This window comes from Mytilus trossulus, chromosome 4 (genome assembly GCF_036588685.1).
Source record: "Mytilus trossulus isolate FHL-02 chromosome 4, PNRI_Mtr1.1.1.hap1, whole genome shotgun sequence".
NCBI lineage: Eukaryota > Metazoa > Mollusca > Bivalvia > Mytilida > Mytilidae > Mytilus > Mytilus trossulus.
In genome coordinates this window covers 90,606,272-90,739,407 of record NC_086376.1, presented here as the reverse complement: position 1 = coordinate 90,739,407, position 133,136 = coordinate 90,606,272, and the positions used below count along the sequence as shown (strand labels likewise).

The window sequence follows — 133,136 nt, the reverse complement described above, 5'->3', positions numbered from 1 at the left end:
TGTTTTTGGTTATTATCTTGAAAATTATTATAGATAGAGATAACCTGTAAACAGCAATAATGTTCGGCAAATTAAGATTTACAAATAAGTCACATGACCGAAATGGTCAGTTAACCCCTTCAGGAGTTTTATAGTTAATTTTTAACCATTTTTCGTAAATCTTAGTAATCTTTTACAGAAATCTTCTCCTGTAAAACTACTGGGCCAAATTAATCCAAACTTGGCCACAATCATCTTTAAGGTATCTAGTTTAAAAAAAATGTGTCCGGTGACCCGGCCATCCAAACAAGATGGCCACCACGGCTAAAAAATAGAACATATGGGTAAAATGCAGTTTTTGGCTTATAACTCAAAAACCAAACCATTTAGAGCAAATCTGACACGTGGTAAATTTGTTAATCAGGTCAAGATCTATCTGCCCTGAAATTTTCAGATGAATCGGACAACCCATTTGTTGGGTTGCTGCCCCTAAATTGGTAATTTTAAGGAAATTTTACTGTTTTTGGTTATTATCTTGAATATAGTTAAAGATAAAGATAAACTGTTACCAGCAATAATGTTCAGCAAAGTAAGATTTACAAATAAGTCAACCTGAGCGAAATGGTCAATTGACCCCCTAAGGAGTTATTGCCCCTTATATTCAATTTTTAACAATTTTCATAAAATTTGTAAATTTTTACTAACATTTTCCACTGAAACTACTGGGCCAAGTTCACTATAGATAGAGATAATTGTAAGTAGCAAGAATTTTCAGTGAAGTAAGATGTACAAACACATCGCCATCACCATAACACAATTTTATCATGAATCCATCTGCTTCTTCTGTTTAATATTAACATAGACCAAGGTAAGCGACACAGGCTCTTTGGGCCTCTAGTTTTTGAAATTAGTCCAAAACCTGACATTTCTTTATACGTAATATACAAGTAGTGTAAGGGAGGTAAATCCATTGACCAGAAATACCTAGTTTTCCCCTTTTTTGCCCTTAAATCCAAAACATGTTGATGCATAACCTCCCAAAGTCAATACTAACCATCCTTTCATGGTATGGAAACTTGTGGTTTAATTTCAGAAATATTCATACACTTAAACATAAGTTGTTGTTTGAAAATTAAAAAGAAATATTATTTTGGTCTCCTTTTTGGTCCTTAATTCCTACACTATTGGGACCATAACCCCCAAAATCAATCCCAACCTTCCTTAAGTGGTATTGAACCTTCTTGTAAAAAAGTATAGAGATCCATACACTTAAAAACTAGTTATTGTCTGTAAACTAGAAAAGTGCTTTTTGTTTGCCCTTTTTTTGGTCCCTTATTCCTACATATTCGGAAAAGTTATCCTTAAACTAATTCCCAGCCTACCCTGTGTTATTTGGAAACTTGTGGTACAATGTCAGAGAGATCCATACAGTTACACACAAGTTATTGTCTGGAAACTAGAAAAGTGCTTCTTTTGGCTACTTTTTGGCCATTAATTCCTAGACTGTTTGCCCAATAACCCCGAAAATAAATCCTAACCTTCTACTTATGGTATTAAACATTGTGGTACAATATCAGAACAATTGAAATACTAGTACACAACTTTTTGTCCTGAAACTAGATAAATATAAAAAAAAAAGAAGATGTCGGGTATGATTGCCAATGAGACAACTGTCCACAAGAGACCAAATGACACAGGCATGCTGTTTTTGGCCTCTTTGGGCCCCTAATTCCTAATCATAACCATAACCCTCAAAATCAATTCCAAGCTCCCTTTTGTGGTTATAAACATTGTGTTCAATTTTTTCTTCTTTTATTCAAAAGTTATTATCCGGAAACAATCCGTCTTCGGACGCAGTTGGCGACGACGACGACGTTATACCAATAAACGACCATTTTTTTTTTAATTTTTGAGGTCGCATAAAAATAAACAACATTTACATAAAACAGATTTCAACCTTAACCCCTAAAATCAATCCCAAGATTCCTTTTGTGGTTATAAACATTGTGTTCATTTTTTAATTTTTTTTTTTACTTATTCAAAAGTTATTTTGCGATCGTATATAATAAACATTATCACTGAACTAGTATATATTTGTTAAGGGGCCAGCTGAAGGACGCTTCCGGGTGCGGGAATTTCTCGCTACATTGAAGACCTGTTGGTGACCTTCTGCTGTTATTATTGTTTTTTATATGGTCGGGTTGTTGTCTCTTTGACACATTCCCCATTTCCATTCTCAATTTTAACATTTACGTAAAACAGATTTCAACGTTAATATAACGGAATCTGTTACCAGTATGGTGATGAGGTTAAACTGCTTGAGGTAACAACAGACTTAAAACTGGATTTCAATACACAAATCTAAAAAAAAAAAAAGCTGCACGACAACTATACGTAATTTTACGTTCAAAGCAAAGCTGATATACGACGACAGACAACAACAAGGTATGGTAAGAAAACAACAAGGTATGGTAAGAAAACAACACAAGTCACGGTAAGAAAACAACAAGTCACGGTAAGAAAACAACAAGGTATGGTAAGAAAACAACAAGGTATGGTAAGAAAACAACAAGTTAAGGTAAGAAAACAACAAGGTATGGTAAGAAAACAACAAGTCACGGTAAGAAAACAACAAGGTATGGTAAGAAAACAACAAGTTACGGTAAAAAAAAAAGGTATGGTAAGAAAACAACAAGTCCCAGTAAGAAAACAACAAGGTATGGTAAGAAAACAACAAGGTATGGTAAGAAAACAACAATGTATGGTAAGAAAACAACAAGATATGGTAAGAAAACAACAAGGTATGGTAAGAAAACAACAAGTCACGGTAAGAAAACAACAAGGTCTGGTAAGAAAACAACAAGTTACGGTAAGAAAACAACAAGGTATGGTAATAAAACAACAAGGTATGGTAAGAAAACAGCAAGGTATGGTAAGAAAACAACAAGGTATGGTAAGAAAACAACAAGGTATGGTAAGAAAACAACCAGGTATGGTAAGAAAACAACAAGGTATGGTAAGAAAACAACAAGTCACGGTAAGAAAACAACAAGGTATGGTAAGAAAACAACAAGTTACGGTAAGAAAACAACAAGGTATGGTAATAAAACAACAAGGTATGGTAAGAAAACAGCAAGGTATGGTAAGAAAACAACAAGGTATGGTAAGAAAACAACAAGGTATGGTAAGAAAACAACAAGTTACGGTAAGAAAACAACAAGGTATGGTAATAAAACAACAAGGTATGGTAAGAAAACAGCAAGGTATGGTAAGAAAACAACAAGGTATGGTAAGAAAACAACAAGGTATGGTAAGAAAACAACAAGTTACGGTAAGAAAACAACAAGGTATGGTAAGAAAACAACAAGTCACGGTAAGAAAACAACAAGTCACGGTAAGAAAACAACAAGGTATGTGAAGAAAACAACAAGTTACGGTAAGAAAACAACAAGGTATGGTAAGAAAACAACAAGATATGGTAAGAAAACAACAAAGTATGGTAAGAAAACAACAAGTCACGGTAAGAAAACAACAAGGTATGGTAAGAAAACAAGAAGTTACGGTAAGAAAACAACCAGGTATGGTAAGAAAACAACAAGTCACTGTAAGAAAACAACAAGGTATGGTAAGAAAACAACAAGTTACGGTAAGAAAACAACAAGGTATGGTAAGAAAACAACTAGGTATGGTGAGAAGAGCTTTAGTTTTGAGGCAGTAGCAAGACTATGAAACCTTATAGTCTATAAACCCTTTATTTGGCAAGTCAAAATTTTATCTCTACTTTGGTTTTAAAAGAAAATGTGTAAGTGTAGCTCATGTTAATAATGCCATCTATTCCGACCCAGAACAAAACTATCAAGCCTACTTGAATTGGTCTTTATTTGTTTATCTTTTTCTAAATTCTTCATTTTAAACTTACTACATAATAGTTTGCTGTCTTTAGCTATAACCATTAAGCTGTATCGTTTTGCTCATGCTTAAACAGTGATTTAGCTGCTTACAATTATATGCATGTACCTGTACTAGTGCATGATTGTTATTGAGTGTAATCATGTGCCTGTACTAGTGCATCATTGTTATTGAGTGTTATCATGTGCCTGTTCTAGTCATTGTTGTTATTGAGTGTTATCATGTGCCTGTACTAGTGCATGATTGTTATTGAGTGTTATCATGTGCCTGTTCTAGTCATTGTTGTTATTGAGTGTTATCATGTGCCTGTACTAGTGCATGATTGTTATTGAGTGTTATCGTGTGCCTGTACTAGTGCATCATTGTTATTGAGTGTTAGCATGTGCCTGTACTAGTGCATGATTGTTATTGAGTGTTATCATGTGCCTGTTCTAGTCATTGTTGTTATTGAGTGTTATCATGTGCCTGTACTAGTGCATGATTGTTATTGAGTGTTATCATGTGCCTGTACTAGTGCATCCTTGTTATTGAGTGTTATCATGAGCCTGTACTAGTGTATCACTGTTATTGAGTGTTATCATGTGCCTGTACTAGTGCATCCTTGTTATTGAGTGTTATCATGAGCCTGTACTAGTGCATCATTGTTATTGAGTGTTATCATGTGCCTGTTCTAGTCATTGTTGTTATTGAGTGTTATCATGTGACTGTACTAGTGCATCATTGTTATTGAGTGTTATCATGTGCCTGTACTAGTGCATCCTTGTTATTGAGTGTTATCATGTGCCTGTACTAGTGCATCATTGTTATTGAGTGTTATCATGTGCCTGTACTAGTGTATCATTGTTATTGAGTGTTATCATGTACCTGTACTAGTGTATCATTGTTATTGAGTGTTATCATGTGCCTGTACTAGGGTATCATTGTTATTGAGTGTTATCATGTGCCTGTACTAGTGCATGATTGTTATTGAGTGTTATCATGTGCCTGTACTAGTGCATCATTGTTATTGAGTGTTATCATGTGCCTGTTCTAGTCATTGTTGTTATTTAGGAGATAACTGTATTGTATTTTAAGCTCCGACGGCATCAATTGGGGATTTGATGGTCGCAAATTAAGTTTACTGGCGACGCGTTAGCGGAGACAGTAAACGGGTATTTGCGACCATCAAATCCCCAATTGATGCCGTCGGAGCTTGAAATACAATATTGTTATCTCCATTCTAATGAAACTAACAGAAAACAACGTTAAAACATGTATTCAAAATCTGTTATATGCCGTCTGCGCTTGCGCATACGTCCCATAGCATCAATTGTCAATTGATGCCATGTAAGAAAGTGACGTTATCCAATCAAAATGAACGTTACAAACGTTGTTGCATTAGAGTGTTATCATGTGCCTGTACTAGTGCATCATTGTTATTGAGTGTTATCATATGCATGTACTAGTGTATCATTGTTATTGAGTGTTATCATGTGCCTATACTAGTGCATCATTGTTATTGAGTGTTATCATGTGCCTGTTCTAGTGTATCATTGTTATATAGTGTTATCATGTGCCTGTACTAGTGCATCATTGTTATTGAGTGTTATCATGTGCCTGTTCTAGTGTATCATTGTTATATAGTGTTATCATGTGCCTGTAGTAGTGCATCATTGTTATTGAGTGTTATCATGTGCCTGTTCTAGTGTATCATTGTTATATAGTGTTATCATGTGCCTGTACTAGTGCATCATTGTTATTGAGTGTTATCATGTGCCTGTTCTAGTCATTGTTGTTATTGAGTGTTATCGTGTGCCTCAGCACACAGTACTAGTGCATTGTTGCTATTGAGTGTTATCATGTGCCTGCACTAGTGCATCATTGTTATTGAGTGTTATCATGTGAGTCGTTCATTTTGTTTTCATAAATAGTATAAATGGTTTTACACTAGTAATTTTGGGGCCCTTTTCAATATAGCTTGTTGTTCGGTGTGATCCAAGGCTCCGTGTTGAAGGCCGTACATTGACCTATAATGGTTTACCTTTTTTTTAATTGTTATTTGGATGGAGAGTGGTCTCATTGTCACTCACACCACATCTTCCTATATCTATATAGTTGTAAATAAAGGGCAGTTAACTGCTTTATATGGTACTAAGTATTGGGGTTTTCTTATTGTTGAAGGTCTCACGGTGACATATCATTGCTTATATTTACGTCTTTATACTCTGGTCCATGTTTGTTTTATTGCCAAACATACTACATCTCCTTATTTTTATATTAGTTCACGATAAGCGAATACTGGTAAAGCAAATACGGTGTTGCACTTGGTTAAGTTGGAGATAACTAAACACGAATGGATAATAACTTAATTATGTACTTTGTTAATAGCTACAAAAATATAATCATTAAAAAAGCCCCTCTATTGAATTCCAAGTACCGTGCATTTTCAACTACTATTATTTCAGTTTATGTATTTTTAATTCTTCATTGCTTTTAAATAATTATTATTAAGGTGATGGTAATACTGACTTGGCTGTAAACACAAAAGTAGCTGAGCAAACAGTTCCAACTGTTTCATGTATTATTTCACAATAAACATGCAGGTAAGAAAATGTTAAATAAACATGCACGTAGGAATAACAATAAATAAAAATGCACGTAGGAATAATAATAAATAAACATGCAGGTAAGAATAATGTTAAATAAACATGCAGGTGGGAATAATAATAAATAAACATGCAGGTAGGAATAATAATAAATAAACATGCACGTAGGAATAATAATAAATAAACATGCACGTAGGAATAATAATAAATAAACATGCACGTAGGAATAATAATAAATAAACATGCAGGTAGGAATAATAATAAATAAACATGCAGGTTAGAATAATGTTAAATAAACATGCACGTAGGAATAATAATAAATAAACATGCACGTAGGAATAATAATAAATAAACATGCACGTAGGAATAATAATAAATAAACATGCAGGTAAGAATAATGTTAAATAAACATGCAGGTAAGAATAATGTTAAATAAACATGCACGTGGGAATAATAATAATAAATAAACATGCACGTAGGAATAATAATAAATAAACATGCAGGTAAGAATAATGTGAAATAAACATGCAGGTAAGAATAATGTTAAATAAACATGCAGGTTAGAATAATGTTAAATAAACATGCACGTAGGAATAATAATAAATAAACATGCAGGTAAGAATAATGTTAAATAAACATGCAGGTAAGAATAATGTTAAATAAACATGCACGTGGGAATAATAATAATAAATAAACATGCACGTAGGAATAATAATAAATAAACATGCAGGTAAGAATAATGTTAAATAAACATGCAGGTAGAAATAATGTTAAATAAACATGCACGTAGGAATAATAATAAATAAACATGCAGGTTAGAATAATGTTAAATAAACATGCACGTGGGAATAATAATAATAAATAAACATGCACGTAGGAATAATAATAAATAAACATGCAGGTAAGAATAATTTTAAATAAACATGCAGGTAGGAATAATAATAAATAAACATGCAGGTTAGAATAATGTTAAATAAACATGCACGTGGGAATAATAATAATAAATAAACATGCACGTAGGAATAATAATAAATAAACATGCAGGTAAGAATAATTTTAAATAAACATGCAGGTAGGAATAATAATAAATAAACATGCAGGTTAGAATAATGTTAAATAAACATGCACGTAGGAATAATAATAAATAAACATGCACGTAGGAATAATAATAAATAAACATGCACGTAGGAATAATAATAAATAAACATGCAGGTAAGAATAATGTTAAATAAACATGCACGTGGGAATAATGTTAAATAAACATGCAGGTAAGAATAATATTAAATAAACATGCACGTGGGAATAATAATAAATAACCATGCACGTAGGAATAATAATAAATAAACATGCACGTAGGAATAATAATAAATAAACATGCAGGTAAGAATAATGTTAAATAAACATGCAGGTAAGAATAATGTTAAATAAACATGCACGTGGGAATAATAATAAATAAATAAACATGCACGTAGGAATAATAATAAATAAACATGCACGTAGGAATAATAATAAATAAACATGCAGGTAAGAATAATAATAAATAAACATGCAGGTAAAAATAATGTCAAATAAACATGCAGGTAAGAATAATAATAAATAAACATACACGTAGGAATAATAATAAATAAACATGCACGTAGGAATAATAATAAATAAACATGCAGGTAAGAATAATGTTAAATAAACATGCAGGTAAAAATAATGTTAAATAAACATGCACGTGGGAATAATAATAAATAAATAAACATGCACGTAGGAATAATAATAAATAAACATGCACGTAGGAATAATAATAAATAAACATGCACGTAGGAATAATAATAAATAAACATGCACGTGGGAATAATAATAAATAAATAAACATGCACGTAGGAATAATGTTAAATAAACATGCACGTAGGAATAATAATAAATAAGCATGCACGTAGGAATAATAATAAATAAACATGCAGGTAAGAATAATAATAAATAAACATGCAGGTAAAAATAATGTCAAATAAACATGCACGTAGGAATAATAATAAATAAGCATGCACGTAGGAATAATAATAAATAAACATGCAGGTAAGAATAATAATAAATAAACATGCAGGTAAAAATAATGTCAAATAAACATGCAGGTAAGAATAATGTCAAATAAACATGCAGGTAAGAATAATGTTAAATAAACATGCAGGTAAGAATAATGTTAAATAAACATGCACGTACGAATAATGTTAAATAAACATGCAGGTAAGAATAATGTTAAATAAACATGCAGGTAAGAATAATGTTAAATAAACATGCAGGTAAGAATAATGTTAAATAAACATGCACGTACGAATAATGTTAAATAAACATGCAGGTAAGAATAATGTTAAATTATAAATTTACGACCAAGTTGAATGAGGGTCTCAGGAGGTTCTGATCCCGGATTCCGCTTACTGTTTGTCAGATTCCCGTATCCACTACATCACTATGTAGGTAAGCATTTCTTTTTTTTTTGTAATTTCCCGTGTCCCGCTAGACTTTATTTCCCGTTTTCATGGCGCAATAATTTGAATTTCACGTGTCACGCTTACAAAAAAAATCGGCAATCCCGCGTCACGCTTAGACCCCAATGAGACCCACTTGAATATCACCAGAGGAGGGACAGCAGCCTAGTTCTTGCTTACTCAACTGTTCGGGATATAGAATATTACATAAAGTTCAAGAATATATGTGCGTATTAAATTAGGTTTAGAACAAAATTAGCATATCAAATTATATGCATAGAGATGAATTATCGTTTATTGTTCGTATTGTTTCTAATATGTATATATAGTTGAATGAACTTGCGGTATGGGCTTTGCTCATTATTGAAGGCCGTACGGTGACCTTTAGTTGTTAATGTCTGTGTCATTTTGGTCTGTTGTGGATAGTCTCATTGGCAAGTATACCACATCTTCTTTTTTATATTGTAACACTTGGTTTTATTGTAAATTCTCATTTTGAGGAGTTGTGAGTTAATCAATGTATCCTCTTCGTTATGTACTACATATGAAATAACTCTATGTCACACAATGGACAGTTAAAAAACTATTCACCATAGATCCTAGAATGTGGAAGCATATAGTGTTTTTTTCTCTAAAAATCTCTACTCGCATTATGTTTGCTTTATTTAAAAGTCAAAGATCCAAGTTATTTAAATGGTCCAGTAAATCAAATGTTAAAAAGCTACCAAAAGAGCTATTATCTTTATCCATTTTAATGAAATTAAAGAAGAGAAAAATACAATGTAAAATAAAAAGAGATGATAACGAGATATCACTGGAATGTAAACTCCTAACATTGGACAGGACACAGTATCGATAATAAAAACGAACACAGGATAGTATGATTGCAAATAAGACAGTTGTCCACAAACGAAACAGACATAAATAACTATAAGGTACCGTAACATTTAGTGAGCTATAAAATGCCCTGGGATTACAATGTGAGAAATTTATTCAAAATATTCAAAAGATGATGGTGTAGTGCTGTTGATTGAGGTTAGTTTTTAACATCCAGTGGAAAACATTACATGCATACCAAAACGAGACATCGTTTGATTTGATATGAATACGACTAGATCGACACACTGAGTCAATTATTATATGCACTACTTCACAAGATGGCGTCTACAGTCCACATGCAGAAAGATATATGTTACCCTACCCGGACCCATATATCTGATTCCGAGCCGATCAGTCTTGGTTCTTATTCGATCATAAATGCCGCGTGGTCCGCGGAGAGGCAAACATAACTTATTTCCTAGTCTGGTTTGCATTATTCGGTGACATTCTATACTCAGAAGAATGTACATGCAAAAACGTTTAAGAATCACAAAGAGTAAGCTAACGACAAGATTTTAGCCACTATATATACACGTAAAACATTTGTGGCAGACTGCTACTTACAAAAACTACGATAACAGGATCCTGACTTTGGACAGGTCCTTCATCCTACCTTAGTAAGTGTGTCACGTACAACAGTAAAACGAACTGTACAGTGTACAAATCAAATGAAAGGGTTTGATCGGTACGTAGCACAGTCAAATACGACTTACAAAATTACATAAAACAAAAAGTACCGATCTTAGAGTACTCACAGTTACTAAAACATAATCCGAAGTCGAATTTCAACTCATCATTGAACTTAAAAGGATCTGCATTTTTTGTCATACTATAATATCTATCAGTGCACCCAAGCTTATTTAGTGTTACGACACTGTAAGAAGTCTAAAAACTTGGAGGCTTGTGCAATGCCAAAATATAAGTATCAACATGTTTGGCTAGACCACAAGTTATCAAGAATAATTATTTGATAAAATTTGTTACGAGATCTTTAATAGTAAATTGCCAAACAAATTTTGCCTCATTTCAGAAATCTGAAAAATTAGTGAAAAAACATTGTTGATTTTTCTCGTGTATCATTAAAGCTATCATCATTGTATGCTGGACAACTAATAATAAAACGTTTTTATCTTCAACCAAAATAAAAGTATCTATAAAGACTGTGATCTCTCTATTCATATGAAGTTTTGTATCTGTCTCTTTCTATTTTGAGATCTATCGTGAGATAAACAAAAATGAAAAAGTTATAGCTTGATGCTTAATAAGTATCTTATTTACTACTTTTTATATCTAGATATAGGAATATGTGGTGTGGGTGCCAATGAAAAAACTCTCCATTAACTTGAAATAACAATTTTTAAAAAGTAAACCATTACAGGTCAATGTACGGCCTTCAACACGGAGCCTTGGCTCGCACCGAACAACAAGCTATAAAGAGCCCCAAAATTACTAGTCTACTCTATATTAAAAAACGAGAAACGAGAACTGTTCTTTTGTTGTTCCAAATTTTTGTTTAAAAAAATACAAAGTATTTTGCTGGACTTAACTGACTAAGCTTGATACCAAAGTAAAGCTTTAAATACAGATTTAGATTCAATACGGTTTACTTATAGTATCCACCACATACATTCTAGTCATGATAATCACAATATGACATTTAACACACAATATGAAATTTAGGATACATTGTTTGCAGCTGAATTTCAAATACTCAGATTTTGAAGAAGAATTATGTCGGTGAACGGATGAATAAATACCAGAATTTGAAATTCTTAGTAAACATGTTTTTGTTAAACAGTGATTTCCCCCCTTTTTTGTTATTGACAATAAAACTGAAAAATATAAAATGAATCTAACAAGTTCTCTTTAATACTCTATTTTCGATTTTTTTTAATTGCACCTTAAATATACTTCATTTATACAAACTTTAGTTAATATATGACTACATGTATTATTAACTCAATTTATATTTCATGTTTTTTTTTTTTTTATTGTCTATTGCAATTGTGTGATAAAAATTAATGTACTGATTATGCCCGTAATGGGTCCACTTTTGGAAATTAAATATATCTTATCTTATCTTATCTATTTGTTATTAAAGTTGGAATAGCAACTCGGGACGAAAATTGGTTGGTACGAATCTGAGTTCGCCACAATTTGGCATACAAAGGGGAATAACCCCTACAAGGAAGAGAGACAGGAAGTAAAATGATGTCAGAAGATTGACAAAACGCATGCGTCAAAAATATAAATATGTCGACTTTCCGCTGAAGAAACTGGTCCTTGAAAAGAAAACATTTCCATGTCCACATAGAACTATGTAGCACATTCAGATGAAATCATAACACTGTATTTACATGTGTTCAATTAAGAATTTCTTGTCTTTGCATTATAGTTTCCGTAAGACGTAAACATGTCATTTTTGAACAGCTTTAAAAAGTTGTTCCGTCTTGGCGGTGAGGACGATTTAAAAAATAAGAAAAGAGAACTGTACAAAAATATAAAAAGAGAAATTGACCCGAAGATTCAATGGGAAATTTTAGCTGAAATTGGTGATGGTGCGTTTGGAAAGGTGTACAAGGTAAGAAACGGACGGTTCTGTCCAGAGAATGCTTTGACAGGTGTGACAGCCTGACAAGGTAGTAGTAGTAACAACACCCACAACAGCAAACGTGTGCATAGTAATAGTATCATTTTGTCTGAAATCAAGATCAAAATCCCATGTTCAAAACTGATGTAAAATTTACATTTCTTCGGCATAAATTATTTTAGATTGTAATTTGTGAAGTGCAATGCCAAGGGAAATAACTGTTAATACATATAAAAAGGAGATGTGGTATGATTGCAAATGAGACGAATCTCTACTACACTGCAAGAGACCAAATGACAAAAACTACAAATCACCATACAGCCTTCAACAATGAGCAAAGCCCATACCGCATTCTAAGTCAGCTACAAACCTTAAAAGGCCCGAAATGACAGATGTAAACAAATACAGTATCAAGCCTCACTATTCCCAATGAAGTCGGGAATATGTCCCACTTGAACTGACATCCTACAACAATCACTATCCAATGTGGCGTCAGATATTTTCTAATATGTCGTCAACATTTTGGGAACTTGTGTGATGTCCAGTAAAAGCTGGGAAACAGCGATAAGGTAAAGATATTTTCAATTGAGAAATCTGACAGCCTAATTTATGTACAAAAAAATGAACGAAAAACACATCAACAAACAACAACCACTGAATTACAGGCTCCTGACTTGGGACAGGCACATACATGTATACATTTTTGTACATGTACAGATTGTTGTGGGGTTAAACGTGTTAGCGGGATCCCAACCCTCCCCTATCTTGGGCCAGTGTTGTAACAGTACAATACATGTAGAAGAACCTTCATAATTTTGAAACAAGTACATTGTAGTTGAAGTACTGAAAATACAATATGGATTTTCGAATTACCACACCTCTGAAAAAGCTGCATTTTGCAACCCCCCCCTATACAATGTTTATACTGTTCTGGTTACTGATCAGATTAGATCCCATTTTCAGCTGCAATCTCAAGATCTATACATGTACATAACTTAAACATGTACCTTGAATCCTCAGTAGAGTAAGACAACCCACTTTGAGAAATTGAAGTCTCCAGGAAGACTCAAAGGCCTACTTTGATTTGTCCAACTCAGATAAGTAGAGTCTGTTGAGTTTACATGACTGGCAACCGAACACATTGATCTTTTTAACTTGAGTCAACCTGAGTTGGACAAATTGAAATAGGCCAAAGTGATAGAGGAGTAATACAGAATTTTAGTACAAGTTTAAACTCTCAGAAGTTGGGGGCATATTTATTTGGAAAATATACCGCACAGTCCTATGTTTTTTGACCTTTGAAAAAAGTAGTGCATATCATTTTTCTATTTTACATTTCTAGGATATATATACAGTAACTTTTTACGAAAAATTCATATGTAAGGTGGCACAGTTTTAGTCGTAATGGGAGTTCCTTTAAGAAATTGCATTGTCTATAAATACAGAAGTGCAAACTATAGAGAGAAATTGCTTCCTATGAAATTTATCAGCAAAATAAGTTTTACAAATAAGACAACATGACTGAAATTGTCCATTCAAGTTATGTTTTGATAATTTTCTAAGAACTAAATTAAGCAGAGAGAATCTGTTAACCAAAAGAATACTGTAAATTCAGAAATTATTGGGATACTTTTTTTAATGAATAAAATGTGACAGTATCAGCCTCTCAGGTTCAAAAGGAATAATAAGAATTTGTATTCACAATTTCAGTTGTAATTGTTTTTTTCACATAAGTTTTGTAATCACTTTTAATTATAGATTTAGCTAAGCCTTAGGTTTATACCAGTCATCACAGATTCGAAATCATAAGTCCATGCATTCATTTCTCATTTCAATTTTCTGTACTTCGACACTAACTGAGAATTTGCTTCACAAACAATAGATCCATCTGTTTTTGTCTGGATGTTAGCATGAAAAAGTTCTGGCATTATAATGCTCTCAATGCTGTTCTAATTTACACCAAGATTTTATGGCTAACTATGTAAAAGGATTAGATTTCAATGATTTCAGAGAGGGAGTATTTCAGCAATTTGATGTTATTTTATGGTAAATCCTGATAAATGCAGGTTATTTAATTACATTGAATGACATCAGTTTGACTTGTAACTCATTGAATGCTCTGTGGACACAGTTACAATGTATAACCCTCTCTTTATGGTCAGATGAATTTGGAAGTCCATTTTATTTCATTCAGTAAAAGAGGGACAAAAGATATCAGAGGGACAGTCAAACTCATAAATAGAAACTAAACTGACAACGCCATGGCTATAAATGAAAAAAACAAAAAGACAAACAATAGTACACATGACACAACATAAAAAACTAAAGAATAAACAACACGAACCCCACCAACATCTAGTGGTGATCACAGGTGCTCCGGAAGGGTAAGCAGATCCTTCTCCACATGTGGCACCCTGGCCCATTGTGTTGCTATGAATGTGATAACAAATCCAGTAAATAGTCTTATTCAGTAGGTCACATTCATGAAAGGGAACAGGATTGTAGTTACGACTTAAGGAACATATCCGATATGTGACATGGTTATTCTATAACGGTCAAACAAGTCGAGATGGCGTCCATAAAATTTACGAAGGGATGATTTCAACTTCACCATTTGGAACTCTTGCTTTAATAGCTTCCTTGTGAGCAGCAACCCTCTATCAAGAAAATCATGATAGTTGAATGCAAACATGGAAATTTGGAACAATTGGGAGATACATGTATATACCCCGTATTGAGGTGCTGCTGGAATGTTGCAACTTAGAAATGGAAAGTTCACAATTGGAAAGCTGAAAACATCTGATTTTAGTAAAGGGGGGGGGGGGTAAAAGTTTTAAATTGATATGAAGTGGAAGTGCATGATTTATATTATAAATGTGTGGCAACATCATTACACTTTGTTGGTAGATTGATGGATGGTTGTATAATGTCCAGTGGCAAATTGTTGTTAGGTTGTCTTAAGGTTGATGAGGTGTATTCTCTGTTTTCCTCTCATTTTGTCAGATAAGATTTAGATTTATACATATCCTTTGATTCTTTAAACCTTTTGTTACCTATCAAAGTAAGAAACTTTGATCTGTCTGAAGTAAATTTGATTAGATTTGGATGTTAACACCCTATACACTGTTCAATGATATTACTTCCTTTCCTTATTTCTCATTTAAACTTTTATTGCCATAAATACATTTGTATTTCTGTATGACTGATTGTTGACTTACCTGTAATTGTACCTATTGGACCATTATTCACACATTTAAATATGAGTACAGAAGGAAAAGATACATGTACAACATTTTAATTAGATATTTGAGAACATTTCTTGCTACATATATTTAATAACAATTTAGATGTACAAATGTACCATGAAGATTCTGTTTCTTCTTCTACAAAAGTAACAAGACAAACTTTGTTATAGCAAGGTCAAAATGTAGTTAAACTTAAACGATACAATTGCAATTAATTGAAAGTAATTTAGTATAATGGATGATAAAAGGTTTACACTTTCAATATAAACACAAATTATAACGTGTTATATATAGTGATACATGTAAATGTATTATGCATGGCATTAATCTTTAAAATGTTGAAAGAGATTCAGTTATTCTCTGTTGATAAAGTCAGAGTGCAAATACACATTTATTTGTTAACAAAAACTTTGATAAGATATATGAGGAAATAGGGAAATATACATTTATGTCTTATTAGTTTAAGGTGTTTTTTTGTAAATGTTCCTTATAAGTGGGTTTTAACAAAACTAATGTACATACAGAGTAGCACAGTTTAATAGAACTGGCTTTGTATATATTTACTAATTTTAAAAAAAGATAGTTTACTATTCAATTTAATACAGCAGTAAAATTTTATGTCTGTGTTCAAGATTTCTTAGTTTGTGAGATACTTGGTTCCCTCTGTATAATATATTTACAGCTTTAAAAGATTAAGGGTAATTAAGTACTTTTCTCTAGTCTGGGTGCTACAATGTAAATTTATTGCATCTCCTGATCATGATGTGTCCAAGCTTACATGTATGTTTGATTTTCTGTCTCATTTAACTTTAAATATAATGCTGCTGGGCATTAATTTATGCTGTATTTATGCAAACAACAACCATTCAATCAAATAGAATGCAGAACTCAAAGGTATTGATTTTAAATAATCATATACCAGGTTGTAGTGGGTGACTATAACATGTATAAGCAAGCTTCTGTGAACCTCCACCCCATCTCAAGTCATGAACAATGAACATAGGTAGAAGGTACCGGTCTCTGAAGTTTTCTAATACAAAACTGCACTCCTGTTAGTGTCTAACAGTTAGAATATCTTGGTAACAGAAGGATTTAATTATAATATTGTTAAGAAAATGTTATAATTTTGATATGATTTATCTCATCATAGAATATGGTTTGTTGAAGGGAAACATCTTTAGATTGAATGTTGTTAATTAAAGATGAAAGCTTTCCTATGTCCAAGTTCACCCTAAAGACATACAGCCATTAGCAATAATTAATATTTTAATCAGATATATTTCCCCTTGCACTGAGTTATTTATCATGCAATTGCATTAACGTTTTCTATAAATCAAGGTATATTCATTTATAAAAGTAATTTATTTACAAGCAAAATTCTTACCGCCTCAGAAAACATTGCCTAGGTAATAACTTTAGGAAGGTATATAATTAATGATCAGAGTGATAAATATTCTTATAAAGATTGAAATCATTGTAATTATGTTGATGGACTTTTAGACATTGTTATAAAGTCATGTACAATGTACAGTCAATGGAAACGACCTTGGCTTAACATCAGTGAAGTACAAGTAGTCAACTAAAGTACATATTCGCTGATGTTTGACAGTTGTACAATAACATATCTATAGGTTACCTGTATTCCACATATTTATCTGTGTCAGTGAAAAACACATACTTCAGAAGCACAGAATAGAACGTTCATTAGTATGATTAAGGCCAATATGACTTTAAAAATGCTTTCTGATTGATTAAATTGGTGCAAATCTATTTTAGCAAACAAAGTTATCACAGTATAATAAATATTCCTATCAATGATGTGCTTTATACCACACTTAATAGGGGTACGGTACTGTATGTGGGTTCTTCTTTGACACCAATTTTCATAGATTTTGAAGAACAAATATCAATTACTTCAATTCACAAGTACTGGTCCTGTTCTTGATGACCCTGTGAATTACATATTATTCAGTGATCATTGTATTAAATCAAGATGTTACTTCCTGAAAACAATATACTAGGTTAGAAAAATACCCATTTATATACATAGTCATGACTGTAGGTCAGAATAGGCAAAATCAATGTTCAGTCTTTCCCTTTAAATTGGTATAAAGCCAAAAGCTAAATACGGTCAATAGGTCAATTATAATTTAAACTGTATCCATGTACAAGTATGTGGTGAAATGAGGGTGGCATTACCACTGGACAGACTGAAGTCTTGTTCTTTTGCATGTAATCATCCTATATGCCCAGTGGCAGTCTGTTTCTCAGTTATCAAAACTTATGTATTCTTGGTTTTGTCAATAAGTAATAGCATGTTCTACTGAGTTGGGACAGAGGTTTTTTTTTTGCTAAAGGGGTTAATCATACTTGTAACATGAACATGTCGAAAAATAAAAAATAAGTTTACAGGCAATTTCACAAAACAACATAATTTAGATAGATGATTACATTCTACATATTAATTCTGTTATAATTGATAATTATTACTATGCAATAATGATTTGACAGCTTTATTGAGTTTGACCTGTTAAAAGGGAGGGTACAGGTAACCAGTTTAGGAAGTGTTGAATGAATTGTATCTTAGACATTATCAGTAAGAAATGTATGCTGATAGATATATATGTATAAACTACTATTTAATGAATCTATCTCTCCTGATATGGGTACTTCACATACCTATCTTTATAAACAGTTGCCATTGTCAAATCTTAGGTCAGTCAGGAGTTTATATTATGTAAAAAAGTTAAAACACAAACATACAAAACATTGGATACATTTATCCATTTATACATACATTGTACAACAAATGTATGTAGAATAAGACGTAAACTCTTCCTCATTTCAGTGGGTGGGATAATGTGATTAATATAGCTACACGATACATGTATTATGTTTTACAGGAAACAATGGGTGGGGCTTCATGTTACTCAATGTATGGACCAACATAGGTTAGGTTATAAACAATGGGTGGGGCTTCATGTTACTCAATGTATGGACCAACATAGGTTTGGTTATAAACAATGGGTGGGGCTTCATGTTACTCAATGTATGGACCAACATAGGTTTGGTTATAAACAATGGGTGGGGCTTGATGTTACTCAATGTATGGACCAACATAGGTTTGGTTATAAACAATGGGTGGGGCTTCATGTTACTCAATGTATGGACCAACATAGGTTTGGTTATAAACAATGGGTGGGGCTTCATGTTACTCAATGTATGGACCAACATAGGTTAGGTTATAAACAATGGGTGGGGCTTGATGTTACTCAATGTATGGACCAACATAGGTTAGGTTATAAACAATGGGTGGGGTTTGATGTTACTCAATGTATGGACCAACATAGGTTAGGTTATAAACAATGGGTGGGGCTTCATGTTACTCAATGTATGGACCAATATAGGTTAGGTTATAAACAATGGGTGGGGCTTCATGTTACTCAATGTATGGACCAACATAGGTTTGGTTATAAACAATGGGTGGGGCTTGATGTTACTCAATGTATGGACCAATATAGGTCAGCTTATAAACAAATGTTATCTTTAAAATATGCAAATAATGAGTGTGACATTGGTCTACATTGAAGGAAAAGAATACATGTACATGCATACAAAATGTTTAAATTTAATAGGTTTTGATATTATATATAACTGGGAGATAAATTGATAAAATTAAAGATTGTATCTAGATTTTTTGTGTCTAAACCTATTAGAAAGCACTTACTCATTTTCTTAAAGGTCAAATAGGAGGGGATTTATAAACATCTTTTGTGAAAAGGAAAATAATCATGAAATTTAAGATGTTTAAATGAATACATGTACATGTTAAAATTTGTATAATATACATTTGAATTTTACATGAAACTTCTATAAAAAGATTGAGATGTAGGTTTAGGTGATAATGATAAGTATGGGATGTAAGTCAAGATAATAACCTCTTAAAAATCTCTGAGTGGTAGCATACAATACTTGTAGTAAGTTTGAAAAAAAATGACATTTAGTGCATAATGACAAATTATCATAAAGTGTTGTTGTTTTTTTAAAAGTTAAACCCTTACATGATTTACTGTGTTGATTTTTTAGAAATGCATATTTTTTTTCAACACAAGTAACCTATAGAAGGTCATTTTGGGGTAAAAAATAGGGGAAATTCTAACTTTTTGACAATTTCTTACTGAAGTTTGTCCTCAAACTTATAGAAGCCATTTTTGAATACACATTTATATAAAATGGGCGATATCTTTTTGCGCCAAAAAGTAACTCATTTGCGACCACAACTTAATTGTGCCAATACTTTTTTTGCACCACCTAATTTTCAAAACTATAGGTATCATTTGCGCCCAATAAAATAATCATCTAAATGCACCAATTTTATTTATTTTTAGGTCAGATTAATTTTCTTGCAACTTTCACCAAGTAAAGAAAACCTTTTCTTGTAACAAGCTTCTGATTTTGATGACAACAGACAAAATACTAAGGGAATAATGTCCATTCTTAAATATCATGAATATGATCTAATGATCTAAACAAATCTTGTACAATTATTTTGAATGGATGATTAGATCCTAATCATACATTCAAAATAATTGTAGAAGATATGTGAATAACCTAGCACAACTCAGCTTAACTGTACGTCTACACCTTATTTCTCTTGTATTCTTTACAAATGCCTGACGGAATTTGTGTTCTTCAACAATGATGACCGGTTTCCTCTATCAGACTCTATTTTCTTGAATGGTATTATCAGATATCTTGACTTGGGAAAAATTATTCTATTACTATAAAAAAAAAAAATTTTGGTGAGTTTTCTTAAATTTGATGAGGGTTCAGTTAAATCTTAAGTGGAAAGGTGAATTATAGTACATGAATGATGTAGGTAAAACATATTTACAGGTAAATGTGGCGCAAATAATACCATTTTCAAAACTGCAATTGGTGCAAATTGATTCTACCCTATAAAATATTTAACCCATCAATTAATGGGACCAATATTGTACTGTTAAAGATAAATAAGATATATCATGACATCACTGCTGTCTTCAAGAAGTCTAGTAGTTTGTTTATCATAGGTCCAATATAGTAAGAACAATTGATGATCACAAATTCTTTTTTACCCTAGCTCTAAAAATAGATTAAAAATATTATTACGAAATCTTTGAAAATTACCAGACCTGTACTATTATGTAATGGAATTAAACAGGTGATAAAACATTAAAGAGTTTCAAATGAAGGTAAAAATAACATGTTTAAAATGTTTGAAGGTATGGAACAATTAATCAAAGTAGAGATTAAAAGCTCATGCAGTTATCCCTTTCACAGTCTGATGTAAAGAATAAATGCCACATAATAACTGAAGATTAGCTATAGGTAGAAAATTGAAATAGTATCGAAAGTCTGTTTGGTTTGGTTGGAGTACACAAATACTGACAATGACTGGGGATAGTCTTATAATATTTAATAAGTGAGTTCTTGGCTTCAATTATATTTAGTAAACATTGACATTTGTGTAGGTACTGTAAAGAGCTTTACAATAAGAATAAGAGAACAACAGGAGCTAGTAGGCTAAGAATCAGAATAATGTTTTTTGGTAGGGTGACATGTTTTCTAGTAACCTTACTTTGTAAGTACCTAGTCAAGGATTCTAGTAGACTTACTTTATAAAGTAGTACCTAGTCAAAGATTCTGCTTAGCGTGTCTGCCTTGTAGCAGGATTCATATTATCATAAACTCACCCCGACTATGCATTCAATGTGCCACTTGATGTTTATCACCAATCCATTACCATCATACTTTCAATGTTTCATTTCTTTTATTCATTTATTACATTCTATTTTTGATAACAATCTAAATTCTAATTTCAGGCTGAGAATAAAGAGAAGGATATATTAGCAGCTCTAAAACATGTTGAGATTAAAAGTGAAGAAGACATTGAGGACTTCTCTGTAGAAATAAACATCTTAACAGATTGTAGACATAAAAATGTTGTATCACTGTACGAGGCTTTCTACTATGATAGTAAACTATGGGTAAGTACATGTATAGTTTTAACACCTATCTATTACAACTTACAGGTAGCACTTTTTACAATCCAAGAGAATAAATCATTGGTAAAAAAGATTAAAAAAATATACAAAAAATGCAGAATACTAATACATCATGGTTAAATAGCTACTTGGTTAAGTTGTATGTCTGTTTCCAAAGAAAACTAAAAAGATGTTGTATGATTGGCAATGAGACATTACTCTACTAGAGACCAATTCAAAGTGAGGGAAAAGTTCACAATTATAGGTCACTGTACAGACTTCATCAATGCATAAAACCCTGCAAAGTCGGCTACAAAAGTTGTCGGAATGTCAACTAAAACAATTCAATGGAGAAAACTAATGCCCTGTTTTATAAACAAAATTAATAAGACGACAACCGCTGAATTACAGGCTCCTGACTTGGGACTTATTGCTTACATTAGAACCTGGCTTTAAAATCTTGTTAATATTTCGTAAATTTGAATGCATTAATTTGTATTTCAGATGTTTATTGAGTATTGTGGTGGAGGAGCGATTGATAGTATCATGGTGGAATTGGAGAAGCCATTGAATGAGAAACAGATCCGTTACGTCTGTCATGAAATGTGTGAGGGGTTAGAGTTCTTACATGACAACAAAGTTATACACAGAGATTTAAAGGCTGGTAATGTACTCCTCACACAGGAAGGAGATGTTAAACTAGGTAGGTATTCTGATTTTTGACATACATGTATGGACAGTGAAAAAAAATATCTTCAAAGACAGTGTATAATTTTAATGCTTTTTATACGCCCAGGACGGGACGTATTATGGTATACCGTTGTCCGTCCGTCCGTCGTCCACACTTCGGACAATAACTCAAAAATGCTTTCACCAATTTCCATGAAACTTAAGTGAATTGTTTATATCTATTGACGTAAGCTCCCTTTCGTTTTTTTTTAATTTCAGATTTTAAGTTTTGGATTTATGGGGCTTTATTCATAAAAAAGGGGGGATTTTCAACACTTCGGACAATAACTCAAAAAAGCTTCCATCAATGTCCATGAAACTTTGGTGAATTGTTTATATCTATTGATGTAAGCTCCCTTTCAATTTTTATAAATTTCAGATTTTAAGTTTTGGATTTATGGGGCTTTATTCATAAAAAAAAGGGGGATTTTAACACTTTGGACAATAACTCAAATAGGCTTTCACCAATGTCCATGAAACCTTAGTGAATTGTTTACATCTATTGATGTAAGCTCTCTTTTAATTTTTATAAATTTCAGATTTTAAGTTTTGGATTATGGGGCTTTAGTCATAAATAAAGGGGGATTTTTAACACTTCGGACAATAACTCAAAAAGGCTTTCACCAATGTCCATGAAACTTTGGTGAATTGTTTATATCTATTGATGTAAACTCCCTTTCAATTTTTATAAATTTCAGATTTCACATTTTCTTGTTATGAATTTTTATGCTTAAAAAAGGGGGAATTTTCCAATAAAAGACAAGTTAAAAGAGCAACGAGCGTATTATGCGCCAAAGCGCAGCCCTTTATTATAATAATATCACTAACACAGGGATTAACCCCAAAAATGATGAGACTTTGTACACACTTGTTTAGTATTTAGATTATTACATCTGTATTCTCTGTTTGACTTTGATTTTATATAAGTTAACACCAGTGGATGCTTTCTGCTTTTGAATTTATTATAGATAATTATTATATTTTTCAGCTGACTTTGGTGTGTCTGCCATGAATACTAAAACAGTTCAAAGACGGGACTCCTTTATTGGTACACCTTATTGGTAAGTCATGATGGTGACATACTTTATAATTTTAAAGGTGCTGCTGTTGTAAGATCTTAGTTATACATGTAGCTGCATTCATTACTCATGCTTGACTTTCAAAGTCAGGATAATCAAAGGTAGGATTTGTGGTTTGATGACAACTATATATCCACCTTAGATCAAAGGATGAAATAAATACAGTTCACCATGAGATCTTTTTTCTGTATAGTAAGCTATAAAAGGCCCATGGAAAACATAGGTTTAATAATTCAAAAGAGAAAGTGTACTGCCAGTTTTTCAAACAACAATAAATTGACTACGAGCTCTTGGTTTCTGACAGGCACTGAACTCGTAATGATTATGTAGGGGCAAAACAACCCCTAACATGGGATGGTGGTGTAACAGCAAAACAATAGAACAAACTATAAATATAAGTTGAAAAGGATTTGACACATCAGATTGGTACTGAGCATGAAAATATCTAATAAAATGGCAAAAAGCGTGGACTATGTACAAATTGATGACTACACATTCTTACTGAAAAATAGTTTATTTCCAAGTTAAACTAGTGAATAGACCCTGTTTTCTTAGACTTAGAAATTAGTAATGGCACAGTTGATGCACAAGATAAATCTTTTCATGGTCTTTTCCAAATACTGTAACTACAGAATCACAATTGATGTTTTAAGATCATTTTTGTCGAGCCTTCGACTTTAGTCGAAAAAGCGAGACTAAGCGATCCTACTTTCCGTCGGCGTCGTCGTCGGCGGCGTCCACAAATATTCACTCTGTGGTTAAAGTTTTTGAAATTTTAATAACTTTCTTAAACTATACTGGATTTCTACCAAACTTGGTCAGAAGCTTGTTTATGATCATAAGATAGTATCCAGAAGTAAATTTTGTAAAAATAAAATTCTATTTTTTCTGTATTTTACTTATAAATGGACTTAGTTTTTTCTGCGGGGAAACATTACATTCACTCTGAGGTTAAAGTTTTTAGAATTTTAATAACTTTCTTAAACTATCCTTGGTTTGTTCCAAACTTGGACAGAAACTTGTTTATGATCATAAGATAGTATCCAGAAGTAAATTTTGTAAACAAATAAATCCATTTTTTCTGTATTTTACTTTTAAATGGACTTAGTTTTTCTGCGGGAAACATAACATTCACTCTGTGGTAAAAGTTTTTAAAATTTTAATAACTTTCTTAAACTATCCTGGGTTTGTACTAAACTTGGACAAAAGCTTATTTATGATCATTAGATAGTATCCAGAAGTAAATTTTGTAAAAAGACAACTCCATTTTTTCTGTATTTTACTTTTAAATGGACGTAGATTTTCTTCCAGTGAACATTACATACAGTCTGCAGTTAAAGTTTTCAAAACATTTATTAGATTCATTAATTATTCTAGATTTTTACCAAACTTAGACAGAAGCTTCTTACAATCATAAGATAGTATCAAGAGGAATATTTTTATTGATTTTTTTCCTCATTTTTGTTTAGCCTGTGATTTACAGCAAAAGTAGGCGAGACACTGGGTTCCGCGGAACCCTTACAAATTTTTCATATTATAAAGTAAATTTGTGTTTTTGTTACCTGAACATTTCTGTGAGAGTTTAAGTTAAAGGAGCAATTTTAATTTGAAGACAAATTTATATGAACAAAATAACCTTTGCCTTCTGTTGCTAAAAATATTGATTTTGTATTTCTTTTATTGATAGGATGGCACCAGAGGTTATTATGTGTGAAACTTTAAAAGACAGTCCATACAATTATAAGGCTGATATTTGGTCACTTGGTAAGTATGAATGTGGTAGAGTGGATTTTCTGCCATTTACACTGGATGCATTGATTATATTATATGTACTAATTCTAAATATCTCTTGCAGATGATTTATTGAAGTAGGTGATTCGTTTGCAATCTACTTGTGATTAGGTCTTATTTTATTGGTCATTGATGGTCTTGTGATATATTATATAGAGGGAATTCAAATTAATGGCTGGTCAATTTTGGTCTTTGTTTACAAAAGTTTAAATAGTTTAATTAGTTTTTGGAGGTGGTTAATACTATTAAATAAGAAATTAATGCCAGGTTTTGAATTATCATTGTTTTTCTTCTCAGTCACATTAAGGCCCACAAAATAGAGCAAAAGCTTACAACTGACTATTTCATAATAAGATGACAATGTAACTAATTGAAATTAAGGGACTCTCTTTTGTTACTACAGCATTTACACATAACTATTTCCTTAAGGGCATACGATACAGTTTTGAACCTGTATTTACAAGATGATGAAAATTTGCATATAGGCTATTTTTTACCTAATTAAATCAAATATGTAATAAAAAATATACCTTCATGTGCTACTTTTTGAGTAAAATGAGGTCAAAATTTTGTATATTTGCTCAAAATTCAGATTTGTGTCCGTATTTTCTTTTTCGAAAGAAAGACACAACTTTTTTGTTTTAAAAGATAAACACGAATTGTTTTTTGTTAAATAATCGGTAATTTCTGTATTTTATAAGTATCATTAAAAATTATGCAATTTTTATTCCGAAATAACTCTATATTTATCAAATGTTTATGAATAGAGGAGAAAACGTCATTTTTTGCTGCATGTTTATCAAAATTAAAAAAATTGCCCTATTTACAGTTTTATAAAATTTGGGTAACATAATCTCCTTGCAAAATGAAACAAATTGCTGTTTTAAAAAATAGGGTTCCATGCACTCGTTTTCAAATTAAATCAGTTTGAATGATAAAAATCAGTCGAAAAATGCATCTTTCCCGATATGTCATAGTTTGACGTCGCGAAAATAACATTTTACGTTAGCAACGTCATTACCTCCCCTGTAACTGTATCTTATGCCCTTAAACATACATAAACACAGCATCATCTGTAATGATACCAAATTTTAAAATTATAAATGTATTTTGTAAAGATTTTCTTCATTCAGACATTATTATTCATACTGATAAATGTATTGCTTGTGTTTAATCTAGGTATCACAATGATAGAGTTTGCTCAGATAGAACCACCCAACCATGACATGCATCCTATGAGAGTTCTCATCAAGATACAGAAATCAGATCCTCCAACATTAAGTGGACCATCACGATGGTAGGTTAGGTTGTCAAGTGACGAATTATCTCCCTTTTTAACTCAATAAAACAGTTTAGATTTATACTTTCATTCTAGTGTAAAATATATTAAAATGAAAGAAGATATTGGATATACATCAATGAAACAGAAACTAATTGAGATGTTTCTGAAGATCTGTGCATCACTAGCTGATAGGGATAAACATTTGATTTGACCTTATTAACTTTCATATTTCTTGTATAAAAATACTATGAGTACATGCTAAGACACACATTAAGCAACAAAGTAAAACACTCTTTAATTTTCAAAATCCACACACATATTCCTAAAAAAGTTTGTTTCTATGTTCTTTTGGAATGCATCAATAACCAAAAAACAGAGTAAACCATAACATATTCTTTACTCTGGTGGTTCCTAATATTTTTCACTTGAAAATGGGCAAAGTTTATATGCCATTTAAATGAGAGTCAACATCTTCCTAGGTTTATAGCTTTAATAATAAGGATGACTGATACCTGAAATGAATACACAGTATATTAGTAAATGATTAGTTACCATTCAATAATAAAAATGTAATAATTATTGTTTATTTAAATTAAATGAATAATTTGTAAAAAGACATATTTATTAATTTTTTTTTAGGACCAAAAGTTTTAATGAATTTATCAAGATTTGTTTGAATAAAGACCCTGAACAAAGACCAACAGCTGGAGAATTATTACAGGTATGGCTAAAGTATAGGAACATAATTCTTTGTTAGAAGTTGAAAATAGCCTTGGTAGCATTTTTGGGGAAAGATGGCTTCAAGCCGTCTATCCCCTATGGGGTTGACCAGAGTGACATTCCCTCACATCATTCATTTTGTTTTTATAGTGTGGAAAACCCCCCAACAAATTTTACTCAGATTGAAGAGAAGGAGACCCAGAAATGAATAGTTTAACTTTAAACACTTTTTCACACATTTCCCTTCTGTTTCTCACGAAATTATCGTATCTTGAGCTCTCCTTAACACTATTTAAGTTTCTTTTCCGATCCCGAAAAATCAGTATGAAGAGATATTCTAAATATATCAAACCTACATTGTATTTTACAGTGACGTCATTCTAGGAATGCCACACTACGCAGAAGCAGGGATATCCTTGAACTTCACTGGTTATTTAAATCATTCTCAGAGATAATGTACTAATTACAAATTGGTATTTGTTAAATCTAAACATAATAATGTTTGCTGTAGATGATTCAAACATCAACATGCAATACTATAATTTGTAGGTCATCAACTTTCAAAGTAAACAAAGATTGTGGGGTTACATGAGATAGGGGAGAGAAACGATTTTATTATTTTTTTCTGTAAAAATTCTGTTTTGAGAATCTTCCTCCAATTCAGGAGCGCCCTAATTGATGAGTAATTATCCACTAAAATAAAAGTTAATGTATTTAAACACTTTAAATGTGACATTTCATTGGATTAGTAGTCTTCCATTATAACTAAATTTTTGTGTACCAACATAATCATTGTAATCGTAAAAAAAAAAATTTTTAAAAAATGTTGCATTTTGTAGTTTAAACCTATTTCAAGAAATTCACAAATATTTCAAATTTAGGATTTGGAAACAAGCTTCACACAGTTTACATCAATCATATTGTTTTTTATTAGTACCCGTTTCTCTGTGATGAGAGTTGTAACTTGGAACTTTATCAATGGAAATTTAAAACTGAATTCACACTTTCTTAAGAAAAACTTAAAAATCCAAGAGTACTGTCACAAAAAATGGAAAATGGCCCTAGCCTGCAGTTCAGTGGTACATAATCAAGATTTTAAAAAATAGTGTGGTTGTTGTGAAATGACAGAATTCAGTTGAATTTTAGATAATTAACTATCAACTTTAATCAAATGTTTAGATTTTATAGAAGATGCAGATCTCTTCCATTGGTCCAAATTGAATCCTAAACTAAGGAAATGTAATTACATAAACAACAATTAATTTCAATATTGTCAACCTTTCTTCATGTTCTATTTTTCATTCTTTATATGAAGACTATCAAAAGATACCCCCCCCCTTTCCAAAAAAAAAATTTTAAATAGAAACAAGCGCCGTCTTTCCCCTAAGAGCTATTCAGCTCTTTGATTAGATTGATAATTGTTGTTTTAAAAAAAACTTGTAGAAAATGAGCTGATTCTTAAAACAATTTACATTTTAATTTTATAATTACAAGTACATGTAGAAAATTAAATGACTACTTCAGGGTTTTAGGACACATTTTTCATAATAACTGAAAACCTGCAGGTTGCACTTCTGTAAATATAGAAAATGTAATTTCCAAAAAGAGGCTTGGTTTGTAGATCACCTGTATTTACAAAGTGCCACCTGTATTGCAAGAAATGTGGAAATGATCTTTGAGTTAGTGATAGATTCTGTTAACTGAATTATATAAGCAATCAAGCTTTCCTATTTAACCCTTTCACCGACTGCTGCCAAGACAAGCTACTCTGAGACTATGGCTTCCCTGGCTATTATTACTCAAGAGAGAGATCTTCTTAATAAATGTCAATAAAAACTTGTTTGTAGTCATTTGTGTATTTATTTCATTCACTAACACCATGTTAACAGTTTTGTTCATGTGTTCTCCAAAAAATATTCAAATTTTCGAATTTTCGGCATTATTTAGGTTAAATTCTCAAAATTTTGCTGTTTGACCCCAAATCGTAATTTTTTAACCCAAAACGGCAAAATTTTGAAATTTTTTATGAGGCTGTACTTATTCCTCACATTGAACGATGTCCATTTCAAGGTGTTTTGTACATAAAACAATGTTGAATCCTTGGCGAAAGGGTTAATGTTGTACTGTATAAAGAGGCAAAAAACACAAAATTTTGATATGAAATATTTTATTTAAGAAATTGCAACTATGAACATAATCAATAATAAACATGGATACAACAAAGAATTAACATTTCAACAATCTCACTAAAATTGATACTACAAAAATATCAAAATATTGTGTGTACTAAGGTGAGTAACTCTAGTATATAGAAATAAGTACTACATGATTTTAATGATTACAAATTTTGATATGAGATATTTTTTTCAGCACAAATTTATCAAAGATTACACGAATAAGAGCGACATATTAAACTTAGTGTTAGAATCTAAAGCTGAGGTTGTAGAAACTGTAGAAGATTTAACAGAGGAAGACGATATCAAAGAGATGAAGGTAATGATTATAAAATGATTATATGAATAAGTCCCCTACCAAAAAAGTAGTAAGGGACTTCAGGTTTACACTCCCTTGAAGTCTGTCTGTCCATCAGGCATCAGTCAGTCTGGCAAATCAATTTTCCACACTTTTTTCTTTGAGCTTGAAGATATTGATTTGATATGTGGTATAGTGTTTTATCATGACAAGTTACAGATCAAGTCCAAATTTTGTTCTGGTTTGATAATTTTGTGCAGAGTTATGGTTCTTTGACTAATTTTGTTCATGCTTGAAGATATTTTATTTGATATTTGTTATATAGCTTACACCATGACAAGTAATAGATCAAGTTAGCATTTTGTTCCAGAACAATTAATCCTAAACTGGGAGAGGACTATGTACAAAATTTATTACCATGCAATACTCTCAGAATGCTTGTTAAGGCAATAATCAAGAATATTGAAAATTCATTATATGTAGGATGCCACTTTTCATTGATTTCATGGATGAGAGGGGGTAGGAGGAGTCCTGATCCAGAAATCCCGGGCTTAAAAACACAGAATCCTGAAGTCCTGAAAGTCGAAAAAGAATTCCCGGATCCCGAAAGTGTCAATTGTCTCAGACTCGTACAAACCCATATAGAGTCATAACTCATTGTTATATTATTGTCCTCAATATACATGTAATATTTGCTACTGAACTCTAAGCAGCCAGTTACCAAATAAAATTCATTGTTTACAGAAGTCTTGTTGTTAATTGTGTACTTATATCTTCAAAAATGATAATTTTGATTTTCTTTTCATAACGTAAAGTATAGACATGTGTGCCATGTTAACAACTGTCACTTAAATGTATCTCAATTATATTCATCCAATTGTATTCATTGTGATTGTTTGTAATATTGACTTTATAATAACGCTTTATATTTCAGCGCCACATGAGTGATATGTCCAGTATTGATTTAGACGAGATATCAACTTCTGGTGGAGAAACAGACCAGGAAAAAGCTCCTACTCCAGAAAAAGAAGTTGTCAAAGTAAGTTTATAGTTTTTAGAGTTTAACTTATTGATGTGTACAAAACTCTATTATTTTATTTTTGAATAAAATATAAAAATAATGTAGCTTGCTTGAATATTATTCATTTCATTCTTTTTGTTTGAAAATTATTTAAGAAATAATACTCGTTTGCTAAAAGAATATTGTAAAAATTCTTTTATAGACTGTAAATTCAAGAATTATTGCAAGGTTTTTATTATTGCGAAAAATGTGACATAGTCATGATAGTTGTAAATGCAATTATTTAAACTCGCATTTTGAAATTTTTCATATGAATTAAACAGGATTATTCTCAAAATTGTAAAAATTAAAATCGCAATAAAGTCTTAAATGACAAAATTGCAATGAAAAATGCATGCAATAATTTCTGAATACAGTACTGTTAAATTAAAGTTCCTGTATGAGTAAGCAAAGGTAGAATTTTATACATATTTGAAGGCACTTTAAAAGCATTAGTTTTAATATTTAATCTACAGTTATATGTGATGGTAAAGTGTAGCAGGAATTGTCTCTCTTTTTATTTAACTCATCTTTTAAAGATATTTGTTTCATTATTTTACAGGAAAAGAAGAAAACATCAGTTGTTGAAGAGAAAAAAGAATCAGTTGTCGTTCAAAAGAAGGATGAACCAGCTGTTGTTGAAAAGAAGAATGAACCAGCTGTTGTTGAAAAAGAGAAAGAACCTGCTCCAGTGGAAAAAGAGAAAGAACCAGCAGTTGAAGAAAAGAAAAAAACTATTGTTGTGGAAGAGAAAAAAATTGATGAAAAAGAAGAAGAGAAGCCTGTTGAACCAGTGCCTGTGGTACAAGAACCATCAGTGTCTCCTAAACCTTCCCCCAAACAGTCCCCTGCCCCCTCTCCTCAACGGTCTCCTGTGACCACACCTCCAAAACAAGTATCTCCTCGACGATCTCCAGAAGTAAGCCCACAGAAAGTTGCCAAAGAAGACCAAGATAAATCATCTGATGAAGGTCTGGGACCAAGCAGTGATGAAAAATCTGATACTAGCCAGGTAACACTCAATCCTTGTTATTATAATTCATTGACTTTGTCTGTGTTTGTTTTATATTCACATGAATATCTCACTTATAACAAGTTTGTCCGACAGGGATCATCTGACCTTGGCCTCTTTTCGTTATGTATGGAATTTTAGTAAGGTGTACTTTCTGTTTGACAGGCTTGATCTAACTCATTTTAATGATTTATTGGTTAACATAGTTTAAGCTGTTTTCAGATACTATAAGCAATACTATATTATAGATATTTATTTGATGTATAGAATAATTGTAAAGTGCATGTCTTCAAGCAGTGTTTTTCATGTTCACAACTTAAAAGTAATTCCTGTATAAATTGAAATGTCCAAGTGTCACAGATTCCTAAACAGTGATAAGAAGATAAAAGAAGATGTGGTATGAGTGGCAATGAGATAACTCTCCATCCAAGTCACAATTTTATAAAAGATTAACCATTATAGGTCAAAGTACTGTAGCCTTGGCTCGCATCAAACCGTTAGCTATAAAGGGCCCTAAAAATTACTAGTGTAAAACTATTTAAACAAGAAAAACCAATGGTCCAATCTATGTAAAAAACTGTTTTTTAGATTAATACTTAATTTGCTTTTTACAGAATGAAAGTGTGTCTAAACCTGTAGAAGATGGAATTAAATATGATATTGATGAAATCGTAGACGATCTGATTAATGAAGTAATTAAAGCAACAGAGACAGAGCCATCCGTAGCGGCTGTTGTTTTTGATGCCATTAAAGATGTCATAACACAAGAAGATGGTGACGAGCAGAATGAAGAGTCGGTTTATGATGTCACAGACATCGAGTTTGAATTAGACGAGGTCAAAGATGAAACAGAAGAGAAACAGGACTCTGATAACAAAAGTGAAATTAGTGACGTGTCTAAACAAACTCAAGACAGTGAAAGTATAGGTAATGATATAACAAGTAATTCTAGTGTGACACGTATAGAGATTGGACAACCGGGCGACAAACCTAAAACAGAAATCATCACAAAACCTCCTCAAGAAATGGAAGTACAAGAAATTAAGGTCAAAGTTGAAAGTGATGATGAAAAATCTGAAAAGGTTGAGGAAAAAGAATCAGACACTAAAAGTAAAGGTAAAAATATATCTGTCATTACAATAAATGGACAGTCAGTTCCGCCTGCAGGAAATAGTGTACTTGTAAATGGTCATGTGACAGGTGTTAAAGACACGTCAGGAAACGAAATCATGATTAATTCCATATCAAATCAGAAAAATGATCCAAATGTTCCCCAAACTGACCTAGATTCCTGTGATGTAGAAGAAGGTCACAATGACCAGAAGTCTGACACAGAAAGTGTCAATACCGAGGATAGCATGGACATTGTGGAGCCGAGGAAACCCAGGAATAAAGCACAGGGACACTTAAGAAACAGAAGTGTAAGTATCAGATTATAGATCTTGTATGTGTGGAAACAGTAGCTTGATCTTTAACTGACTTGTTTATGGAAGCTTGATCTTTAACTGACTTGTTTATGGAAGCACTATTTCACCAAACTTTATAAATCACATGCTCTTTTCATCATGTTCATGCTTTGAATTTCAGTTTGCAATGGAACCTAACTCAAGCTTTTATTTTTGGCTGGTACTTTTCATTTTACTCATACAGAATGTCTAGCTGTATCTTTTAATAAATGCTGAACTATACTCAGCAGCACAAATAATGCACCACTTCTGCCTGTATATTGTTTTCACAGTTTATTGTTTTTGCTAAAAAGTTGCACAACTTTTGTATATTTCAAGCATAACATGGCATTTAATTCATGATTGACCGAGAATATTGACATCTTAAAGAGTCTAAAATGAAAATATATATGAAAGATATGAAAGTCAATTTCAAATTATTCATTGAAAACAACATTTTATTATGGGACTGATTCTTCTAGCAATTTTCATCGTTTCTAAGGTGAAGAGATACACATTTCAGGTACAAAAAAATGTAACAGTATTTTACCTTTTTTGGAATGGCTTTTTTTTTTAAATGTATTTAAGTTCAACATGTTCAACAATAATTTTCTTTTCAATTAAAATTTTATGTTTATAACACAAGAAACATGGCTTAAAAATTTTACTCTTTTTTAATCACTTTTAAAAAGTTGTATACAGTTAAATTAGAAACATTTGCTCCGAAAAGAAATAAATGTAGGTGGTGCATCTCTTTGGTTGTTGAGTATATTAACTGAAATGCTTGAAATATTTATTCTTTATATGTGATAATAAATGCTTGACCACCTAACAAATTTATTTTTCTAGACGAGAAAAGTGAGTATATTTGATTGAAATCTTCTTTAACAGTGTAATCTATGTAACTCTTATTTCACCACCTCTACACCATAACATATATATTTAACATGACAATCAGAACAATGATTTACACACATCCTGTAATCCATTAAAATGATTGTTGGGGATGAGAAGGTACCATTTATTTCAGACTGGGTAACTTGTTGGTTGTATGATGATGTTGACTGTGAGGTGGACTGGGGAGTGGGGACTTTTTACTGACTCCTCATACAGTTTTAAACAATTCTGTCGTATCTGTGCAACCTAGCCATGGTTTCTAACACTTAATCCCAATACACTAAAATGCATGATGATTTTTTTCTGTTATAAAGATTTATCATGATAATGAGCCATTTGTTTTTTGTTTTGTTTTTTTCTTCAAAGGAAGTGTATGTACAAATGACTGTTACATTTGTACAATTAATGTAATAATTTATTTCTATGCATGCTCATATAAGATCAGGATGATTCATTCAAGATGTTTTGGGAGGATCTTTATTTCAGGGTTTACACATTACTTGATCAACAAAGGAAATTTAAAGTTGTACCTAACACTACAGGAAGATAACTCTGTAAAGTCAGCTAAAGTTTTGATTAGGTTGTGTTGTAAAATGAATATAAAGCTTCTCAATGATCAAAATTGGTGTTTGTCAAACTGCTATATAACCAGTGTACTTTTTCTGACAAAACAGTTGGTTCAAAATTTTTGAAATTTTTATGTTTTTCTTAAGGGGTCAAAGTAAATACTTTTTATTTAATTTTATGAAAATTGATTTTAATGAAAGTGTTGGGTACTACCTTAAACAGATAATTTAATATTTAAAGCACTTTGACATAGTTCACATTGACTTGTCCATGGCAAGAAAGACAAAATATGTTTAAATTATAGTCCAATAAATATCAGTTGACCTTTTACTGGAATTATTGACGTAAAATGACTTTTTTTTATTTTTATTTGAAAAATCTTAACCATGGCCATGGAAACTAATGAATCATTAGCATGATAAGTATCAAACTTGAAATCATGTTTATTATGGGTCAGATACCTTAAAGTAGTTTGTTACTTATTGGTATATATCAGTCTATCAACCAATATTGCAGTCATGACAAGAAATTATTCATAGAAGGGAAATGAAAATTAAAGTCAAGATTTACAGCAAATCCATCAAATGTGTTAGATAATTTAATGTTTGAGGAAATATCCTATTAATGTTTGTAGTAAATCTTGATACCAATAAATAATTGATCCACAAGAAACAAAATTGATCAAAAAATAAATTCTGACATACAAATAAAATAAATAACTCCGGCTATTTTGATTTTGTATAGGATTGTCCTATAATGAAAGAATGCTTATCTCCATCCAAGATAAAGAAGGCTACCACTATCACAGTTAGACCAAATATAGCCTAGGTTATTCCAATGTTTTCCCCTATAATATAATATATAAGTTTCCCTGCTTCTTTTATTATTGATACATGTATTAAGTTATTTTCTTTTTGCTTGTGTATATTGTAAAGCTTACATACCAGATCTATAATATGCTCTGTTGCTTATTACGTGTTATATCATACATTTGTACATTATTTGATAAAAGAATCAACATACATTGGTAATTATATTTTTTTAGCAGAATTTTTAAATATGATTAAACATTTTTAAAATATATTTATATGTGTAGGGCGGCCGGGTGCCACCGTTATGTACTATTCTTATTCAGTATCCATCATCTGAGTCTCTACATATAGATTCTACCACTACATCAAGTGTGATACCATATTTATCCAATCGAGGCAGTTATATTTTCAAATTTAAAATGTGTGGCTTGCCGAGCGTTTTAAATATTTAAAATTTAACTGTTGAGAGTGGATAAATATTGTATTACATGAGATTTGGTGGTAGAATCTGTTTCTCTAATGATTTTCAAACTTATTCCTCCTTTATGACTAATCTGCTAAAAGATGTGTTCTTTCTATGTGACGTCATCAGGCATGGTTGCCTTTTTTCATGCCGTCACAATAGAAAGTTCAGAGGAAAACAAGACAGTTCCATGTCATAATCGGATTTTAACCAATGAAGAACTGAGATCAAACGAACCACACGTTGATTAAATTATGTTATACAATGGATGCAGAAAGGGGTAAATTGACGAAGAATTAGAGAAATAGGGATATTTGATGAGTGTCTGATTGTGTTAACCTTTCACATGTTGCATTAAAGAATATAAATGATAGTACTTTATTTGACAAATGTTTGAAGAGTTAACACCAGGGTTTCCCCTGGGTCGATTATTTTTTTCGCCACCCCTTTCGCCAAAACAATATATTTTTCGCCACTTTATTATTTTTTTCGCCAAGTGACACAAATATATTTTTCTTTTAAAATTTCCTTTTTTTCGAGCCCCCTATATTAGAAGTGGTTTTTTTACAACAAAACGAAGCATCTTAGCATTTGGAATTGATCCCTCGTGTAAGGTGTAGTCATTACATTGAAGAGTTACTTTCATGCCAACTTTTTGAATAGATTTCTTCATAACGACAGTTTTCTTTTCTAGACAATAGTAAAAAAGTAAAAATGTATGCTTGAAACACGTGTGTAACTGAAACGACTTATCCACTCAAATCAATGATCTATATGAAAGTTAAATGATAAAGTTTTAAATCAGAGACCTTTCTTGCTTTTGAACATTTTTTGTCATAACAACAATTTTCTTTTCTGGACTATCATTAAAAGGAGAGGAAGCGTAAAATTTTTGCTTCAAACACGTGCGTCGCAAAGTGGTTAAAAAAATCCCTTTTGTGACATGTGACAGAAGCCATATCATTTTGTCATATCATACAATCAACACCTTTATTAATTTGTCCTTTGATGTCGATAGCTATGAATGCAATCAGATGATTATTGATTTTCTGTCAAAATCTTAACAAGTTCAAGGTGAATTCCGAGTATTGTCTGATCGGTAAAGTCGGAGAAATCCGAAAAAAAGTAAATAAACAAGATGGCTGAAAATAAAACGTTATATATATATTTCTTTCGCCAAATTCTTTCGCCAATGACGAAATTTAATCGCCACAATTATTATTTTTTCGCAAATTGCGAAAATGGCGACCGCCAGAGGAAACCCTGGTTAACACCTTTAAATGCTAAGTTCAAGCTTAAAATCATAAATATTTGATATACTTTAAACCTACTTATTTTTCGCGAGCGATTTATTCAAGTGACTTTCGCGAGTAGAAAAATAACGCGAATATAAATCGTCGCGAATATGTCAATCTATGATCTTTCCTTAATAAACTTCATCAAGTAAATCAGATAATTGCGAAATTAAATAGCCGCGAAGTGGTCAAGAAAGGATTAAACGTTAAGTTTTTACAGTATGCCTTATAATAACCACTAAAACAGTATTTGCAATTGTCAAATTAACCTATGACAACTCTCCTTATATAGAACTATACACCTTAAATGTAAATGGAATCTGGAACCAGTATTGTTTTCTGAGATTAGAAAATTTGTTGTTTGATGGAGAATGCATTTTGTTAAGGACAATTTTCCAATCATCTGATGTGTGCCCCTGGAGGCCATGGGGAGGAAGTATGTTGTCACATTGTTCTGTCACAAGATAAGTGTGTTGATTGTAGTGATTGATTCATGGGGAGGAAGTATGTTGTCACATTGTTCTGTAACAAGATAAGTGTGTTGATTGCAGTGATTGATTGATCTTGTTGATGACACAAGATAAGTGTGTTGATTGTAGTGATTGATTGATCTTGTTGATGACACCATTATTGATCATAAGAACAACACAGTTATAACTTTGACCAGAAGTGGTACACAAGTCTATATTGTAGTAACATGGTGTAAATCATTGATCATAAGAACAACACAGTTATAACTTTGACCAGAAGTACAGGTACACAAGTCTATATTGTAGTAACATGGTGTAAATCATTGATCATAAGAACAACACAGTTATAACTTTGACCAGAAGTACAGGTACACAAGTCTATATTGTAGTAACATGGTGTAAATCATTGATCATAAGAACAACACAGTTATAACTTTGACCAGAAGTACAGGTACACAAGTCTATATTGTAGTAACATGGTGTAAATCATTGGTCATAAGAACAACACAGTTATAACTTTGACCAGAAGTACAGGTACACAAGTCTATATTGTAGTAACATGGTGTAAATCATTGATCATAAGAACAACACAGTTATAACTTTGACCAGAAGTACAGGTACACAAGTCTATATTGTAGTAACATGGTGTAAATCATTGATCATAAGAACAACACAGTTATAACTTTGACCAGAAGTACAGGTACACAAGTCTATATTGTAGTAACATGGTGTAAATCATTGATCATAAGAACAACACAGTTATAACTTTGACCAGAAGTACAGGTACACAAGTCTATATTGTAGTAACATGGTGTAAATCATTGATACACAACATCAAATCTTTGGTGTGAGGACAATAACCATTATAAGAGAATGTTTCAAAGTCTTTAAAACTATTTTGAAATAAGCCTAAGTCTTTCAGAAGTTGTTGAAAATTAAACCTGCAGTCTAAAAACTATTGTTACAGGTGAAAATCATAAATTAAAAAGCCATAAAAGTTCTTTTTATCAAATAAACAACACTGTCACTTTTTATTTATTTTTCAGTTTGTTAAATAAACTTTATTTTTTTTATCCCCCATTTCTACAGTTTTACTGAACAAAATGACTTCATATTAGGTCAGCAGCTTAAGAGTGATTGGTTGTATTGTGCCAGTGTTTTTTCAGACCTGTCAGATAGCTCCTTCTTGTATTGTGTGAGCTTTTTTTTCAGACCTGTTAGATAGCTCCTTCTTGTTTCACAGATTCTATGTACTTTTAAAATTTTCAATGAGTTAAATGAACCTAATATTTTAGTCACCCCTTCAGGTACTAATGAACAAATGACTTCATATCTTGTCTGCATCTTGCAATTGATGGCATGTAAGGTATAAGCCCATTTTGGATCTGTTCGACACCTCCATACTTTTAAGTTTGAATGGGGTATTCTAAGCAGATTATCAGAAAACCTTATAGGTAAAGAGCATTATGGTAGGTCTTGAGAATGTTAAAAACAAATCAAGAGAAAAAATTCTAGTGGAAGTGAAAACATTTAGAAAATTAACTAGATTTTTCGAAAGAAAAAAATGTTTCTTGATTTGGGGATGTGCGGCGTGGGGTAGCTGCCAAACAGCGTCCACTCATTATCATGAAAATGCTTTGACAAGTTCTTTTCAAATTTAGATATGTAACGTTTCCTGTTTTTATTCAATTGGAAGAATAAACAATTTTTGTAAGATGAAAGTAAACTGTGAAACCAAATGAACAATTGAAGTGCATGTTTTACATTCCACTTTCCATGTAGTAATTGAGATCTACTAGCACCTGCATTGTGTCTGTAGAACCACATGATAAGGTGGTTTTATTTACGTAAACAATGCCAACATTATTATATTAAGTAGATTGTTTGTTTTATGTAGGTTCTGGATCAATTATGCTTGTCATCATCAAGTAAATGTTTTCATATCCAATTAGTTACTGATGCAAGTGGTTATCTGTGGTCACATGCTGACACCATGTGTATTCTGTAGTATGGGAAAATATACCCTTTGTTATTGAACAAAAAAATAACCATAAATTGTTTAAGAAAAAGGGAGCACTGCCTTTAATAAATGCTCTAGATAATTGAGTTTGGTTGTATTGGATTGATGTTTATTTGTTAATTAATGCTTCAATTGGTAAGTTCCTTTTGTGTTGCACCGTTCTTATAATATGCCAATATATTGTTATGTATACGCAGGAAGATTTTTTTTAAACATGTCTTAAAAAAGTTTTCTAATTAGCAATTAGTATTTTGATAGTTATATATTAATTATTACTATATTACATGACTAATAATAAATTAATTGTCATGATGAGCCTCTATACAGCAAAGATGGAATCATTTATTTGTATATAGATGTAACTGGGTTGATAACTCTACTTGTGGATTGTATTTCCTCAAGGATATCACTATACAGCCCAGGAGCCCGGTACTTGGGTGTTGCCATGGAAATAAGGATATTGTACATGTTTTATTGAAATTTGCTGTTATAAACTTAGTAAACTAATTGACATTATAGAAGGTATTACCCCCAAATTTGTAGCTTTGATTTATTGTTTGGATTTGACAATTTTGGTCCTTTTCAGTTATGTTATATCTGCTCATTAATAATTATATTAGAGGGAGCCTTGGTGGCCCGGTGGTATAAGTAGTTAAACAACTGTATCACTACGCAGTCAACACTGAGGTTTTTAAAAGTGTGGCAGGTGCATTGGACTCCAACCTAAATTTGACTCGGACTGTCAGTTTTCCTATCAAAGGTTGTGGTTCTCTAGAGACACTTGGCTTCCTCCACTAATCATCCAATAAAAACTGAACACCAATAAATTGCAAAATAGTGCTGAAATAGGCATTAAACACCTATCTATCAATTAATTATATTAGATTTTAGATTTATAAACAATTTGGCCAAAGAAATTACTGAAGAGACATGAATTATGAAATGTGCATCTGTTGCAGTAGAATTGGTAACAGTTAAAAGTTAATCCTGTTTCCTTATAATTAATTGACAAGATAAATCACCTGAACTCTCATAGGGCAATCGTTCAAAGCTAGGATTCAACATGTAGATCTCATGATATGTCTCTTTATATAACATTGTTTATACTTATAAATACATTGTATATGTGTGTACATCAAGTGATGGTTACACTTCTAAGTAATTCATGTATTTCATCTGCAAAAATGTGTTTTTGTTTTGATTTCCAGGAGAATAAAAGTCAGTACCGAACCCTAACTAAGACGAGGAGATATATGAAAGATGGAGTGGTTGTCACGAGTACTACCCAAAAGGTTGTCCAGGCTGGGGAGGAAAACAGGATCAGAGTGGACTTTTATGACAGGTTAGTTATGTCCGTAATAATTGGTTAATTCAGGTTGGGGAGGAAGAAAACAGACAAGAGTTTTCTAGCCTGAGTACGGAAATGGTCATAAATATGTCAAAATCCACATACGATCCTATATAAAAGTTAACCCTTCTTTTACCATTTAAAGTTGTGTTCTACCAATACCAAGCAAATCAGTAAAAATGTGTATCCTAGGAATAATAATGAATCCATAGTAATAAGCATGCATGTAAGTGTCTTCACCAGATTCAACACTTCTAATATTAAAGATACAAAATAATTTCATGCCAATTAAAATGAGTATATCAGTTATATTCAAACAGGTATGAATAATTTCGTGGCATTTGATAAACAGTACAAACTTGGTAGATGAATCAGGAATCACTTGTTATTTAGGAGATTGGTGATTTGATGGTCGCAAATAAGTGAAGCCAGTAAACTGGTATTTGCAACCATCAAATCACCAATTGATGTTGTCAGAGCTTGAAATACAATATTGTTATCTCCATTCTATTGAATTTGGACAGAAAACAATGTCATATCATACATGTAAATTCTGTCATATGTCACCTGCGCTTGCGCATAAGTATTCATAGCATCAATTATTGTGAATGATAAAATTGACAGAAAACTTTGAAGTAAATTTTATAAAGGATACTGTAAATAATTGGTTTCTTATATTCTGGTGATGAATAGTTCATGATTATAGGTGGAAATGGTTATATTAAAGTAGAGTTGAATGTCTGAAATAAATAAGATTTTATTTCTGATTAAAATGGGGTAATGCAAAAACTATGTGTTAAGGGGCCTCTTGATGTTAGTTTCCTGTTAAAAATGTGTATGTAAAAACAGATTTTGGACACTGATGGAGCTATAAAAAATGTTCCTTCCATTACAGAATAACTTTGTATTTTATCTGTTTTAGAATTTAAACAAATTAAAATAACTTAGTGAAGTTGTTGCTACAACAACACTACAACACCATATTGGTAGGTTGCTGAAGTGATTTAATGAGATATACATATTTCAGTGCCTAGTTTGTAAAATTTTAGAATAACATTGTCATTATAAAAAAAAATGTTTATGATTCGCGTGTTTAGATTGATGGTATTATATATTTTATTGTTTACTGTTAAACAAACACTGATATGACAAGACATAATAACAATGTTATAGAGAAGGAATGTTTAGGTGATACATTGTATAACATAACAGGGATGGTTCTCATTTCTTATACCATCTGCTTCAAGGAAATGAGGTACAGGATGGATCTTCACTGGAGAAAATTTAAAACTAATAGATTTATTTCAATAAAAAATGTTTTTTCATCAATTTGAAAATAACTTCTAGAAGTGCTTATTTTGTTCATGCTGATCCTTTAAGCGTTTTAGTAAGCAAGATTATATGATATAACATTGTAAAGATTTTGTTTTCCAGTAAATTAGAAAATTAAGATTTGAACTTTACTCCCCTCCAAAAAATACTTTCAAATGGGTAAAATAATTTTAACTGTGAAAAAAAAGTTTTGACAAAATACTGAACTAATGTAAATTTAAAGAAAAAGCTGTGTTCTATGACAAGTTCATTTTGTTCCGATATTTAGTTGTTACATCATTTCCTCTTTTTGAAACTTCCAAATGTTGTTAGAAAAAGGTGACTATTACTGGTCATTTCCAGGTTTGTCCTGATTGAGTTAATTAGTATGAATGATGGACAGTAGAAAGGACAGAAGATAATAGGTGTTTTTATATCTGTGACATTTATGATGATTGATCAAATGTATTGAACTATTGTCAATCACATCTAGTCATTCTACCATACTGTACTAGGATGTTAATACACATGTACTGGACCGGTGGGTAGTTGTGTGTCATAGGGTCTAACGCCTGGATTGCATAGGTTTCATGTGGATTATAAAGTTGTTCTATGTGGATACTTCATAAGTTGTTGAACAGTTCTAGTGTGGATACTTCATAATTTGTTTGGTCTTGCATCTGAATTCATAGACTGGTTATTGTTATGTACCATAAGTGTTACATACTCTGTTCAGATTGACATGTTTGGAATTTGACAATCTGAAAACAGAAATACTCTCTGAAATTGTCTGTGTAATTGGAATATTGAGAATTAAATAAAAAAGGAAAAATGGAATGAAGACCACAATAAAAAAAAACGTTATTAGTACAAAATTTGTTGAGAAAATAAAAGCTTTATTTGGAAAAGTTATCAACAAAGCCATAAAAGATCTAAAGCAGACTGTAATAAACATTTTAAGTGAGTGGACTCTATAATGAGAATGAAGGAAATCATTGATATCACTGAGAATACTGTAGGCAGTTTATTATAACACACCCGAAGACTGCAATAACCATTTAAAGTGAGTGGATTCTATAATGAGAATGAAGGAAATCATTGATATCACTGAGAATACTGTAGGCAGTAAATTATAACACACCTGAAGACTGCAAGCAAAGGAGAAAATCTCAAATTACAGATATAAAATCAATAGTTGATCAAAAGTAGGCGACTTTGCTGAATAATGGTAATATTGTAAATTAACTTTTTGGCACTTAACTGTGATGGTGATTAGAAGTGACAAGGACTAACAAGAAAGTCTGGCGTGGGGGATGACGATTGTATAATCATTGTTAAGTAATCATCAATGGAATTTAGATGAAAAATAGACAACCCTGATTAGGAAGACAAAGCAGCTGAAAAATTGTCACTGATCAAAGAGAGAAAGAAAATCATCTTCGTAATTCTGAAACAAACAATGTGGAGGCTGTGACAGGTCTGATGGTATCTTCATGAGGTTTACATTTGTAGGCTAGAGAGACAGTATCTACATGAGGTTTACATCAGCTGGTTAGAGAGATGGTGACATTTCTGCTCTAGAGATATGTTATATAATAGTAATGTTAATTGGTAATGAAGGACAATACACACAATTATAGATAATATAATGCAGGTTCTCGTGTCTCTACTGAATTCAGCAGTCGATTAGTTCTGTTAGACTGCAGTGGAACATAATTGTGTTTTCTGCATAAAATTGTTTTTTTGCTGAGTTGTCAATTTTCAGAGAACATTTGGAATAATTTGCTGTTTTTCAGACAATAAGTTACAGAGGATATTCACCTTATAGAATTGAATTTGAATTCTTTAATTATTGGATCTACTTGACAAAGGAGGATGTTTGATTGATATATTTTTGGAATGATTTGAATGTTGTTTACCAGTTGATATAAATGGTCATTGATCTATTCCTAATATATCGAACAAACTGTAGTGAATAATTTTTGGTTTGATTATTCCTATTAAATATTTTAACGAGAACAAAATATTGAAGGATAGAAATACATTGTAATTTGGTAGAATTTTCCAAAGCAATTCATCAGATTGAAAGGAAGGACATTTTGTAATATTCCAACTGTCTTTACGTCCACGAATAGTACATGTAGTCTATACTGTTTTCACCAAAGAGATAGTGAAGTTTCATAGGTTGATAATTTGGAAACATTTATTAGCATTTGACTAAATTGGACAGAGACATATTATACGGTCATAATTCACTTGGCAGATCTAGGGAATGGAATATATTGGATAGATTTTATGGAAATGAAGTCATTTTAAATTCTGTGATAGAAGGAATTGAATACCATTTGGAAGTTGTTTGACAATATTACTAACTGAAAGTTTTTAATAAAACTGAGAACTTAAGTAGAGGAATGATGGTCTTTTATTAGCTTATGCATAATAAAAGCAGGGGATGAGATGTTCTATTAAACATTTGATAGGAAACCATCAGTTTTTGTAAATATAATTACCATGGAAATAACTGATTATATAATTTAGTATCATTGAAGTAAAATCTATAACAATACAGAGCCAAAAGGGTTAGGGAGGTGAAGTCACTATTACATAATCCAGGAAAGAGTAAAAAGCATTTTATATATTTTGAAAAAGTTCTGATCATTGATTGGTCTGGCTATTTTGTATGTTGTGATCTTTTGTAATTGATCTAGACAAATAATCAGGATCAGTTTTTAATGGAAGTTATACAGTGGTTTCTATGATCGTCTCAATTACCCTGGCGTGGAGAGACATGGATACCTCTTGAAACTGCGACATAAAGTACTTTGGCATTACAGAAGACTTTTATCATTCATTAGTGTCCAGGAAAGGGAATTTCATCATGGCAGAAGCTATGTCAGATCAGTCTTGGAACTTGACAGAATTAGATTTGTTTGATAATACAGACACTGGATTCTCATACAAGGAGACTGACCTGTCCACTGCTAACGGAAATGTTGAAAATGGTGAGGAGATAACGGACCAAGCGATGGAGGACTCACGTGTAGATTTTATTGTTGGTCCAGATAACTTGGACAACATCAACTATTTGTATTATGAGATAGACATTTCCAATGCCAGGAGGAATTCTGATACTCCATCTATGTTATCTACAAGCACAACGGCCAGTGATTGTGATGCCCTAGCAATGTTTCCAATAAGAATAAGCACCACATTGTGGAAAGATAATCCAGAGCAGGATCCTTTTAATACATTTTCGGTTTCAGAAGATAATTTGACAAAAATTATAGATTATCTTGAAAATGTGACATCAAAAAACAAAAACCAAAAATTGGAAGTTTCTGAAAATGTAATGAATGCATTGCAAGAAGATTTCCGTGGAACAGTATCAGATAAAGTGACATTTATACTGGATACCTACTACTCTATGTATATGACAAGGTGAGAAAAAATAGAAATGAAATAAATCAGGCACTTTTAAATTAGGATCTTAGGTAACATGTACTAAATTCCTGTCTAGAATTTCACTTATAATTTATTTTAAAACATTTTTAATATAGGGAGAAAAAGACAGAATTTGACATTTTGTTTCATATATCAGTAAACTGTACTGAAGATATAAAAATGCTACAAAAAACTCATCATAATAGTGAACATCTTAGAACTTAAACAAGATATATGAAATTAGTATTGGATTATGATAATAGATTTTAGTCTGAGATTTATGCTAATTGTATGCTGCAATATGTAAAAACTATATGTTTTGATTGAAATATGAAACATTATCGATATAGTTGGTTCTGATTCTAATTAAGAGTACACCATGTCACAGAATTTTTTAAGTAAGTTCCCTTTCAAGTTTGACAATTTTGTATTCAAACTATTCTCGAGTTATTTGATTTTATTGAAGGAAACATTGTTTTAACCTGTTTGCCTTTGAATTAATGTTAAGGTTACAGATTAGTCAGTGTATGTCCAGATACATATACAGTTTGATTAGTTTAGCATTGATGTTCACTTCTTAGAAGCATTTGAAACTGAATCAATTATTCACCATTCAAATCTTTTTTCTTCCCCACCCCCTCCCCCACCCCATCAAGCCATCATGATGAATATTTTGTTATTCAGTGGCTTTACGTTAAATTATTCATAGACCCATTGAATGAATCACTGTGACCTACATTTTATAGTTGAGCAACTTTTTATAAGTGTGGTGCAAAATCCATGTGTAGTTCTAAATGGTTTCTTTTCTTTGGATGTTATTATACTTACCCAGCATGCAACTGGTTTAGTTTACATAATTAATGCTCTTATTTCAAATGTCAATGGACTTTGATCAATGATATTTATTGTTTCAGAATATATGGAAACACACATTTTTTGTCATCATGACCTATATGTTACTTTTGAGTGACTTTTGTGATCATGACCGATATGTTACTTTTGAGAGACTTTTTAGTTGAGTGTAGGATTTGATTCTAAAGGTTTTCTCCTCATGTCTTAGGTTTAGGAACAGATTGACCTTTTGTGGTTATGGGACTTTGTTCATGAAAAAAACAATTCTAGAGAAAATTGTTGTGGATAAAATAATGATCTCTGAATGTTGTTTTCATCTACAGACCAAATTGTTATTATATTTGGAAGCATTCCAGTCAAAAATACTGTACAGTCAGCAGAGTTCACATGTACTGCTACAATAGAAATTGTTAGGTATATTAATGTTAGAGTAAAGTCACTTGATGCCAATGTATTAATGTAAAGTGTATCAGTCATGACAGTATATGCAGTCCTGAAAGGTTCAAAGTAGAAATAAGAGTTTGACAAAGATTGCATATTGAAGTATCTTTTCACAAGTCAATTGTAAGATTGAATGTCATCTACTGCTAGTTCAGTTGTTTATAATAAAAAATATGAATGCAAGAGATTTCATAGTGGTATGGTGTAGAAATTCTTGTTTTTAGTAAATTATTAAATGTTGTATTATCTCTGACCAGCAATCATTGATCTAGATTGGTTATAATTGTGGTGATGTATTACAAAATGTCAACATTAAATGAGGTGTCAAATGTCTGTGACAAATGTCAATGATAAATCACCTCCATGTTGAGAGGTATTTATTGCCCTGTCCTGTAGTTTTTCATTAGTAGCCATGATTAGATTATGTAAATCTACAGCATATGTTCTCACCTGGTTATGTCAGTTTATTGTAGGGACATACTCAGTACATGTTATTTATGCTACATGGAAAAGCACATTCTCCATGTTTTAACATAGGTTATTACTAATAATAATATGCACAGATTTCTCCCAGAAAATCTAATGCAATGATTTCAGATTTTAGACTTTAAATTTATATTAAAAGCTAGATTTTCCTTATTTTTAGAACTTTGTCTTTGTATATGACCAAGCTATAGTTTTCTTCAAATTCCCAAGATGCTCAGAATTCTGTGTCTGGTATAATGTAGGAAATGAACAACTTTTAGCTGGTTTACAAGATTCTATTTGCTGATAAATCACAATTTCCTAAATGCAACATACTTTCAGTGAAATGTTTCAAGTTTTCTGTACTGTTAATTCAATTTATTTGATAGAAAGGATTTTAAGTTAAGCATGTTAAGTAGAAATGATATTTGACTTCCAAAAGTATTAGTAAATTAATTTGGCCTTAAGTATGAAATAGCAGAACCTATTCCAAGATCAAATAATTAAGATTGTTAGAAATAATGTTTGACACCAGATAATTAAATTTTCATTTGAAATCCATTGATTTCCTTCTTCATGCCAAGGGTTATAAACACCACCAAGGTGCTGTGAATTCCTTAAATAGAAAAGCAAGGTTTTCTAACCTTTTTTTTTAAGAATATGTCCAATATGTGAACATACAAATTTCCCCTAGTCCAGCCTTCTTTTTGTTAGCTTACATGCCTTCAAAGACTAAACCCTTTTCCAGGTTAAGTTACAAGGACCTTCAAGTGAATTCCTTTTCCTGTGCTTAATACTCTGGGCTTAGTCACAAAATACCATTTAGCTTCAGAGAACTATTAACTCCATGTATAGACTTATTTCTGTTACAATATTTGTTTACTGGAAATATATGTATATGCATATTTACTTTTCTGCGGTCATTGTATGAACATGTTATATTAGTTTTAAGTTAAAAGTAAAGATTGCTTGTCCTAAAAAATAAATAAATGTATTAAACAATAAAGTATATGCTTGCCCGGAAAAAAGTCTTGTTACACCAAAAAAAATCCACTCAAATAGTTGTTGCACAAAATTATGGAATAATAACTGAACCAATTTCAAGAGTTTGGGATTTTGATGTTGCAAAGGCAGTGCCGTAGAGCAGCACATCAAATAGCTGTGACTGTTTTATCCATCAATATATGGATATTTAACTGCTAAAAAGTAGTTCCTCTTTAAAATGAAAAAAATAAAGGATATGAATGTATTACAAGCAATTGTACAATGTACAGCATTTTATGAAATGTGAAATTTGTAAGTAGAAGAGGAAAACTTATTGATTTACAGAGGTTGTAATAATTGTCCACTATGTCAACGATATAAAACTTATAAGTATTAGTGGACATCTGATAAATTGACCAATTCAAATTACTGTCATTATAATGAGAATATTAACACAATTTGGTCACTAGTGATAAGGACAGGCCAAAGCTTTTATCCTGTAAATTGATTCTATAAAGGAAAGATTAATGGAAACTTTCTTAGAAATAATTGTATGTTCAGATATAGAGGGTGTAAATGTCATGACTGAGGGGGTGTTTGATTTGTTTGTTATGAGAGATTAGGTGAAATAAGATCCAGAATTATATTTATTTTCCTTCTTGGTACATTAAAAAAAGTAGCTAAGTCGGTGAAAGCTGAACGCTACAATAGGCGGGATGTCATACAGATGAAGGAAAGAGTTGATATGGAAATGTTTAAGTAAAAGTGACAAGATAAGTGCTCAAATAAAGGTTATCTCATAGTCCCTTGACCATCAGATTTCATTAAGAGCCTGCTTATATTGATTGATGAATATTTCAAATAGAAAAAATGTCTAAATTTCTTTAACTCATTCAAACACAAGAGATTTCCAGAAAATCAGACATTTTCAAAAACATATGCAAATTATATGCAAATTAGTTAACAGTTGATGCTGTAACTTGTGCTGTTCAATTTTATTATGTATTGAGATTTGGGGGCTGACGGCATGTGAGGGTGGGGTGTCAGATGATATATTTTCTGGTGGGTGCCATTTTCAGTCTTTTTTTTTCTCATTTGAATATGACCTTCAGGTAAAAAGGGCCGTTAGTTATCTTGATTGGATTGTTTTATATTGTCTTAGGGCCTTTTATAGCTGACTATGCGGTATGGGCTTTGCTCATTGTTGAAGGCCGTACGGTGACCTATAGTTGTTAATGTCTGTTGTGGATACTGTAAATTCAGAAATTTTTGCGAGGTTTTTATTATTGCGATTTATGCGACTGAGTTGTAAACGCAATATTTAAACTTCATTAATATTTCAACTGAATGAAGCATGACTTTTCTCAAAATCGTAAAAATTAAAATCGCATTCAAGTGTAAAATGACAAATTCGCAATATTAAATGCACGCAATAATTTCTGAATTTACAGTAGTTGTCTCATTGGCAATCATACCACATCTTCTTTTTTATACGCCCGTCAAAATTTTGACGGGACGTATTATGGTATACAAATGTCCGGTGTCCGTCCGTCTGTCTGTCCGGCGTAAACATGTCGCACCGTAACTTGAGAACGACTCATCCAAATTTCATGAAACTTAACATAGTTGTTTCTTATGATGGTCAAATGATCTGTATACTTTTTGGTGAAAATAAGATTAAAATTTATTGAGTTACGGCACTTTGTAACTAAAACAGGGGTGTGTTTTTTTCACATGTCGCACCGTATCTCAAAAACAATTCTTGATTATGGCTTAAAACTTTAAACACTTCAGTCTTCTTAGTTATATTAATCTTAATATCTGTATACTTTTTGGTGATGATTCAAAATTTTATTTTTGAGTTATTGAGTATTTTGTAAAAAAGGGAGAGTTTTTTTTTACATGTCGCACCATATCTCAAAAACGATTTATGATTATTGCTTAAAACTTTACACATGTCTTAGTTATATTAATCTAAAGATCTGTATACTTTTTGGTGATGATTCAAAATTTCATTTTTGAGTTGTTGAGTATTTTATAATATTAGTCCCCGAGGGTATCACCAGCCCAGTAGCCAGTACTTCGGTACTAGCATGAAAATACGCATTTTTTGAGTTATTAAAATTTGCTGTTACAAAATATTAGAAATTACTATAAATTAAGGAATGTATCTCCCTCGTGCAAAGCTCTGATTCCTTTCACGGATTTGGCTATACTTTTTGGACCTTTTGGATTATAGCTCTTCATCTTTTATATAAGTTTTGGATTTCAAATATTTTGGCCAAGAGCATCACTGAAGAGACATGTATTGTCGAAATGCGCATCTGGTGCAAGAAAATTGGTACCGTTAATTTTATTACTACCACTGGGTTGATGCCTCTGCTGGTGGACTATTAGTCCCCGAGGGTATCACCAGCCCAGTAGCCAGTACTTCGGTACTAGCATGAAAATACGCATTTTTTGAGTTATTAAAATTTGCTGTTACAAAATATTAGAAATTACTATAAATTAAGGAATGTATCTCCCTCGTGCAAAGCTCTGATTCCTTTCACGGATTTGGCTATACTTTTTGGACCTTTTGGATTATAGCTCTTCATCTTTTATATAAGTTTTGGATTTCAAATATTTTGGCCAAGAGCATCACTGAAGAGACATGTATTGTCGAAATGCGCATCTGGTGCAAGAAAATTGGTACCGTTAATTTTATTATAAAAAAGGGAGAGGGTTTTTTTACATGTCGCACCATATCTCAAAAACGATTTATGATTATTGCTTAAAACTTTACACATGTCTTAGTTATATTAATCTAAAGATCTGTATACTTTTTGGTGATGATTCAAAATTTCATTTTTGAGTTATTGAGTATTTTGTAAAAAAGGGGGAGTTTTTTTTTTACATGTGCCATATCTCAAAAACAATTTATGATTATTGCTTAAAACTTTACACACTTCTTTGTTATATTAATCTAAAGATCTGTATACTTTTTGGTTTTGATTAAAATTTTTATTTTAGTAATATTTAGTTTTATGTAAAAAAAAAAACAGGGTTGGGGGTTTCACATGTCCCGCCGTGTCTCAAAAACAATATATGGTTATTGCTTAAAACTTTCTCAGAAACTATTTATGATTATTGCATAAAACTTCCACACAAGACGTCGGGCGTATCATGCGCTCATGGCGCAGCTGTTTATTATATTGAGTGGTGAACATTGACCAAACTGTCTTGGCTTTCAATGAATGACTTATAATGCAAATGTTAAGGGTAATATTTTAAAAAATACCTACAGCCCATGCCATTGATGTAGTGGCTATCAAATGACTCCCACCCCTACCTGGTTTTGATTACTTTTACATTTTCTCATTTTGAACTCTTTCATACTGTCATATTAAGAACACATCTGGGAAGAGTTTATAGACTATGAACCATCATTTAAGACCCTACTGTCGAGCAAGTCAGCTGGGGCAGTTCTTTTAAAGTATTGAGGGTCAAAGGGCCATCAAAGAAGGGTGGTTGCTACGACGACTTAAGGAGGGATTTGGGGTCAAGGGGTTAAAAGAACCTTCAAGCTTATTAAATATTCAAGAAAACACGAGGTGAAGGAATAGGATGCCAATGATTAGATAGACATTAGACATTATTTTATTTTTCCAATCATGGGCCCTTGTCAGGCAAGATACAAAAACATCATAATACAATGATTATATAAACATTAGTGAAATACACAATAAGTAATACACAAATAATAAATTGATAATATGAGCAATGTAGGATATAATTATAGTAAGAGACATTGAGTGCAATGAGGCCGATTTAATATTAAAAGGATATGATATTAAGTTTATTTTAAAATACGTAAAAACTAAAAAAATAGCAAAAATAGAACCGGGAATATAGTATCTCAATCTGCAGTAGTTCTCCTCATGACCAGTGCACAGTAGTGAGGGACTTCATCACAACAATGCAAAGGTCATCAAGGGGGGATCCTTCAGAACTAGCTACAGATACATGAGATTACTCCAATAGTGATTCTCCTCATGACTTATGCACAATAGCAAGGGTTAACATTGCTACTGGACAATATTCATCAAGGGACGGTGCTCTTATATCGATAGATATATGAAACACCACTGATACAATGAGTCAGAATAATTAAGAACTTTTTACATGCAGACAACAAAGCTGAATCATTTCCATTTTAATAAATAAAGATGTGACAGCGTTAAGCTAAACAATGCAGAAATAACTTAACTGTACATGTAATAACTTAATAAATAGATGGTATCTTTGATATGTTACAAAGTCATGACAATATAAGCATCTAATTATGATTCTGTTTCTATGGGGCTTTATTACATGGTATTGATATATTTAAAAAGGGTTGCGTTCAATATCGTAGCAGCTATGTAGTGCTACGTAGATTTTGACTATTGAACGTGTAGCTATAGACTAAATGTTACATGGATATTGATAACAGTTACGTAGCTGCTTCAATATTGAACTCAACCCAGTTCTTATTCACAACAATATAAAATGTTCCCCCCATTTAAATGTCTCCAATAACTTCCTTGTCCTTACTCAACTTAAGTTATGTCACTTATAAGCAAATTCAGTGTAATTAATGATACGATGTAATATTTGACTTTTAACAGCCAGCCCTTATATTGATTGCTAGGATGTGTTGAAAATATATGTTTTCTCCTGTGGTATGCAAATAAATCTGCAAATAGCCAATTATGGTTGTATAAACATTATATGCAGTGGTTTTCTCAGTAGCCAGTAATTGTTGTATAAATATTATATGCTGTGGTTTCTGAAGTGCTTTGGGAAAAGAACAGCATGAAAAAGTTGACGTTAATTTGTGAGACATGACATTGAAGAAGGAAGGGCTGAATACTGTATCTGATTCTTTAATTCAATATTGTACACTAGTCGATGTGTTTGATTTGTTTTGTTGACTTCAACTAACTCAATAGTACAAACAATTAATGGTAATAAGTACTTTTGAATAAACAGGATTAATTTATGTGTCATTTGGTCTCTTATGGAGAGTTGTCTCATTGGCAGTCATACCTCGTCTTCTTTTTTTATAAATCAGTTATTACTTGATTTTCTTGCAAAAAGTGGTCAATTATATTTTAAATTTGGAAATAGCTATTTCATATCAGTTGTTGAAACCAAAACTTTTCTGGTAAAACATGCCAATTACTATCTTACATAAATGTTTCATAAGGATTAGGGTTTTATATTCCCATTATAAAGAAAGATCTCTGACTGTATGTGCTTTCTATAGCTAAAACAAAATAAGCAAAACCTTAATTCAAATGGTTTTTGTCGAGCCTGCAACTTTTGTTGCAGAAAGCTCAACATAGGGATAGTGATCCGGCGGCAGGGTTAGCTAACTTCTTAACAGCTTTATATTTTAGAAGGTGGGAGACCTGGATGCTTCATACTTTGTATATGGATGCCTCATGTTACGAAGTTTCCGTCAGTCACATGTCCAATGTCCTTGACCTCATTTTCATTGTTCAGTGACTACTTGAAAAAAAAGTTAAGATCTTTTGTAATGTTAAATTCTCTCTTATCATATGTAATAGGATAACTAAATTTAGTCAACCAAGTCAGCTAAGGTAGTTCTTATAAAGTATTGAGGGTCAAAGGGCCATCAAAGAAGGGTGGTTGCTATGACGACTAAAGGCAGGATTGGGGGTTAAGGGGTTAAAAGAATTATTGAATATTCAAGAAAACATGAGGTGAAGAAATAGGATTCCAATGATTAGATAGACATATGAAACACCACTGATACAATGAGTCAGAATAATTAAGAACTTTTTACTTGCAGACAACAAAGCTATATCATTTCCATTATAAATGTAAAGATGTGACAGTGTAAAGCTAAACATTACTACATACATGTTATTACTTCAATAAATAGATAGTATCTTTGATATGTTACAAAGTCATGACAATATAAGCCTCTAATTATGGTTCTGTTTCTGTGGGGCTTAATGACATGGTATTGATATAAATTCCTATTCAGAACAATAGAAAATGTTCCCCCATTTAGATGTCTCCAATAACTTTCTTGTTTTAACTTGACTTAAGTAATGTCATGTATAAGCACATTAAGTGTAATTAATGCATGATACCATGGAATATTTGACTTTTAACAGCCAGCCCTTATATTGATTTCAAGGATGTGTTGAAAATATATGTTTTTTCCTGCGGTATGCATAATTAATTTATGTTCTATAACTTTAGTTTGCCAAATATTATGAAACTTGTACACAATGCTTATATATACCATAAAACAGAGACCAAGTTTGAATTTGGGTAGCGTCACTACTACCTTCATTTCATTATATGCAAGCCTTGTTGACTTTTTATGCCTTATAAATGTTAAGAAAGTGTTGCATAAATTTGAAATAACAGGACCGATGACATGGAAACTTGTTTTCTATAGTTTGGTTTAGTTCTAATGTTTTGAAAATTCAGCTAACTCTAAGTATGACATAATTTATTCTTTTGGTGAATACAAGTGGTAAACCCATCTTATTCTGATTACAGATGATGGAACATGATAAAATTAGATGCTAACTTAGAGTTCTAAATTATTTTCTTAAATAATAAATTAATCTTGTATTTTCATATATAACAGAAAACAAGATTTAAGAGAGTTGAAGATGTTACAGAAGCAAGAAAATAAACAATACCAAGATTTAGTGTACAAATCTCAAGGTGCTAGAGAAACACAAGAAAGGAAGTTTGACTATGATATGCAGGTAGGTTTTAGACCCCCCCCCCCCCCCTCTTCCCCTATATATTATGGCAGTAAACAGGGTAAACACCAATACAAAGGGGTCTGGTCATTTCACTGTAAGATACATATTTTGGTTTGTCACCTTCCATTGTTTTCCATAGTTTAAAAAGGGGTTAGTTAGTTATCATTTCAGAGAATAACATTCTACTTCCAGAAAGTTTAAAAACATGCAGAAATACATCTTAAGTGTTTAAAACAAAACTAAAAATTATAAATGAAATACTAATATTTTTACAATACACAATACAAATTGGTAGATATGGGTTCAAATGCATTTCTTTTTAAAAGCAGATGAATATTCAGAAAACATTTTGATAAGTCTGTTAAGTTCTTGCAGATATTTATGTGGTAGTTCTTTGTAAAATTTAACTTAAGTTTAAACTGATATAAAAAATTCAATCGTATGTTTTATAGAATTTAAAGAAGAATTATGATCAAGATATGGATACCTTGACTAAACAACAGAAACAACAAGTGGAGAAAGCTGAGACGTCACAACAACTTGACATGAAGGGGGCTGCTAAACGTATCAAGATTGAACAGGTAAAATATTACACACACACACACACAAACATGAAGGGTGCTGCTAAACGTATCAAGATTGAACAGGTAAAATATTACACACAAACACACACAAACATGAAGGGTGCTGCTAAACGTATCAAGATTGAACAGGTAAAATATTACACACACACAAACATGAAGGGTGCTGCTAAACGTATCAAGATTGAACAGGTAAAATATTACACACAAACACACACAAACATGAAGGGTGCTGCTAAACGTATCAAGATTGAACGTAAAATGTTACACACACACACACACACACACAAACATGAAGGGTGCTGCTAAATGTATCAAGATTGAACAGGTAAAATATTACACACAAACACACACAAACATGAAGGGTGCTGCTAAACGTATCAAGATTGAACAGGTAAAATATTACACATACACAAACATGAAGGGTGCTGCTAAACGTATCAAGATTGAACAGGTAAAATATTACACACACACACAAACATGAAAGGTGTTGCTAAACGTATCAAGATTGAACAGGTAAAATATTACACACACACACAAACATGAAAGGTGTTGCTAAACGTATCAAGATTGAACAGGTAAAATGTTACACATACACACAAACATGAAAGGTGCTGCTAAACGTATCAAGATTGAACAGGTAAAATATTACACACACAAACAGACACACAAACATGAAGGGGGCTGCTAAATGTATCAAGATTGAACAGGTAAAATATTACACACACACACACACAAACATGAAGGGTGCTGCTAAACGTATCAAGATTGAACAGGTAAAATGTTACACACAAACACAAACATGAAAGGTGTTGCTAAACGTATCAAGATTGAACAGGTAAAATATTACAACACAAACAGACACACAAACATGAAGGGGGCTGCTAAACGTATCAAGATTGAACAGGTAAAATATTACACACACACACACAAACATGAAGGGTGCTGCTAAACGTATCAAGATTGAACAGGTAAAATGTTACACACAAACACAAACATGAAAGGTGTTGCTAAACGTATCAAGATTGAACAGGTAAAATATTACACACACACACACACAAACATGAAGGGTGCTGCTAAACGTATCAAGATTGAACAGGTAAAATATTACACACACACACACAAACATGAAGGGTGCTGCTAAACGTATCAAGATTGAACAGGTAAAATATTACAACACAAACAGATACACAAACATGAAGGGGGCTGCTAAACGTATCAAGATTGAACAGGTAAAATATTACACACACACACAAACATGAAGGGTGCTGCTAAACGTATCAAGATTGAACAGGTAAAATGTTACACACAAACACAAACATGAAAGGTGTTGCTAAACGTATCAAGATTGAACAGGTAAAATATTACACACACACACACACAAACATGAAGGGTGCTGCTAAACGTATCAAGATTGAACAGGTAAAATATTACACACACACACACACAAACATGAAGGGTGCTGCTAAACGTATCAAGATTGAACAGGTAAAATGTTACACACAAACACAAACATGAAAGGTGTTGCTAAACGTATTAAGATTGAACAGGTAAAATATTACACACACACACACACAAACATGAAGGGTGCTGCTAAACGTATCAAGATTGAACAGGTAAAATATTACACACACACACACAAACATGAAGGGTGCTGCTAAACGTATCAAGATTGAACAGGTAAAATATTACACACACACACACACAAACATGAAGGGTGCTGCTAAAAGTATCAAGATTGAACAGGTAAAATATTACACACACAAACAGACAAACATGAAGGGTGCTGCTAAACGTATCAAGATTGAACAGGTAAAATATTACACACACAAACAGACACACAAACATGAAGGGGGCTGCTAAACGTATCAAGATTGAACAGGTAAAATATTACACACACACACAAACATGAAAGGTGTATCTAGACGTATCAAGCTTGAACGTAAAATATTACACACAAACACACACACAAACATGAAGGGTGCTGCTAAACGTATCAAGATTGAACAGGTAAAATGTTACACACACACACAAACATGAAGGGTGCTGCTAAACGTATCAAGATTGAACAGGTAAAATGTTACACACAAACACAAACATGAAAGGTGTTGCTAAAAGTATCTAGCTTGAACAGGTAAAATATTACACACACACACACAACTGCTTGAATGGTGCAGCTTAACTTGCTACACAGGACAATCGGCTGAACACAGTTATCAATTGTGTAGTTTCCTTTTAAATACACAGTACTAGTATATATAAGATTGAAGCCCTTTTATTCTAATCTATTTCATGCAAATTACATGATGGAACACTCGTGCATATAAAAAGAAAAAAATATCAAATATTAAAGCTGGACTGAGAAGATATGAGTCTTCTTATTAATTTGATAATTGTATTCAATTGTCCTAATTAGTGTGGAGCTGTTTGAAAAAGCCATGAATGGTGTCAAAGCAAAATGGAGAATATTTCAAATGTAGATCATTGGTGCCTTTCATAATCATACAGACACACAAACACTTACGACTTTTTATCCTGTATATGGCTCATTGTGTGTCATGATAAGTCTTTTGCTGAACTAGATAAATGTGGACATGCCGAACAAAACCTGATAAGTCTGTAGTCTGTTACCATTCTACACCTTGACAAACCTATCAAGGTTGAATATAAATATACACTCACTAAAATGTTGCTGTTTAATGTATGTTTGTGTTTTGTCACATTGCAATTGATTTATAGATAGAGTCTTGGACAACTACAAACTGGGAAGAACGTATTATTTTGTATTTTCTGCTCATGGCATTAAGAGTAAGAGCAATGACTTGTTGACGAATAATATGTCTGGGTAGGGTGATATGTCTTACTACATATATTTTTTGAGTTGTGTGTTATAACGTATCCTTAATATCAGTACTTTATTGAAATACATATGTTATAGGAAAAGGAACTTAAAATGTTTAAAGAACAACAGAAACAAGAGATGAAACTACTGAAGCAAGAATTAGATTTCATGTCTAAAGATAACAAGAAAGAGGCCATGAGAAAACGCAAAGATGAAAAAGAGATAGAACTGGCTGATAAGGTAAAATATCATGTGATAAAGCACATGAAATCAGAAAAAAATTGTACTTCTTTGTAAATCATGGAAGTTTATTATAACAAGATTCACTGACACAGTATGTTAAATGTTTGAGATAAATGAAATAAGAAATACATTTCATTACAGCATTGAATATGGACCTCATACATAATTAAGAGGGGAAACATATTGTCAACTGTAGATACCAGCTTTTGTGGAATGAGAGGAAAAAATGTTTTTATTATATATTCCTGGTTTTAACAAAATTTATATACAGGGCAGTAGCAAATTTGTACTTTGTTGTTCAACATTTAAAAAGTTTGTGATTAACCTGGATACACAAAATTTATCAAAATTGTCTCCAAGGAATAAATTGTATTTGCTATAGTTAGTAATGACAGGAAATTCCTATGACCCTTCACAAAACTCAAAGGTTTTATTGTCCTTCTTTATTCATAAAAAGACTTCAGCATGGAGAAAAGCTCACCCCCGAAATCATGTATTTGCTATAAGTCGTAATGATGCATCTACTTGACCTATACATTGGAAGATTGACATGGATGTTGTTACCCTTGGCTCTGTCTTAATTCATGGTGTACAGTGTTAAAGATTTTTATTTTTCAAAAGCTTCCTTAAAGTGTGAGGGAGCAGTACATAATCATTGATAACTGTAGTAGGATTAATTGCAATAATAAAAAACTTGAAAATATTGATGAAATAAAATTGAGAATGGAACTCTTTTTTTTAAGTTGGTCAATGAACATTCTATTTTTAGGAGAGACAGTTCATGGAAAACCAGCAAGAGAGAATGGAGAAACACATGAAACAGATAGCCGATACACACAGACAGAAAGTAGCCTTGTTAGAAAGTCAATTCTTACAACAAAAACAACAGTTACTGAGAGGTAAATACAAGTTAATTCAAAATTAGTTTAAATTATTTATGAAATTTATTCAAAATTGGTTAAATTATTTATGAAATTTAGAATTAATTTATAAAACAATCTTAAGACCAAGTGAAATAATTCAAATTATATAAGGAAATAGTAAAAATATAATTTTAGCTAATTTTGTATGAAGAAATAATCTAAATTTGTTTCCATTACATGTACACTGCACTTCTTTTACAATTTTTAATGAAATCAAATTTAAAGACATTTGTAGTTTGGAAATAAATCTTTATGATGACTAATGAGACACTATCCACCAGAGACCAAATGACACAAAAACTAACAATGATAGTTACAGCCATCAACAATCAGCAAAGCCTATACCCTTTAGTCAGCTACAAAAGGCCTTGAAATGACCAATGTAAAATGAATCAAATGGGAAACTAAGGCCTGATTTATGTACTAAACATTGAACAAAAAAACAAATATGATATACAGAAAAAGAAAACAGCTACTGAATTAAAGGCTTCTCCTGACTAAGGACATGCACAAAACTTATGTCTTGTTGTTAAACTAGTTTGTTGGCTAAAACTCTAACCTAACCTAAGACAGTGGTGTAACAGTTCAACATGAGAACAAATAATAAAAATGTGATAGCTTTATATAAGACTATTTGTACATTCTAAAATAAAATGACTAAGGCAACAGCACACTCTACAACAATTTAAGGATTGTAAATAAAATTAAATATTTCTTTTCAGCTCGTGAGGCAGCAATTTGGGAGTTAGAAAAACAGCAGTTACATGAAAAACACCAACTGGCAAAGAGTCAACTGAAAGATATGTTTTTCTTAAAACGTCACCAGATGTTAACTCGTCACCAAAAGGTTTATATCATTAACTTATACAGTATTACTTTAACTTAAAACGTCACCAGATCAAAAGGTTTATATCATTAACTTATACAGTATTACTTTAACTTAAAACGTCACCAGATGTTAACTCATCACCAAAAGGTTTATATCATTAACCTATACAGTATTACTTAAAACTTAAAATGTCACCAGATGTTAACTTGTCACAAAATGGTTTATATCATTAACTTATACAGTATTACTTTAAACTTAAAATGTCACCAGATGTTAACTCGTCACCAAAAGGTTTATATCATTAACTTATACAGTATTACTTTAACTTAAAACGTCACCAGATGTTAACTCATCACCAAAAGGTTTATATCATTAACTTATACAGTATTACTTAAAACTTAAAATGTCACCAGATGTTAACTTGTCACAAAATGGTTTATATCATTAACTTATACAGTATTACTTAAAACTTAAAATGTCACCAGATGTTAACTTGTCACAAAATGGTTTATATCATTAACTTATAAAGTATTACTTTAAACTTAAAATGTCACCAGATGTTAACTCATCACCAAAAGGTTTATATCATTAACTTATACAGTATTACTTAAAACTTAAAATGTCACCAGATGTTAACTTGTCACAAAATGGTTTATATCATTAACTTATACAGTATTACTTAAAACTTAAAATGTCACCAGATGTTAACTCATCACCAAAAGGTTTATATCATTAACTTATACAGTATTACTTTAAACTTAAAACGTCACCAGATGTTAACTCATCACCAAAAGGTTTATATCATTAACTTACACAGTATTACTTAAAACTTAAAACGTCACCAGATGTTAACTCATCACCAAAAGGTTTATATCATTAACTTACACAGTATTACTTAAAACTTAAAATGTCACCAGATGATAACTCATCATCAAAAGGTTTATATCATTAACTTATACAGTATTACTTTAAACTTAAAACGTCACCAGATGTTAACTTGTCACAAAATGGTTTATATCATTAACTTATACAGTATTACTTAAAACTTAGAATGTCACTAGATGTTAACTCATCACCAAAAGGTTTATATCAATTATTCTGTAGCACTCAGTATATTTGAAATACTAAAAATAGTCAACTTTCCTCAATAAAAATGGAAACATTTTGTACTGATGTTCAGCCACCAAAACAAAATACACATCTATTATTTGGTTGAAATAGTTTTATTTAAATAGAAACTTCTAAATTATTGAAAAAAATGCATTTCTACTACTTTTATAAAAAAATTCTAAGGAGAGAAAAAAAAGTTAATGTGACTCTTTTCCAATTTACATAGAAAGACAACACCTATGGCAAAAAGACTTGTTGCATGATCCATTTTTGTACAAATAAATTAACAGAATAAAATATGTCAACTAATTGTAAGATTTTACCATGACAAACAAACTTATTGAAATATATATTCAATAACAGGAAGTAGACCAAATGAAGAGAAGTAACTTAGGAAAGGAAGAAGAAATGCAAAGAAGACATGTCTTAGAGAAAAGAAGACTCCCTAAAATACTTAAAAACGAGGCCAAAACCCGAGCTCAGATGTTCAAACAGAGTCTACGACTTAGTGTTGTAGGATCTCCAGAGGACGACAGGGCTAAAATGAAACAGGTAGCTATGTCCACCATTTATTGTTTACTACCCTGGCCTTTCCAAATTATAATGTTTAAGATTGGATATTTAAAAACTTGGATAGGATTAATAGGAGAGTAAGATTGTAGTTCTAAGCTGATTTTCAATTGTGTTAAAACAAAAAGACATGTAGACGGGTTTCATATCAATTTAATTCAGATGATAGTGTGTTTTGATGAGAAGAAAAATAGAATTCCTGTATATTTTATGTGAAAAAAGTCTTTTCTCAAAATTCTGGTTTTAAGGAGAATTTCATGAGTTTCAGTTAAGTTTTCATGCCATAATTTGAAAATGTTATTTCTGTAGTAGTTGGAAAATAACAATTATGTGAATTGATGGTGAGATTATTGTTGTATTATACTTGTTATTCAGATGGTCAGGGAGGTAGGTACATTGCACATTTATATTTAATGCAGGGGGAGTGTTGTATGCTGTGTTTTTTATTGCAATTCTGTACAAACAAGCGTCAAAAGGATGTAAGTCTGTCCCATATATTTGTATAACCGATTTCAGTGTTCAAAATCTTGTTATAGAATCTCAATAAGGTTTGGTAAAAATGCAGTTTTGTACTAATGATTTAGAATTTTAAATATGAAAGAAAATGTGACTGTAAAAAATGTAATTCAGAGTGGAAAAAATTGGTAGGTTTTTTTTTATTGTTAAAATATCTATAAAAAAAAATCAAATTCAGAATGAAAAAAACTTGTCATAGTAAATAAAAGTGCATGTTTTTATTGAAAAATTTAAACCATGAAGAACAAATATCTTGAATATATATATATATCTATAAAAACATTGGACTAAATATTTGAACACTGACATCTGTATACCCAGGCAAAGTAAATGATATGATAAATTTTGAATTATTGAATATTATAAAGCTCCATGTATTTAATAAGGAACTCTGTACTACATTTAGGAATGAAATATATCTTATTTAAATGCATGAAATCACAAGAAGATTTTCACCTGAAATTGTTCTCTAGAAAAAAGTTTTCTGTGTAAGATAAGGTTTTTTAGAATATTGCCTTCAGTTGTAAGATAAAATTTGCCTTCCGTTGTGAGATAGAATATTGCCTTCAATTGTAAGATAGAATATGCCTTCAGTTGTAAGATAGAATATTGCCTTCAGTTGTAAGATAGAAAATTGCCTTCCGTTGTTCAGATAGAATATTGCCTTCAGTTGTAAGATAGAATATTGCCTTCAGTTGTAAGATAGAATATTGCCTTCGGTTGTAAGATAGAATATTGCCTTCAGTTGTTCAGATAGAATATGCCTTCAGTTGTAAGATAGAATATTGCCTTCAATTGTAAGATAGAATATGCCTTCAGTTGTAAGATAGAATATTGCCTTCAATTGTAAGATTAAATATTGCCTTCACTTGTGAGATAGACTATTGCCTTCAATTGTAAGATAGAATATGCCTTCAGTTGTAAGATAGAATATTGCCTTCAGTTGTAAGATAGAAAATTGCCTTCAGTTGTAAGATATAATATTGTCTTCAATTGTGAGATAGAATATGCCTTCAGTTGTTAGATAGAATATTGTCTTCAATTGTAAGATAGAATATGCCTTCAGTTGTAAGATAGAATATTGCCTTCAGTTGTAAGATAGAATATTGCCTTCAATTGTAAGATAAAATATTGCCTTCAGTTGTGAGATATGGTCTTCAATTGTAAGATAGAATATGCCTTCAGTTGTAAGATAGAATATTGCCTTCAGTTGTAAGATAGAATATTGCCTTCAATTGTAAGATAGAATATGCCTTCAGTTGTAAGATAGATTATTCCATATTGATAAAATATTAGTAGGTTTTTCTATATGAATGGGATTTTGAATAAATAAGCATATTCACCTGCGGAAAAAGGATATTCACCGTGCAAAACGTCGCGTGCTTTTACGTGTATAATTTTGGTAAAAAAACGTTTGATGTACAATTGGTTTTGGTAAAAATTTTCCATTACATTAATTTCTCTCGGAATATGGAATAAAACATTTACTGTCTTTTGGTTTCGGTAAATATGTGGTTTTATTGACTTTTGAAAAACTGATATGTTGGCCTCAGTGAATATCAGTTTTTCAAAAGTCAATAAAACCACACATTTAACTCACCAAAAGACAGTAATTGTATATTATTGTATAGCAATATAATATTTCCAACAGAAAGTAACCAAAAGTTAGCGTGCAATAAATTCTTATATTGCACTAGTGCAATAAATCTCAAAATGCATGACGTCATCAACGACAAAATCTTAGTTTTTACTTTCAAATATTATATTGCTATACAATAAACGGGTTATTGCATGAATATTGTGGAATATTGTCCCTCGTAGAACATATATTGCACTCGCAAGCTCGTGCGATATAAAATTCTACTCGGGACAATATTCCCCAATATTCATGCAATAACCCTATAATATTGCCTTCAATTGTGAGATAGAATATTGCCTTCGTTTGAAAGATAGTATATTGCCTTCAGTTGTTCAGATAGAATATTGCCTTCAGTTTTGAGATAGAATATTGCCTTCAGTTGTTCAGATAGAATATTGTCTTCAGTTGTAAGATCAAATATTGTCTTCAATTGTACTTGTAAGATAGAATATTGCCTTTATTTGTGAGATAGAATATTGCCTTTATTTGTGAGATAGAATATTGCCTTTATTTGTAAGATAGAATATTGCCTCCAATATAGAATTTCTTATCAGGGTTGTAAGGAGGGTCTCAATTTAATTAAAAACACATATTTAACAAGTTTATTTATTCCATGACAAGAGAACAGTAGACATAATGGAAAGCAGAAAAAAGTAACTTGAAAAGAGTACAAAAAAATGTATTGAAACAAATAGTTCTCTTCTTTCTCTAGCGTTTCAAAAATGTTCTTTAGCGATTTATAACACACACACTTTTATCTGGGTTTTCACTTTTAAGCTTAGAAATTAAAGAACACTCACTTGTCTAAAGTGAATATTAACATTGACTAACTGTAAAATAATAAGTGAAATCAGGCCTTGAAAAGGTTTTTTTTGTAGTTTTCAAATAGTGATAGGCACATCATATACAAGAAATTACTCTGAAAAATGTATAGTTATATTGTGCATGTACCAAAGGTCATATAGAGCTGTAAACTTCTCAACTTCAGTTCATTTTTGAGGAAACAAATTTGGGAACATATTATTTTGTCAAATTTGATACCAGTAGCATTGCCTTTACATTTTTACATACTGATCTCCATTGTGTCAATACACATTTTAATCTTATTTTTGTCGAGCCTTCGACTTTAGTCGAAAAAGCGAGACTAAGCGATCCTACATTCCGTCGTCGTCGTCGGCGGCGTCCACAAATATTCACTCTGTGGTTAAAGTTTTTGAAAATTTAATAACTTTCTTTAACTATACCGGATTTCTACCAAACTTGGACAGAAGCTTGTTTATGATCATAAGATAGTATCCAGAAGTAAATTTTGTAAAAATAAAATTCTATTTTTTCTGTATTTTATTTATAAATGGACTTAGTTTTTTCTGCGGGGAAACATAACATTCACTCTGTGGTTAAAGTTTTTAAAATTTGAATATCTTTCTTAAACTATACTGGATTTCTACCAAACTTGGACAGAAGCTTGTTTATGATCATAAGATAGTATCCAGAAGTAACGTTTGCAAAAATAAAATTCCATTTTTTCTGTTTTTTACTTATAAATGGACTTAGTTTTTCTGCGGAGAAACATTACATTCACTCTGTGGTTAAAGTTTTTAAAATTTTAATAACTTTTTTTAACTATCCTGGGTTTGTACCAAACTTAGACAGAAGCTTGTTTATGATCATAAGATAGTATACAGAAGTAAACTTTGTAAAAAAATAAATCCATTTTTTCTGTATTATACTTTTCAATGGACTTAGGTTTTCTGCCAGGAAACAACACATTCATTCTGTGGTTAAATTTTTTTTAAATTTAATAACTTCCTAATACTATTTTAAATTTGTACCAAACTTGGACAGAAGCTTGTTTATGATCAAAAGCTAGTATCTAGAAAGGAAATTTTGTTAATAGTTGGTACATGTACCTGTGTATCTGTATTTTACTTATATAAATACTTATATAAATTGACAAATAAATTTTCTTCTAGTTAACATTACATACAGCATGTACAGTCTGCAGTTAAAGTTTTGAAAACACTTATTCGATTCATAAACTATCCTGAAATGTTTACCAAACTTGGACAGAAGCTTCTTAAAATCAAAAGATAGTATCAAGAGGAATATTTTTATTGATTGTTTTTCTCATTTTTGTTGAGCCTGGGAGTAACAGCAAAAGTAGGCGAGACACTGGGTTCCGCGGAACCCTTACAAATTTTTTTCCTATGCACGTATAAATGATAAAAAAAACTATAAAAAAAAACGTGTGTTAAATTATCTTTATTAAAAGAAGTTGATTAGTTTACAATATAAGATCATTATATTAAATATTGAAATATTGATTGTAGGTATACATACATATGATATAACTATTTATACCAATGATAAAATCTCCTACAAAAAAATATATCTGTTTAAATTGTTATTTAATAAAGTCTATAGCTTTTAGACTCCTGCTAAACAGCAGTTTACCAAATACACATTATATCTATGTATGAAATTTTAGTTGCATATTTCATTAGAAACAAAAAAAAGGGGGGCGAAAAATACAAAAGGGACAGTCAAATTCATAAATCTAAAATAAACTGACAAGGATATGAATGTAAGGAACTATTGGTCAATGTACAGCCTTCAACAATGAGCAAAACCTTTTCTGTATAGTAAGGTATAAAAAGTGTTATAATGACTAAATGTGTAGCAATTGAAACAAGAAAACTAATAATCTGATTCATGGCAAATTAATAAACCAACATTGCTTGACACCTTCCATATTCCAATATTAATTGCTTATAGCAGTTGTTTTTGCTCACAATTCATCTTTTTTAACAAAAAATGCTCACATTTATAAGGCATTTCTGCTAACCTAAGATTAAAATAAGTTTTTTGAATGAGTACGAATTGGTCAAGTGAAGCTTGGAATGTTAAAGTACTAAACTGTTTTGATAACAAATGATTTGGAGGTTGACAAGGTGGAAATGTAAAACTAAATATAATCAGGGAATCTTTTTGGTTCTTTCAGTTTGAAGAAAATGAGAAAAAGAGAATAAAATCAGAACAACAGAGACAAGAGAATAAACACAAGAAACAATGGGAAGATTTGGTGTTTAGAAACGAGACAAGTCTCAGAGAACTGGAACAATTACAGGTAAATTATAACAAGTTGGTGTATGATTTAGTTTTTGTCGAGCCTGCAACTTTTGTTGCAGAAAGCTCGAAATAGGGATAGTGATCCAACGGAAGTGGCTATGGCGGCTATGGCGTTAGCTAACTTCCTAAAAGCTATATATAATAGAAAGTGGAAGACCTGGATGCTTCATACTTTGTATATAGATGCCTAATGTTATGAAGTTTCCGTCAGTCACATGTCCAATGTCCTTGACCTCATTTTCATGGTTCAGTGACTACTTCAACAAAAAGTGCAGATTTTTTGTAATGTTGAATTTTCTCTTATTATAAGTAATAGTATAACTATATTTGGTATGTGCATACCCTGCAAGGTCTTCGTGCCTGTCAGACGGAGACATTTCAGTGTGTGCACTCTGATACTCTGTTATTGTACAGCAATGAATTAGAAAAAAATATTTTCGTCAGACAGATTGTTTCCCCAAAGATTTTTCGATTGTAAAGTATAGGTTCACTTAGAGCAAGATCTCTAATGATAAGTTATTACTATGTTTATTCTACTGAATGATTACAGAATTTAGATTTAATTTACAAATCATTTTTGTGTTGTAGTTGGTATTTCTTATTGTGATCTGGGTATTTTTTTGTTATAAATAATATATTGACTATACAATAATATAAATTCTAATGGTTCTTTTAATGGGAAAATATAAGAAAACAATGTAACAATTAACATTTTGATCTGTTGCAATTAAAGGAAGTTGTCCAAAACTCTATCCTCAACCATTGTTGTTATTATATGTTTTATCTTTATTTTATTTCAGGGTGAAAAGAGAAAGATGTTAATGGAACAAGAAACACAAAAGATTAAAGAGTTAGATGAACAATATTCTAATGAATTACGGGAATGGAAGAATCAACTTGTTCCCAGGAAACAGGTTCGTTTATTTAATCTAGAGGCTTTTTATTTTTTTTGCAATATGTACAGGTTTTGTTGTATTGAATTAGTAACATGACTTTTCTTCAACTTCCTTTCAAATTGGACAATTTACATTTTTGTGAAACATTTTTCATGCAAAGGGCGTGAATTGTGTCACCTTAAATGTTTGCTATATAAATAGGAAGATGAGGTATGAATGCCAATGCGACATCCCTTTAACCAAGTCACAATTTATAAAAAGTTGGCAATTATAGATCAAAGTACTGCCTTCAACACAAAGCATTGGCTCACACTGAACAGCAAATGCAAGGTTAAAAGGGCTACAAAATGACTAGTGTAAAACCATTCAAACAGGAAGACCAAGGATCTAATCAATATTAAAAACGAGAAACATTTATTAAATTACACCAGCAAATGATAACCACTGAGTCGTGTATCACATTTATGAATCACACCAACAAATATTAACCACTGAGTCGTGTATCACATTTATGAATCACACCAACAAATATTAACCACTGAGTCGTGTATCACATTTATGAATCACACCAACAAACAAATATTAACCACTGAGTCGTGTATCACATTTATGAATCACACCAACAAATGATAACCACTGAGTCGTGTATCACATTTATAAATCACACCAACAAATGATAACCACTGAGTCGTGTATCACATTTATGAATCACACCAAATGATAACCACTGAGTCGTGTATCACATTTATGAATCACACCAACAAATGATAACCACTGAGTCGTGTATCACATTTATGAATCACACCAACAAATGATAACCACTGAGTCGTGTATCACATTTATGAATCACACCAACAAATGATAACCACTGAGTCGTGTATCACATTTATGAATCACACCAAATGATAACCACTGAGTCGTGTATCACATTTATGAATCACACCAACAAATGATAACCACTGAGTCGTGTATCACATTTATGAATCACACCAAATGATAACCACTGAGTCGTGTATCACATTTATAAATCACACCAACAAATGATAACGCGTTATAGTGTTATTTTATTAGTCTTTATTAATATTGCTTTACATTTTTGAGATATTCTTTTGAATTGACTCTGTGGTTATATAAAAACATCATGCTTTGAACGACAAAATTATTTCATTTACTTAAATTACTCTTACTTATGGATTTTTACATACTATGAATGATAAAATTATTCATTAAAATACTTTAAACTTCTGTTAAGTCTGTTTTTTATTTTATACATTTGACGTGATACTGTACGTATGTATCCCATCATACTTTGAACCACACCTTATTTATTTATTTTTATTACATTTACTGTTGAGTCTGTTGTTTGTTATATCAACTTGACTATGCATGTATGTATACCTTCATACTTTGAACGACAAATTTATTTTTATGTCTACCTGTGCGAATTTCAAACGCGCAATTTTACACCAGCAATGAAAACCTTCTATTCTTTCCGGGTAGACTTTATATAGATAAATTAAGTGGTATAAGAAAAGCAAAATGAGTATATTAAATTTGATGTATGCCTTTTTGTGCTTCTTCGTTACATTTGTTGTTTTTATAGTGATGCAAGTATGTTTGTTTTGTTCAAACTTTTAACGACAAAATTATTTTTATGTCTACCTGTACGAATTTCAAACGCGTATTTTTACACCAGCAATGAAAACCTTCTTTCCTTTACGGGTAGACTTTATATACATAAATTAAGTGGTACAAGAAAAGCAAAATGAGTATGTTAAATTTGATGTATGCCTTTTTGTGATTCTTCGTTACATTTGTTGTTTTTATAGTGATGCAAGTATGTTTGTTTTGTTCATACTTTTAACGACAAAATTATTTTTATGTCTACCTGTACGAATTTCAAACGCGCATTTTTACACCAGCAATGAAAACCTTCTTTCCTTGACGGGTAGACTTTATATACATAAATTAAGTGGTACAAGAAAAGCAAAATTAGTATGTTAATTTTGATGTATGCCTTTTTGTGATTCTTCGTTACATTTGTTGTTTTTATAGTGATATTAAGATGATAACACAATAATGACTGCTGTACCCCTATTTTTGACATTTTTACTCTTTGAGTATGTTTGTTTTGTTCATACATCGTTGACAATGTAATGGAATTTGATGCGACTGTCATACAAGTGAGAGGTTTAGCTAGCTATAAAACCAGGTTCAATCCACCATTTTCTACATTAGAAAATGCCTGTACCAAGTCAGGAATATGACAGTTGTTATCCATTCGTTTGATGTGTTTGGACTTTTGATTTTGCCTTTTGATTTTGGATTTTCCTTTTGAATTTTCCTCGGAGTTCGGTATTTTTGTGTTTTTACTTTTTATGATAACCACTGAGTCGTGTATCACATTTATGAATCACACCAACAAATGATAACCACTGAGTCGTGTATCACATTTATGAATCACACCAACAAATGATAACCACTGAGTCGTGTATCACATTTATGAATCACACCAAATGATAACCACTGAGTCGTGTATCACATTTATGAATCACACCAACAAATGATAACCACTGAGTCGTGTATCACATTTATGAATCACACCAAATGATAACCACTGAGTCGTGTATCACATTTATGAATCACACCAACAAATGATAACCACTGAGTCGTGAATCACATTTATAAATGGTTAACTAATAATGCAGTTAAATGATATATAAAAGGATATGAAAACAGAATTCAAGGAAATGAAAATAATTGAAGTAACTATCCATAATGTGTTTATTACTTGATAATGCATTCATGATTACATATTGTATTTCAGAGATTAGAAGAGGAATTCCAAAAACAACGAGAGGAACAAGAGAAATTTTATGGGACAGTTGTAATAACAGGAAATGAAAACGCCTACTCAAGTTCAAGGCCATCTCCGTCGGCATCGTTAAAGAGTAAAAAAGACTCTGTTACTTCACGACATTCAACAGTTATATAGATATACGCTTAGATATATTATAGCATGTATATGTTGCCATAGAAACAATGCTACATTGTGATATGTTACCATAGTAGCTGTGCTATTTTTAACATATAATATGGTGAGACAAACAATGTGTTCTTCACTAATATCACTTCATGTTTTACACATCAACGTTTTCAAAACAAGGTCTATCAGTCTATGTGTCTATGTAAGGTCTATCAGTCTGTGTAGCTACATATGTTTAATTAGATTTGGTGTGAGCTTGCAGCTGTTTCAGTAAAAGAATTGCATGTGTGGCTACAAGACACTAGTAATTGAACAAGGAATGGAAGTGAAGTTCTCATTTTTTTCCTGGCATTTCATTGATCAGTTTTTTAATGAAATAGTGAAAAGACAAAATGTCTAATTTTGAAAAAAACTGCATTTATGCCTCATGCTCTTGTTTTCAATTATTTAATTGAAATTCTATAAGATATGAGAATAACATGAGCAGAGACTGTATTTACAAGGAATTGCATGCTCTGCAGGTGAGGCAAAGGCAGGAGTAAGTGAGTAAATAAAATCTACATTAGGCAGAGGATTGACTGAAAAGACTTTAATTATTTTTAGGATAATACAGAGATCTTTCTAAAAACAGATTTTCTTTCAATAATATAGTGTTCCTGAGGAGGCATCAGTGTTATATTTATATTTTGTTATATAAGTTCCATAACATGTGCTTTCTGTTGAATTCAACATGGAATGAGTGTTTCGTGTAAGGTCAATAAGAAGGTAGGGTGCTGGACATGATTATATAAAGATACATATATTATATATGCATAAATGTAAATAGGGGGCACTAGATGATAAAAATGCCTTTTTTCATAAATAATTCAGTTGTTTTATACTTTGAACATGAGTTTTGTTTTACCCATCTGTTTCCAAGGAAACTTAAATTTTAAAATCGTGTCATGGAATGTGAAATGATGGTTTTATAATTGTGCTACAGTAAATTTAACACATTCAAACTGGTATAAAAGAATCTGTTGAACCTCAATTTATTAATAATTCTATTTTTCTTTGTACATTGGAAAAGTTACAAACAAAATTTGACCAACTGAGGCTTGCATTATTATTTGAAGCTGGATTGAAGTAGTGGCAAATTATCAGAACCCTGCTATAGGTATATAATAAGCAATTATTTTTTTCAAGGTCTAGAAACGCATAACAAAGTCTTTTTTTATATCAAAGCTTTAAACTAGTGTATGGCAGATTGTTTAAATTTTGCCATGAAGTGTACAATGTAAATTTCAGTGAATATTTACTCCATAATTACTCAATACATCAAATTTTGTGCAAGAAAATAGTGACCTCCAATAAAATTTAGGACAAAAACCTGCTAGAGAAATGTCCAAATATGGACACAAACAAATAGAACACAACATTGTATTTTTTTACCATGAAATTGCAAAAATATGACATTAATGTTAGAATTATCATAACAACTTATTCAGTAAGGTGCAGTTTCCTCATTCAAAAACAGCATATATATATATATATATGTTTGAATGCTATCTACATATAATCCAGGGAGGTCATACATTGTGACCTTGATAATACAAGATGTAATTACTGTCACCTTCATGTTTAATGTGGTACAGATGCCTTACAAGAAATAAGTTTTTATATCCAAATATTTCCATAAATTTATTGCTCTTTATTCAGGATTATTATTTATTTATATATTTATTGGTATCTATGTTATATGTTATAATGAAGCAGTTGAATGTGTGCATGTTTAGTGTTGGCAAAATATTTACTCAGAAGCAGCAATGGAAAAAGATAGAATATCAGCCTTAAACATTTGTTTAAAGTATTTTCATGCTTGAGTGGAGAGATAAATGCAGTTGTACATAATGAGAATTATATAAAGAAAAAACTCTAGGAAGATTTCCTTGGTTTATGGGTTTTCATACTTATCAAAGAAGAGTTGATAAAAATAATTTGTATTTTGTTTAGGTTTTGTTTTAATTTCAATAAGCAAGTGAATATTGATACCCACTACCCAGTGATACCCCTCATTGATTTATATAAGCAACTGAATATTGATACCCAGTACCCAGTAATACCCCTCATTGATTTATATATGTAAAAAATTAGTACATTCTTATTACCAGTGATATATTGTTAATGTTAAAGGACTAATCTAATCATGAATGAACCCAAGAAAAATCGAAACAATTGAAATATTTTAACGACAAGTACATGAAATTACACAAATTATAACTAGTTGTTTCAGTTGATCAGATTTGTTATATGTACTACAATGTTTTAACCAAATGATAATAGTAAATTATTTCAGGTTTTTATTAATTATAATTTACAATATATTATGTTACTTATTTTCATGAGATTTTTTACTTGCCAATTTTTTTGTTATTTTATGCTAATTATTAGGTAGGAAAACATAATCAACACACAATGTCTTGTATATTTGCTTTTGTGGCTTTCCATACATTCCTGTCGTTTGCTGAAAGTGCCATTAATTCTTACCTGTATATTTGGCTTATTTACCTGTATATTTTGACCAAACATTGCCGTATATTTGTTATTAAGAAATCTTGAGATTTATCATCCATGAAGAACTACTGAATGTTTTCTTTGAGGTGAAATATAAATTAATTTAGATCAGAAAAGTGGAACCAGACTGTTTCCTGATTGTATTCAGCCATAACCATATAACAAACTTATACTACACATCAATTCATTGATGAAAATTGTCCAGATTTTTTTAAATTTCGTTTCTTACAATTTTTCACAAATGTGAAAGTTTTCACTCATTTAAAGATTTTTTACCATCCATGAATTTTGTCTTCGCCATGATTTTTTTTATTCTTCATGCTTAAACAAAAATCTGACTAATTTATTATTTGAATCCCCTTTATGGAGATCATCCTTAGTACCCACCTAATTGTCACCAAAGAACTCGTACATTAGTTTTATTGCTAGTGTCACATGTGCAAAACTTATTAATTAAAACTCTCTTAATAATATAACTGATAATATCACTATAAATCTTCACAGATTGGTTTCAAAGGCTTTTAATCCAATTTGTTTTCTTTCAATGTAGTTGTCTAGATCAGATATTCTTTTCAATGTCAACAGCTATCGATGTTTAGCAAAATGTTTAGTTTTAAAATATTTGATGAGAATGATGAATCCCTTAATTAATTTCATGGTCTCTTGATGCATTGAAAATGTTCATGATGGCAGAAATAAAAGTCCATAAAAAGAGTTTATTATCTCCCTGTATTTAGCAGTATATTATCATTGATTTAACATTTTTGGAGTATATAATTAAAATTTATAAGAAGCTTGTATGATGACAGATTTTTATTCATGATGTTATGAGTATTAGAAGTTTGGGATATATAGGGTTTCATATGTCCGTCCTAATAGCTGTAGACATCACTTGCTTTCAATCTACTGAATGAACGCTTTGTTATAACTTGTATGTGCTATCCTGTGTTCTATTTATACTTATTCATGCCTAATCATATCACCCATATTGTTGAATTCATTTTCAAGTAGACCAGAAATAAGTTGATAAGACCATTTTTCTATGTCAACATTGAATGAAACAAAAACATTCAAACATGCATTTAGAAGGAATGTACAAAAAGTTTTGCAAAGTCAAGCTTTTAAACCGTTTTCACTAAATCTATTCCTATCTGCACTGATTAACATCCTTGTCAAGGAAAACACCATATAGTTTAACCTGAATTAGGATTTTCATTAGATTTTCAGTAATATTAATACTTAGAAAGTTAGCACTGACAACTAAGTCTCAGTCTGTTTTGATAACTTATTACTGTTTGCTGCCCTCTTTTGCGATCACCCTATTGTACCAGATAACTGGTAAGGTCAATCATTCATGTTTTAACAATAAATGATACATACTTAACATACTTAATGTATCTGTCCTAAACTATAGAGGACTGTATCTCCGTTTGTTGTGCTTGATTGAAATAGTGCTATTGGTTGGCTTCTTCTCTTACCTGCTTCTATAGCTCTCTGTGTAGCAATCATCTTTACCCAATGGGGAATATATGGTGCTTGTTGGATGATGTCACATTCATTTTTCCAAAATTCCTGCTAAACTTTACTAAACTGTAGTTTGGGTGGTATAGATAAAGAAGAATTCTTTGTGCTTGGATTACAATATTGATTTGAAGTAATTAATATATTAAAACATCCTGCTATTTGTGATCTATGTAAATACCACTGCTTTAACTGTAAAATAAGCTAAGATTATACAGTACTATACTTGTGCACAATTTATTTTTCTCAATTTCTATCTAGAATAGAAATTTTTTCATTAAGTAATACATGTAATATGGACTGCATTCATTTTCAAGTTTACTTGTGGGTAAAAAAAATAAAAAATCCTGACCATTTGAAACAAATTCTTAACCCTGAAAATGAAGACACAAGTAGATAAATATTTTCTATTCAAATAGCTTTAGGTTTATTTTAAATAACTAATTTATTAACAAAAGCTGAAATAAAAAATAGGCTTTTTCGATATATCACCCTTCATAGTCCTGGACACCAATATCTGTGAGTGTTAAGTTTTGATATTAAAAAAGCAATATGGTATACACTTTATTACAAACTTGATAGAGATTTCTACTGTTGTTTGATAAAGCCTATGCAACTGTTACTGATATCATCACAGAATGCTGATACAAAACATTGCTATTGAATATTCAACACTTTAATTTTACTACTTGTACAAAACAATTGCTATTGAATGTTTAACACATTAAATTTACAACTAAGTATGTAATCAAATTTTAATATTATGCATCATTTGCTGCACTTTGTTCAATATTGCAAAAAATATGTCTACACAGAACGTTTTGTAAAGTCTTATCATTTTTTGTGTTATTTCAGAAATATATGTGCTATCAATATAATAATAGTTTGTATATAAGATGGGCTTATTATTTAAGTTCACTTAATCATTTAATATATAATTTTCCACAAAATATGAAAATAAACTTTTTAATTATCTTGAGTGTTTTATTTTGAAAAAAAACAAACACCCACACATTTGAACAATAGTGGATCTGTGGCTGTTGTACTTTTTTAATCATAGTGCTGATTGTGACGAAGTCAGACGCATATTTGATGGTTGATGTCGACTTTTTAAACTGATAACCAATATCTTCACCAGACTGGATTCTATGGAACCTTATTATCTAAGGAATTGATGTTGGGTGCAAAGGTTTTATTTTACAGCAGTTATTTATAGACTGAAATTTGGACAAAATTCTGGTTTCAGAATGTAATATTGTGAATCATAAATATCCACATTTATCTTACTAAGTTAAATATTGGACTCCTCAGGTAGGAAACCCCCATGTGATCTGTTGAAATTATATAAATGTCCAGTGGCAATTATTTCATGCATAATCTGGATGAGAACAAATTAAAACTAAAACAATATGAAGGTCCTGTAGTAGAAGGTACCAGGGTTAAGATCAAGGGAAAATGAGGATATATTTGATAAAAAGATAAATTTCCCCCTTGCAATAAGCCTCTCAAAGAATAGTTGTGTGGCAATCTCTTTTCACAAGACATCAGATTTACCTACACCATTCTGATTGGACATTGTTATTAGATCAAATAAACACTTTGGTAAGTAACATTAATCGAGTCCCTTTGAAGAAAATTCAGTACAGTTATGATCACTTATAAACCTTCTTCATATTGGCCAATAATTGGATAGATCTGTCTAAATCTTGGTTTATGGTAGAATATGTTCTAGAATAAAGCAGCTAGGAAATAAGTTCGATAAGTAAGTAATGGGCAGTTAGTTTGATTCTCCATTGGGTGTGTGTTTTATACACAAGTTGAACACTGACATTATACAAGCTGATTTGATATTACCAGAGACACATATGTCCCTGATGATATCTATATGGTTAACTTTGTCATATGCTAATAACAAAATACTAATAGAATGGGTGAACACACTATACATTCATGAAAGTAACGATATCCTAATTTATGTTCGTTGAATTAAAAAAAAACTTAGATATATATGTGTAAAGATAAAAAAAAAAAAACTTTGAACAATTTAAAAAAAAGAGAAAGGTGTTGTGAATAGATAAAATGAATAAATAAAATACATACTAGAATATCAATAAAACCACATACAGAGCTGTTTAAAACTTTACAAAGATGGTATCTAGGATAGAACTGTCCATCATTGTAGAATAGGACTCGATTAACTTTTGACTAAGAAAAAATGAATGAGAATATGACAAGTGTACATGATTATTTCTTGACATATGGTGAACATGAGCATTAAAAATCGCTTTCCTTTCACATACAAGTATTTCTATTTCTATGCTTAAAAACGAGAGGCGAAAGATGCCAACGGTATATTCAAACTCATGAGTCGAAAATAAACTGCCAACTCCAATGCTTACAAAAAAGACCAACAGTACACAATACACAACATTGAAAACTAAAGACTAAGGAACACGAACTCCACCACAAACGGGAAAATAAGCTTGCATTATGGTAAACTTTGCTTAAAAAATTAATTAGGTATTGACAATTCACTTGGAAACTCAATTATACCCTCACGACACTTAACACATGTGGAGCAGGATCTGCTTACCCTTCCGGAGCATCTGAGATCACCCCTAGTTTTTGGTGGGGTTCGTTTTCCTTCTTCTTTAGTTTTCTATGTTATGTCATGAGTGCTATTGTTTGTCTATTTGTCTTTTTTTCATTTTTAGCCATGACGTTGTCAGTTTATTTTTGATTTGTGAGTTTGACTGTCCCTCTGGTATCTTCCGCCCCTTTTTAACCAAAGAGGAATTCCTAGATAAGCATAGGTCTGTTCTATGTTTCTTAGTAACTTCAACCAAAGACGAAGAACTGGATCTGACATCACCAATTGGATGCCTAAACTACATAAGTGTCCTTACAAACAACGGTATATTGCTGTGTCTTCCAAGTGCTCCACGACACCTCTTTCTACATTATTTACGTCTATTTTATCAGCAATCAAAGAGGGGTTTCAACGTTATTGTGAAACAGCCTACTCTAGAGGTGATTTGAATCAGATGTGGATACTAAAAAATTTCAAAGATCTTTTAGAGTACATACATTTCTAAGACTATTTCATCTTGCCATAGCTTTAAAACATTTGACTTTTCTACACTTTACACAGGTATTCCCCATTGCAAACTAAAAGACAAATTGAAAGAGTTGCTATTGATTTGTTTCATAAAAAATAATGGCCAACGTAGATACAATTATCTTGTCTTAGGGAGGGATACATCCTACTTTGTAAAGTAACACTCTCATTCAAACAAAAATTCTCTGAAACTGACATTAACAAGATGCTTGATTTCTTGATTGACAACATATTTGTTACGTTTGGAGGACGTGTTTCTGAGCAGACTGTCGGCATTCCAATTGGAACCAACAGTGCCCTCTCCTTGTCGACTTGTTTCTTTATTATTATTATTATGAGGCTGGCTTCATACAGAATTTTCTTAGGAAGAAAGATAAGAAGTTACTATATCCTTTACTTTATTTTCCGCTATATATAGATGATGTTATCTTACTAAAAAATTCAAAATTTGGAGACTATGTGGAACGCATCTATCCCATCGAACTAGAGGTAGAGGATACAACAGATACAACAGATACAGTTAAGTATGCTTCATATCTTGACTTACCTGTAGAAATAGACAATGAGGGTCTGTTAAAAACAAAACATTACGACAAAAGAGATGATTTCAGCCTTCCAATTGCAAACTTTCTATTTCTATGTTATTAAATTCCAGCAGCGCCTGCATACGGAATATATCTCCCAATTGATACGATACTCCCGGGCTTCCTAACATATTTTTTTTATAGAGGTTTGCTCCTAACAAATAAGCTGTTTAACCAAGAGTTCCAAATTGTGAAGTTGAAATCATCCTTTTGTAAATTTTACTGACGCCATCACGAGTTGATTGAGCGTTATGGCATAACCGTTTCACAGATGATATCGGATATGTTCCTTATATCGTAACTGCAATACCCATCCCTTTTTATGAATGTGACCTACTGAATTAGACTTTTTACTGGGTTTATGATAACATAAGCAACACGACGGATGCCACATGTGGAGCAGGATCTGCTAACCCTTCCGGAGCACCTAAGTTAATCCCTAGTTTTTGGTGGGGTTCGTGTTGCTTAGTCTTTAGTTTTTTTCTATGTTGTGTCGTGTGTACTTTTTATTTGTCTGGTTTTATTTTCATTTTTAGCCATGGCGTTTTCAGTTTATTTTCGATCTACGAGTTTGACTGTCCCTCTTGCATATTTCGCCCCACTTTTATTATACAATTTTAAACAGATTTTTGACTGTTGGTGTTTGATAAAGCCTAAGCGTTTTTGACTGATATTGATACCAACACGAATAACTGATACATTACGCTTGCTATTGAATGTACCACACATTAATTTTACTACTGGTAAAAAACTAATTTTATTGAAGGTGTAGCACATTAAATTTAATACTAAGGATGTAATACAATTTCGATATTATGCATTAATATTTGCTGCACTTGGTTCAAATATTGCTAAAAATATGTCCTCGGGTGCTGCAGATGGGTAAGCAGATCCTACTCCACATTTGGCACCCGTCGTGTTACTCATGAAAGTACAAAACCGGGGATGAGTCTTATCCTGTAGATTAAATTCTGAGGAAAGTGGAAGGGATTGCAGTTACGACAGTTGGAAAACATTCGTCATCATCTGCGAAACTGATTTTCCATAACGGACAACCAAATCATGACTCGTGTCCATAAAATATACGAAAGATGATTTCAATCTAATCACTTGGAAATCTTGGTTTAATAGCTTCCTTGTGAACAAAAACTCTCTTTGAAGGAAAGCAGTATAAGAAGTACAAAGCCTGGAGTACCGTATCAACTAGGAGATATCTAATCCGTATGCAGGTTCTGCTGGAATGTTGCTTCATAGAAACGGAAAGTTTACAATTTTGAAACTAAGTCGCCTCTTTTGTCGTAAATTTTGTTTTCAACCGACCCTAATCATCAATTTTTAGATGTTAACCAAGACTGGAGGCAAATTTTATCTGTTGTTTTTATATCTCAAGTTCGATAGGATAGATGCGTTCAATGTTTTCACCAAATGTTTATCTGGTGTTTTTTATATCTCAAGTTCGATAGGATAGATACGTTCAACATTTTCACCAAATTTCAAATCATGTAGAGAGAACTTCATTTTTATAGCGGAATGTGAAGTAATAGGATATAAATAACTTTTTGTTTTCTTACTAAGAAGTTCCTGTATGAAGTATAAACAGAAAAGAACAAGTTGATAAGTATAGGATCACAGTTGGTTCCCATGAGAATGCCAATTCTTTTGTTGAAAAACACGTTCTCCAAACGTAACAATTATATTATCATAAATCAAGAAATCAAGCATCATGATAATATATATATACAGTAATACATTTATTTAACTTTACTTTGTCTATAATATATGTTCTTGATGCTGCTGTGGCGCAGTTACTGCGTCTGAATTTTGTTTTAAGTTGAAAGTTGATAATGTCATATAATAGATTGAAATAATCATTCATGACCGACATGAACTATGAACAACAACCACTGTACTACATGTTCCTGGCTTTAGAATGGACATTGGCACATAAACAATGTGGTGGCCATAAACTCAACCCTCCTTAATGAACCAAAACCTAGGACAATACATTGCAAGAACTTACATAAACACAAATCACTCGGAAATAATAGTACTCGCACTTACCGAAATCTATTTCAAAGCTAGTGAAAATGTAGACGAACCAGTGGACATAGACGGACTGGTAAACATGTAAGCAGACGGGTAAATGTGACAGACTTATTGACATACATTCACATATAGACAGACCTGCAGTTGGGATTGTAGAAAGTCTAGGGGAAACGGATTATGTACGCTTCACGCACACCCAATACACGCTTTAAGCTCGTTGTGCTTAAGCTCGTTGTGCACACGATACAGATATGATTGACAAGTTGAATGCATCAAAATTACTAGCGTGCATGATTTTTTTACCACGGCCGACGTACGTTGGAGCTATACGTTGATATATGAAGCCAGTATTACATTAAGTAAACAGGCAATGTCAGTGCAAATTTGAAAACAAAAGTAATTTAAAACAATACATCTTTATCAAACAATTATCTAATATACGATGCCAAACAAGCATTTGGGTTTACGATTGCATTTCTTTTTTTAAAGAAAGCAACTTGTATTATCTTTATTCTAAAGTTTAGCAATACACGGGTTACGTGGTATTTAGATGTACCATTTATATATTGTAGAAGTTGTTCCGAAAATTTCACCCTGAATTGAACATGTAAAGAAGATGTTGATTGGACAATGGAATCATTTTTGCCATACCGTTAATATATTTATACGATTGCATAAACATTTTTGGGATTGCAATAATAAAAATGCGATCGCATAAATACTTACGCCATTGCATAAATATAATTATGCAATGGCTAAATTAATAAGGCGATGGCATAAAACGCCATTTATGCCATCGCACAATAATTTTTGCCATCGCATAATTATTTATGCAATCACATAAATGAATTATGCAATCGCAAAAATGATTTATGCGATGGCATTAAAACGCCATTGTGACACTATTCCTGCGCCATAAAAGAGTAGGCTAATATGCCGCTACAAGGCAGCACTCGCACCCGCAAAGTGGAGAGGGATTAATATAAGTTGCAAAACTTGTTTCCCAATCCACTATAAATAAATATGTTTAAACTAAACAAAACGAGAAACGAGAAACACGTATATTTTTCATAAACAAACGACAACTACTGTACATCAGATTCCTGACTTAGGACAGGTGCAAACTGGAAGAAATACTAAGTCAATATATAAGTAATATATATTAAAAGAGGAACGAAATTTCAACAAAACTTTTAACAAATAGTATTGTTGTTCATATGCATGAGTCTATCAGGGCTGCATTTTGTTTTTAATTCTTCACTCGTGATAGAGAGTTGCTGCTAAACCAACGGTTAATAGTGCAAGATAATCATCAATGATAACAGCTGCCCAATGGATTTTTATACTTGTCGATGCCACAATCGTTCCATTCTCTTGTAAACCTGGTAGTGAATGATTGCCAAATATACTCAGATTTTTGTTTACAATTAGCAATGGTGGATGTTACAAGTTGGACAAGAACAAGGATACCCGTCCGAAGCTCTTAAGATCGACATCTGGTTATAAGTGGACATCGTAATGCTCATCCTTAATTTCGGTTGTAGTGTTGGGTACAGCCAAACTTCCTACCAACACATTGGTACATATGAAAGAATATAGTAAAGGTTTTAAGTATTGTAATTATCAATTGTGTCAGAAACAAAAATGCGAGTTCCTAGTATACGATCATAACATCAGCAACTGAAAGGTTATATTTAAATTATTATTATATTATTTATCTTTTGCAAGTTTTTTCAAGGAGGTAGCTAGCAAATATTCGCATAACAATACAAACTGTGAAACAGGCTGATTCACAATTCATCCTAATAAATGATGATTTAAAAATGTCCTGTAGTATTGGAAATACATGATCTTATACATAAACAATTAAATGAAAAAACCTTAAGATATGGAGTGACTGTACAAATAATGACGAAAACACTAAGAGAAATTCCAATATATAATATATAGATAACATTTCTTAAAACCCTTCACAGCACCTCACGGGTTGTTATCTGAATAAATCATCTGCACGCGCCTTCTGATTATCTATACTAAACAACCTCTTCATGTGATTTATCAGCTATATAAGATGGCCAGAACCTAGTAAGTATTTCTCATTACAGTTCAATATTATTTTGATATTTCGGTTACAATACTGTTATTTTTTTAAACTTCGAATATTAATGTTAATTAAGCAGTATGTCAATTATGTCGTGTATGTTTGAAATTAATCCTCGCTGCTTCAAAAATAGATCATGTAATCGCAGGCTATCAGAATAAGAATTTTTTAATATTAGTCAGACTTACAATGGATATACACATCTGTAGTCTCACAAACATATTTGCCTTCGGATGAAATTTAACAGTATAGTAATCTAATTCATTAAAGTAGCAAATAATTGGTTCAATTAATAATTGTTGTAATCTGCAAGAAATTCTTAAGCACATATACGCCTTGTATACATCAGTTGCAGATAAGATATTTGTGTTTCATGTTGCTTACATTTCAATTTTACAGATCAGAGTAATGCAGGTGGACTCCGAACCAACTGTCAGTAGTAGCAGTAATACTAATTGCAATAACACAAATATTTCGAATTCAGAAGTATCTAAAGCAGTACATAGAGGACATACACGTTCTTTTTTCGGGAAAATGGCCGCAATTCCAACGCAACACAGCAACACAGATTTATCGACTCAAAAGGCGATACTTGAACAGCTTTTCTTGAAAAAGGAAATAGATGGTGATTTTTGGTACGTTGTTGTCGCCGAATGGTTAGAGCAACTTAAGCGTTATACTGGAATTTCAAGTTCTAGAAAGTTTCTATATCACTCGAGGTCACACCCAGGTCCGATTATAACAAGACGAGATTACGCCCATACAGTGGATGTTGTCCACGAGGACGCATGGAGAATGTTAATTCAGTGGTATGGCATTGCAGAAGGTCATCGACCAATGAAACTTGTCGTCTATGCTTATTCCCGGGCACAGGAAATTGAACACAATTTAAACTCATTCAAAATAATGTTGGCCAATGCACCTGCTGAAGAGTTCCACAATGTAAGGTTTAGTAAACTTGAAAAGGTTGGTCATCTTGAATGGAAACTAAGAGATATTTATCAGATTCATAAAAATGAAAAAAGTCGCATTTGGGCAAAGTCAGACTCGGATAGTGAATGGCAGCTATTGTTAGACAGAGACAAATCTGTAGGCAAAGCTTTGATGATTGACTCGGATTTCACTAGACCAATCATAGCTATGGAAATGTGTAAAGGAGATGGAGTGTGGAAAAATAGTCCAGGTTCATCAGATTGTCCTCAGGACCATTCTATTGGTCCTCTGTATGAACGAAATATTTTCGATGATATAACAAGCAACTGGGAAGTTGATATTCACGAACAAATAGACCATCTTGGGAAGAGTATGATCGACAACTTACATGTTAACTTTAATGCTTTTGTACAACGGGCTAAAGAATATGTTGACGAACGAGATACAAATCTTAGGCATAGAGAAAGAAATCTGTGCATGCGCGAAAACTATGTTGACAACATGGAAAAAACGATGAAAGAAAAAGAAAGGAAACTTGACTCTGCTCTCCAGGACTACGAGAATCTTATACGAATAAATGAAGAAAAGATAGAAGCGTTTGAGATTGAACACCTGAAGAAAATGGAAGAAATGGAAGTTGCGTTTGATCGTCGACTTATTGACATGAACAAACAAAGAGATGAGTTTGAGAGAGAAAGAGAAAACTTTCATCATGAACTACAGGTGAGAATGTCATTGGATAAGCCTCTAAAATGACTCAAGTACGTTCATATCATAATCGTCATTGTATGATTAAGGGTTGTAATATTCATTACTATATCATGTTTCAGATGAAGAAATACGTATATTATAGCTTACATTACTTGAAATGTGGATATTTTCATTATAATGAAAGGTTAATACTATTGTATACTGGTTACTTTAGTATTATTGCGTGACTGTGATTAAGCAACTTCATTCTGAATTTATCTTTAAATTATTCACGGGTCAAATATTAGTTTACAGAATTTGAAACCACAATTTAATCATGTTTAAACAATTGGTATATAGTCAGTGCCAAATCAGGGCAGCATAGAAAGTCCCTGGCCAACTAAGAACGAAAATTTTGATAACGATATGTTCTGTGTTATTCTTTTTTTTCAGAAAATGTCAGAAATGTACAGAATTCAAGAAAACAAGATAAAACTGGATATTGGTGGACAACAATTTTCGACCTCGTTAACAACACTGACACGTGATTCTTCCTCTATGTTAGCTGCAATGTTCAGTGGACGCCATCAACTCAAAACTGAAGCAGACGGTAGTAATTTCATCGACCGAGACGGAACTCACTTCCGGTATATATTGAATTTTCTGCGTGATGGTTGCATTAAAGAGGGCACACTTCCACCCAGTGAGTTCATTCTACGAGAGCTATTGGCAGAAGCAGAGTTTTATCAAATTTCTGGACTTGTCGAATATTTAAACACTTTGCTTTTTAAGACCGACGACTCTGGAGATACGCACAGCCTTGTTTAAGCAATTATTTAAGAAATTTACCATAAACAATGTTACTTATTATAAATAGTTGATATTTCATGAAATTGTAGAATAAATGCTTTTTGATTCATATTAACTTTTGTTTATGTTAAGCACATTTATAAGCAATAATTGAGGACTCGGAATCAGAAAAACTCTGGACCAGAAAGTACCTGTTCACATTTCGTGAATACCATTACAGAATAGCGGGTGTACCTTAACTGTGGTTAATTATTGTTATTATCAAAAATCGTTTTTGAAATCGTATTTTTTATTTATACATTTTACCAGTATTACTGGCGCATGCAAATGAAAAGCCATGGTTTTTTTTTGCACAAATCAAACACTTGTTCTAGCGCAAATTGATTTAAATGTCTATTAAACAGTTAAAGCATTGTTCTTAAATGTTTTCAATTTAACACCGAAGTGTAAGATTTTTTTCTATTCGTATTTGAATTGATTTTGTTTTTGATAAATTATGAACATTCCTTGATATGTATTGCTCCACATTTAAGCCGGTAACTGATGGTCCTCATCCTGTTAAAATATATTGCACAAACTCAAAACACTTTTTCTCAGACTGTTTATTTCGTCTTCACAATAAATCCATTGGATGTGTTCTGTTTGATTTGTTTGTCTTGAAGAACAGGATAATTTATAGTTGTAATTGACTTTAAACTTGTTGTCAGTTACTGTGAGTTCTTTTACGTCGTTACTTTGTGTCTTTTATCTTTATGTTTGTTGTAGCATTGTAATACATTTGTTGTAGCATTGTAATACATTTGTTGTAGCATTGTAATACATTTGTTGTAGCATTGTAATACATTTGATGGCATTTTTCTAATGGCATGATTACACACTTTAAGAAAACGTCTTGTGTTATATTTCTGATGGCATGCTGGCACATTCTGCAAAACTGTATGATGGCATTCTTCTGATGCTGACAAACTCCAAGTAGTGTCGGGTAACATACTTCTAAGTCCTTCTTATTGCATGCTGGCCAACTCTGAGGAGCAGTTAGGTAACATGCATCTGATGACATGCGTACAACTCTAAGTAACCGTCTTGTATAACAAACTTCTAATGGATCCTTTTTTGTTGTGGTTTTTTGTCGAGCCTTCGACTTTAGTCGAAAAAGCGAGACTAATTAAGCGATCCTACATTCCGTCGTCGGCGGCGTCCACAAATATTCACGCTGTGGTTAAAGTTTTTGAAATTTTAATAACTTTCTTAAACTATACTGGATTTCTACCAAACTTACACAGAAGCTTGTTTATGATCATAAGATAGTATCGAGAAGTAAATAATTTTGTAAAAATAAAATTCCATTTTTTTCCGTAATTTACTTTGAAATGGACTTAGTTTTTCTGCGGGGAAACATTACATTCACTCTGTGGTTAAAGTTTTTAGAATTTTAATAACTTTCTTAAACTATCCTTGGTTTGTACCAAACTTAGACAGAAGCTTGCTTATGATCATAAGATAGTATCCAGAAGCAAATTTTATAAAAAAAAAAAAATTCATTTTTTCCGTATTTTACTTTTAAATGGACTTTAGTTTTTCTGCAGGGAAACATTACATTCACTCTAGTTAAAGTTTTTAGAATTTTAATAACTTTCTTAAACTATCCTTGGTTTGTACCAAACTTAGACAGAAGCTTGCTTATGATCATAAGATAGTATCCAGAAGCAAATTTTATAAAAAAAAAAAAATTCATTTTTTCCGTATTTTACTTTTAAATGGACTTTAGTTTTTCTGCAGGGAAACATTACATTCACTCTAGTTAAAGTTTTTAGAATTTTAATAACTTTCTTAAACTATCCTTGGTTTGTACCAAACTTAGACAGAAGCTTGTTTATGATCATAAGATAGTATCCAGAAGCAAATTTTGTAAAAAAATAAATCCATTTTTTCCGTATTTTACTTATAAATGGACTTAGTTTTTCTGCAGGGAAACATTACATTCACTCTAGTTAAAGTTTTTAGAATTTTAATAACTTTCTTAAACTATCCTTGGTTTGTACCAAACTTAGACAGAAGCTTGTTTATGATCATAAGATAGTATCCAGAAGCAAATTTTGTAAAAAAATAAATCCATTTTTTCCGTATTTTACTTTTAAATGGACTTAGTTTTTTCTGCAGGGAAACATTACATTCACTCTGTGGTAAAAGTTTTCAAAATTTAAATAACTTTCTTAACTATCTTGGGTTTGTACCAAACTTGGACAGAAGCTTATTTATGATCATTAGATAATATCCAGAAGTAAATTTTGTACTTTTAAATTGACTTAGATTTTCTTCCAGTTAACATTACATACAGTCTGCAGTTAAAGTTTTTAAAACATTTATTAGATTCATTAACTATCATAGATTTTTACCAAACTTGACAGAACCTTCTTACAATCATAGGATAGTATCAAGAGGAATATTTTTATTGATTTTTTGCCTCATTTTTGTTGAGCCTGTGATTAACAGCAAAAGAAGGCGAGACACTGGGTTCCGCGGAACCCTTACAATTTTTTTGTCATTAAAAGGGTATGAATGATATGGTAACTTTTATTGCTTGAATTCGTAACTCAAAAGTCTTATTAATCTGCCAAATTACATCACTGGGATGTTCATGAGACTTCAGTCTTTAAGATATCAGTATTAAATTTTTTAATTGTGTGTAAAATATTTGTATTACGGCTTCTTGCATTGCAAAGGCTCCCAAAATTGATTTCCCATTGGCGGTCATGATAGTAGCTCTGTCTACATCATTGACTAGTAATACTAGTACTATGTATGGTTGCTCGTTTCGAAACTTAAGACATTTCTATATATGTGGTGAAATCTTCGGGGTACCAAGTGAAATTATTTTCCCGTAAAATTGCACACCCCGAAAATCTTTTCGTAATGCGGATCCTGAAGGTTAAAATTCCCTTTCTTTACTATTAACAAGAATGTGTCCCCAGCCCTCGGCCAAAACTTTAACCTGAAGCGGGGCAGATGGACGAATGGGCGGATGCACAGACCAGAAAACATAATGCTCATAAAGGGGGCATAAAAAGTTCTTTAAATATTTAGTACTCTCAGTCTGCATACATTAAAAACCCACTAGTTTTCACGCATAAATTCTGGCTATCCAAATCAACAGAAATGGTTAAGCCCAGAATGGTAACATGTGACTTTGTTCAATATTACCGCACAACTTGTGATGAGGCAAATTAGAGATCTGACTCCTTTATAAAATGAAAAAGTTATTCAGCGCAAAAATAAAGGCATTTTTGTACTAAATTTCATCGTCAAATTGTGCATTTAAGGATATCTTCTTCTTCTTCTTCCGTTAAGGAGTTGACCTCATATTTGAGTGATTTACTAACTCCGCTCGGTAAAACAGGAGGCTTCTCCATTGATTAAAAGTGAATATTAACAAAATAATTAAAACTATTTACACTGTACAATTTGGCAAACTGATGTCTAGTTAGGCTGCATCTGGGTCCAGGGCACACTGGCTAATCTGGCCCTGAACTCCTCGAGTGTTGGTGCAGCTGCTACTGTGTCTGGCAGAAGGTTCCAGTCCCCTATAGAGCGTGAGAAGAAGGAGTTTTTGTATACTTCCTTAGTAGCTCTTATCTGTCTAAGTCTGTGGCCACCCCTTGTTCTGTTGTCCCCAGATGTGTAGTAGATAGCTGGTTGTATCTCCCGACTAGTTGGTTCTGTATCTTGTAGCATAGTACGAGTCGCTGTTTAATTCGTCTATACTGTAAGGGATCCCACTGGAGTTGGTCTAATAATCCAGTGACGCACCCTGGGGAAGTGTCTGTGTACTGGTTGTAGACAAATCGTGCTGCTTTACGCTGTACCCGGTCGATGTCTTTGATCAATGTGGTTTGATGGGGGTCCCACACTGTGGCAGCGTACTCAATCGATGGTCTGATGAGAGCACAATAGGATAGTAGAAAGATTTGTAAACATCCGATAAAATTTCTTTTTCAGAAATTTTCTGATGAATAATATTATAAGTGATAATAATTAAATCACTGCAAACACGATAAAATTGCGATTCGCTGATCTAAGAAAAATATGTTACGAGATCATTTGGGCCGAGACCTCTCGGTCAGTAAATGCATCTGAATCTGTGTTGCGCTTTATAGGTAGAGAAAATATACTATATCAATCTACATTGAACTTTTTTAGCAGACAGGAAGCATGGCATTTGATTTAGGAGGTTTGGTAAGAAAAAAAAGATGATTTGGAACAAATTGAGTACAGACAAACACTAAATCTTTTGGTCTCAAAGTCGGGAGCCAATTTGCTCTCAAACAAGTTAAAGTCCAGCTGAAAAAGGGCTTCGCCTTCGGTGTGATGACATGTAACTTTGACTTTGTTTTGTAACCGGAGCTAGCTTAGCTATCCTGTTTCTTTTTAATTGTAAAAGTTGGTATGTTGTCTTTGGTTGGTGTCAGATGTTACTCATATTTTTGTCCTATAAAGTCTTGACTGCGTTTAAGGGATTGTTCAACCAACAACATGATCAAACTGAGTTCAGCTATTCAAGTCCTAGAATCAATCGTGACAGATCAAGGGGGGGGGGGGGGGGCTTATTGTGGGGAAAATTTTGTTGCTTATATAGGGAATCACTGAAGCATGACTGGAGTGGGCACCCCCTTAGGTCAGTCAGCAGCTCCCCTCCCCTTCCCCCTCCCCCTTTATGAAAAGTTCTGGATCCGCCACTGGATGGGGTATCATTGATTTACTTCTTCTTCTTTCAGTAACTTTCTCCTGTGATTAGGAGCACATCAATTTCTTGATTATTCACAATGGATTACAGGGTCATAAATAGCTAAAATCACTTTGTCATTTTGTATTGGGAGTGGAAGTTTCCACTGGCTTCGTTTTCCCGTTGTCTACCCAAGTTCTGGGATATCGGACAAAGTACGTAAAACTACGTAAATATAAACAAGATGTTTATTTTAAAGACATATATGGTTGAACATAGTACGATCACATGAATAAATATACAGCGGTGGCTAGTCTACTTGTATAAATAAAGGTTCCATTTGCATGCCAAATCGTATGAGCGTCTGCTCATTTTAAATCCTTAGTGTAGACTGCCCTGAACCCGGTGAATGACGTCATACTTATAGTTCCTAGGGACAACGGGCCCGGCTGGGCACGTGCCAGAACGGGAAGTCCCGACAAGGATAATTTCATGGCTGGTCTCGGAAGAAAGAGTTACGGAACTATAAGTAATTCTAAAGTTAACCAATTTCCCCAAATAGATAGAATAAACAAGTAAACAAAGTGACCACCATTACAATTTTACAGTTTAAAATGCAATTGTATATATTGTAAGACTAGGGGCTTACAATGTACATTTGTACATGCATATATTACACATCAGATATTAAAAGTTATTCACATTTTGAAACTACGTTAAAATCAAAAATGTCACTGATTCACTCTATGACGATAGTAAAACCGTGGTCGGACACTATTAAGTATCTGCATATCTCTATATTCAAAACATCAGCTACCACTCTGATACAGCAATTGTCTGTATATTACATATATTAACATCAACATATTCCTAAGTACATCTATATCTCAACTGTCCTCTTCGTACTTCTCACTTCTAATCTGACCTAATCTGCTCTGAAAAGTATTACAATTTTAACTTAAATTAAATTAAGGTATGAAAAAACAGATGTGTAGATTCATAATATTTTTGAAAATAAGTTAAGTTTCACTGTATGCAAGCCAATCTGTGCAGAGGAAAAGTAAAACTGGCAATGAGACAAAAAAGTGAATCAGGGTCTGTTTATGCCCAATAATTTTCGCACCGATTCACTTTTCGGGCCCTTTCACTTTTGCACCCTCATGTTCTCACCCAAAGTCTGTTTGCACCCTACATGTTCCCGCACAATTTTCATTAACTAGTATTATTTATATAATTTGGAATCAAGTTTTGATAAGTGTATTGCTATAAAGTGAGATTCTGACAACGTTTTTTTATGTGTTGATAAAATCTTAATCATGTTTAGTTAGTGTATTGCTATAACTTTTTTTTTTACATGAGTTCAAAGCAGCCAAGCTGTTCAAAACAATTATCTCATTCTGTCAAGTTGTTTTTTTTTTATTTCAAAGCAACAAAGCAATTTGCAAGTTAAAACAACAATCATGGTTATTAAACACTCAACAAAAACACCAAATTTAGGTGTGTATAATTTACCAATTAGCAGTAATATAATTATACACAATTTACATTTGGGCAAGGATCTGATAAAGTGTAACATATGTGTGACATAACGTCCATCACATTTAATTTAATATATGACATTTTTAAATATATCAGAGGATACTTTACCATTTCAGAGTTGAGTTTTGTGATTATAAAGATAGTTATTTTGTTCAAACATAGACACAGCTTTTGTGACGGATGTTACATTGCCAAGTTTGACACCCTTATTTTCAATCAAAATAACATGGCAATCTATTTTAAATGCAATAAAATAATAAGTTATTACCTTCTTGTTCTCATACCTAAAACTATGAATCAGTAAGTGAACAATTTGATATAAAAAAAAGTGGGGGGAAAAAAGTAATGGCCGTCTCAAAAATATGAAGCATATTTTTTTAGTTTCCAATCCAGTTACTCACAAATAAGTTCCTGAAGAGTCAAAAATGTTTTAATCGTGTAATTGGTTGTAGTTGTAACCTAAAATATCATTGGTAAAAGGCTTCTTATTATAAATTCACAACTTAAGTGTGACGGAAGTTTTGTTTGACAGTTTGACATTTTGCAAGTCATGTGTCACATCCATGTGTGCAATTTGTTACGGACGTCACAAAAAATAAGATGCATATTCTGTAAGTTTTCATACCAGTCTCTTACAACTGGACAACTGGTGGGTCAGAATAGTTAGAACAATATAGATGGTTGTAGAGGTAGCCTTAAGAATAAATTAAAAATGAATTCTAATAATAAATTATTTGTTTAGTGTTACGGAGGTTTTGTTTTGACAGTTTGACATTTCTGTGCATGCAATTTGTTGAGAGATCTTCAAAAACTGTTTTGAGCTATTTTCTCAAATTTTCCTAAGACTTTCTGTATGATAAGTTTTCATATCACACTACCTCACAACTCAAGTGATATGGGTTTTTCTCAATCATCTAGAAATCAATAAATAAGTAGTTATGGAATAGGGTCAAATATAACAGCTGTGCCTTACATTTGATGAATATAGCAATTAAATGACAGGACTTCGTTTTTCTTTTACACAATTTCAAAGTTAGGGTCGAATAATTCCATTTCACGGGTACGATGGAGGAACACTGTTAAAAACACAAAAGATTGCTACTTGTGAATGTTCGCCGTTACATGGTAATTATCTTGGAGGTCAAGCAATAATGGTTGTTTATTTGGCAATTGTCAAGTAGTAATGGGCATCGGACAGTTTTCATGCTCTGATCAAAATATCTCATTCTGCCAAACAATTATCGCTAATAACGGTTTCGCTAGGAAAATCAAATAAACGGACCATGTATCTATATGAAGCTTTCTCGTTCAAAGCACTTTTCAGCAATTCATGAATTCTAGGGCGCCCGTGACACTTGAAAAAGTTTATGACCGACACTAAACTTACCCGCCTCCAAAGTGGTTCCTTCCATTTTACGCACATAGATCGATGACGTAGTTCTCATGCGTAACTAAACCATCGTTGAGCACATAGTTTTGTGACGTAAATCACAGTAATAAGTAAATAAACTCGGCTTGTACGGTAATTACTATTTTGACCGAAAAAGCTCTTACAGCTTTGAACACGCCGTCTTCTGAAACATATATTACCCATTGCTATCTCTTCTTATCAGTTTTTAAATGTAACCCTTTTCACGATTCATGAAGTTTTAAAATGTCAATTGGGGCATAACAGTTAATTTTAAACGATGTTTTAAATTAGGTGATTTTTTTACCGACACCATAACAGACGAATGGTGATTTTTAAAGAGTTTTTTTCTCCTTTAAGCTACATTAATTAGGCAAACTTATTAGTTTGAAGTGTTCATTGACACTTCATCTCTCAATATCAATAAAGCTGCATAATGTGAAAACAGACAAAGGGAATATGATTTTCCATTTTCTGAAGGGCCCACAAAATGTCACAAAATGGCAGACAAAAAACGTTGACATTTCAGCATAAAACATCATAAAAAGATGAACTAAAAATGGCTTATGATTGAAGTTATTTATTATATATATACACAATATACACCACAATTTATTGATTTCTGACTCTTATTTACACAGAGAAATAAAAAAAATAACCATGAAAAATGTTCGGGCGTTACTTTTTACACTTTATCTGATCCTTGCCCAAAATATAATAATAAATCATAAAATGAATAAAAAAAAATCTATATTATAATTCCTCAAATTGGATCAGAAAATAGAATTATTTGGTATAAATTCGGCACGAATGTGTTAAAAGTATGGGAAATGTTTATGAAATCCCCTTACCAACAAGTGGGAAATATCCATTAATTTAAATGAAAGCCTGTCATTGAAACATAAAAAAATACTTTGTATTGAATTGATTGTACTGTATAAAAAGAAGGAGATATTGTATGATTGCCGATAAGACCACTATAACACTGTTTTTGTACACCAAGGCTCTGTACATGTAATTGGAATAAATCAAGTGTATCAATGAATTTAGTGTCTGTGTTCAAATACAATGTAAGTTATGTTTGTTTTGTATTGCAGAATGCAAATCAGCTTCAGTCAGCATCAAGTGTTTTATCTTCAGATGCCTCTAAATATGAGAACAGGGTAAATATATTTAACTCACTGTGACTATATCAAATGTACATGTATCATATGGTGTGAAAATATATTAAAGATAATTTTAAATGTTTAAAATAAAGGATTATACATGTTTATAAGGAATTAGTAAGACTGTAATGGTTGTTTTAGTACATGTCATTAGAAATTTAGTTGTTGACTGAAAAGTCATGTAAAAGCATGGAAATAATAATGAAAGGAATAACAATGTGTTCACTTTGAAGGTTTCATCTACAGTACTGCCCATTTTTCGATAACACGTTAATTGGTTTTTAAAATATCTGACATGGAAGTTGATTCTCTGCATGTGATCAATCAAATCACTGACACTTTTCAGTCATTTCCATGATCACAGAGAATTACGAACAGAAAAGTTTTTGTCATATATTCATGCTAAGGAATCTGATGTACAGTAGTTGTCGTTTGTTTATGTAATATATACATGTTTCTCGTTTTGTTTATATAGATTAGACCGTTGGTTTTCCCGTTTGAATGGTTTTACACTAGTAATTTTGGGGGCCTTTATAGCTTGTTGTTCCGTGTGAGGGTTTACTTTTTAAATTGTTCCTTGGATGGAGAGTTGTCTCATTGGCACTCACACCACATCTTCCTATATCTAGGTAACCAGAAAAGTCCATTCGTTACATTCCGTTGATGTACAGCTATGTATATATGAAATTGGAGTACAATGCTGGGTCATTATTAATTTTAATATTTACAGACAGTTATATAGATATAATGTATAACATTTAAAGCACAAATATTTAGGTACATGTAGTACTACCAATTGACTTTTTATAATGAGGATGATGTAAATATTATCTTGTGTTAACAAAAGAGCATCAAAAATATCATAATTTGTAGAAAATTATAGCATTGGGATGTAACATTTTTTAAAATAATTGATTAGAGACTAGCCAATACAAGAGAAGATTATAGTTATATATACAAAATGAGGTGGAGTATTATTTTATTTTCAGGAAGAACTTGAATTTGAATGGGCTAAAAAAGCTTATCACCATGCAGAAACTTATTTTAATGTAAGTTTTTATTATATTATCATGATTATAAAAAACCCATTTTATTTGCATGTAAAACATGTAATGGTATTTTTCCATGTGTTCTATACATTAAAGTTAAAGACCAAATGCTTTTAAAATAAAATTGAAAATGGAAATGGGGAATGTGTCAAAGAGACAACAACCTGACCAAATAAAAAAACAACAGCAGAAGGTCACAAACAGGTCTTCAATGTAGCGAGAAATTCCCGCACCCGGAGGCGTCCTTCAGCTGGCCCCTAAACAAATATATACCAGTACAGTGATAATGAACACCATATTGTACACAAGAAACTAAAATTAAAAAAAACCCAGTTAATTGCTTATGTTACTGAAATACAAACTGTATCAATATTTTTTTTATAAAAATATTACCTTTTAAAAAGAAGATCTGGTATGATTGGCATTGAGACAACTCTTCACAAGTTACCAAATGAAACATAAGTTAACACCAACAATGAGCAAAGCCAATGTTGCATACTCAGCTATAAAAGGTCCCAAAATTAAAAATGCAAAACAATTAAAAGAGAAAACAAATGGCCTAAGTTGTGTACCAAAAAATAAATGAAAAACACAGCTACAGACAACAACCACTGAGTTACAGGCTACTTACTTGGAACAGGCACATTTACCTGTATGTTGACTGGCTGACAACAGCAGCAAGGCTCTCCATTATAATAGTTTACAACATAAGATACAATAGCTATATGACTGCATATTCTATACTGGACAATGTTAAAGTAATACATTGAAAAACAAACGAAAGCCTGAAAGTACTCTTTAATTTCATGGTTGTAGCATATATACAATTGTCATCATAAGTATTGAATGGTTCTTTATATAATGTTAAAGAGTTGTTTAAGTGCTAATTGTGTACACATTTTTAATATAACAGATGCACTTAACCTTGATACATGAATGTAACCTGCACAAAAAAAATTATAGCTGAAAATTAAACTGCATTGAAATCAAATATTATAACCTTTGAAAATCTTTATGTTTTAAGAAATATATATTATTTACAGTTAAGGTCAAGGAACAGTAAATTGGCTAAGTCAAAAGTTTGGCTATCTAAACTATAAATGCTTACCTAGTTTGAAAAAATCAGTAAATTTTTCATATGAAAAAAGAGATAAATGCATATTTTTTTAGATTTTCAGTTATACATGTAGTTCAACGAGCCCAAATTATATGCCAACTTTTACCAAAATCTGTGAAATAGCCCATTTACTGGAAATGTTTGACTTTTGAAATATTTCTTCTGTTGAAAAGTTTGATGATTTTTTTTTAGTTGATTAGCTCTGTGAATCCAGCAATACTGAAACTAACAAAGATAGACACAGACATTTACTCACATTTCCGTGATGAGTTCCCAGATTTTAAAATAGATGTTATTGATGTTGAGCAAATGAAATCAGCAGAAGGAAAAGAGGTTCTTATATTCCTTTTTCTCTAACTCTATGGAAATTTATCCCTTTCTGAACCCATTGTATAAAAAAATTTAATCAACGTGTGGTTGCTGGTGATCTCAAAAGATCATTGGATGATTTTGAGGGTCATGACCTTTTTAGCTAACTGAATGAATCAAAATATGATAACAGGTGTTAATGAAATTGACAACTTCGTGCAATGTGAAAGGCACTCGAAGGGGATTTTCGGTTAACAAAAAAAGAAAATGTCTTTTTAATCATTAGAGAAACAGATTCTTACATAGTTACTCGTGGATTATCGGATTTATCCAATCTCGATAGTTAAATTATAAATTTTAAAGTCCTCGCCGAGGCGGCTCGGACACGCCGAGGCGGCTCGGACTTTAAAATTGATAATTTAACTATCTCGATTGGATAAATCCGATAATCCACTGGTATCAATGTAAGAATCTATATTTATCTGATATTAAATCATGTATAGATAAAATAAGATATCCAGATTATATGGATGTGGTTGTGAAGAATTCAATTTATTTGTACAGGCTTTTTTTTTATTTCTTTTCTCAAGAAAAAATCTATATCTTTTGTTAAATTTTAACTTGGTATCAGCCAGATATAGAACATGACAGGGTTAAACATGTTTACTCACATAAAACCCTCCCCCTTACCTGGGACAGTGGTGTACAGTACAACATAAGAACAATTTCAACAAATTTTCTCGCTACAGTACATTTTCTCGCTACATTGAAGACCTGTTGGTGACCTTCTGCTGTTATTATTTTTTGATATGGTTGGTTTGTTGTCTCTTTGACACATTCCCCATTTCCATTCTCAATTTTATAAAATTTAGTTGAAAAGGACTAAAACCATCAGATCTATACAAAAACAAAACAAAAAAAAACACAAAGTACAAATCTGAGAGTATTAACAGTTACTGAAAGCTAGTTCAAAACCAATAACAACTAATAAAATATAATGTTTCTAAGATGTAAGATTAATAACTATATAATATATTATAGCATTATCACCACGATATAGCCTTTTTGTGCTAATGCAGCGTAAAGCAACCAACAATCAATCAATATAAATAGCATTATACTGTGGAAATAGATAGATTTGTCTCCCTTTTATAACAATTTTACTAATAAGGAATAGAGTTTGTGAATACAAGTATTTTGATATGTAGAAAATTTAAGTATTAATCTCAAAATGATAAAATGCATATTCTTAAATATTTGAAAAAAAATATCAGATTGTTTCATTTTCTACTTATATTATTTTTCAGAAATGGCGCTCATTCTGTGAGTTTTACAAAGAGAAGGTTGAAGATTATAACATGGGATCATTACTAAGAACTGATTGTACACAAGATTATTCAGAAGAAAATTCATTTTTAGGTAAAGAGTTTTATAATGGCATACTTCCGATGACAATGTGACAACAATGTATAGGAACAAGTTATATCTAGTTATTTCTGGGTTATATCATTATGTATAGTCGATCTAGTATGAATTTGACCCTAACCTTGAAGTAATTACAACAGAGGATTTTTAAGTTTTAATCTTTAGCATTATATCCCAAATATACACAGAAAAAAGTCCCATAAAATCTAACTTGAGGAAAACAAAAAAATCATTATTTCAAAATTCCTATGGAGATTTGCATTGATATGGGAGACAACTCTGCAAAAAATGGCAGAAATATCAATAAAAATCAATACAAAATTATAACTTTCAGGGCTCACACTACTTCAGAATCACTTCCCTTTTTGAAACTGAAGGGAGAAGTGGTAAGATTTGAAAGCGAACATACAGATATAAACAATACAAAATACTCACATTACAATAGTTTTTGGAAAGTTTGCTATAGCTTGCTATTGCTACTTTCCATAGGCGTCGGCCTCAAACTTATGGTGGCAGATTATCGCAATTTATTCTGCTCCTAGATAATTCAGTACTAGTACTAGTGTTTGAATTCTGATTCTTGGAAGATTCTTTTAAAATTTTGAACTACTCTTTTGACTGAAAAGATTACAACTTGAATAAAAAAGAAATGAATGTTCACCGACAATTCAAATGAATTTAACTTCATTTTGAAAATGAGTATCACAAACTACTTAGCGGATCTGCCATGAGCTGAAGAGAAAATCACAAGAAATCTACGCGAGATTGCATATTCATGAATGAAAATTTTCCGCTCTACTTTTACCTGTTTACTATGTACGTACGTAAAAGTGGTAAAAGTTCGAGTGTATCTTAAAAAATCGGGAATGACGAGAACAAGTTGACATTTTGACCAAGCCGTCGGATAATTGACAAGTGATAATGGTTTGTTATAAAAACACACTCGATGATAGAATATGAAATACTCGATGATTTTATGTTTAATGTCTCACGCTAAGGAAGAGCAAAGGTAAATTCTGGCTTTGATAAAAAAAATAATTAAAAAATGCATTGTTTTTGTCTAAACATCGATCGGAAGGTTTTGATGCCAAAAATCATTTGAAACTTTTAATCTGTTTTTTAAATACATTCCAATATGGATATAAGGCCCTTCACATGTCCAATATGCTCAAGTGGATCAAACTCAGACAGCAGAAAAAACATTGACCCACGTCAAATCTTGTTCAGTCTTCTTCCAATAATTTACATCATACCACCTCTGGTGTATTATCGCTAATTGGTATCATAAAGCATCCGTATTAAAAGCAACCGAGTCAGCATCTACTTCTGAAAATATCATAGCTCAGGGTATGAAGTGCTGTAGAAATGATTAAGGTTCATGATGTGTACCCTTTGGCTAAAATGGCTGCATTTTCACCTCAAAATTTAGATAGATTACAGACAAACATGTGCATCTGGAAAAGTTTTAAGGCATAGCATGCCATACATAATTAGAAATTCAATTGCTTTGTCATCCAAACACAGAGGCAATGATTACAGTAACATATCAAACAAACTGCTTACAACAAAAATTCTATCAATCTAGTGTATATAAACTTTTTATTAGCTCACCTGGCCCGAAGGTCCAAGTGAGCTTTTCTCATCACTTGGCGTCCGTCGTCGTCGTTAACATTTTACATTTTGAACTTCTTCTAGAGAACCACTTAATGGAATGAAACCAAACATGGCATGATTGTTCCTTATGAGGTGCTGACTAAGTGTTGTTACTTTGTAGCCGATCCATCATCCAAGATGGCCGCCAGCGGGGGACTTAGTTTAACATAGAACCCTATGGGAAATGCATACAAATGACTTCTATTAGAGAACCACTGAATGGTATGAAACCAAACATGGCTGGAATGTTTCTTATGAGGTGCTGACCAAGTGTTGTTACTTTGTAGCCGATCCATGATCCAAGATGGCCGCCAGCGGGGGACTTAGTTTAACATAGGACCCTATGGGAAATACATACAAATGTCTTCTTTTAGAGAACCACTGAATGGAATGAAACCAAACAAAGCATGAATGTTTGTTATCTGGTGCTGACCAAGTGTTGTTACTTTGTAGCCAAATTTTATCTTTTTTTATATGAATTAAGAAACCCAAATAGAGTCAGGTGAGCGATACAGGCTCTTGAGAGCCTCTAGTTCCTGTGGTCATACTGCTGTTGTTATGCTCCCATCGTATTGAGTTTTATCCTTGTTCTTCTGTAAGTATGTACATTCTTCTCTTACTTATACGTACCTCTGTATATCCCAAAATATGTTTCTGTTTTCTGTCTTACTTTAGTTTGCCTGAACCAAATTGTATGAAACTTATACACAATGCTTATAACCACAATTTACAAGTCAAGTTTGAATTTTAGTTGCGTCACTTTTACCATTCTTACGTTTTATTCTACTTTACAAATAGAAAAGTTGCTGGAAATTTTAGTTTCTGTTCTCTAACTTTAGTTTGTCTAAACCAAATGTTATGAAACTTATACACAATTCTCATTACCACAAACACTGATCAAGTTTGAATTTTTGTGGCGATAGTTAGGCGATAGTTAGGCGATAGTTATACCGTTTTAGAGTTATGCCCTATACATACATTGTATGTAAAAATTGCTGAATATTTTCGTTTCAGTTCTCTAACTTTAGTTCGCTCAACCAAATGTTATGAAACTTATACACAATACTTTTAACCATAAAACCAAAAGCATGTTTGAATTTTGGTGCAGTCATTTTTACTGCTCTAGGGTTGTGCCTTGTTACAAATGGAACCAGATGCTACACAGGGCTCAGCTTTATACGACCGCAGAGGTCGAACCCTGAACAGTTGGGACAAGTATGGACATAACATTCAAGCTTGATACAGCTCTCAATTTGGATTGCGATCAAATTTTTTGACATAACATATATTTCTGACACAAAACAATGTCAAGATCTTACAAATCTATTGCGCAATACTGTGTAATTAGAATGGATACACAATGCTAAAATTACCCCACAATTCAGATCAAGTAAAAATTTTGGTAGTGTTACATTTACAGTTCTTGAGTTGTAACCCTTTATAACGTTAATGCTAGCAAGGGCATCATTTGTGTCCCATGGACATGTTCCCTATTTTTGATAAAAGCCTGTAATATAAATTCACTTTCTTTACAGTTGTATTGATTTATGTGACTGTAACTGTCTTATTTATAAAAAAGGATGCAGTAGTTTTTGCAAAGAACCAATGCTATCCAAAAAGAGTTCAAAGAAGGAAAATGTATTAATAACTATAGGCCACAAAAAGGTCGTCAATAATGAGAAATATTTGTACCATATATGTGTAGAAAGCTATAAAAGGCCCCGATATGAAACATGTGGAATAATTCAAACAAAAAAAACTTACGTGTTAATTTACTAAAAACAAATATGAAGGACCTAAACCAATAGAAAAATACTAATTCACAGGCCCTTGAAGTTGACATGGCATGGGTTCTTAAAGAAAATTAACAGAGCTTTCTGCATGTATATTTCATTATTTTAGATCTACAGTTTAAGATTGCAATAGAAAATATTAAAACTTTTTATGATAAACATAAAAAAAAGATTTTTGATAATTACTGACGAGACAATGGTTTCGTTTAAAACATCAAAGCTGTGATGAAATACATATTTGAAATAATACACGTCAATAACCTTTTTGGAATAATACACAGCTACAGTTGCAAACTTTCCATAGGTGCTATCCAGCACTTTGATTGAAAATGGTCACAAAGCCATAAATTTTGCAATTTCTTTAATGAAAAATTTGCAAAAAAAAGCCCCAAAAAAGCCCATAACACTTCAGTTTTGTACATTTCATGAGCAGAAGATTATATAATATAGTCAATTACGAACTTATAACCCCATCAAAGTATCATATATTACATGAATTTAAAGAAATTCAACCAAAATATGACAAAAAAAAGACTCATTTTTGCAGATGTTAATTTCCATAAGAAGTTTTTCTTCAAGATAGATTTTATGGGACTTTTTTATGCCCCATCTACGATAGTAGAGGGACATTATGTTTTCTGGTCTGTGCGTTCGTCAGTCTGTCCGTCCGTCTGTCCCGCTTCAGGTTAAAGTTTTTGGTCAAGGTAGTTTTTGATGAAGTTGAAGTTCAATCGACTTCAAACTTGGTACACATGTTCCCTATGATATGATCTTTCTAATTTTTATGCCAAATAAGAGATTTTACCCCAATTTCACGGTCCACTGAACATAGAAAATGATAGTGCAAGTGGGGCATTCGTGTACTGAGGACACATTCTTGTTCTGTGTATATTTGGGGCTTAATGCTATAGATTAGAACTAAAACATTTTCTGTTGCAATTTGATTAGGGTTCAAACTTAGTTTGACTAGGCCAAAAAAAATATATGTCTGTTTCCTGCTGCCAAGCCAAATAAATTAGGGTTGGTAGGTCGATATTTTTTTTTGTAGCACATTTGTGCTGGGAGCAGCCATTTTATTGTTTGGGCATAGTAAGATATGGATCTGGATCGGACCGGAAACGATTTTTTTCCGGATTTGAATAAAAAGATCTAGGGTCAGGGGTTTGAGTCAGGGTCGGTTGTGAAACAGGAAACAGAATTACATTTTTTTTTGGCCCTATATAATAATTTGAATGCTCTTTTTTTAGCTCACCTGGGCCGAAGGGCCAAGTGAGCTTTTCCCATCACTTTGCGTCCGGCGTCAGGCGTCGTCCGTCGTTGTTGTTAACTTTTACAAAAATCTTCTCCTCTGAAACAACTGGGCCAAATTGAACCAAACTTGGCCACAATCATCATTGGGGTATCTAGTTTAAAAAATGTGTGGCGTGACCCGGTCAACCAACCAAGATGGCCGCCACTGCTAAAAATAGAACATAGGGGTAAAATGCAGTTTTTGGCTTATAACTCAAAAACCAAAGGATTTAGAGGAAATCTGACATGGGGTAAAAATGTTTATCAGGTCAAGATCTATCTGCTCTGAAATTTTCAGATGAATCGGTCAACCTGTTGTTGGGTTGCTGCCCCTGAATTGGTAATTTTGTGGAAATTTTGCAGTTTTTATACGACCGCAAATTTTGAAAAAATTTTCGTCGTATATTGCTATCACGTTGGCGTCGTCGTCGTCGTCGACGACGTCCGAATACTTTTAGTTTTCGCACTCTAACTTTAGTAAAAGTGAATAGAAATCTATGAAATTTTAACACAAGGTTTATGACCATAAAAGGAAGGCTGGTATTGATTTTGGGAGTTTTGGTCCCAACATTTTAGGAATTAGGGGCCAAAAAGGGCCCAAATAAGCATTTTCTTGGTTTTCGCACTATAACTTTAGTTTAAGTTAATAGAAATCTATGAAAATTTGACACAAGGTTTATAACCACAAAATAAAGGTTGGGATTGATTTTGGGAGTTTTGGTCCCAACAGTTTAGGAATTAGGGGCCAAAAAGGGACCCAAATAAGCATTTTTCTTGGTTTTCGCACCATAGCGTTAGTATAAGTAAATAGAAATCTATGAAATTTAAACACAAGGTTTATGACAATAAAAGGAAGGTTGGTATTGATTTTGGAAGTTTTGGTCCCAACAGTTAAGGAAAAAGGGGCCCCAAAGGGTCCAAAATTAAACTTTGTTTGATTTCATCAAAATTGAATAATTAGGGTTCTTTAATATGCCGAATCTAACTGTGTATGTAGATTCTTAATTTTTGGTCCCGTTTTCAAATTGGTCTACATTAAGGTCCAAAGGGTCCAAAATTAAACTTAGTTTGATTTTAACAAAAATTGAAACCTTGGGGTTCTTTGATATGCTGAATCTAAAAATGTACTTAGATTTTTGATTATTGGCCCAGTTTTCAAGTTGGCCCAAATCGGGGTCCAAAATTAAACATTGTTTGATTTCATCAAAAATTGAATAATTGGGGTTCTTTGATATGCCAAATCTAACTGTGTATGTAGATTCTTAATTTTTGGTCCAGTTTTAAAATTGGTCTAAATTAAAGTGCAAAGGGTCCAAAATTAAACAAAGTTTGATTTTAACAAAAATTAAATTCTTGGGCCTCTTTGATATGCTGAATCTAAACATGTACTTAGATTTTTGATTATGGGCCCAGTTTTCAAGTTGGTCCAAATCAGGATCTAAAATTATTATATTAAGTATTGTGCAATAGCAAGTCTTTTCAATTGCACAGTATTGTGCAATGGCAAGAAATATCTAATTTCACAATATTGTGAAATAGCAAATTTTTTTTTAGTTAAGAGTTATCTTTCTTTGTCCAGTATAGTAAGCAAGAAATATCTGCAAGAATTTTTTTTAATTGGAGTTATCTTTCTTTGTCCAGAATCAACTTAAATCTTTGTTATATACAATATACAATGTATATTCACTTTTTACTACCAACTGATAAATTTAAATAATCTTTACCATTCAGTGATAACAAGCAGTTTTTTTACATCATGTATTTAAATGAGTAGTAATTGTTGCAAACTCCATTAGAATATTTTAATTGAAATTAGTTTTGGAATAAGGGAAAGGGGGATGTGAATAAAAAATTGGGTTAAATTTTTCTCATTTGAAATTTCATAAATAAAAAGAAAATTTCTTCAAACATTTTTTTGAGAGGATTAATATTCAACAGCATAGTGAATTGCTCTAAGAGAAAACAAAAATTTTAAGTTCATTTGAATACATTCATTCTGTGTCAGAAACCTATGCTGTGTCAACTATTTAATCACAATCCAAATTTATAGCGGAATCCAGCTTGAATGTTGTGTCCATACTTGCCCCAACCGTTCAGGGTTCAACCTCTGCGGTCGTATAAAGCTACGCCCTGCGGAGCATCTGGTTGGTTATTATCTTGAATATTATTATAGATAGAGATAAACTGTAAACAGCAATAATGTTCAGCAAAGTTAGATATACAAATTAGTCATCATGACCGAAATGGTCAGTTGACCCGTTAAGGAGTTATTGTCCTTTATAGTCAATTTTTAACCATTTTCTTAAATTAAAGTAATCTTTTACAAAAATCTTCTCCTCTGAAACTACTGGGCCAAATTCAATCAAACTTGGCCACAATTGTTATTGGGGTATCTAGTTCAAAAAATGTGTCCGGTGACCCGGTCCACCAAACAAAATGGCCGTCACGGCCAAAAATAGAACATAGAGGTAAAATACTGTTTTTGGCTTATAACTCAAAAATCAAAGCATTTAGAGCTAATTTGACATGGGGTACAATTGTTTATCAGATCAAGATCTATCTGCCCTGAAATTTCCATACGAATTAGACAACCCTTTGTTGGGTTGCTGCCCCTGAATTGGTAATTTAAAGGAAATCTTGCTGTTTTTTGGTTATTATCTTGAATATTATTATAGATAGAGATAAACTGTAAACAGCAATAATGTTAAGCAAAGTAGGATTTACAAATAAGTCAACATGACCGAAATGGTCAGTTGACCCCTTTAGGAGTTATTGCCCTTATAGTCAATTTTTAACCATTTTTCGTAAATCTTAGTTATCTTTTACAAAAATCTTCTCCTATGAAACTACTAGGCCAAATTAATCCAGACTTGGCAACAATCATCTTTGTGGTATCTAGTTTTAAAAATGTGTCCGGTGACCCGACTATCAAATCAAGATGGCCGCCACAGCTAAAAATAGAACATAGGGGTAAAATGCAGTTTTTGGCTTATAACTCAAAAACCAAAGCATTTAGAGCAAATCCGACATGGGGTAAAATTGTTTATCAGATGAAGATCTATCTGCTCTATAATTTTCAGATAAATCTTACAACCCATTGTTGGGTTGCTGCCCCTGAATTGGTAATTTTTAGGAAATTTTGCTGTTTTTGGTTATTATCTTGAATATTATTATAGAAAGAGATAAACTGTAAACAGCAATTATGTTCAGCAAAGTAAGATTTACAATTAAGTCAACATGACCGAAATGGTCAATTGACCCCTAAGGAGTTATTGTCCTTTATAGTCAATTTTTAACAATTTTCATAAAATTTGTAAATTTTTATTAACATTTTCCACTGAAACTACTGGGCCAAGTTCATTATAGATAGAGATAAATGTTAGCAGCAAGACTGTTTAGTAAAGTAAGATTTACAAACACATCACCATCACCAAAACACAATTTTGTCATGAATCCATCTGCTTCCTTTGTTTAATATTCACATAGACCAAGGTGAGCGACACAGGCTCTTTGGAGCCTCTAGTTTTTTTATAGAATTGTAAAAGTGTTGACTTCACAAATTGTAGTATAAAGGGCTTATTTTCAAGGTAGTTCTGTCAATGCTTTTACAATCCAATAGTATTACAAAAATAATCATTTGATTTTACATTACAATGTCAATTACTTGTCATGGTGGAATGCAGATCTGAGATGAACAAAGTACTTTTTTTTTGGTATGAAAATCTTGATTATATACAAATGTATGCTTCTCATTTCTGTTGAATGTATCTAGGAAACATTTAATCATTATGAATAAAACATGTGCAAATGGAACTTGATTAAAATCTATTTTTTAATACATGTATGTATTTTTTTGTTAGAGCAGAAAATTTAAATATCAAAGGGAGATAACTTTAGTTCTGCCCTTCATCTTTTAGAGGTAGACAAAGACTGCTATTAGCTTGTCTTATTGGTAGCTTCTCAAATCTTCCTAAACTATTAAGATTGTGCAGGAGTCAATTTCTCAAAAAAACTTACGACTCAGATTGGTCTTAAGTTATGAACAAATCAGTATACTTATGATAAATTTTAGTCATAAGTTTTTTGGTGACATCGACTCCAGAATTTTAAGATGAAGACATATCATGAAATTAATGATGTGTTTTATGACAGAAAATTTATACACAATTGAAAATAATTTTGAAAATCAGCTACCAACTTTTGAAATGTTATTTGTCAATAAATATGAAAAGAGAGGTTGAAGAGCTACTAAATTTGATCATGTTTTGGTTTATATGTAAAAATTTTTGTAGCCTTGTCTGTTATGATATTTATTAATACAAGTCTAGCTTTAATAAAGGAAGATATTATCTTTTGCAGTTGTGAGGATACAGTTTTTAGCAGTTGAAATAGCCAGAAATCGTGAAGGACTTAACTCCAATTTAAGATTTAAGAAAGACACTTCATGACACAGCTTATCATTGTGAGGACTATGTGTAACAAGGACAGATTCTTTGATCGACCTAAAACTTCTGTCAGTTGAAGCTACTTGTGTTTCAGAACTGATCAAATACTATAAAATAGTTGTCTGTATAAATCATACAAATTACTTTTATTTTATAAAATTAGAAAAACATTCAAACTACTTGATTGAAACTTTATAAAAGTGTACAGTCATGATTTGAATCATTGGGTAAAATGTTTTTGCCTTTCTTATTTGTTATTATACATTGACTGTTTTAATTGGTATTTTGGGCCTGTTATTGAAGGATTTGTTGATTACTATTATGTATTTTTCTGCTGTAGGATTTATAGAAAAATTTGAAGAACCTTTTCTACTTTTTCTCAATATGTTTTTATGCCCGAGCACAAATGTGTCTGGAACACATTGTTTATCAGCCAATATAACAAAGTTACATTGTCTCTCGAAATCAGTTTGTTTCTGAAAATTTGATAATGTTTCATAAAGTGTTTAACCATGTTTTATTTTGTTTAATGGATAGTTCTGTATCATTTAAGCATCATGCCATTAAATTCAATATTTGAATTTATATCAATAAAATTTTGTGCTTATTCTTAAGCCAACAATAAATTTTAAATTGTGTTTACTTACATGTACCAATATTATATCAGGCCTTAATTAGAAAGAGAAATCTAAAGATGTACTACAGTTAATGTTTCAAAATTATACTGAAAATTAAGAAATTAATGTGTGGATTTATTTTGAAAAAAAGGACAAAAATTGGATTTCAGGATAATTTTCATACAGCTGCCCATGGATATATAGGGATGCTAGTTCCTGTGATCACAATACTCACTCAATCACATTACATAAAACATGTATTTGCATTAACAAAAACCTCACCATAACTTTCAGTATCTTTACAAAATGGTAAAAAACTCTTTTATTTCAAAATTTCAATATTTCTATCTACAAAAAATAGCGGTTGAAAATACATATATACGATATTCCTCTATCATTAAAGCATCGAATTGCCAAATATGAGAGTATAAGGGAAAAGGCTGTGGCTTTTCTATAAAAGTTCCATATGTTTAGCATTGAATTATCACACGGGTACATAATCCTTAAATTGTTGTCTTTGTAGTTTGATTCAAACTTGAAATTAATAAATAAAAGTTCAACCTATTGAAATACTACTTAACAAAATAGCAGACATAGTATTTTATCTTTATCATTTAAGTCTATTAGTAAAAAAAAACAAAAGCAAAAATTCCTAAACTTGTTAGCTTAATAATTTAAAAAATCACAATAAATAAGGGGGAGGTTGTTTTTTGTACAAAAACAATAACAAACTCAATCTGATAAAAAAACAGGAATTTTTAAGGAAAACTACCAAAACCAAACATTTGATCAATTGATATGGTCAGTTAGTTGATGGAATAACATGTCAAATTAAAAGATGTGGTATGATTGCCAATGATATAATTCAACCACTAGAAGTTGAAAACTAAAGGTTATCATAAAGCCTTCAAAAATGAACAAAACGCATAGCAAGATATAAAAGGCTCTGAAAAATAAAAGTAAAATATAAAACCATGCCTGCTATATAAGATGATCTTTTGACATCTATGATTTTCATCTTTACATTAAAACTTTGTGACTTTTTATCCGAGGGGTTGGACATAGTGAAAACTGGCTTAAGTATGTTGATGTCAGACACGTCTAAAGCTTTCCATCCAGGTCCCGGTACAGGAAACTTCAATGATAGATGTACAAAAGCTTCCAGATTTTGAAAATTATAAAAGAGGTTTATATACAGGTTTTGTGTAGACAACTTCCACTACAGATTTCAACCCAGCTCCATGAAACTTGACAGGCACATTGCACATATGTTGAAGTTATATTCACCTGCTATCATGCATGATGATTTTTTTTCCCCCAGAATTCGGAAATAAGCAAGTTTTGTCTCATCTGCTATGAAAGAGACAGGGATTACAATTTGGTCAATCAAATAAGGTCCTTTTCTGAGTTGCTATAAGGCATAGATCAACTAGATATGATTGTAGGGTGTACATGTCTGTGACATTGTTTATCTGACCTTGACCTCATTTTCATGGTTCATTTGAGAATAGGAAGTTTTAATGCTTTTGTCTGTTTCTTGCATACTGCTAGCAAAATATCAACTCTCTGTGTATGTTATTATTTTAAGGTGTAAATGTCTGTCTGGCTTACTTTATTGTAACTGGAATTATTGCTATGGACCTTTTTGACCTTTTACCATTTGGTCTTGGTGAATCATAAAAAAATAACATTTTCAGGTGCAAATATGATATATTAAGAAAGAAATGAGTTCACAAAAGTCATCTAGTTTGCTGTGATATACATTGTCTGATTGGTTGATAGTCTGGTATATAATAAATTGAAATGTAAACAAGTACTGTCTCCGAAATCAGTTAAAACATTTTCCATGTTTATTAAATTTTATGACTAAATAAATATGACATTTTAAGAGATTAATTATGGAACTTTTTTTAACATATGATTATCATGATCTTGATAGATTATAAAAAAAACTATCCAAATGTTAGTTGTTAATGCTAATTACAAGTGACATTTATTTATTTCGAATTTGAAATAAACGTTCCTGTCATCCTTATTATTTTATTTACATGTACAAAAACTAGATTTAAAAAGACTATGAAATTGCAGAAATTTAAAGACATTTGCTCTCCAAGACATGTGGTTGTGCTACATATTTTAATCTCCAAGATATGTGATTGTGCTTCACAGTTTACTCTCCAATACATGTGGTTGTGCTACACCGTTTACACTCCAAGACATGTGGTTGTGCCACACATTTTACTCTCTTAGACATATGGTTGTGCTATACAGTTTACTCTCCTAGACATGTGGTTGTGCCACATATTTTAATCTCCAAGATATGTGGTTGTGCCACACATTTTACTCTCTTGGACATGTGGTTGTGCTCCACAGTTTACCCCAAGACATGTGGTTGTGCTTCACAGTTTACTCTCCAAGACATGTGGTTGTGCTACACAGTTTACTCTCCAATACATGTGGTTGTGCTACATCGTTTACACTCCAAGACATGTGGTTGTGCCACACATTTTACTCTCTTAGACATATGGTTGTGCTATACAGTTAACTCTCCTAGACATGTGGTTGTGCCACATATTTTAATCTCCAAGATATGTGGTTGTGCCACACATTTTACTCTTTTAGACATATTGTTGTGCTACACAGTTTACTCTCCTAGACATATGGTTGTGCTTCACAGTTTACTCTCCAAGACATGTGGTTGTGCCACACATTTTACTCTCTTGGACATGTGGTTGTGCTCCACAGTTTACCCCCAAGACATGTGGTTGTGCTTCACAGTTTACTCTCCAAGACATGTGGTTGTGCTACACAGTTTACTCTCCTAGACATGTGGTTGTGCTTCATAGTTTACTCTCCAAGTCATTTGGTTGTGCCACATATTATACTCTCTTGGACATGTGTTTGTGCTCATAGTTTACTATCCTAGACATGTGGTTGTTCTACATAGTTTACTCTCCAAGTCATTTGGTTGTGCCACACATTTTACTCTCTTAGACATATGGTTGTGCTACACAGTTTAACCTCCAAGACATGCGGGTGTGCTACACTGTTACTCTCTCAGACGTGTGGTTGTGCTACACATTTTACTCTCTTGGACATGTGGTTGTGCTCCACAGTTTACCCCAAGACATGTGGTTGTGCTTCACAGTTTACTCTCCAAGACATGTGGTTGTGATACACAGTTTACTCTCCAATACATGTGGTTGTGCTACATCGTTTACACTCCAAGACATGTGGTTGTGCCACACATTTTACTCTCTTAGACATATGATTGTGCTATACAGTTTACTCTCCTAGACATGTGGTTGTGCCACATATTTTAATCTCCAAGATATGTGGTTGTTCCACACATTTTACTCTTTTAGACATATTGTTGTGCTACACAGTTTACTCTCCAAGACATGTGGTTGTGCCACACATTTTACTCTCTTGGACATGTGGTTGTGCTCCACAGTTTACCCCCAAGACATGTGGTTGTGCTTCACAATTTACTCTCCAAGACATGTGGTTGTGCTACACAGTTTACTCTCCTAGACATGTGGTTGTGCTACATATTTTAATCTCCTAGATATGTGGTTGTGCCACACATTTTACTCTTTTAGACATGTGGTTGTGCTACATAGATTACTCTCCTAGACATATGGCTGTGCTACATAGTTTACTCTCCTAGACATGTGGTTGTGCTACACAGTTTAATCTCCTCGACATGTGGTTGTGCTACACAGTTTTCTCTCTAATACATGTGGTTGTGCTTCATAGTTTACTCTCCAAGACATTTGGTTGTGCTACATAGTTTACTCTCCTAGACATGTGATTGTGCTTCATAGTTTACTCTCCTAGACATGTGGTTGTGCTCCACAGTTTACTCTCCTAGACATTTGGTTGTGTGTTCACAGTTTACTCTCCTAGACATGTGGTTGTGCTACATAGTTTACTCTCTTAAACATTTGGTCGTGCTACATAATTTACTCTCCAAATCATTTGGTTGTGCCACACATTTTACTCTCTTAGACACCTGGTTGTGCTACACTGTTTAGCCTTATACATGTGGTTGTGTTTCACATTTTACTCTCCAAGTCACGTGGTTGTGCTACATAGTTAACTCTCCTAGACATTTGGTTGTGCTACATAGTTTACTCTCCTAATCATTTGGTTGTGCCATACATTTTGCTCTCTTAGACACCTGGTTGTGCTACACAGTATACTCTCCAAGACATGTGGTTGTGCTACATATTTTACTCTCCTAGACATATGTAGCACAACCACATGTCTAAGAGAGTAAACTATGAGCACAACCACATGTCCAAGAGAGTAAAATGTGTGGCACAACCAAATGACTTGGAGAGTTAACTATGAAGCACAACCAAATGTTTAGGAGAGTAAACTGCGTACCACAGCCATGTCTTAGACAGAAAAATGTGTAGCACAACCATGTGTCTAAAAGAGTAAACTATGTAGCACAACCACATGTACTGGAGAGTTAACTGTGTAGCACAACCATATGTCTAGGAGAGTAAACTGTGTAGCACAACCATATGTCTAGGAGAGTAAACTGTGTAGCACAACCACATGTCTTGGAGAGTAAACTGTGTAGCACGACCATGTCTAAGAGAGTTAACTGTGAATCACAAACACATGTCTAAGAGAGTTAACTGTGAATCACAAACACATGTCTTGGAGATTCAAATGAGTAGAACAACCACATGTTTTGGAGAGTACACTGTGTAGCACAACCACACGTCTTGGAGAGTAAACTGTGTAGCACAACCATATTTCAAAGAGAGTTAACTGTGAATCACAACTACATGTCTAAGAGAGTTAACTGTGAATTACAAACACAAGTCTTGGAGATTTAAATGAGTAGAACAACCACATGTTTTGGAGAGTAAACTGTGTAGCACAACCACACGTCTGAGAGAGTAACTGTGTAGTTCAACCGCATGTCTTGGAGAGTAAACTGTGTATCACAACCATATTTCAAAGAGAGTTAACTGTGAATCACAACTACATGTCTAAGAGAGTTAACTGTGAATTACAAACACATGTCTTGGAGAGTAAACTGTGTATCACAACCATATTTCAAAGAGAGTTAACTGTGAATCACAACTACATGTCTAAGAGAGTTAACTGTGAATTACAAACACATGTCTTGGAGATTTAAATGAGTAGAACAACCACATGTTTTGGAGAGTAAACTGTGTAGCACAACCACACGTCTGAGAGAGTAACTGTGTAGTTCAACCGCATGTCTTCGAGAGTAAACTGCATACCCGTAGCCAGGGGGTTGGGGTTCGGGGGGTTCGAACGAACAACAAATAAGCACTATTAAGTCAATGTTATGTTCGAATTGTGACTGTTAAAGTCGAGTTTGTGAGTCCAACGAACCCCCCTTTGGAAATTCCTGGCTACGGGCCTGAACTGTGTACCATAACCATATGTCAAAGAGAGTAAAATGTGAAGCACAACCACATGTCTTGGAGTGTAAACTATGTAGCACTACCACATGTCTAGGAGAGTAAACTATGTAGCACAACCACATGTCTAGGAGAGTAAACTATGTAGCACAACCACATGTCTAGGAGAGTAAACTATGTAGCACAACCACATGTCTAGGAGAGTTAACTATGTAGCACAACCACATGTCTAGGAGAGTAAACTATGAGCACAACCACATGTCAAAGAGAGTAAAATTTGTGGCACAACCAAATGACTTGGAGAGTAAACTATGAAGCACAACCACATGTCTAGAAGAGTAAACTGTGTAGCACAACCTTATGTCTGAAAGAGTAAACTATGTAGCACAACCACATGTACTGGAGAGTAAAACTATGTAGCACAACCACATGTCTAGGAGAGTAAACTGTGATTCACAGTTAACTCTCTTAGACATATGGTTGTGATTCGCAGTTAGCTCTCTTAGACGTGGTTGCGTTACACAGTTTACCCTCCAAGACATGCGGTTTTGCTACACAGTTTACTCTCCTAGACATGTGGTTGTGCTACATAGTTTAATCTCCTAGACATGTGGTTGTGCTCCACAGTTTACTCTCCTAGACATGTGGTTGTGCTACATAGATTACTCTCCTAGACATATGGCTGTGCTACATAGTTTACTCTCCTAGACATGTGGTTGTGCTACACAGTTTAATCTCCTCGACATGTGGTTGTGCTACACAGTTTACTCTCCTAGACATGTGGTTGTGCTACATAGATTACTCTCCAAGACATATGGTTGTGCTACATAGTTTACTCTCCTAGACATGTGGTTGTGCTACACAGTTTACTCTCCTAGACATGTGGTTGTGCTACATGGTTTACTCTCTAAGACATTTGGTTGTGCTACATGGTTTACTCTCTAAGACATTTGGTTGTGCCACACATTTTACTCTCTTAGACACATGGTTGTGCTACAAAGTTTACTCTCCTAGACATGTGGTTGTTCTTCATAGTTTACTCTCCAAGTCATTTGGTTGTGCCACATATTATACTCTCTTGGACATGTGGTTGTGCTCATATAGTTTACTGTCCTAGACATGTGGTTGTTCTACATAGTTTACTCTCCAAGTCATTTGGTTGTGCCACACATTTTACTCTCTTAGACATATGGTTGTGCTACACAGTTTAACCTCCAAGACATGCGGGTGTGCTACACTGTTGTGATTCAGAGTTTACTCTCTCAGACGTGTGGTTGTGCTACACAGTTTACTCTCCAAAACATGTGGTTGTTCTACTCATTTAAATCTCCAAGACATGTGTTTGTGATTCACAGTTAACTCTCTTAGACATATGGTTGTGATTCGCAGTTAGCTCTCTTAGACGTGGTTGCGTTACACAGTTTACCCTCCAAGACATGCGGTTTTGCTACACAGTTTACCCTCCAGGACATGTGGTTGTGCTACACAGTTTACTCTCCAAGACGTGTTGTAATGCTACACCGTTTACTCTCCTAGACATATGGTTGTGCCACACATTTTACTCTCCAAGACATGTGGTTGTATTTTACTCTCTTAGACATATGATTGTGCTACATAGTTTACTCTCCTTGTCACGTGGTTGTGCTACATGGTTTACTCTTCAAGAAATGCGGTTGTGCTACACAGATTACTCTCCAAGACATGTGGTTGTGTAACATAGTTTACTTTCCAAAACATTTGCTTGTGCCACACATTTTAATCTCTTAGACATATGATTGTGCTACACTGTTTACTCTCCTAGACATATGGATGTGCTACATAGTTTACTCTCCTAGACATGTGGTTTTGCTACATAGTTTACTCTCAAAGACATGTGGTTGTGCCACAGATTTTACTATCTAAGACATATGGTTGTGCTACACAGTTTACTCTTCAAGACATGCGGTTGTGCTACACAGTTACTCTCTTAGACATATGGTTGTGCTACACAGTTTACTCTCTTAGACTTGGGTTGTGCTACTCATTTAAATCTTCAAGAAATGTGTTTGTGCTACTGACTTTACTCTCTTAGACATGTGGTTGTGATTCACAGTTAACTCTCTCAGACGTGGTTGTGCTACACAGTTTACCCTCCAAGACATGTGGTTGTGCTACACAGTTTACTCTTCAAGGCATGTTGCTGTGCTACACACTTTACTCTCTTAGACATATGGTTGTGATTCACAGTTTACTAACTCAGACGTGGTTGTGTTACACAGTTAACTCTTCAAGGCATGTTGTTGTGCTACACACTTTACTCTCTTAGACTTGTGGTTGTGATTCATAGTTTACTCTCTCAGACGTGGTTGTGCTTCACAGTTTACTCTCCAAGACATGCGGTTGTGCTACACAGTTTACCCTCCAAGACTTGTTGTTGTGCTACACCGTTTACTCTCCTAGACATGTGGTTATGCTATATATTTTACTCTCTAAGACACGTGGTTGTGCTACACAGTTTACCCTCCAAGACATGTTGTTGTGCTACACCGTTTACTCTCCCAGACATGTGGTTGTGCCACATTTTTTACTCTCTAAAACATGTGGTTGTGCTACATAGATTACTCTCTTAGTCACGTGGTTGTGCTACATGGTTAACTTTTTAAGACATGGTTGTGCTACACAGTTTACTCTTCAAGACATGTTGTTGTGCTATACACTTTTTTCTCTTAGAGTCTAAGACATGAGGTTGTGATTTACAATTACCATAAAAGACATGTGGTTGTGCTACTCATTTGAATCTCCAAGACATGTTGTTGTGCTACACAGTTTACGCTCTTAGAAATGTGGTTGTGCTTCACAGTTTACCCTTACTCTCCAAGACACGTGGTTGTAATACACAGTTTACTCCTTAAGACGTGTGGTTGTCTTTCACAGTTTACTCTCAAAGACCTGTGTTTGTGCTACAGTTTACTCTCCAAGACATTTGGTTGTGCGACACCGTTTTCTCTAAGACATGTGGTTGTACCACACTGTTTTCTCTCCAAGACATGTGGTTGTGCTACAATATAATAAGTAGTGTTTGATGAAAAAAAATCTCAGACAAATACAAAATGAACAGCTCTGACACATTAATATCTTACCTACAACAGAAGTCACACAGCTCAAAACATAAGTATTTTGTTTACTTGATAAAGACTTCCTATTTCTGACAGAAAACCTTTTTCTTTCGTTCTGAGTATTTAGTTGAATACATTATACTGTACTATATTTCTCTGATGCCAACTATATGGTCTTAATCTGTTAAATAATGGTAGCCAAAAGGTTTATATGTCTTTCTAAAAAGAGATCATATGTCCTTGACCTTTAATGCTAAATTTCCTGCTAATGTTAAAGTCATTTTATCTTTTCAATCGTTGTACGTTTGGTTGGACAGTGATCGCATGACCAAGGGACTCATTTTCATGCTGCCAGGATTAACATTCAGTTGAATTTCAGTTTACTCTCAGAGACCTGTCAAAGTATTATTTCGTTAAGCAGACGACAAGATGTTCAAAATGTAGAGCTCTACTATTGTTCATATAAATATACGTCAACACTGTAACGACTTCTTATAGGAGGTATTGCCCTTAAATGACAAAGTTTACCATTTTATTCAATGTTTGCCTATTTCATATCTTGAGAACTGTAATAGAAGGAAACTTCAAATCATAAAACTGATTTAGATTTTTGTCATCAGTATTACTTTCGTCTACACTGTCGGAGACTCAGAGTGTTCATTGTTGAATATGCACATACATCAAGGTGTGTGACACAGCTCTTTATGGCCTCTAGTTAGTCCTTTTGACAACTACACAGACAAAGTGCCCTTTCTAGCTTACTGTTTAGTGTGAGCCAATGCTCCATGATGAAAAAAATGTGACTTGGTTGAAGAGTTGTCGTCTCATTGACACTCATACCACATCTTCCTATACCTGAGTAAAACTATTTTTCTCTAACATTTGAGTATATTTTTTTAATCAGATGAAATGAAGAAAAACAATGTAGGACAGTACAAAAGACCACAAACTATGAATTGTGTAGTGTATGTATTTATAGATTGACGACCATTGACTATTCGGTGAAAGATCTTTATTGTTAGTTTGACCACATTAGTAATGTTTACATTACGCGGTCAGTCTGAAGGGTTCATTTCATTATATTAGTATTTGGTCGATGAAATATAAAATTACTATGAATGGACAAATATAGTATCCAGTTGTGTTAAATTTAGAAATGATATAAATTATGCAAAAGGACTATATGTAGGTGAACTATACCTATTCTATCATGTTCTTGCGGTCATAACTTGTAATTTTAGTACAGATTCTCCATCACTTTGACTGACTGATATTTTAAGTTAAACTTTGGTAAAGTGTTTCTAAATATATGACCTATGTTTTATTAACTACCAGTAGATTTATCATAATCTTATGATTCATGTCTGTACTTTAGTTGATTAAGTACAAACAGGGTAATCTCAAACAGGGTCAGCTCAAACTAATGCCATCACAATAGTTAAGTGTAGCTTTTATTTTATCTTTAAAGCTGTCTTAATGAATAAATCTGGTACAGAAAGTCTTCAAAAAACCTATTAAATGTATATAGAATAAGATATCGGAGATGATGAGAAACACGACGGGTGTCACATTTAGAGCAGAATATGCTTACTTTATAGCTTGCTGTTCGGTGTAAGCCAAGGCTCCGTGTTGAAGGCCGTACCTTAACCTACGATGGTTTACTTTTATAAATGTTATTTGGATAGATAGTTGTCTCATTGACACTCATACCACATCTTCCTATATCTAATTACCTTTATAGGTCAAACAATTCGTGATGGTGACCGTAAAAAATACTCGGGCAGTTTTGTGTGTAAGCTCGTAGCACACCCCTGATAATGAAGTCCGCATAGTGTGAATAGTTTATTTGGCCCTAGCTATTTGATGCTATAATATAGAATTAGCAAGATGTGGTATAATTACCATAGAAATAACTTTCCACAAGAGACAACATGACTTAGAAGTAGCAACTATATGCCACAGTATGACCGTTAACAATGAGCAAATTCCATACCTCATAGCAAGCCTTGCTGCTTGAACAGTTACTTAGTTGTCACGAAGAGACAATATGTCTCCCACAACATGGGCTTCTTGAGAGGGCTTGAAATCTCGGCAGATGTGATCATTCTACATTGTAGTATACATGGAAAACCTCTGATGAATTAAGATAAACAGTTTTGGTTCGTCTTACTGGTGCTTTATACGTGTTTTGTCATAGTCATAAACAGCGACCGTGGTGTTTTTTTTTCAAGTTGAATTGCTGGTCGTTATTTGAATTATTCACTGTTTACGATACCAAGGTCTCCAGTTATGACATGAGCAGAGGGACTATAACTGTATGGGAGCAATCGGGGGTTTGGATTTTACATCCTTGAAGATAAAGGCCTTGCTGTGGTCGAACATGTGAATGCTGTAGGTTTAGTGTAGGCATGTGTTATTTATTATTATGCTTAATGTAAAAATGCAAGATTTTGATTGGTTAATATGGGTGCGATGATCAGGTTCTGCGCTTTATATATGTTGTTCCCGTTTCCTTCCCGTGGAGTATGAACATCGGATTTTCATACTGTATTTGTTGTCTCCCTTCTCTTATATAATATTGTTTTAATTTTATTGTCATGTATTGTAATTTCAATGAAAAAGATCAACACAATTATTTGTACACTTTAATTTAAACTGTAATTGTACTGCTCCTCGGGGCGTCTTGATTGACAAATAAAAATTGTTGTTGTTGTTGTATTCGATCAGTTTACAAACAAATAACAGGATAAAGTTATATGCTGTTTGATAAACAATATAGAATAAAAATTTATATAAATAGCTAAAATACTACATAACGATAACAATTAAAATAACGAGAATGAAACAGTAAGTTTGTGCGCATGTGTCAAACATATTTTGTGCTAATTAGAACACGGCTTTGTTTACAAAGCGTAATATAATAAGGAAGTCATATTAGAATCTCAAATTAAGAACGTTCTGTTTTATTTACAATAATAAACATCACAATGGGGCAACGAACTCGCCATGTTAATCATAAGGAAAATTACATCTAACCAGTTTGTGTACATGTATGTCTTTGGTATAAAGTGTGATTCTTTGTCATGGTGATTATTTTTGACTATATTTAATTGTATATGTTTTAACTTTAAACATGTTTATCTGTTTTGTCTATAGAGAATATTAAATTTCTGGTTGATTTGAATATAATGTATGTTTAAACAATGGAATACAACGACTACGTGGTTTAGTTTAATAACCTTTATAAGTTTTAAGCCTCAATTTTCGTATGATTTCCCGCTACGCATGTTCACACGTCAAGCAACGCTATTACATGAAGGACAAATAATTACATTATTCAACGACCCTATGGTACTCTCAGCATGTGAACTTACGTTGAACCGGGATCTAGACAAATGAAAAAAAGATATCAATGCTAAAATATTTAAGTACCAAGGCTGATGATCGGAGCCCTAATCAATTAAAAGGAGGAACCAAAGTGTAAATGCGTGGCCAAGATGTCATCTACAGTTCACAGGTTATCCAAAGGACTTCATATTTTGCTTGATTTGTAGAGAAAAAAGCACCTATTCATACAGATAGATATTAATTCTTTATTCAGTAGTTTTATTCTTTATAATAATCAGTAAGATGCGGTTTGTTATTGTTAAGCCTATATATTTTCTAAAGTTTGCTCATTGCTTTAAAGTTGAAGTCACAGTAAATGGTTTGTCGTCATGAATAGTTCATGGAAAGCCATATAAGGGCCAACAATAAAGTTTTCAACAAAAGACAACTTGAAGTTTCTACATATGCGTATGTAAAATTCTATATCGACCGGACTGTATACAAGTAATGAACGAATTTAACATTTAACCATTAGAAACTACCAAGTAACTACCACAAGCACCAAATCCTTAATGGGCAAATAATTATGATTCATGTATAAACAAAACAAAAACACAATCACAGGTCATACAGCGATACATGTATAAACAAAAACAACCAGTCATACAGAGACAGCAGTGCATAAAATACGAACATCAGACATGTGCCAAGAACTTCAGGTTTATCTTATAGTACAAATTGTATGAGCAACCAGAAACATTTAACAAACAGTGATGTTAAATATGACAGTCATCGCATGCATGGATTTGTCAAGGTTTACAAATGTGCTTACATTGAAATTGTTCTCTTTAAATGTTTTCTTTTCTAATTGTGAGAAAAAATCTTGTCTGAAATCTGTCTTGATTTTCAGCACCAACGATTTGGTTTATTTATCATCAAGCAATAACGTTTGTTAATCAAACCGTGTGACAATTGTTTCAAGACATTTTTTTGTTCTTTCAAAAAAACCTCAATTTGTATCGTCGTTATTACACATTGATATAAATGTATAAATCAGTGAACTTTAAGTGAACTCTGGTTTATGGAAGAAAACAAACAACCATCATATTCATTTATATGAATAAACGTATATGTAACGGTTTTAAATGTAAATTGATCCAAACAATGAAATTATGATAAAGAATGCTGCTGCAAAGTTATTTCAACGAATACATAAATTAAATGTAAGAGACAAAATAAATCCGTACCGTCTAATCAACAATGCTTCTTCGGAACTTAAACAAAATAAAATTGTATAAGCTACAGCTCATTTTTCTTGTTATTTCCTTGACTGACTACCATCGCAGATGAGAGTGTAAACTACACTACAAACCGAGAGTGTAAACTACACTACAAACCGAGAGTGTAAACTACTCTACACAAACCGAGAGTGTAAACTACACTACAAACCGAGAGTGTAAACTTCACTACAAACCGAGAGTGTAAACTACACTACAAACCGAGAGTGAAAACTACACTACAGACCGAGAGTGTAAACTACACTACAAACCGAGAGTGTATTCTACACTACAAACCGAGAGTGAAAACTACTCTACACAAACCGAGAGTGTAAACTACACTACAAACCGAGAGTGAAAACTACACAACAAACCGAGAGTGTAAACTACACTACAGACCGAGAGTGTAAACTTCACTACAAACCGAGAGTGTAAACTACACTACAAACCGAGAGTGAAAACTACTCTACACAAACCGAGAGTGTAAACTACACTACAAACCGAGAGTGTAAACTTCACTACAAACCGAGAGTGTGAACTACACTACAAACCGAGAGTGTAAACTACTCTACACAAACCGAAAGTGTAAACTACACTACAGACCGAGAGTGTAAACTTCACTACAAACCGAGAGTGTAAACTACACTACAAACCGAGAGTGAAAACTACTCTACACAAACCGAGAGTGTAAACTACACTACAAACCGAGACCCAGAGTGTAAACTACAAGTAGAACAAACCGAGAGTGTAAACTACACTACAAACCGAGAGTGTAAACTACTCTACACAAACCGAAAGTGTAAACTACACTACAGACCGAGAGTGTAAACTTCACTACAAACCGAGAGTGTAAACTACACTACATACCGAGAGTGTAAGCTACACTACAAACCGAGAGTGTAAACTACACTACAAACCGAGAGTGTAAACTTCACTATAAACCGAGAGTGTAAACTATACTACAAACCGAGAGTGTAAACTACTCTACACAAACTGAGAGTGTAAACTACACTACAGACCGAGAGTGTAAACTTCAATACAAACCGAGAGTGTAAACTACACTTCAAACCGAGAGTGAAAACTACTCTACACAAACCGAGAGTGTAAACTACACTACAAACCGAGAGTGTAAACTTCACTACAAACCGAGAGTGTAAACTACACTACAAACCGAGAGTGTAAACTACTCTACACAAACCGAGAGTGTAAACTAAACTACAAACCGAGAGTGTAAACTAAACTACAAACCGAGAGTGTAAACTATACTACAAACCGAGAGTGTAAACTACTCTACACAAACCGAGAGTGTAAACTACACTACAGACCGAGAGTGTAAACTTCAATACAAACCGAGAGTGTAAACTACACTTCAAACCGAGAGTGAAAACTACTCTACACAAACCGAGAGTGTAAACTACACTACAAACCGAGAGTGTAAACTTCACTACAAACCGAGAGTGAAAACTACACTACACAAACCGAGAGTGTAAACTACACTACAAACCGAGAGTGTAAACTTCACTACAAACCGATACTAAGAGTGTAAACTACACTACAAACCAAGACTCAGAGTGTAAACTACACTACAAAACGAGAGTGTAAACTTCAATACAAACCGAGAGTGTAATCTACACTACAGACCGAGAGTGTAAACTACACTACAGACCGAGAGTGTAAACTACACTACAAACCGAGAGTGTAAACTACACTACAGAACGAGAGTGTAAACTACACTACATACCGAGAGTGTAAACTACACTACAAACTGCGAGTGAAAACTACACTACAAACCGCGAGTGTAAACTACACTACAGACCGAGAGTGTAAACTATACTACAGACCGAGAGTGTAAACTACACTACAAACCGAGAGTGAAAACTACACTACAAACCGAGAGTGTAAACTACACTACATACCGAGAGTGTAAACTATACTACAAACCGAGAGTGTAATCTAAACTACAGACCGAGAGTGTAAACTACACTACAGACCGAGAGTGTAAACTGCACTACAAACCGAGAGTGTAAACTACACTACAGACCGAGAGTGTAAACTATACTACAGACCGAGAGTGTAAACTACACTACAAACCGAGAGTGAAAACTACACTTCAAACCGAGAGTGTAAACTACACTACAGACCGAGAGTGTAAACTACACTACAGACCGAGAGTGTAAACTACACTACAGACCGAGAGTGTAAACTACACTACAAACCGAGAGTGTAAACTACACTAAAGACCGAGAGTGTAAACTCACTACAGACCGAGAGTGTAAACTACACTACAAATCCGGAGTGTAAACTATATTACAAACCGAGAGTGTAAACTACACTACAAACCGAGAGTGTAAGCTACACTACAAACCGAGACTCAGAGTGTAAACTACAAGTAGTGTGCAAACCGAGAGTGTAAACTACACTACACAAACCCAGAGTGTAAACTACAAGTAGTATGCAAACCGAGAGTGTAAACTACACTACACAAACCCAGAGTGTAAACTACACTACAAACTGAGAGTGTAAACTACACTACAAACCGAAAGTGTAAACTACACTACACAAACCGAGAGTGTAAATTTCACTACAAACCGAGACTCAGAGTGTAAAGTACACTACAAACCGAGACTCAGAGTGTAAACTACACTACAAACCGAGACTCAGCGTGTAAACTACACTACAAACCGAGACTCAGAGTGTAAACTTCACTACAAACCGAGAGTGTAAACTACACTACAAACCGAGAGTGAAAACTACACTACAGACCGAGAGTGTAAACTACACTACAAACCGAGAGTGTATTCTACACTACAAACCGAGAGTGAAAACTACTCTACACAAACCGAGAGTGTAAACTACACTACAAACCGAGAGTGAAAACTACACAACAAACCGAGAGTGTAAACTACACTACAGACCGAGAGTGTAAACTTCACTACAAACCGAGAGTGTAAACTACACTACAAACCGAGAGTGAAAACTACTCTACACAAACCGAGAGTGTAAACTACACTACAAACCGAGAGTGTAAACTTCACTACAAACCGAGAGTGTGAACTACACTACAAACCGAGAGTGTAAACTACTCTACACAAACCGAAAGTGTAAACTACACTACAGACCGAGAGTGTAAACTTCACTACAAACCGAGAGTGTAAACTACACTACAAACCGAGAGTGAAAACTACTCTACACAAACCGAGAGTGTAAACTACACTACAAACCGAGACCCAGAGTGTAAACTACAAGTAGAACAAACCGAGAGTGTAAACTACACTACAAACCGAGAGTGTAAACTACTCTACACAAACCGAAAGTGTAAACTACACTACAGACCGAGAGTGTAAACTTCACTACAAACCGAGAGTGTAAACTACACTACATACCGAGAGTGTAAGCTACACTACAAACCGAGAGTGTAAACTACACTACAAACCGAGAGTGTAAACTTCACTATAAACCGAGAGTGTAAACTATACTACAAACCGAGAGTGTAAACTACTCTACACAAACTGAGAGTGTAAACTACACTACAGACCGAGAGTGTAAACTTCAATACAAACCGAGAGTGTAAACTACACTTCAAACCGAGAGTGAAAACTACTCTACACAAACCGAGAGTGTAAACTACACTACAAACCGAGAGTGTAAACTTCACTACAAACCGAGAGTGTAAACTACACTACAAACCGAGAGTGTAAACTACTCTACACAAACCGAGAGTGTAAACTAAACTACAAACCGAGAGTGTAAACTAAACTACAAACCGAGAGTGTAAACTATACTACAAACCGAGAGTGTAAACTACTCTACACAAACCGAGAGTGTAAACTACACTACAGACCGAGAGTGTAAACTTCAATACAAACCGAGAGTGTAAACTACACTTCAAACCGAGAGTGAAAACTACTCTACACAAACCGAGAGTGTAAACTACACTACAAACCGAGAGTGTAAACTTCACTACAAACCGAGAGTGAAAACTACACTACACAAACCGAGAGTGTAAACTACACTACAAACCGAGAGTGTAAACTTCACTACAAACCGATACTAAGAGTGTAAACTACACTACAAACCAAGACTCAGAGTGTAAACTACACTACAAAACGAGAGTGTAAACTTCAATACAAACCGAGAGTGTAATCTACACTACAGACCGAGAGTGTAAACTACACTACAGACCGAGAGTGTAAACTACACTACAAACCGAGAGTGTAAACTACACTACAGAACGAGAGTGTAAACTACACTACATACCGAGAGTGTAAACTACACTACAAACTGCGAGTGAAAACTACACTACAAACCGCGAGTGTAAACTACACTACAGACCGAGAGTGTAAACTATACTACAGACCGAGAGTGTAAACTACACTACAAACCGAGAGTGAAAACTACACTACAAACCGAGAGTGTAAACTACACTACATACCGAGAGTGTAAACTATACTACAAACCGAGAGTGTAATCTAAACTACAGACCGAGAGTGTAAACTACACTACAGACCGAGAGTGTAAACTACACTACAAACCGAGAGTGTAAACTACACTACAGACCGAGAGTGTAAACTATACTACAGACCGAGAGTGTAAACTACACTACAAACCGAGAGTGAAAACTACACTTCAAACCGAGAGTGTAAACTACACTACAGACCGAGAGTGTAAACTACACTACAGACCGAGAGTGTAAACTACACTACAGACCGAGAGTGTAAACTACACTACAAACCGAGAGTGTAAACTACACTAAAGACCGAGAGTGTAAACTCACTACAGACCGAGAGTGTAAACTACACTACAAATCCGGAGTGTAAACTATATTACAAACCGAGAGTGTAAACTACACTACAAACCGAGAGTGTAAGCTACACTACAAACCGAGACTCAGAGTGTAAACTACAAGTAGTGTGCAAACCGAGAGTGTAAACTACACTACACAAACCCAGAGTGTAAACTACAAGTAGTATGCAAACCGAGAGTGTAAACTACACTACACAAACCCAGAGTGTAAACTACACTACAAACTGAGAGTGTAAACTACACTACAAACCGAAAGTGTAAACTACACTACACAAACCGAGAGTGTAAATTTCACTACAAACCGAGACTCAGAGTGTAAAGTACACTACAAACCGAGACTCAGAGTGTAAACTACACTACAAACCGAGACTCAGCGTGTAAACTACACTACAAACCGAGACTCAGAGTGTAAACTTCACTACAAACCGAGACTCGGAGTGTAAACTACACTACAAACCGAGACTCAGCGTGTAAACTTCACTACAAACCGAGAGTGTAAACTACTCTTCAAACCGAGAGTGTAAACTACACTACAAACCGAGACGCATAGTGTATATATAAACTACACTAAAAACCGAGTGTAAATTACACTACAAACCGAGAGTTTAAACTACTCTACAAATCCAGAGTGTAAACTATATACTACAAACCAGACAAAATATTGGAAACTTAAAATTCGAAATCTTCACGAAGTCATATGCATACAGGTTTACCATAGTGCTACTCAAAATCCTTATAAAAAGTATGTTTTCACTACTCCCTCAAAGACGAAAAATTTATCGCATGAAAACAAACACTTTTTGTCTTCAGCCGTCATTAGGCATCAACCATTTGATTTTCGGGGGGGGAGGGGGGGGGGGGGGGGGGGCTATGGATTTTTTTTGGAAAAAAAAGTTTGTTTCCAGTTTTTTGGGAAAAAATAATTTGTTTTTGACCCTGAGAAAAAAAAATTGTTTGTTATACCCTCAGCTACCACTATACATAATGCTAAAATTGAAAAAAAAATTGTCTTTCACCAAAGGCAAAAAAAAGTTTGTCCAGAAAAAAAATCCATGTCCCCCCCCCTCCAGAAATTCAAATGGTTGCTGCCTTAGTATAACCAAAAATGATAGACACAGGGAAAACAAGACGTTAAGGTTTCACATATATCATAAATATTATTTTGTGTTTAAAAATTTTGAATAATTATGGGAACATACCACAGAAGGTTAGGGGGTTAGTAAAATTGTGTAACTGTAGGTGACTGATTACGTCTGAATGATTTATATTTGGATAGTATAAGACAACGACAACTTTTGATGTAATAATAACAAGTTATCTTAAAAATAGACTTTGACAAATGTACTCTTGCTAAATACAACAAATCAACCTGTTTGGTTCAAGAAAGTAATACGTTGTTGTTGAAAACCATAATGTATCACGTAATAAATCTTCCTTATAAAGTGTAAATAGCAAATTATCACTATCTTTATTATTTTCTTACATCAGAAAATAATCACACGAGCTCACCTTTACAGCTTCACATCAAGCTTTGCGTACGCTATAGCGCTTTTCAGATGCATAGAAATAAAGGAGATAAAATGGATACGCGTTGGTTCGAATAAAAGATACCATGAGCCAGAATCTAACGCTTATTCACTGTCTTTTAATTAAACTATCGCTGCATGTGACGTATTCCATTCACTATTAGTAGCAGTGAGTACGAATCACCAATAACTATCTAAAATAGTGATGCAGAAACAACCTCATTTGTTAGAAGGGGGATCGTCTGTATCCCTGCACTATTTACGTTCATCAAGCGTCTAAGTGATTGTCATTGTGCAGGATAAACAAGAAACAATGGTTGTTCTGTATGTACTTAATGACAATTCCTTAATGTCACCAGTGCTGATTGTTAATTTTTAGAATTCAATTTGCCGAACAACTTTAACAATATAGAATTATAGTTTTCCAACCACTCGCTCAACATAAGAATGGAAGTGACGATGCCACTAAACGCACAAATTACGTTCACTAAAACCTGAGTTTTTGACGAAATGCGTCGACCTCGAAAGTTGTCTATTGGAATTCAGTTAGACAGGAATTGGATTTTAAGGACGTAATTTTCCGTAATTTAAAATATAATGCATATTTCAACTGCTTTTTCAGTATGTTACCGATTTTTTTTTTGGGGGGGGAATAAACATAGTTCGAGCAATAAATCGATTAACATTCATAGTTTTTTGCGAATATGCGTTGGTAAATACTACATGATTTACAATATATAAAATGTAATCATTTTCTTTTTTAAATACATAAAAAAGCCGATCAATAATAACAAATTAAAACAAATGTAAATATGCTGTCTTGGAAATATGAAAATGAAAAGTTGCACATAAATAAGAAAAAACGAAATTGCAAAAAAGGACAAAACCGGGAAAACGGAATCGGACTTAAACCGACAATAAACTGGCAACGTTAACTCTATACGACTCATTCATCTTATCCTCGCGGCTAACAGCTTACTGAATAAAGACTTCGATTTAACGTTTATACATTAGGTCAAATCTTTGTATTGCCTTAAATCTATTTCTTTTCCATAGTTGAGTACCCTATGATGTCTGGACATTCAAATATGCGTCTCTTTGACCAGCATAAAAAACTGCGGCCTACCCTTAGATTTTTGTCCCGTGTCGTCTTATCTCTAAAATATCAGGCCCTTTGTTGATTCATTTTCTTTTGTGCATATGTATAGAATATAAATATGTCGGGTTAAAGCACAGGCACTTGTCTCAACAAAAAGTTCCTATATACCTTAATATAACACAAGGTACTTAACTAAATTTTTGAATAATGACACCCAGTCCCAAATTCCCGTTATTTTTTATATTTCTCGGTTGTCAAACCTACTAAAACTTAATATGCCGTAAATCTAAATTGATTTATCTACACAATGGTATATGACACGACTATCATTGTTGTCGGGATCATTAGTAGCAGGCCTCAGAAGTCGGTCAACGGGATGTTTTTTTGCATTCGTCTCAATTTTTGGCAACACCCAGCCCGCAGTGATTGAATTATTATAAAAAATTATTAAAATAAAAACTGTCAGCTTCCCTCTGACTATGAATTATTACCTTTATTGTAAATTCTTTACAGATTACGTGAAACAAACCCAAATAAGTTTGTTATGAAACACACGTGTACACAACGACACTAATGTAGAGTTATAAATTGACCAAAATTTCCCACATTTATTTTTAGCCAGACGATTGACCAATGAGAAACCAGTATAAAATTACATGCGGACTGGGTGTTGCCAAAAATTGAGACGAATGCAAAAACCATCCTGTTGACCGACTTCTGAGGCCTGCTACTAATGATCCCGACATCAATGAAAGTCGTGTCATATACCATTGTGTAGATAAATCAATTTAGATTTACGGCATATTAAGTTTAAGTAGGTTTGACAACCGAGAAATAAATAAATAACGGGAATTTGGGACTGGGTGTCATTATTCAAAAATTTAGTTAAGTACCTTGTGTTATATTAAGGTATATATAGGAAATTTTTTTTTGAGACAAGTGCCTGTGGGTTAAAGCGCTCAACGATACCCTGGTCTGCGACCGTTGTATAAAACCACAACATTATAACATTTACTGTTAAATAAGTTGGACAATGCTTACCTCACTAGATCGACACTAAAAACACATTTCGATTAACAAACACAAAAAGACAAAATACCAAAAAAGTATTATATAATAGGAATTATTTTGGTCGCTTTCCTCTTTTGTAAGCCCTTTTCTATGTTATAGTTGAGTTTGAATCAAATAAAACATTCTTCTTTCAAACTATTCCCCTATCTAGCTCAGTAGTGTTATTGAATGAAAAAGATATACAAACAGCCAGATAATCTATTTACAAAGAGCCCATTGTTATGGAAATGACCGCAGAAGGTTATACACGTGTGACAGAAAGTGTGACTCTGACCTTGGGAACGTTATTCTTAGGTTAAGTTGACACAAAGTAGGTATTTATTTATCATATTGTTTACCTATTTGGCCAATAAATACATTTTAACTGATTCTTTTTTACACTGCAAACATTTTGATCAATTATGTTCACGTTTTTACTGTTACATACACAAATAAGTGGTGTTATTGCCAATGCGACAAATATCTACAAATATATACTAAAGGACAAACGGACTTTACTTTAAACGATGTTATTGTCAATGAGAAAAAAACGGACTTTATTGAAAACGGTATTATTGTCAATGAGACAACTATCTATATAGGTCAAGCGGACTTTACTTTAAACGGTATTAATGCCAATATGTGACAACTATCTTCTAGAACAAACATACTTTAATTCAAGTTAACATATCTTATTAAAAAATCACGTACACGACAAATATACGTTAGCGCTATAAAACCAGGTTTAATCCACTATTTTCTACATTTGAAAATGCCTGTACCAAGTCAAGAATATGACAGTTCTTGTCCATTCGTTTTTGATGCGTTTTGTTATTTGATTTTGCCATGTGATTATGGACTCTCCGAATTGATTTTCCTCTAAGTTCAGTATTTTTGTGATTTTACTTTTGAATACATAGAAACTTTAACTTTAATGGGTGTATTGCATATGCGCCATTTTTTTTTACAAAATCAAATCTTTCATTTGCGCCACAATCTAATATATCTCATTGCGCCAAAAAATAAAAACTACATTTGCGTCAGTTTACAGGAAACATATAATGAACAAGTTTAAATAATTGTTTTACATTGTCTCATCGGGGCCTTTTATAGATGACTATGCGGTATGGGCTTTGCTCACTGTTGAAAGCCGTACGGTGACCTATAGTTGTTAATGCCTGTGTCATTTTGGTCTCTTGTTGACAATTGTCTCATTGACAATCATACCAAATCTCCCTTTTTATATAATTGCTGCATCGTGAATAAGATTTTTGTTTAGAGTATTCACCTTGGCTTAGTATCTAATATAAGACTAAGAGTCTCTCAGGTTCAAAACTATATAGAATTCAAATGTTTGAGTTTGTAGGTACTGTATAACCATGAGAGAGACCCAAACATTCCAATGTGAAACAACTGAAAAACCAACCGCCTGATATATACCGAATAAAATAAAACCTGCAGCAAACAGACAGCAAACAGACAGAAAACAGACAGCAAACAGATAGCAAACAGACAGCAAACAGACAGCAAACAGACAGCAAACATACAGCTAACAGACAGCAAACAGACGGCAAACAGACGGCAAACAGACAGCTAACAGACAGCAAAAAGAAAGCAAGCAGACAGCAAGCAGACAGCAAACAGACAGCAAACAGAAAGCAAACAGACAACAAACAGACAGCAAACACACAGCAAACACACAGCAAACAGACGGCAAAACAGACAGCAAACAGAAAGCAAACAGGCAGCAAACAGACAACAAAAAGGCAACAAACAGACAGCAAACAGACAGCAAACAGACAGTAACCAGACAGCATACAGACAGCAAACAGACAGCAAACAGACAACAAACACACAGCAAACAGACGGCAAAACAGACAGCAAACAGAAAGCAAACAGGCAGCAAACAGACAACAAAAAGGCAACAAACAGACAGCAAACAGACAGCAAACAGACAGTAACCAGACAGCATACAGACAGCAAACAGACAGCAAACAGACAGCAAACAGGCAGCAAACAGGCAGCAAACAGACAGCAAACAGACAGCAAATAGACAACAAACAGACAGCAAACACACAGCAAACACACAGCAAACAGACGGCAAAACAGACAGCAAACAGAAAGCAAACAGGCAGCAAACAGACAACAAAAAGGCAACAAACAGACAGCAAACAGACAGCAAACAGACAGTAACCAGACAGCATACAGACAGCAAACAGACAGCAAACAGACAGCAAACAGGCAGCAAACAGGCAGCAAACAGACAGCAAACAGACAGCAAATAGACAACAAAAAGGCAACAAACAGACAGCAAACAACGCCAACTATTGTTGATTTGCGTTTTTAATTTTAACAGTTTTTCAGTATCTCCGAGAATACATGATGAAAGTTGTTCAATAAAATGTGCACACAAAATCGTCTGATGTTCATCAACACTGGAGTGGTTTTGATTATCTGCCCCTTAAAATACCATCAGCCAAATAATGATTTGATACTCGCACAAGTTAAGAAAATAATTGTTGTCTTGAAATATTCAGTTTAAAAAATAAATATCTGCACTACAAGGTTGAAATTCTCTGTGGAACATAGAGACAGATTATAACAAAAGGATATGCAAACTCTTAAGTCTATAGAAAAATAACTGACAATGCCAAGAGAAGTTAATCTGTGAAGGTCTAGACTGTTCTGTGTACATCTCATTGCTCACATGAAATGATAATGGCCAATGTCTGTATCCCTTTAGAAATGTAAATCTATAAGAGGTGATGACTTTCAATAAACTATTGGTATGCTTATTGGAATAAATATCATGCGTCTGCTTAATAACAGCTTGATCGATACTGTTATCAGTAGACTGTCAGGGTTCCAGTACCTAGTGCTATAGTACCGACCATGGTTCCAGAATACCGTCAACCCAGGACCTAGTGCCATAGTACCGACCATGGTTCCAGAATACCACCAACCCAGGACCA

General features: G+C 32.8%; 3 protein-coding genes across 3 annotated transcripts; all 3 read left to right on the top strand.

Annotated features, from left to right (window-relative positions):
• The first annotated feature begins 12,045 nt into the window (after nucleotides 1-12,045).
• On the top strand, nucleotides 12,046-76,735 carry LOC134716272 (STE20-like serine/threonine-protein kinase). The gene is made up of 21 exons (XM_063579155.1): nucleotides 12,046-12,407; nucleotides 21,526-21,690; nucleotides 22,192-22,390; nucleotides 23,405-23,477; nucleotides 25,183-25,259; nucleotides 26,466-26,583; nucleotides 27,208-27,289; nucleotides 29,659-29,781; nucleotides 30,695-30,799; nucleotides 31,383-31,832; nucleotides 32,447-33,253; nucleotides 41,010-41,143; nucleotides 55,299-55,422; nucleotides 55,875-56,003; nucleotides 58,942-59,085; nucleotides 59,858-59,987; nucleotides 60,734-60,858; nucleotides 62,314-62,502; nucleotides 67,677-67,802; nucleotides 68,605-68,718; nucleotides 71,528-76,735. Exons 1-21 carry the CDS (start codon nucleotides 12,240-12,242, stop codon nucleotides 71,693-71,695), a joined length of 3,750 nt encoding a protein of 1,249 aa, XP_063435225.1. The 5' UTR covers nucleotides 12,046-12,239; the 3' UTR covers nucleotides 71,696-76,735.
• Nucleotides 76,736-83,501: 6,766 nt separating this feature from the next.
• Nucleotides 83,502-86,151, top strand: LOC134716271 (uncharacterized). Its single transcript, XM_063579154.1, has 3 exons — nucleotides 83,502-83,593; nucleotides 84,009-85,265; nucleotides 85,686-86,151. Exons 2-3 carry the CDS (start codon nucleotides 84,018-84,020, stop codon nucleotides 86,058-86,060), a joined length of 1,623 nt encoding a protein of 540 aa, XP_063435224.1. The 5' UTR covers nucleotides 83,502-83,593; nucleotides 84,009-84,017; the 3' UTR covers nucleotides 86,061-86,151.
• A 4,031-nt stretch (nucleotides 86,152-90,182) lies between these two features.
• LOC134716270 (protein PBDC1-like) lies at nucleotides 90,183-108,170 on the top strand. Its single transcript, XM_063579153.1, has 6 exons — nucleotides 90,183-90,275; nucleotides 94,807-94,872; nucleotides 95,865-95,924; nucleotides 97,234-97,374; nucleotides 98,658-98,769; nucleotides 107,871-108,170. The coding sequence occupies exons 1-6, from the start codon at nucleotides 90,252-90,254 to the stop codon at nucleotides 107,957-107,959; spliced, it is 492 nt and encodes a 163-aa protein (XP_063435223.1). The 5' UTR covers nucleotides 90,183-90,251; the 3' UTR covers nucleotides 107,960-108,170.
• Nucleotides 108,171-133,136: the final 24,966 nt, after the last annotated feature.

Bases quoted from the DNA above. Each gene is read 5' to 3' on its own strand.
- LOC134716271 (XM_063579154.1), top strand. From the start codon at position 84,018: ATGCAGGTGGACTCCGAACCAACTGTCAGTAGTAGCAGTAATACTAAT. The intron at 85,266-85,685 runs GTGAGAATGTCA...CTTTTTTTTCAG, and splicing joins ACTTTCATCATGAACTACAG to AAAATGTCAGAAATGTACAG.
- LOC134716272 (XM_063579155.1), top strand. From the start codon at position 12,240: ATGTCATTTTTGAACAGCTTTAAAAAGTTGTTCCGTCTTGGCGGTGAG. The intron at 12,408-21,525 runs GTAAGAAACGGA...TTCTAATTTCAG, and splicing joins CGTTTGGAAAGGTGTACAAG to GCTGAGAATAAAGAGAAGGA. The intron at 23,478-25,182 runs GTAAGTCATGAT...TTTTATTGATAG, and splicing joins TTTATTGGTACACCTTATTG to GATGGCACCAGAGGTTATTA.
- LOC134716270 (XM_063579153.1), top strand. From the start codon at position 90,252: ATGGCATTTGATTTAGGAGGTTTG. The intron at 97,375-98,657 runs GTTCTTATATTC...ATTATTTTTCAG, and splicing joins AATCAGCAGAAGGAAAAGAG to AAATGGCGCTCATTCTGTGA. The intron at 98,770-107,870 runs GTAAAGAGTTTT...TATCTTTTGCAG, and splicing joins AGAAGAAAATTCATTTTTAG to TTGTGAGGATACAGTTTTTA.